The sequence below is a fragment of the Hibiscus syriacus genome, unplaced genomic scaffold (genome assembly GCF_006381635.1).
Source record: "Hibiscus syriacus cultivar Baekdansim isolate YM2019G1 unplaced genomic scaffold, ASM638163v2 tig00112400_pilon, whole genome shotgun sequence".
Lineage (NCBI taxonomy): Eukaryota > Viridiplantae > Streptophyta > Magnoliopsida > Malvales > Malvaceae > Hibiscus > Hibiscus syriacus.
Window position 1 is genome coordinate 236,259 of NW_024063322.1, and position 123,375 is coordinate 359,633.

Below are 123,375 nucleotides of genomic sequence, written 5' to 3' on the forward strand. Positions count from 1 at the left end.
ACATTGTTAATGTAATCGATACAAGAGTTAAAGAAATGAAGCTTGAAGATATTTCGACAGTTAGAGAGTTTCCAAAAGTATTCTCGGATTATTTTTCGGGGTTATCTCCAGATAGAGAGGTTGAGTTCCAGATTGAAGTAATGACTGGATTAGCACCAATTTTGATGGCTCCTTACAGAATGGCCCCGAAGGAATTGAAAGAGTTAAAAGCTCAGTTGCAATAACTTTTAGATAAAGGATTCATTAGACCTAGTGTGTCTCCTTAGGGTTCTCTAGTGTTATTCGTAAAGAAGAAAGATGGTTCGATGCGCCTCTGTATAGATTATCGCCAGTTTAACAAAGTGACCATAAAGAACAAGTATCCTCTTCTAAGGATAGACGATTTATTTGATCAACTCAAAGGAGCAACAGTGTTTTCAAAGATCGATTTATGTTTAGGGTATCATTAGCTAAAAATTCAAGAAAAAGATATTCAAAAAACAATGTTTAGGATTCGGTATGGTCATTACGAATTTGTAGTAATGGCATTCGGGTTAACTAACATACCTGTAGTGTTTATGGACCTGATGAATAGAGTTCTCCAATCGTATCTTGATCAATTTGTGGTTGTCTTTATTGATGGCATCCTGGAGTATTCTAAGTTAAAAGAGGAACAAGATGTCCATCTTCGTGTGGCTCTTCAAACATTACGAGATAAGAAGCTTTATGTAAAGTTCTAAAAGTGTGAGTTTTAGTTATCTGAAGTAGCATTCCTTGGACACGTGGTATTTGCATAGGGCATTCAGGTAGACCCACAAAAAGTTAAAGCAATGCTTGAATGAGAAATCCCAAAGAGTGTATCGGAAGTTCGAAGTTTCTTAGGTCTTGCAGGATATTATCGAAGGTTTGTCAAAAACTTTTTGATGATATCTCTACCCTTAACCAAATTATTAAGAAAGGATGTACTTTTTGAATAGACTCATAATTGCCAGAAGAGCTTTGAAGCATTAAAGAAAGTTTTAATAGAAGCTATGGTGTTAGTGCAACCAAAATCAAACAAGGATTTAACGATTTTTAGCGACGTTTCCCATAATGGTTTGGGATGTGTCTTAATGCAAGATGGAAAAGTAGTTGCTTATGCTTCAAGACAGCTTAAGCTTTATGAAAAAAATTATCCGACGCATGATCTGGAGTTAGCAGTTGTGGTTTTTGCATTTATAATTTGGAGGCACTATTTGTATGGTGAGTGTTGCTACATATTCACTGATCATAAGAGTTTGAAGTATTTGTTGATGCAAAAGGAGTTAAATTTGAGGCAAAGAAGGTGGATGGAGTTGTTGAAAGATTATGATACAATCATTGATTACTATCCCGAGTAAACCAACGTGGTAGCAGATGCTCTTAGTTGGAAGATTTTTGTTGCTTTGCGTAGTTTAGATGCTCGAGTTGTTCTAAAAGAAAATGGTGCATTAATGGCTGAGTTAAAGTTGAAACCATTATTTTTAGAGCGGATTAAAGAATTGCAAGGGAAAAACGATAATTGTTTAGCTTTGTTTAATCAAATATAGAAAGGTGGACTTAAAGACTTTGAGGTTAAGCTGAATGGATGCTTATATTTCAAAAATTGAGTTTGTGTTCCCAATAGTGTTGAATTAAAAAGGGATATATTGTATGAAGCTCATTATAGTCCTTTAACAATGTACCCAAGTGGAAATAAGATGTATAAAGATTTGAAAGAGCGTTTTTGGTGGCCAGTAATGAAAAGAGATATTACAGAAATTGTATCAAAGTGGAAATGGGAAAACATTATGATTGATTTTGTAATGGGCTTGCCTTTATCGTCGGGTAAAAAGGATTTTATTTGGGTTATTATGGATCGCCTTACAAAGACTCTGCATTTCATTCATGTGCGAACGGATTTCTCTATGGAGAAATATACAGAATTTTATAATAATGAAATAGTGCGACTGCATGGTGTTCTAATCTCGATAGTTTCTGATAGAGATCCCAGATTTACTTCAAGATTTTGGAAGTCTTTGCAAGGAACTTTGGGTACCCGATTGAATTTTAGCACTGCATTTCATCCTCAGACTGATGGTCAATCAGAGCGAACAATTCAGATTTTAGAAGATATGTTGAGAGCCTGTGTAATTGATTTTGCTGGATCGTGGGAAAATTATTTACCGCTTGTTGAATTTGCTTATAATAACAGTTACCAATCCAGCATCAAAATGGCACCTTATGAAGCATTATATTGGAGGAAGTGCAGAACACCACTCAATTGGTATGAGTTAAGAGATCGGGAAGTGCATAGTCCAGACTTGATTAAAGAAGTTGAAGAAAAGGTTCAAGTGGTGAATCACAATTTGAAAGTGGCCTCAGACAGACAAAAATCATACAACGATTTGAAAAGAAAAGAAATTGAATTCCAAGAATGTGGTAAATTATTCTTGAAAGTATCACATTGGAAAAAAGTGTTTCGCTTTGGACATAAAGGAAAGCTAAGTCCTAGGTTCATTGGACCTTATGAAGTTCTGAAAAGAATTGGACCAGTAGCCTATCAGTTAGCGTTGCTGCCAGAGATGGAAAAGATTCACAATGTCTTCCATGTGTCTATGCTTCAGCGGTATCGATATGATTCTGCACAAATTATAACTCCAGATGAAATCGAAGTTCAATCTGACTTGTCATATGAGGAAGAACCGGTTCAGATTCTAGCTTTTGAAAACAAGCAGTTGCGAAATAAGACTATTCCATTAGTTAAAGTCCTTTGGAGAAACCATAAAGTAGAAGAAGCTACATGGGAACGTGAAGAGGATATGAGGAAACAATATCTCCACCTTTTTGTGCAATGAAAATTCGAGGAATGATTTTTTAAGGGAGAGATTTGTAACATCCCAATCATCGGGTCAGTGACCAAAATGCAAGAACTTCTAAACTCAGTGGTTGAATTAGAATAATGTGATAATTCAATGATTTATGGAGGAATTTTGTGTTGGGTATTATAGCAAATATGGATGGTTAACAAAGGTAAAATAGTAAATTACAGGGAATGATATTTTAATTTCTTTTTCATTGGATAAGTTTGTTATAAAAGAGAGAAGTGTCTGGAAACACTTCCTTGCTTTCTTCTTCTACGTGAGCTCCCTTTTCAAAGTTAAGAATTTGTATTTGGTAGTTTTACTTTAATCTTTGGTTTGATAATGGAAGTTTGGGTATTATATAATCTTAAGAAAGCTTAAAGGATTAAATCCACAAGATAAGTAAAATTGAAAAGATTTTATAAATTGGGTTTTGAAATGAAATTTTGATATGGAGTAGTTTTTGAAGTTTTAATATGATATTTGACTTGTTAATAGGCTAATTAAAAGTTTATGAGTGTTAGAAATGCATAAGAGCTTGGTTGAAAACATGGTATGATTTTTAGAGAAAAGTGTTTTAATGAAATTTGGGATGTTTGGGAGTAGTAAATGGGTACAAGTTGGTTTGAAAGTGTAAAGATGAGTTCAAAGGATTAAGGTATGTGTATATGAAAGAGTTGGGAGGATTTTTGGGTGATTTTCGGGGTGAAAATGGCAATTATGGGCTTCGAGTATCGGTACCATGAAAACAGTACCGATACTTCAAGGGAAAAATCTGTGAAATTTTTAAAGGTAGTATCGATACCTGTTGAAGAGGTATCGATACTGTAAGGGGTAGTATCGATACATGAAGGATGGTCTCAATACCCTTGAACATCGAATGTTATTTTGGTATCGGTACCATGAGGAGGTATCGACACCCTTGAAGGGAAGTATCGGTATTGTTAGGGTAGTACCGATACTTCTAAACATGAAATGGAAATGTAGGGTTTCTTGTATTCTAAGTTATTATGATTTGATATAATCGATTTGAAGAACAATATTGATATTATATTATTTTGTATAGTGATTGATCGTATTCAATTTCTGACGACTTGACATATTCAGTAGCAAATCAAAAGGTGTTAAAGATTTGAATTAGAACTTCTGTGAGGCAAAGGTGAGTTTAATTTCTTGGTTTTGTAACATAATTGAGGAAGGCTTACGATAAGACACCCTTCGTGTTTTCGATCGAAAGCTTTATATTTATTTTCTATTATATTCAATGTTTTATTCCATTTACATTATACTAGCTATGTTTTATGATCATATGAATAGGGAAATGTGAACTTTGGATCAGTAAATGTCAACTTTGAATCAGTGAATGTGAATAGACTCTATGATAGAGAAACTAAGTGAATAAGAAACACATTAAACAAGGATTGATCAGAATTATGTGATTAATAGCCCAAAGTATATGTATGAGGATTAGAGGTATAGTTAGCATGCCAAGAGTCGAGGGTCTATGTGGTCCTTCGGGATAAATATGTGGTCATTCGAGATAAATATGTGGCACTTCGGTGAAAAACCTATGTGGCACTTCGGTGCAAACTAAGTGGTCCTTCGGGATAATTATGTGGCACTTCGATGCAAATTAGGAGCTGTGGTGACAACATTACTGCACAACCTCATAATACTCAAATACCTAGCGTTCTCAGTAGTATACTTGGGCATATAGAATAGAGATATACTAAGTGAAACTATTCATAAGTATACTTTGATACGAAAAATAAGATTTTGTTTACTAAGTTAGCACTGTTAGTTTTGCCTCACTAAGTTATCGACTTAGCGCATGATTTTCTCATGTGTAGGTTTGAAGAAAACAGACGACTGAGTTGTGGAGGATATCATATCACTAGAAGATCATATCAAGACAATTTAAATGTAGGTTTTTGTGTTAATGTTGTAAACTATTGGCATGTACTATACTTTTAATTTGAAATGCTCTGAACGATTTTGTAAACTCTTATATTTTGGTAATTATGTAAATTATTAACATTTTATATGAAATGATTATTTTATTAAAATGGTGTATATCTTGTTATTTCGATTAGAACAATAAATTTTAATTTGTTCTTATTTTGTAAACTTTGTATGTTTTGAAAAGTCAAATGTGACACCTCAGATTCGTATCCGGGTCAGGTACGGGTCAGGGGTGTTACATTTAATGGTATCAGAGCTATAGTTTAAGTGGTTTTAAGTTCGAATTAAAGTCGTTTTTTATTTTAAAAAGAGTAAATGCCAATTTTTAATAAAGTATTTCTTATCTAATAAGGGATCAATATATTATCATTCCTAATACCTTTAGTAATTTGATCTTAATAGATGCCAAACTTTGAAGACTCCCGAAGTGATGCGGGAGATAGGATGGAGGAAAATAATAACTCACCTGCCCCTAGCAGGTAGGGTGAGGAGTAGGCAGCCTGGAGTGCCTGTTCAAGATCAGGGGACTTTCTTTCTGACGTTGGATGCGATCCTGACGTATTTACAACCGTTTGTCTCCTCAGCCCCTAAGATGAATGTCCCTAAAGAGCTGAGAAGTTTAAGAGCACATGAATTTAGGGGAGAAGCTGAAAGAGGTCCGGTTGCTACCTATATGTGGCTTAATGACTTAAAGGTTATGCTTGAAAATCTTCATTATTCTGAAATGGAGAAATTGGATGGTGAAATTTTGTTATTAAGAGGTCAAAATTTGGTGGTCTAATGTTACGATGAGAGCTTTAAGAGATCAGGTGACTTGGTCATTTTTCCTGGAGGAGTTTAAGAACAAATATATAGTAGAACAGTTCATCTGGTAGATGAAGCAAGAATTTATGAATTTAAACCAAGGGAATCACACGGTGTATGAGTTTGAGTGCGAATTCAACAAGTTGAGTAGATTTGTTGTTGAGTTAGTTCTTACAGAGAATGACTCTTGTGATTGGTTTGTGGAGGGTTTACGACTCCGATTGAAATAGTTATTGTTGCCACTTAACCTCTCTTCCTTCCAAGAGGTAGTGATTCGAGCTAAACTTTTGGAGGGAGCTCAGAATGAAAGATTTACGGAGCAAATGATGTAATGGAATAAAAGATCTGGAGCGTTGTCCGGTTCTTCGCAATCAAAGAATAGTAGAGGTTCAAGTTTCTGACCTCAGACCAGAGCAGAATCTACAGTATCCTCTGGTAGGGGATCAAATCCGGGAGAGCAAGACAAAATTTTTCTGTAGAATCTGGAGTGGACAAGCAAAAACAGTGTCAACACTAAGGGAAGAACCATAGTGGAGTTTGCAGAAGAGTCTCTTGAGCGTGCTTTAAATGTGGAGAAGAATGACGTTTTATTCGAGACTGCCCAATGATGACTGAGAGCCTGCCAAAATAGAGAGATCCATGTCTGCACCGATGAGACATAGAGGTAGAGGTAGAGGAAGAAATCAATCTGAGTTGACTACTCAACATGAAGTACGCTCTACCACTCGAGTGTATAACCTAAAGACCTGTGAAGATTGTGACGATACGAAAATCATTGTAGGTACTTTTCAGATAGCTGGTAAATCTGTTTTAGTTTTGGTTGATTCAGGATCAAATTATTCCTATGTCAGTAGTAAACTGGTTAAGGATTTGAGCCTTCCGATAGAGCCTATTCGTAGTGAGATGATTGTGACGAATCCATTACGAAATAGTGCTCGAGTCAGACAAGTTTGTAAAGGGTGTCCCATAAGGATTCAGGGAATTGAATTCCCTGCTAATCTAATGAAATTACCCTTTGATGAATTTGAGGTTATTCTTGGGATAGATTGACTTTATCATTATTATGCCAACTTGGATTGCCGACTTAAGCAAGTTCAGTTAACAAGTCTTGAGGGATTGGAAGTTAGTGTGGTCATCGAAAGAATCCATCCTTTAGATAATGTGATATCGGTGATGTCGACTCGGAAGTTAATACTGCAAGGATGTCAAGCGTACATTGCTAATGTAATCGATACAGAGTTAAAGAAATGAAGCTTAAAGATATTTCGACAGTTAGAGAGTTTCTAGAAGTGTTCCCGGATGATTTACCGGGGTTACCTCCATATAGGGAGGTTGAGTTCCAGATTGAAGTAATGACTGGATCAGCACTAATTTCGATGGCTCCTTACAAGACGGCCCCGAAGAAATTGAAAGAGTTAAAAGCTCAGTTATAAGAACTTTTAGATAAAAGATTCATTAAACCTAGTGTGTCTCCATAGGGTTCTCCAGTGTTATTCGTAAAGAAGAAAGATGGTTCGATGCGCCTTTGTATAGATTATTGTCATCTTAACAAAGTGACCATAAAGAACAAGTATCATCTTCCAAGGATAGACGATTTATTTGATCAACTCAAAGGAGCGGCCGTGTTTTCAAAGATTGATTTACGTTCAAGGTATCATCATATGAAAATTCAAGAAAAAGATATTCCAAAAACAGCGTTTAGGATTCAGTATGGTCATTATGAATTTGTAGTAATGTTATTAGGGTTAACTAATGCACCTGCAACGTTTATGGACCTGATGAATAGAGTTTTCCAATTGTATCTTGATCAGTTCGTGGTTGTCTTTATTCATGACATCCTGGTGTATTCTAAGTCAAAAGAGGAGCATGATGTTCATCTTCGTGTGGTTATTCAAACATTGCGAGATAAAAAGCTTTATGCAAAGTTCTCAAAGTGGGAGTTTTGGTTATCTGAAGTGGCATTCCTTGGACACATGGTATTTGCAGAGGGCATTCGGGTAGACCCACAAAAAGTTAAAGCTGTGTTGGAATGGGAAATCCCAAAGAGTGTATTGGAAGTTCGAAGTTTATTGGGTCTTGCAGGATATTATTGAAGGTTTGTTAAAAACTTTTCAATGATATCTCTACCCTTAACCAAATTATTGTATCGGAAAGGTGTTAAAGACTTGGATTAGAACTTCTGTGAGGCAAAAGTGAGTGCAACTTCTAGGTTTTGTAACAGAATTGAGGAAGACTTGCGATAAGCCAACCTCCGTGTTTTCGATCAAAAATTTATATTTATTTTCTTTTATATTCAATGTTTTATTCCATTTACATTATACTAGCTATGTTTTATGATCATATGAATAGGGAAATGTGAACTTTGGATCAGTAAATGTGAACTTTGAATCAATGAATATGAACAGACTCTTAATAGAGAAACTGTGTGAATAAGAAACACTTTAAATAAGGATTGATCAAAATTATGTGATTAATAGCTCAAAGTATATGTATGAGGATTAGAGGTATAGTTGGCATGCCAAGAGTCGAGGGTCTATGTGGTCCTTCTGGATAAATATGTGGCACTTCGGTGCAAAACTTATGTGGCACTTCGGTGTAAACTATATGGTCCTTCGGGATAATTATGTGGCACTTTAGTGCAAATTACGAGCTGTGGTGACAACATTAATGCACAACCTCATAGTACTCAAATACCTAGCGTTCTCAGTAGTATACTTGGGCATATGGAACAAAGACATACTAAGTGAAACTATTCATAAGTATACTTTGATACGAAAAATAAGATTTTGTTTACTAAGTTAGCACTGTTAGTTTTGCCTCACTAAGTCATCAACTTAGCGTGTGATTTTCTCACGTGTAGGTTTGAAGAAAATAGACGACTAAGTTGTGGAGGATATCATATCACTAGAAGATCAGATCAAGACAAATTAAATGTAGGTTTTTGTGTTAATGTTGTAAACTATTGGCATGTGTTATACTTTTAATTTGAAATGCTCTGATCGATTTTGTAAACTCTTATATTTTGGTAATTATGTAAATTATTAACATTTTATTTGAAATGATTATTTTATTAAAATTGTGTATATCTTGTTATTTTGATTAGAACAATAAATTTTAATTTGTTCTTATTTTTTAAACTTCGTATGTTTTGAAAAGTCAAATGTGACACATCGGATTCGTATTCGGGTCGGGTATGGGTCAGTGGTGTTACATTTGCAATGGACCCTTTAGATGCATAGTGTTTGGACACGATGGGTCTTCTTACAGGTACTCTCATTGTGCCATATATACTTCCTCTCGACACTATTACTCCACGCAATGCACATGTATTCCTTTGGAGGACGACACCACATGCGGCACCGGCAGAGCATCCACAGTCGGATGTGCACGAAGAGATTCATCAAGTGCATGGCTTACTTTATTCCATCGAGACCAACTTAGCCGAGATCCTCTCTTACCTTCAACCAGGCACATCTCGACGCGATTGCATTCACGGTTGTCATTAAATCGGGTAGTATTTCCTTTCCCTCTCTTATGCTTTAATTTTTTTATTGGGATAATATGACTTATGTGAGGGGTATAATTTATAAGGAATTAATCCTTGCTTATTCTATTGTGATTGAAATTGAGCGCTTATTGATTTTATTTGTTGATATTTCTTGTTGCCTTTCTCTTGTTTCACTTTATTTCTTTGTTTTCCTTGTAAACTTTGATCTTGCTTTTGTTGGAATTTATGATGCATAATAGCATGGCATGACTACTTTTTTGTAATTTTTTATTGGCATCTCCATGCGTTTGTTAGCTGAATTGATTGCATGACTTAGTACATTTGAACCTTTCATGTGAGTTTTGAGCTTAATGAATATATATTTACATTTTTGCTCTTTGTTTAATTTGAGTGTGACGACTAATTCTCTACATTCTAGAACTTGTAATGTAATGATTGTCGAGACTACATACTTGAATATGATGCTTTAACGTGATAGAGGCATTAGGATTTAACACTTTTCTTTTCCCAAAACAAAATTGTATACCCTTTGTTTATTTTCCCCTAAATACCGAATTTTGAGTCATATCTCCTTTCTTTGTTTACCACATTATTAAACCAAGCCATTTGTTTTTATTTTTTTTAGTGTAGTTTGGTTCGAACAATACAGAAAAATAGTGCAATTTTGGTTCGAACGAGAAGGAAACACAATGCAATTTTGGATTCGAACAAAAAAAACAGATTCAGATAAGTTGTTCAAACAGTGAAAAAAAGAGAAAAAAATATTGTTCAAACCAAAAAGAGAGAGAAAATAGAAAAATTTCAAAAAAAAAATGATGGTAATTTCATTTTTGTTATCTTCATTTTTGCTTGCTTCCTTTAGATTAAATTCATGGAATGAGATTACTTTTGTTTTAAACTTTAACCCGGATTTTGGCTTTATCCTACCCAAACCTTACTCTCGTTTCAACCCTTTTAAAGACCCCTTGATTATTGCACTATGTTCATACTTAGTAGTGGAGATTAGATTTAGTTACAAGCTTATGGTAATGTGTTGATTAATATTGGCTTGAGTGATTTTTTCACCTGAAATACTTGAGCGAAATGAGTGTACCACTATGAGGTACTAAGTCTTGTTTCTTTAAGATTGATGAATAATTGAAATGTCATGCTTTGATTATACTTGCTTTTGGTTGTGTCTTTGCTTGATTGTTCTTGAATTTAGACATTTTCTTTGATTTTGATTTATTTGGAAGCCTTGGGAATATTGTGAAATAGAAGATGGCAACTTGAGATTTTTGACATGTTAATTGAGAAACGCTTGAGTAAAAGCATTAAATAATTGAGGGGATTTGATTAGTGCTTTAAATAGTCACCATTTTATTATTCATTACTCCTTGATTTGTCAGTTTTTGTTTTTGATTTGGGTGTTTTCACTTATTTTCTGTGCAGAACGTCGAATTCCAAAAATATCACTTAAATGGCTTGATTCTCTAATTATTTTTTTTATTTTCTTGAATCAAGGTCAACTTAGTGGGAATGACTACGTCTGACGTGGCATCCATTCAACAACTTCTAGAAGGTCCAGTCAGTAGTTTTGTGAGGACGGGAGACTCAACCGTAAATTCGAATTTCAATATTTTTTTAGGATTTAATTAAAAAAATCAATAATTATCTATTGTCATTTCTGCTATATTTTTAGGGTTTTAGAAGACTAAAAATACCCCATCGGGGTAAGCCTAAAAACATATCGAAGATTAATTTGTTCTTTCTTTCTTAGTTTTATAAAAGATTCTTTCTTTTCTTTTCTTTTCGCTTTCTTTAACTTTTTTCTTTAAAGCTTTCTTTATTTTTAAAATGCTAAGTATGGTTTCTATCATGCTTAGCTAAGTTTTTTATAGCCAAATGATGAAGTGATGACTCAATTCCGATTGTGAGAATTGAAAAATACCTCATACCCTTCGGTTCTCAGTTTTCTGTAATCAATGATCGTCATTCGGCAATCGGCCATCCTTTTATAATAAAAAAACATTTTTTTAAAAAGTGCATGTTGGATTGATTGTGGTTTTGATTAATAGTTGGGAGGAAGGATCGGCTTGTAGCACATTCGACTTCCTATGAACACAATTTGTGGCGGTCCACTTAAGGGAAATTGAGATCAGATTCGATTCTCATCGAGACTGTAACACCCGTAACTCGTATACAGTGATTTAAGTGATGTCAACCGTATTTTCTAAAACCAATATCCAATTTATACAGTGATTTAAATTTTTTTTGATTAAAATGATAATTGATATTATAAAAATATCATATCATATAAATTATGTTTCATTATAATAAATTTAAAACAAAAGATTTTTTAGAATAGTGATGAACAGTACCATGAACAGTGATTAACAGTACCCATGAACAGTGACTGTACCGATGCACTGCTACAGTAACATGAACAGTGCATCGATGCATCAAAACATCGAATTAATATTATGCATGGATACGCTACAGTACTGCTACAGTGCATACATCGATACACTACAGTAACTGCTATAGTAATTTCTGCATTATACAAAACTCATAAAATTACCATTTTATTTCCAAATTTGTTCAACAAGGCAAATAAAACATTAATAATTACATGCCACTAATTAAGTCTACATTACATATTAAGATGTCATACTGATATAGAAATATACTTCTTGATGCTTGACGTCTCTTTAAACTCCTTATTCAACTACTGGCTTTTTACCTACGCGTGAAAATCATCACACGCTAAGTATATACTTAGTGAGACAATTATAACAATAAATAGTTGAATATCATTCATGCATGAATTTCAATTTCAAATCAAATACCATAAAACCATGCTAATAGCATATTAAATATTTTACCATGATTAATATATCATAATTGAATATAAAAAATATTCTTTCCAATATACTTGCCATTCTTTCCATAAACTCGTAAGCTTATTTTCATAACTTACCATTTATTAACTAATAAACCATAAATCGTAGACAATAGCCTAGTATAAAACCCCGAGGACCCTGGGTACACGAGTCAACTATAAGCACCGTAGTGCTATCCCGTATGACACATAAGGTCGTGTCCACCATCTGTACTGCTATCCTTAAGTATAGTCCCGTATGGCACATAAGGTCGTACCCACCATATACACTAGGTATCCTTTAGTGTATCCCGTATGCAACCTGTTGCTGGACTCTATGGCATGCCAACTATACCCTGTCCCTCAATGACTTACTTGGGCATACAATCTATTTTATTTGATCTATTCATGGCACAATATATTATCAATATTTAACATTGGGCAGTTCATACCCGAATAACATTCATGGTAAAATATCACATTTTCCATAATCAATGCATTATAATTTCATACTCTGACATATCAATGTCATGTCAATTTATAAAAATATGATAAAATATCGTGCTGATAAAACAAGGTCGACTTATCGCAAGTCTTCCTGATGATGTATAAAACATCCATGTATAATTTCATGCATGTATTGCACTCACCTTGACACTTTATATAATCCACAATATGATCCTCACTAATTGTCCACAATAATCCCTTTTCTATTTGACTTGCTTTGATCACAAATCAATCACAATTTACATTAAATCACAAATTCATATCAATTCTTATGTTAGTATTGTACTAACATAAACACATCCCATAACAATTCCATAATATACTTGGAACTCATTTTCTACCAAGTATTTAAACACTTAATAATTTCTTTTAACATTTGCATCAACTTTTCCAATTTCATAAAATGGTCATTCACCATTTTATCACATACATTCATTTAAATTCCCAATCAACAATTTCCATCATAGTACATCAATTATACAACACTTATACAACAACCCCTCAATTTTCCAGAATTTACGAATTAATCTCCAACTCTTCAAAAATTACGAATTAGTCACCAATTTTTTGTAAAGCTTGTAGAATACTTGAATATGAATCTACAACATATAAATCATCCAGATTTATCATCAATTTCATGAATCTTATCATGAAAATAAACCCTTAAATTTGGGATCTTTGAAATTCAACAAGATTAGAAAGCAATATTGGTACCAAATGATAGCGTTTTTCGCTTAGATCACTTTCCTATCTCACGACATAACTCCAATTCCAAAGGAATTAGCTCAAAAATTGAAAATAAAATATTTTTCTTACCTTGAAAGCTTTCTCACATCCATGGAGAAGAGAAGAACACTTTGGCATGATATGTTTGATTGATATCATGCTTATCATCCTTTAAAATAATTATTTAAATCATTAACTTGGAAAATACCAAATTACCCTTAATAAAACTTTATAATCACCATTAAACCAATATACCCATCCTTATCATCTTCAAAATCAATTAAATATCAGCCTTGTCATCTTTTAATAGTCAAAGATGAACAAATTAGTTTTCCACTTTACCCTTTTGCCCTTGAAATTTCCAAAATTTACAATTTAGTCACTTTAATCAAACAATTCAACTTAAACATGTAATTAAACATAAAAAAATATTATTTTCCAACATTTTAAAAATGTGAAAATAATATTTTTATTTCTTATTTTCGTGACCCATTTGTGATTTTTCCAAAATTACATTTTGGTCCCTAAACTTTTCAAAGTTTATACTTTGGTCACTAAACTTTACCAAATGTATAATTTGATCACTAAATAGATCCATTTATGGAATAACATTCTTTTTGAGAAAATTACCACTTAATTCCTTAAATTTTTCTCAAATTTCTACTTTGACCATCAAACTTTCAAAATTTACATTTTGGTCATTATCTAAATTTTTGGGGTATTACAGAGACACTTTCCGATTCGGGTTTTCCAAATCTTTTAATTGAGTTGGCGCTAGTGACGATTGTCGCGGTTAGTCCACAAAAGGATTGGGATCCAAAGATTGATTTCAGATGATTGATTCACTTGAAAGAAAAACAAGTTATAGGGGTTGGGCCTATAGATTGTAACCGATATGAATCTGAATCTAAGATCCTATTCAATGATCAACAAAATTTGAGACAAAGCGAAAGCCTGAGGCTGAATTTACCACATATGTTTTATCTCAATTACTTTCTTTATTTTCTTTAGATTTAATTTGATTTTATTTACTTTATAATCTTTCAATCTTCCCCGTTTTTTATCTTTAAATTTCACCCAGATCAAGATCAAGAACAACTACAACAACAACTTTCATAGTCTATGTGGATTGACCCTTCTTCTCACTATACTATTCTATTTTATTTCTTTTGAGATTAAGGATATTTATTTAACATTGGAACGACGCGTGTCAACGAGGGATGTTTATTCATTGTTGGAGAGTCTTCTTAAACCGTCCACTTCTTATTCTTGTTAGGATTCTAACTCTTATCTACAACTCCCTTCAATGTTCAAAATTCAAATGGTCAACGAGAATTATTATTGACAAACAATGTAGTTAAAAGAATATAAATTGACAATAAAAGACTATATTAGGATAATGTGAATGAATCGACTTGAAGGATTAAAGAGTAGTTTTTTTTCGTATATATTGAAGGATATGGGGTTGAAGATCGAAATCAAACTGATTTTATATGTTTCGTGTTTACTTCTTGATTTTTTGCAAGTTTGATTTTTCCTTATTGATTTTCTATCATTTAACATTGCTTTTGAAAAGTGGTTCTAAAAAATGATGTCAACAATTGTTTCTAGACAGTAATTTTGTAAAGTTGAGTAGTTTAGTATTTGGTATTGTTGTTAAAAGATACTTTTGAAAAGATAATGCGTCTATTTTAGATATAATATTCCAGATTACAAATAAATTAATCTAAGTGATATCTAAATTTATTAATATTATGATATATAAAATAAAGCAACTTAAATTATGAAAAATATATAAAATATGGCATTTCATTAATAATTTTTTAATATATAAATATAAATTTTAAATTTTTAAGTATTTAATAGAAATTGTTGACTTCAAGTAAAAACTAGTATCCAAATTATATTTTTTTCATGAGTCTAATATGTTTAATTATTTTTTAAGTAATTAATATGTCATGGACTATAAATTATACTTGTATTTAGTTTCAAAAAATTAAATAATTAATAATAAATATAATTTCATTATAAAAGTGATTTTCAACAACAAAAATTAAAAGTTTTATCTTTTAAAATTAGATGGAAAATATTTTCCAACCATGACTCTAAAACTTAATTTAGGATATTTAGCATTGCTGGAAAACTCTATTTTTTATCTCCAAAAACATTCTAAAACGGGCCTCTAGAGATTATTTTGCTCAATTGTAACGTGGTGAGATGCACCTGAACCGGGATATCATTTTCTATCACCAGTGGAAACAGCAGTTGTGGTCATCAAATTAACTTGAGCTGGTCCAGAGACAACTTCATCGCCAGCACTATCAACACCTGCAGAGGGACTATGGATCATAAAGATGAGCAAAAGTGTCAGTTGTATCTTGGCACACATTTGAGTTGAGCATTTGTAATCGAGCGTGGTCACTTTTTTTGGGTAACAATTACATGAAGAGAGAAAAAACAACCAACGTAACTAGATTCTCATGTCTATGTCGATCGAGGAGCCTTTGGATCCCATCTGGTGGATGCTGCAGGATCGCGAGCCCCAGTCTATAGAGGCGTCCAAGGCCAGCTAAAGCATCAGCTACTGCCTTTGTATCACGGCTGCTATGTCTGATAGTAACCGTCCATTGACGTTGTAAAAGGTTACGGATTCGTCGAGTGATCGCCATCTCAAACTGTGCATTGGTGAAATTTAAGATTTTAACCACCTCACTATTGTCAACCTCTACCTCCACCTTCCGCATGCTTCTATCCCAAGCCATGTTAAACGGCCCATAGTTCTGCGAGGATTAGTGGGCACCAACCAATATTCCGTTAAAAGCTGTCAGGCACTGACCATTACTTTTTCGAAAGACTTCTCCGCCAGCCGCCTCCATTGTATTTTGATTAACAGCACCATCCGAGTTCAATTTAAAAACACCATTTAAAGGGGGATGCCATTGACGAACTGGGAAGTTGCTTCTACTTACCCGAACAAGATCACGCCTTTGGTCTCGGAGGGTATGTTCCCAGGATCGCGCCCAGAGAATAATCGTTGAGGAGGACCAAACTTCACCATTAAAAATAAAAGCGTTTCTCTGCTTCCATAGTCTCGAGATGATTATACCATACATGTGCCTCCACAGGCAGTCCATGAGATCGAGTGGAGAAATCTTGTTAAGGTTCTCTTTCAGCCAGTCTTCGAAAGATGTAGAGAAGAAGGAATGCGGAAGGAAGCACCTGATCCCAGATCACACGAGCAGCCGAGCAATCACATAAAACGCGTATGATGGTTTCACTCATGTAAGTATGTAACCACAGACTGGGCAACGCTCTGATTTGCTGGAGAATATAATTATCGAAAAATTGCTCCAGTTTTTCAAAGTTCCAATCCCCATTGTAATCGAGCGAGGTCTTTAAGAAGAAAAGTCCTTGTAGTTTTGGCCAAAACGGTGGCAACACTTTTTGACAAGAATACAAAATTTATCAGACAATTGGCATTGAGGACAATAATGGCTTCTACCCCTTCCTCGATTTGTCTCACCCGAAGGCTGCCATTTATTATTCGTATAACCATTATCAGTCCAAACTACATTTCCTGCAGGAGCTACATTTTCTTTATTTGTGGAGTAATAAGCGACATTAATCTTAACTAAAATTCTTGATTTAGCATCTAACAAAACCGAAACGACTGTTTCTGGAGTGTAGGGAACCTGACTTGCGGAAATGATGGCAATAAATGGTTCATATTCAGACGGAATTCCATATAACACAGTAGCGATGTGATCAATTTCAAAAATAACACTACCACATGTAGCTAACAGATCGCAAATCTCTTTGATTTGCATTGTATATTCATGCATTGAAACTTGAAAGGTATCCCTATGACAGTGGAGATGCATAATATTTGTAATCGACAACTTCAAATATAATCGTATTCTAGATGGAGGCTGTTATTTCTGCGCCTACTAGTTGAGGCAAAAGAACATGACTAACAGTAGACAATAACCGAGATACAAGTGAATTATCTCATTTTTTAAACCGACGATATATAGGATTAGTAAATTGTTCACCAGTATTAACAACAAACTTATCAGGAACATGAAATGATTCATTCAAGAACTACTCTAAATCATGATCGCGTATTATCAGCAACACTTGTTGCTTTTAAAGTAAAAAATTGTGACATGCCACTTTCTTCAGACTGAGCATCGGACACCAGGTTTGCAGTATCCACGCGAATGAAGGAGATCAACGACAAAGATGATGCGCACGAGGCAAAACGAGAGACAAACGAAAGCGACGGAACAACAAGAATGAAACTAGCGATGGAAAGAATCTAAGATGAATGATACCATATTGAATTGAGTCCGGTGACCAGCAATCGAACGATCAACTGAAGGAAATGACAAACATGCAAGCCATCCAAGTTTCTACAGAAGATCAAAACAAAGCAAATCTGTACATAGAGAAAAGAAGAAGGTTTTTACAAGTGTAGATCGAAAGATATTTGGATCATCCCATTCTGGGTTTTATATAGCCCACATTTGATTCACAAAACTAATAAAGATCTATCTTTTTTAAAACTAATTAGGCAGATAACAAACTAACCGTTAACAAATTAACTCCAACTACGGTAACCGCCATAGAACCACATAACATATTTTGTATTTTATAAATTTCATACATTTTTTCTCAATGATCGTAATATAAATAAAAGGTTCAAGTAACCAAAAAATCTTAGCTGCTTATATCTAAGAAAATTTAATTTTTTTATCATTGATTTACAGGCGGTGACACTAGTTTTTTTACTAGTTGTGGCTATGGTTTTTAATAGGTCGATTCGGTTAACCGATCGAACCGAACTTTTAAAATTTCATTAATAAAAAAAAATCGCTTTAATCGTTAACCAAATCAATTTTTAAAAAAAATAATTAACTGAATCGAACAAAGTTCAGTTAAATGGTCGGTTAATCGAAATTTTAAATAATATATAATATATATTTTAATATTTCGACTAATTCAATTCATTCGATCGGTTAATTCGGTCGATTAATTCGGTTAAAACTGAAATTTAAACACTTGTAAATCTATTAATATATAAAAATATAAAAAATTAGGATTATGAAACTTGAGTTTGTTGGCTATCCTACAGTTTTAGAAGGGTATTGTGACGCCAACTAGGTTTCTGATAATGATGAGGTAAGCTCTACGCGTGGGTATGTTTTCACTTTAGGTGGAGCAGCAATCTCGTGGAAGTCTGCGAAGCAAACCTGTATTGCTCGTTCCACTATAGGGTCAGAGTTTATAGCTCTTGACTTAGTTGGGCAAGAAGTCAAGTGGCTTAGAAATTTGTTAGTTGAAATTCCATTGTAGGGAAGACCGACTCCTCCAGTCTCCTTCTTGTGTGTTTCACAAGTTGCGATATGTGTGGCCAAGAACCAAGCTTACAATGGTAAAAAGAGACACATTCGCATGAGACATGAATATGTTAAACACTTAATAAGGAATGAAGTACTCTCTTTAGAGTATGTGAAGTCAGAAAAAAACCTAGTAGATCCACTTACCAAAGGGTTAAGTCAGAATCTGGTCTTAGATTCATCGAGGGGATGGGTTTAAAGCCCATTGGTTGAGGAATTCATGGTGGGTACCCAACTTAGTTATCTAAGTTCAATGAGGTCAAACAAACCATGGAAAGACTCATAGTGTACATTTAACAACCTATCTATATGATGTACAATGTACATGAATAGGATGAGCTTGATTGCTCTTAGTAAATTCATAGCCCAGGTTTTGGGTGGTCTTAATGAGAAAAGGCTTGATGAATTTATTGGCTTTGGTTGAATATTTATTCTTAATAAGTTCATAACCCAAAGTTAAGTGGATAGTCCTAATTGAGAAGGACGAGATGAACTTACCGCCAGAAAATGTTGAGTTTTAAGGAAAACTCTTAACGAATTCAAAACCAAAGTTTGGATGGTCCTAGTGAGAATGGCATATTGAATTCACCAACTAAAGAGGTTGAATATTTATTCTTAATGATTTCTTATCCCAGAGTATGGGTGGAAAATCACCATAACCTTTGAGAGGTCGAGTCATAGTAAAAGGCTCTTAATTATTTCATAGCTCATTTTAAGGGTGGTTTATGTTGAGATAAACCTGATGAAATAACTTATGTAAATGAGAAGGATTAGCCATATTCTATGAAAAATGATGGTATTTTTCTAGAGCACTTACTAGAATCTTGAGGTAAAATGGCCTAATATACACTCGTGTATATATATATATATATATATATATATATATATCTTACACATAGAGGACTTCGGTGGATGAAGGAGTTAGTAGTGTGGTATGAGTTTACCTTTATCTTAGAACATTCAAGAATAATTTCACTTATCTAAGAGAATGATTACTCATCATCATTATGTACTAGTTCAAGATAAGTTCATTAGTGCTTAAGCAATTAATTCCGCTATTGCTCTTCTCAGAAGGTTATATTTCGAGTTTTAGAAGAATTCTTTCGTATTAATGGGGTAATGTTGGTAATGCTAAAAACATTATCTCACATTGAGTGGGAAATACCACAATCTTGAGTATTTACAATGTTCGTTCTTCCTTCCTTTGTTGAGTGATAGAGAACTGATAACTCCGTAAAAAAGCTACTTTTAAGACTTTTTTTCACTTAAGTTATTGATTGTCTAAAGGCTCATATAGGTCATTTTAGGTGCATGTAGTTTCATATAGTTGCATTTTGGTGGTTGTGTTCTGTCATTGCATTTTACTTTATGAAGGTGATATATAATAGGAAAGGTGTGGCTATTTGGTGATGTGCAGGAAACAAGGAGCATAAGGTGAGCAAAGAAGAATGCCATGGGATCACAAGTTGCTGAAGCATACTGCAAGGACTTGGCATTTCTGGCACAGAAAAGGACAAAAAGATATTTTCACAAATGAATGTTGTTATTAGCACATGTTTCGTGCTGGTAACCACCTGAATGGGACCAAATGCCACATATGGAATCAATATTAACGCATTTAGAGTGTACTTGGGGGTATGATGGGAATTTTGGGAAAATTTCCGTAAAAATATGCCTTAGATTTATAAAGAAAAGGACATCATTTTGGATATATCTCATTCATCATCTTCTCCAACTCTCTCTTCCTCCATTGACGAGCTCAACTTCTTTCTTTTATTTTTTCCATTCATTTTTAATGATGTTCCTCCATTGGTGAAGCTCAAGGGAGTGGTGTTTGCATCTGAGAGGAGCTAGCCGCTATAGCCATTCAAAGTGGTTTGAAAGAAGTGCCATCCATGCACATCTAGTGCTTTCTTCTCCAACCATTGCTCCATTTTATGATTGATCTTCAATTGGGTTATAAGGAACGAATGAACAAATTGGGAATTTTCATGGTTTATTCAAACCCTACCATGAAGTATACTATATTTGGTGGAGTTCATTGATGGATGCTTTAAACTTTGTTTTGAATGGTTGATTAATATTTTCTTTTTCTTGTTACTTGTTTTGCTTATGATTGCTTAATCTCTTAAGATTTTAGGAGGCATAAAAGTGTTTATTTCTTAAGTAGAATACTAGGTATTCGAGAGAAACTTCTTTAGTATTCGAGAGAAACTAAAGTAAGATTAGCATAAGCAATATGTTGTAGTTAATTACTAGAACCTAATCCCTTAGTATTCGAGAGAAAGTAAGCTAGGATTTCAACGACTAAGAGGGGTAAAACGTAATCGATGGTTTAAAGTGTCATGCTCAGGCCGAGAGGAGATGTCGTGGCATCCTATTCTATTAGGTTCTTAGAATAGAGATATCATAGAACATCTTTAGTAAACTTCGTCGAACAAGTAAGGCACTAAAAGACTAGGTCAGCTTAAGAGATAAGTTTTAAGCTTCCTAAGCGATTCCCCACCATTCATTCCCGTAGAAGTTTCCCATGTAAGAATAATCAAGTTATTTCATTTATTCTGCATATTTATCATTGCGCATTGCCTTGAAATTTTTACCGACATTTTCATTTGCTACCCATCGTACCACCATTCTGATTCCACTCTTAAATATTTCATTTTCTAGGCATAATCATTTGTATATATCATCATCTTAACTATACATAGATAAAGTAGTTCTTTGCTTTGACTAAACTTATAAATTTCCACCAATCCCTGTGGATACAATATTCACTCATCACTGTATTACTTGTGCGATTGTGTATACTTGCTCATCATTTGCGTTCAATATTAAGCACACACAACACGCAACAATAAAGGGTAATCTCGCGCGCAACCTTTGTCGTTCGTCCGTCTCGTCTCGTCTCCTCTTGTGCTCGAGGTCGTGGTCATGGCTCGTGGCAATACGTGTCTTCAGCACATCCACACGAATATTGTCTTTTTGGAGAAAATTCGTAAGGATTTTTCATATTTAAAGAATTTTTCAAATATTTATTGTGTCAGTTACAGAGTAAATGCAAGAGTTACAAATTTAATTACATAAGTTACAACTGGACTTTAAACTACGAACCTGGACTGAGTGGAGGCTAGATTTAATTGTTTTTTATAACAGTTTCAAGCAGTGATTTAATACAGAAATTAATCAAATATAAATATGATTTCTATTGGACTATTTTACCCTTGACGTCCTGCCTATAAATAGAGAGGCTTTCTAAGCTTCTCAACTTATTCTCAACTCTCACATATTCTCTCAAACAAGAAGCATTTCGAGTTCTTCTCTCTGCTGCTATCAGAAAAGTAATATCATCAGCAGTCCACTCCGATTTCGGTGTACAAAATTTGGAGCGACCTTGTTAACTTCGGGGGACAATCCGCCTAAAGCAGTGATTGCACATATTGGGATGAATTTGTTTCTAAGGTAGTGGTTTTTACCATGACATAGTTTCGGTTGTTCATTTTTCAATATTTTTATATTGTCCTGTCAGTGCATGTCTCATTTTGTTGTCTATATTTCCAACAAAAATAATAAAAAATAGGCCTATATTACATATTTAAACCGAATAAAAAAGAAAATTTTACAAAGTCCTAACTTTTTATGGTAACTAAAATGTTATGTTTCAATTTATTTTTTGCGCGGACCCATTTATTAGGGGAGCACCTTGAGCGATTGCTCAGGGTCCCCATTTTTTATCTTTATAATTAGCTCCTTAATTTTTTTAAATCTTATTTTTTACATTTATAATTGATATCCTAATATTATTCAATTTTATTTTTTATCTTTATAATTGAAGTCTCTAATTTTTTCAATCTCTTTTTTACCTTTATAATTAAGGCCCCTGATTTTATAATCTCACTTTTTAACTCTATAATTAAGGATTTTAAGTTTTTTCAATCTCATTTTCTACTTTTTCAATTGAGGCCCCTAAGTTTTTCAATCTCAATTTCTACCTTTATAATTGAGGCCCTTATTTTTTTTAATCCCACTTTTTTAACTTTATAATTGAGGCCATTAAGTTTTTTTTATCTCACTTTTTAACTTTCGAATTGAGGCCCCTAATTTTTAATTCCCACTTTTTAAACTTTAAAATTGAGGCCCTTAAGTTTTTTTTAATCTCACTTTATAACTTTCTAATTGAGGCCCCTAAGTTTTTTCGATCTCAATTATACCTTTTACAATTGAGACCCCTATTTTTTTAATATCAATTTCTACCTCTATAATTAAGGCCTCTATTTTTTTTTCGATTTAATCAAATTCTCAATTTCCCATCCCCTTCTCCATCTCTCTCATTAATTAATTTAATTTTGAATTAAATCCAATCATATTTATTTTTTTTACAAATTTTATTTTTCAATTTACCAAATGTTCTTTAACTCTAAATCTTCTCCAATCTCAATCTAACAATAACATAATATGTTATTCTTTATTTTTTTTAATGTATCATTCAGAATCAAGTTTCATATCATAATTTATACCCACATTTGATTTTTTTTATTCTCTTAGTTGTATTTAAGGTGTTTTCCTAATAAAACAACAAAACTAATGTTCGAAAAAGTTTAATAGTTTTTCTACGATATTAAATATATTTTCCTTCAATCAAGGATTTAGGGTTTATTATTATTATTTTTGCTCAGGGCTCCGAAAATGTTCGAGACGGCTCTATCTTTGCATCCCATAATTTTAAGGTCGAAAATGTAAAAATTGAAAATAATTTAAAACAATGCTTAAAAAAGGAAAGAACAAAAAAAAAAAGGAGTCGACTGAAGCCCAAATGGAATGACAAGTTGTTTGTTATCAAATTTTATGTAACCGATATCGTAAGAATAGAATCTAAATCGATCAAATGGATTATTGGAAAAAATATTAGCTTGTACAAGGTGAGGGAGAATTATTTTTCGACATAGAATGATTGTTACGGTATTTTAAAAAGATGTACAATTCATTTGAAATTTTTAAGACGACCTCTAAAAAATGCATCTTTTATTTTATTATTTTGTAGATTTAACGTTCGAATCATATCTAATCTTGTGATCGTTATATCTTCTTAAAAATGTAATATGGTTCCAACGTTTTTCGTATGATATTATAACATCCGTCCTACTTCAATAAATAAATTTATGAGAGGAAAAAACATTTTTTCCGAATCATTACCTCAACATTTTTGCCCAAATTAATGAAACTGCCAATTTCTTATTTTACTAACAAACCCTTTAATTCAATAATTAATTAAAATAACATTAAGAGGTATAACTAGTTGAATCGGTTGAACCGTTGTTTCTTTGTCCCGGTTTTCAATTTTATTTTCATCAATTTACAACAATTTATTTTACTTTTAAAGTAATTAAATTATATTTTATCTTTAAATGAGAAAGAATAAACATTTAAATGTATTAAATATTGTTCTTTCCAAAAACAATTGAATTATTTCATATAACCCCTTCTTATTAGGATGACAAACGAGTGGGTCAGGTGTGGATACCCCCTCCTCTATCTCCATACCCACCTAATATTTTCAAATTCACTACTCATCCACCACCTCTGATGGGTAAATTTTTTCAAATTTACACCCGCCCACGCGGGTACATTCTCAAATCTATTCCCACACCTACTACCCAATTGGAGACGTACCCGGCTAAACCCGCCTGACAGCAACCTTAAGTTATACATAAGCAACAAACATAAAATAAACACATCCATTAAGAAACATAATAAAATAAACCAAAGAATATATGAGTTAAATGTTAACATAGATCTTAAAGTACATAAAATAAACCAACGATTATCTGAGTTAAGTGTAACTAGCAAGCAAAGCACGAGAGGTTTGAAAGAAAAAAATTGATTCATAAACTTATCCCTAATATTTGGTTAAATTATAAGTTATATCTTATATAATGTTAATATTTATAAATTATTCTCTAAAATTATATCTAAATTCACAATAGTCCAAAATTTAATGGGTATTTAGTAGGCGGACGGATGCGGGGCGGGGAATGTCTCAAACCCATCACCCACCCACTACATACGACGGATACCACTTTCTAAATCCACACCCGTCCACTACCCACTAAAATTATACACATCCCCGTCCTAATTAGAACGAATACGATACGAAATCCACGAAATTATACTCGTTTGTCATCCCTATTTTTTTTATATGTTGTACAGATAATAGTATCAATTGGACTGAATTTAATTCATTTAAAAAGTAAATTAAAAATTGAATAAAAGAAACAATAATTACATAAGTATTCTAATCAAAGAAAAAAAACAGAGAAGAGACATTAATTAGTGGGATTCTCATTCTCATTCGCATTCTCAACCCACCTTGGGATTTGAAATCTAATACCCAACCAAAACGTGAAATGAAATCAATGCTTATATGATGATAATATTCTATTCCGCGACTCTGTATTTCATTCAACAAATATATTCTATTCCACATTAATATCACCCCCTTGTCACTTGTCAGAATTTCTTTTGCTTTTGCTTTGTTTTTCTTAATCGTTTAATCAAATTAGTACTGTTTTTATGGGGACCGACCCCGCACTAAAACCATTACCCCCCATTTTCACATAATCTTCATTCATCATTGTTAGACCCATCATCATCATCGTCTCTTGAATTATCCGCTCGGCTTCTTCTTCCTGTCATCTTCCGCACTTTTGTTTTGTTCGTTTGTTTTATTTTCTCATGGTTTCCTGGTTTTGCTGCAACATCCATGGCTGCCAAATCAGGTATGTTCTTCCTTAAAGATGCTGGTTTACATAATCTCCGAAAACTGATTATCTGTGTCTATTTTGCTCGTACTGTTTTATTGGACGTACTTTGGCATTTAAACAAACAGTCGGTGTACTGTTTTTGCTCAAGTTCTTGGTTCTAATCTTAATTAGTAATTTACTCTGAATTCAAGAGTTCCACGGGAGGTCGATGTGATCTCGAGGTCACGGATTATTCGATTAAAATAAGATTAACAAATAAATTAAAACTTTGATATTAAATATCATAACACATAACCATTTTTACATTTTTTTTAATCTTACCTGTTAATCTTATAGACGATGTATTTATTTGGTTCGTACTTCAAAATAATTTTAAATGAGGAAAACTATTATAATAACTCAAATTCAATTTCTACAATTATACATCTTATATAAAATTCTACTACTAATATTTTTACCTCGTAAGTTTATAATACCAAAATTAAATATATATTTCAAAGTAAAACTATTTTCAATGAAATTTTGATTGTGTTAAATGGCTTGAGTAAATAAATAAATACTAAAAATTAAATTAAACCGTAGTATTTGAATGATTAACGATTTATAAATTTAAAATTTAAAATTATTTAATTAAATAAATTTTATTTTATTTTATTTGTAATATAAAACAAATATTTTAATATCAAGTGGGATTTTTTTAATAGAAAGAGGATCGCTAATTACATGATTACATTACGCTTGCAAGACTAAGAAGTGATCGATATCTCGGTGGCCTAATATTAAAATAAGTGTCTAACTATAACGCTTTGTCAGTTTTTACGATTGGTTAAATGGTAAATTATTAAGATCAATCAAATGAATTTAAGGGATTTGAGTATTTGGATTTTAGATATTAGGGAATGGAATTTAGGGATTTGGAAATTTTAGATTTTTGAGATGATATTAAGAGTTGTAACCGGTTAATGGGTGGTCAACAACATATAGGTGGTCCACCGCTAGTGAATGGATGGTCGGAAATGATCGACGGTTGGAGTAAATAGGACTAGAATAAGAGATTTTAAGAGTTTTTTTTTTTTTTGCATTTTAGAAAAAAAAATGAGACTTTTTCAAAAATAAAATATTTTTGAGTTTTTTTTAATAAATTTTTTATCATATTATGACACATGTCACTTAACTGACTTTTTTAACGGCCGTGAAAATCGAGGCACTTAAAGTGACAACATTTGTAACGTCAGACGCCTAAAGTGGCAACGTTTGTAGCGTTAGATACTTGGATGAATCAAAAAATAGTTTAGACACCTATTCAGGAAAATGGTATAATTTAGACACTTATTTTAGTATTAAGCCTATCTCTTATAATGAGATTAACGAGATTTCGAACAAGCAGAGATGGAGTGTCTAAAACACAAACAACACTATGGTGGGAGGGAGCAAGTTTGGCAGAGATGAATTGTTTTGATTTTTTAGACTCCAATCTGTTCCACTGGAAGAAACTTGAATAAATTTATGTTGCTCCTCGCCTTAAGAGGGTTCTTTTTATTGTTGAAATCTTTAAATGAAGATTCTGATCTTCAAAGGCACACTAAAATCTAAGGTGAAGGAAAAATCTGTGATAACTTTATAGCATCTGAGGCTGTGGGTGTAGTTTTTAGTGTTGGATTTCTAGGGTTTACCAGGGAATGGTAGAGGCGGGTTTTTTGTCAATCCAATCTGATTTGAAAATATGTATCTTTTATTCGAAATTGATATGATCCAAAAATTATACAGGTTTCATCCGACTAGATTCAACACAAAAAATATATGTTCTTCACCCGACTCTAATCCGACTTAAATTTTTAGAGTATAAATCTGACTCAACCGGTATAAAATAATAACTTAATTAAAAAAGTAATAGATATTTTTAAAGAAATAACATTATTGTTCCTAGTTCGGATTAAAGTTTTTTCACTCTCCACTCAAATTCAACCCGACGTCACCCTTTAAAAAACCGACTCGAACCCAAATTATTTTTAAAAAAATTCGATACTATTGGATCGGGTCAGATAAAACCCGTCTGTTTCGAGTTTAATTACCATCCCTAGGTTTACCCATTTGAAAACTAGACTGGTGCACTCTTTTTCTGGAAAACATGAAGCTTAATTTTTAAGCAGTGTAGGGTATTCTTAATTATTAAGGGGAAGTAAAGTAGCGAAAAGAAAGGATGTAGGCCATTGCCACCACATTGCTGAGTGCCTTGAATTCTTGTTTGTTGCTGCACTGTACCTACAGACCTACTCAACCATCTCAAACTCGTATATTTTCACCTAAAGACAACATTCTGCAAAATTGCGCATGCTTTGTCTTTCCTGCTTCATTATGACTCACTGTAGACCTTGAAAACTCAACACTGCAAACCGTTAGCCACTTAGCCATTGACGACCCAAAGTTGCAACCATGGCACCCTGCTTATTGCTCTTATTCTTTCTTTTCTTTTCTTCACATATTGCCTTTCATATGCTACGGGACAAACGTATAAATTTTAAGGGACGAAAATAGATTATCAATAAAAAATAGATAAAACAATATTTTAAATTTAGACAAATTTAAAAATTTCTGGGAAGGGGAGACTGCCCATCCGCCTCTTGGTTCATCCCTGCTTTCATGACACCCTTCAATGGTTGGTTTTGGATGATAGGCTACGAAATGAGGACGATAAGCTCTGGAATGGTAAGATGGAGTTCAATTCAATTAAAATCTATAAAATAATAATATTAATAAAATATTAATCTATGGTTAAACAACTTAAAATTAATAAAAAATATATCATATTATCACATAGTTAGAGAAATAATTGTGAAGCGACCAACATGAACAATTTAAAAGTTAAATGTAAAATTAATTTTTTTTAAATTTAATCATCAAAACAAGAACGTGATCAAATTTTAGTGATGAAGCTAAAAGTTTCATTTATTTCAATTTCGAGCAAATAATATCATACTACGAAATGTAATAAAAAGTGTTTGATTTTGTCACATTCATGTCATTAATAAAATAAAATATTTTATTTAGGTTTAATACCAAAATAAGTGCCTAAACTATATTGTTTTTCCCAAATAGGTACCTAAATTATTTTTCGACTCATCCTGGTGCCTAACATTATAAATGTTACCGCTTTAGGTGTTTAACGTTACAAACGTTACCACTTTAGGCATCTCGGTTCTAACGGCCATTAAAAAACCTCATTAAGTGACACATGTCACCATATGATAATTTTGAAATTTTATTTTTTTAAAACTTAAAAATATTTTATTTTTGAAAAAGTCATTTTTTTTTAAATATAAAAAAACCATAAACTCTTAAAATATCTTATTCTAGTCTCATTTACTCCAACCACCGATCATCTCTGGCCACCTATTCATTGACGGTTAAACGGCCGACCAAACGGGTGTGTGTTTTAAATTTTTTAATAATTTTTTTATTTTTTAAGAAATATTTTTTCAAAATTCTAAGATTGTGACACGTGTCATTTAATCGGTTTTTTTAACGACCATTAGAATCGAGACACTTAAAATGATAATGTTTGAAACATTAGGCACTTAAAGTGATAACGTTTGTAAAGTTACACACCTTGATGAGTCAAAAAAATAATTTAGGCACCTATCCGAGAAAAACGGTATAATTTGAGCATTTATGTTGATATCAAGTCTTTTATTTATGAAATTGATTTAATATGCATTATGAGTAATTTTTAATTATATAAAAATAAGAAAAGGAATAAAAAAACACATTTCTGACAATATTAATTATTATTTTTTAAAAACATATTTCCATAGCTTAGTTAAAACAAACATCGAGTTTCTTGATTTTGTTCTAATTTATACCGATAATAAAATATAAGAGCCAAGTGATATAAGTAATAAGAAAAAGAAATTACTCCGAATAAAGATATATGAATTATTTTTATTTTATAATTTTTTTATACAATGTCCAATGAACTCAATCCTGGAATTTGCTGTAAGTTCTCCATTCTAGAAGCAATCGCCAGGAACGAAGAGGTCTGAACTGCTCTTTTTGTTTTGTTTTGTAATCTTTATAATCATGGAAGTACATATGATTTTATATTAGAATAATGGAGATATAATATTTTAGAAGGGATGAATTTATAAAACTATAGAGAATAAAAATAAATTATTAATAAAAAATATATTTAAAATATTTAGTAATTTAAAATTTTCAGGATACTATTTTCCCGACCTCTCCCCTCGTCCATCACTGTGTATAATACAAGTTGATTATTAGACAAATGTCGCCAAAAAACTCCTTTCAAAAGGACCTGATGGCACCGAAAGAATGGGAGAGTTGAGCTGAGATGAATTACTAACTTGCAAAAGAGATGTTGGGCTCTACCCTTTTTTTGTTTTTAGTTTTTGACACTAGTTTGTGTGCCCTATTGTGTAACAAAAAGTAGCCTACTTTCTTGGTAACATGATGTAAAGTAAATAATTTTCCCTGTTTTCCTGCACTTTTCAAAGGTGTTGACAGGTTGTTGGGTCCATTTTCCTGGGAGAATACAGGAAAAAGTTGTAGTTTTGAAGCTTTTCCCAGATGCCACCCTTTAAAGCTTATTACGATTTGGCTCCTACTTCTTTTCATTGGAACGACTTATTCATCCAAACAACCTGATGTTGAGGGTATGGTAACCATAACTTAAAAGTCCTTTTTCTCTTGCTGGTTTCAATTTATTTTTCTGATCTTACTTATGAAGATTCATGGGGGGAAAAAAGAGAATATGTGAACAGGTTTCCCTTAATGAATTCTGTCAAAAGCAGCATTATATACCAAAATTTGTTTATCCAGTTGTCAGTATATGTAGGAAGAAGAAGACGATTGCACTTCAAGTTCTTCTTGAACACACATGAACCACAAAATAAAATAGAGTGAAACAAGAGAAAAATCCATGAAGAGATTTGCATTCAAAATTTCAGAGTTAATTGTGTGAAATGAGTGTTAAAGGAAGTATTTCTAGGCGCCAACAGGTGTTGGAAATACCATTTCATGAATAGGCTTGTTATTGGTGAAGAACCATAATTTTTATAACGAAAGAGCTTGTCTTAGTCGAATGTTTCTGAATTCTCTTATGATGGATTCGAATCGGATTCATGTTTAATGATTCTCCAAATGTTCAGGTAATGCCTTGCTTGAGCTTCTCAAGGCTCTCAATGATTCCAGTGATCGAATAACTGATTGGAACAATAATCTTGTCAGTCCCTGCTTTAGCTGGTCTCATGTCAACTGCAGGAATGGGAATGTCATATCCTTGTAAGTTCACCATTTTGAATGGAAATTGAATTGTGGTTGATTTGTAATGAAAGGCTTGCTTACTTGCCAATAATTTTATTACTCCACATCTTCTAAGCAAACTCCAAATCTTCTATTTCCTAATGATAATAACTAAAAATAACATGTGAATGTATTAATTGGCAGGAATCTTGCTTCAAATGGATTTTCAGGAACTCTTTCTCCTTCGATTAAGAAACTGAAGTTTCTGGTTAAGTTGTAAGTCATAATGATGCTGTATGATGGTGCTGAATTTCATCATCATTCATTGAATTGTCTTTATCTGTGATTTGGTATCCTGTAGAATAAAAGGAACACAAAAACTTTGATCGTATAAGCACTTCAATTTGCATATTAAAGATGCTTCTGTTGAGAAATGGGTTTCACTAGATGTGCCTTCAATTTGGAATGACTTGTGTTATGATATGCTCGTTTATCATGCCTTAGTAAAATGTTAAACACTTAATAGTTTAGTATCATTGTCTTTATCTTTCGATTGTGGTGTATTAGAGTCTTAATAGCTTTTGTCTACTTTTGCAGGGATTTACAAAACAATAATCTAAATGGTTTGTTGCCTGATTTCCTTGGTGATATGGTGCATCTAGAAGTTCTGAATCTTGCAAATAATAAATTCAGTGGTTCTATTCCAGAAAATTGGGGTCAATTATCCAATTTAAAGAATCTGTAAGACTGCTCTTTCCCTTTCTCATAAGCAAATGGAGTATTTTCCCACTATTACTAATGCTTTTTCCTCGAGCTCTTCATTTTCCTTGAAGTACTTGAACATGACTCTTGTGGCCTACACATATTCGAACATGAGTACAGGGTATAATCTTCCTCATATATGGAAAGAAAAACGAAAAAGAATCGAGCATACGTGTGTTGTATGCATCTCGATATTGGACAGTCACCCTTCCGATTAAGATATAAGTTTTGGTATTTAATGGGAACCATTCATATATGTGCTTCTATTCCATAATAAAATTCTTGTTTGATAAATAGTATCAAACTTGTATATAAGTCTTGTGATGTTTATTTCTCTACTTCACCCTCTTTCATATTCACAAATCTATTTACTTGGCAGGGATCTTTCATCCAACAATTTAACTGGAAGAATTCCAAGGAATTTATTCTTGGTTCCAAGAATCAAGTAAGCTTCATAGGAAATTCTATCTCCTATAACTCTTCTACTTTCTACGCCCTATTGACAATATTATTTTGTCAGCTTCAATGGAACACATCTTGCTTGTGGCTCTAGCTTGGAACAACCTTGTGTTTCGCCTACTACACTCCCTGGTTTGTCCTCTGTACCAGCCTTTTTACTGCATCCATTTCACATGTGGGATTAAATATGGTCTATTTTGGCAGTTTCAAGCAATAGGTCCAAAATTAGGATTGTTGTAACCTCTGCAAGTTGTGCTGCAATCATACTTCTATCACTTGGGGCTCTCTTCGTGTCCCGGTATTATCAACTACAGGAGCTTAAGCGTGACATTTTCGTCGATGTCACCGGTGATTTTCTATTCTTTATTTGTGTTTTTCACATATGTCGTTAGTTTGTAGAAGTTAACACTTGCAGTTTCTGAACTTTAGGTGAAAATGACCTCAAAATTCCCTTTGGCCAGCTACGGCGATTCTCGTGGCGTGAAATCCAACTTGCAACCGATGATTTCAACGAGGGAAACATCATTGGACAAGGAGGGTTCGGAAGAGTTTATAAAGGTGTCCTGTCCGACAACACCAAGGTTGCCGTGAAACGCCTCGCGGATTATTATAGTCCCGGCGGTGAAGCCGCATTCCAGAGGGAAGTCGAGCTCATAAGTGTTGCAGTTCACAAGAATCTTCTACGGTTGATCGGGTTCTGCACAACGTGGTCCGAAAGAATTCTTGTTTATCCTTTCATGCAAAATTTAAGTGTAGCATATCAACTCAGAGGTACTTGTCCATTATTTGCATCAACTATTGACTTAACTTGAAGCAGTCGTGCCATTTTTACCATAGTTTACACCTGAAATATTTCTATAGATCGAAAACCTGGAGACAAGGGCTTGGACTGGCCAATGAGGAAACGTATAGCTTTCGGAGCAGCACATGGATTGGAGTATCTACACGAGCATTGCAATCCGAAGATAATACACCGTGATTTAAAAGCTGCAAACATACTTTTAGACGACGATTTCGAAGCTGTTCTCGGAGATTTCGGGCTCGCAAAGCTCGTCGATACGAAGTTGACTCATGTCACCACTCAAGTGCGAGGCACCATGGGTCACATTGCCCCAGAATATTTGTCCACGGGAAAATCTTCTGAGAAAACCGACGTCTTCGGATATGGTATAATGCTTCTGGAACTTGTAACCGGTCAACGTGCAATAGATTTTGCTCGGTTAGAAGAGGAAGAGGATGTCCTTCTACTCGATCATGTAAGATCATAGACATAATTGAACTTGTAGCATTATAGATGATTTCTTAGGATAATGGAAATTTGATGTTATCAGATAAAAAAGCTGCTGAGAGAAAACAGGGTTGATGACATTGTTGATGGGAACTTGAAGATTTATGATCCAAAAGAAGTCGAGACAATTGTTCGAGTTGCATTGCTGTGCACTCAGAGCTCCCCCGAAGACCGGCCGACAATGGCGGAAGTGGTGAAAATGTTGGATGGAGAGGGGCTGGCAGTGAGATGGGCAGAATGGGAGGAGCTCGAAGAAGTAAGGAACCGAGAGTTCATGCTTTTCTCTCATCAGTTCACTTGGGGTGAAGATTCAACTGTAGACCAAGAGGCCATACAATTGTCCAGAGCCAGGTAAATCCCACACATATAATCGGATTCAGCTAAACTTTGGAGGGCCATCAGATTTTGTACATTTAATGTCAAAAACCTTAGAATTATTTCAACTTTATGATTGTTATCTAATTACAATGCTCTGCTTGTAATGTGGTATGTTATGGTATTGTATGGCATGTTAAGTCATATATTTAACTGTGAATTAGTAGAAAAATTAAAGTTTAAATATATATTTAGAACTCGGAAGAAGCATATTCTTAAATTATTAAGAATTTCTTTATTTCAAGTTGATACTTAAATTAGATGTATTTTTCAAGTCGACACTTGAACGTATTTATTTTTAATGACGTAATATTATAAGATAGTTTCAATGTTAACGACAATGTCAAGGGCAGTTCGGGTTTTGACCCGAACCACCGTAGTAAAAATAGTTTCCCCAGTTTGTACATCATAGCATTTGGATTGGTCGGTGAAAGTGGCAAGGCCTTTAGGCTCCCTGAGATTGTTGGATCCATCAACAATTTGAATGTTCTTGAAGTAACTAGCTTTGCCGAAACCTTCGTTCGAGAAATGGCACTCCCCATTTGTGTGGATATATGTTGTCCGTCTGATTCCGAGTTCACAATCTCTCCTCCCCAATCAATCATGGATGCACTGTCTGATAGGTAGGAAAATAGGAAGGCTGGCCAGTAACCTAGCACGTACTTCTTACCGAATTGCAGCCACCAGTTCCCCTCCGTCGGGTCCCGCCACATACCATTTGAACACTGGTTTAAAATCACTTGGAGGTAAAAAAAGCACATGCATTCAACATCATACACTCATGGATATATGGGTAGCTTCTTAATTCCTACCTTCCACACAAGTAAGCTTATAACATATTGGGGATTATGATAACCAGAAAGAGGGTAGATGCTTGCACCCATTGCGATTTCATTGTTGATCTGAATGAAGATTGAGCACAGCAGATTATAGCAACCTGTGGCTTGATATGCATCACTCTGTGTTAAATAGAAAGACAGGCCAATGAGTTGACACACTGAGTCGAAGGACTAGAGGATAGTAAGATGGAGTTTGGTCTTACAGTCCAGTAAGTGAAGAGTCTAGTGTGGCTATCTCCATACAAATGCGGGCAAACCTGTTGTTAAATCTGTTGCGGAAGACGACTATCGGATAGAGCAAAATCGCAACTGATAATTTGAGAAAATAAAAATGAAGATAAAAGAGACACAAAATTTACGTGGAAAACCCCTAAAATTATTAGGGTAAAAATCACGGGCAACGGTAGAAGAATTTTACTATGAGAAAATAAGAATTACAACCTCTCTCGATCTACCAATGAGAAAACAATGACAATTCTCTCTCAATAAAAAGGAGAAAACAACTCTCAAGAAACTCTCTAAATTCTCTCTAGTATTGGAAGAAAGCTAGAATGCTTTGGGATGATTTTGAAGCTAAATGAGCTAGGGTATTTATAGTTGAAACTTAAGGACTAATCTTATAAATACCCTAAAGTTTAGTGACTAAAGTTTATAATTTACCCATTTAATTTTCAAATATTATTGCACCTAATTTTGACATTGTTGCACCTAATTTTGACATTGCAATATTAGGTGCCTAACTTGAACCAATTTTCCAAGCTTTGACATTTCAACAATCTCCCACTTGAAGATTTGATTGGAACAATCATATCTTCACACCATTCTTTCTACCTTGTACCATCATGTTGCTTACGTCTCTGACAGGCCACAAGAGGATCGACACCAGGTAAATTTATCAGCATTGATTGCCTTCGTCATGAAATCTGTTATGTTGTCTTTGGTATGGATCTTTTGTATATCTACCGTTCCTTCTTCCACCTTTTCACGAATGAAATGGTACTGAACTCATATGTGCTTAGTCCTTGAATGAAATGCTGGATTCCTTGCTAGATGCAAGGCGCTTTGACTGTCACAAAACAGAGAGACATACTCTTGATTGTGCCCAAGCTCCTCCAATAGCATCTTCAACCAAATTGCTTCTTTACTGGCTTGTGTAGCTGCTACATATTCTGCCTCTGTTGTGGACGTAGCCACAACTGACTGCAATTTTAAAACCCAGCTTACTGCTCCACCAGTAACTTTGAACACATATCCTGTAGTAGATTTGCTTTTATCCAAATCCCCTGCATAGTCAGAATCTACATACCCATTGATTAGTAAGTTTGATCCTCCGTAACATAATGCAACATTTGAGGTCCCTTTGATGTATCTTAGGATCCTCTTTACAATATTCCAATGCTCTTTGCTTGGATTCACCATGTATCGACTAACCACTCCCACTGCTTGTGCAATGTCTGGTCTTGTGCATATCATAGCGAACATTAAACTTCCCACTGCTGATGCATACGGTACTCGAGACATCTCCATCCTCTCTTCTTCACTGCTAGGACTCATACTGGAGGATAATTTGAAGTTAATAGGAAGAGGGGTAGAAATTGGCTTACAATCTTGCATGCTAAATCGTGACAAGATTTTCTTCAAGTAATTCTTTTGTGAAAGCCAAATCTTCCTATTACTTCTGTCTCGGTGAATTTGCATCCATAGAATCTTGTTTGCTGATCCCAAGTCCTTCATTTCAAATTCCCTAGCCAGTTGTGCCTTCAATTCTTCAATATGATCTTTGTTGGGTCCTGCAACCAACATGTCATCCACATACAACAGCAATATAACAAAATCGTTATCACCAGACCTCTTGAAATAAGCACAAGGGTCTGCATTAAGTCTGTTGTATCCAAGGCACATAATGAAGGAATCAAATCTCTTATACCAACACCTCGGCTCCTGCTTTAGACCGTATAGAGATTTGTTCAACCTGCAAACCAAGTTCTTCTTTTCTTTTTCTTCAAAACCTTCAGGCTGGAGCATATAAATTTCTTCTTCAAGATTTCCATGAAGAAAAGCTATTTTAACATCTAGCTGCTCTAGATATAAGTTCAATGTAACACACATTGCCAAAACTACTCGAACTGTTGTTAGTCGAACCACAGGAGAAAATATTTCATTGAAATCAATACATTCCTTTTGAGCATATCCTTTGACCACCAGTCTTGCACGATACCTCTCAACTTGATCGTCACCATTTCGCTTGATTTTGAAGACCCATTTGTTACCAATTGGCTTCCTTCCTTGTGGTAGTGGCACAAGGTCCCATGTATTATTTTTATGAAGGGCTTCGATTTCTTCTTGCATCGCCATCATCCACAGTGAAGCATCTGAGCTATTTATTGCCTCCTTGTATGTTGATGGCTCACCGTCCTCTGTTAAAAGGCAATATGCAATATTACCTTCTATAACATAATCTGAGTGCCAATTGGGACGTCTTCTCACACTATCTGATTGACGAGTTGTTGGAGCTTCAGAACTCTCTGGTTCTTGTTCATCATGTTCTGGTTCTGCTTCAGAAGAATCTCCTTCTTCAAACTCTTTTTCCACATGTATCTGAGTAGTCTCTGACTTTTCAGCGCTATCATCGTCTTCTTTTCTTTGTAGTTTATCCTCTACAAAGATAACATCTCTGCTGATGATCACTTTGCGGGCAGTGGGATCCCACAAGCGATACCCCTTTACACCATCAGCATATCCCAAGAATTTGCATTTCCTGGATTTTGGATCTAGCTTTGAAATTTCTTGGGCGTTGTACATCACGTACACAATACTTCCAAATACATGGAGGTTTGAATAATCAGCTGGTTTACCAGTCCACATCTCCATTGGTGTCTTCAGCTCTATTGCAGTTGATGGAGCTCGATTCACCAAATAACAGGCGGTATTGACTGCTTCTGCCCAAAATGATTTTTCTAGGCCTGCGTCCCTCAACATTGCTCTTGTTCTTTCTAACAAGGTTCTGTTCATCCGCGCTCTGCCACTCCATTTTGTTGAGGAGTATTCGCCACTGTGAACTGTCTTTTGATGCCTTCTTTCTTGCAAAAGTCATCAAATTCTTCGCTTGTGTATTCTCCTCCATTATCTGTTCTGAAACACTTGATCTTATTTCCAGAATCAAGTTCCACCCGCGCTTTGAAGTTTTTGAAAGTTGAAAACACGTCTGACTTCTTCTTAATAGGGTGCACCCAACATCTCCTGGAGTAGTCATCAATAAATGAGACAAAGTATTTTGCTCCACCTAGGGATGTTACTGGTGCTTGCCATACGTCAGAGTGAACCAATTCTATAACACTTTTGCCTATAGAATTTGATGTGTTGAATTTCAACCGGTGTTGCTTACTTGTTATGTAATGCTCACACAAAGTAAGTGATACCTTTGTTAAGCCTGGAAGTAGCTTTTGCTCCACAAGGACTTTCATTCCTTGTTTTGACATGTGTCCAAGTTTCTGATGCCATAGCATTGCCGAATCTGAACTACATGAGGTAACAGAGGCTTCTGCTTCTACCAAAGTCTCTCCCTTCAGCATGTACAAGTTTGCGGCTATTTTTTCGCCTTTCAGTACCACAAGCGCTCCACAGAACACTTTCATGATTCCTTTCTGTGTTTCAATCTTGCTTGCATTTTTATCCAACAATCCGTAGGATAATAAATTTTTCTTCAGACCTTTCACGTGCCGCACATCTCGAACAACTTTAATTGTTCCATCATACATCTTCAATTTGATGGTTCCCACACCAACGATCTCTAAGGCATGATCATTGCAACTATACACAGATCCTCCTGAGACAGGTTCATAATGATGGAACCATTCTCTTCTTGAGGTCATGTGATATGTTGCTTCCGAATCAATGAGCCATATATCTGCATATCTTTGTCTACCTTCCACGGTGGTTGACGCTTCACAACATAGAGCATCTCCATCATCTGAAGTGTTTGCGGTATTGCCTTGTGGATTGGAGTTTTTATTTAGACTCCAACAATCCTTCTTCAAGTGACCCTTCTTTCCACAGTGGTAACAGTTTAAATTCTTCTTGCTCCTCGACTTCGATCTACCATGTTTATGACTGCTGCTTTGGCCACGTTCTGTTGATCTCCCTCTCATCGTTGTCAACGCTTCTGCTTGTTGCAGATTTACTTGTCTGTCTTCCTTGTTCTTGCGCCGATTTTCTTCTTGTAGAACAGCAGCTGCAACATCATCGAAGACTAGACTGGTGACATTACTGTTTGTCAAGTTGATGATAAGTTGATCATACGAATCAGGTAGACTTTGAAGTAGAAGTTCAGCACTTTCTTGTTCTCCTATTTTACAGCTTAAGGATGTAAGCTGAGAAAATAAGGTGTTCAGTGTATTTAAATGCTCTGTCACTGAAGTAGATTCTGGCATACGGAGAGTGTACAATTTCCTCTTAAGGAAAATTTTATTGTGCAACGATGTGGTCTCGTACAATTTGGTGAGATGATCTCATATCTCCTTAGCTGTCTTTTTCTCCTCGATGCATGACAATACTTCATCTGCTAATGCTAGATGAAAGTTTGCCATAGCATTCCCGTCCATCTCGTTCCATTTGATGTCATCTGCGAAATCCACCGGCCTTTCACTGATAGCTGCTAGACAACCGTCTTTCCTCAGGATGGCCTTCATCTTCAATTTCCACAATGAGAAATTTCTCCCATTGAATTTTTCAATATCAAATTTCGTTGCCATAGCTCTTTTACGGATAGCTCCCACTATTTCACTATCGTGAATAGTTCTCTAGAACCTTCAAAGAATGGGTAATAACTTCTTATTTTCTTATGTTGGAGGATCCACCTTTTGGTGGCAACCACAAAGACAATAAGCAGATATTACACACTCTAATCTAGCTCGGATACCAATTGTTGCGGATGACAGCTATCGGATAGAGCAAAATCGCAACTGATAATTTGAGAAAATAAAAATGAAGATAAAAGAGACACAAACTTTACGTGGAAAACCCCTAAAATTATTAGGGTAAAAACCACGGGCAACGGTAGAAGAATTTCACTATGAGAAAATAGGAATTACAACCTCTCTCGATCTACCAAGGAGAAAACAATGATAATTCTCTCTCAATAAAAAGGAGAAAACAACTCTCAAGAAACTCTCTAAATTCTCTCTAGTATTGGAAGAAAGCTATAATGCTTTGGGATGATTTTGAAGCTAAATGAGCTAGGGTATTTATAGTTGAAACTTAAGGACTAATCTTATAAATATGCTAAAGTTTAGTGACTAAAGTTTATAATTTACCCATTTAATTTTCAAACATTATTGCACCTAATTTTGACATTGTTGCACCTAATTTTGACATTGCAATATTATGTGCCTAACTTGAACCAATTTTTCAAGCTTTGACATTTCAACAAAATCATACAGAAAGAGGCCAATGAGTTGACACATTGAGTCAAAGAAAATAATGTGAAGTTGTTAGGCAAGAATGTAGATAGTACCTGCCAGCCTGCTTCAATGCTATTAAGATCTTCACCAAATGCACCTCCCAATATCCAGATTTGGGACAAGCTGAATTCATTAGGCTACTGAATTTTGGGCTCCCAAACGTTAATGGTTGCCTGAGCTCCATGGTACTTGTCTCCATCGACGTACGCTATTGCATGCTACATCAAGGCTCCAACCGCCCATGAAAAAGGAACAAGTGCACCAACATACATCAATTTCATGTTCATGAGGATTATAATCATATGCAATGATCAATTAGTGTAAGGTCTGTCCGGGGAACTAGATTGTTTTGTTAGACACTTATCACAATCGCAGGCAAATGTATATCGACGTAACATCATTTTACGACCGTTATTTAGATCCCGAATCTTTCAGGAGAAAGTATACTACCTGATGACCACTTTGACTGAGAAGGTCAGGATCTGCAGATCTTGGTTGAGGGACACTTTTGTTCCTCTTTTTACCAAAGGCTTTGATAGAGCTTGCTCTTAACAAGTCATCTTCTTTAGTCCTTCTCATGGGGATAGTCCCTTCTGGACATTTTTCATTCAAGTGTCACATCTGGGTAGTTTCCCTTGAAGATCCCGGTTGTCTTTGACGTGACCTTGCTATTGGAAAAAGAACGGTCTAGGTGAAAGTTCGGGGACATTTAGAGGTCAGAGTGTAACCCCCAGACCCGACCTAAACGTTATGATCAAATCTAGACGGTTACATATTGTATTCATAAATTCTTTTTATATTTAAAACAACGTTAAAATTCATATAACAATATAATATGAAATTAGTCCTAGAAAGTTTCATACGATAAACATATATATAAATCGAAAAACCGTGTAAAACATATACAAAACAAAATACCGGTAATACAAATATACCAAGACAGTAGCGAAAACACGTGTCACCAATGTATAACTAAAGATATATAGAGATATACAGTGGTACAAAAATATGAGTAGTCGGTCATCTTGATGCCAAGTTTGCTAGTCTACGGTTTGTTACTATTGAAAAAGGTTAAAATATATAGAATGAGCTAAATAGCCCAGTGTGCTCCTTATGGTGTATAAAAGCATACAGATAAAATACTTCAGTAAAAAAACAGTTCATCAAATATGTTTTAAAAATATGAACACTACCCTCATCCGATCACCAGAATGTGTAGGTTTCCCAGAACCATACACTCACTTTTACACCTAATAAAGACCTTATACATATAGCATAAGGACATGCGGTAAGGATTTACCTTGTGCACATAGCAGATGAGACTGTGGTAAGGTCTTACAAGTCATAGACTAGGTCTGATATATTTCTTTCAATAATACCCCTAATGACAGCAGTAATAAACATGTATGTATTCGAGTGAAAACGATAATTTAATCCATTAAAACATGAAAAAATTTCATACTCAGAAATCAGATACAAAAATAAGGTAACCAGAGATCATATCAGAAATATACAATAAATCAGATATCAGATAAACAATATTCAGAAAATCATGTATCTTGTCGTAAAAATATTCAGTATCATCAGAAATCTAAAACAGTTCAGATAAATAGTTTAAAATAATAATGTAACATCATCAGGAAACACACATATATCGGCCTAAATAGTCTGATAGGGAAGGCTACTACTGAGTCTGCCGATCACGATCAGCGGTAGCGCTAGATCCTACAAATCGAAAAATCTATATCAAAATCCTAATATAAATAATAATAACTTCTATTTCAACAATTTACAGAAACTTATGAGTAACTCTCGAAGAACGCAGATCAAGCGAATCTAATGGATGGGAAGCACCAGATCTTGCTCAGTCGGGGGAAACACGAGTACCAAACTCGGTTCACAGCGGTGAACGGCGGAGAGCTCGATTTCGTAACGTCGGAAACTTGATCTTCCTCACCACCTCACACGTCGGCCGCAATGGAGACAAGATGGACACCGGTGAAGTCGGGACGATGCAAGGAACACGATGATGCGAGAGGTGTCGAAAACAAAACAACGGTCGACGACTAAATGTCGATTAAAGATTTCCTACTCAAAGAAGAAAGGTTGGAGAGAGAGAGAGAGGATAAGGGTTTAAATTTTCTATAATTGGAAAGTTTTTTATTTTGGGCCTTTTAAACCAACATTTAGGAAAAATTGTATAATTACACTATAGATCCTCTAATTTTAGTTGCTTTATTAATTTGGATTCAAATTTAATCAAAATTTCACTATGATCCTCAAATTTAATTTAAATTTCAATTTAATCCTCACAATTTATTTTAAGAAAATTTTAGGTTCTAATTTGGAGTGTGGCATAGAGATAACCTTTAGAAGACTGACCATTGATGAAATTAAACTCGTCAAACAATGGAGGTTAGAGAAGAGCAATCAATCAACCTGGATTTTATGGTCTTTGAATAATGGATGATCAAAAGCCGGCTGGTGAGAAAGTTTGATGCAGTCAATTATATCCCCATCTGGACTCAGTTTTTTGAATAGATAAGCTGCTTCTGCTGGCAGTAGAGGTTGCTGCCATCTCTGTAAAGAAGAAAACCAACAATACGACCAAGAACCTCATCGACTTCCTTCTGCTATGCATCTCCATAGCCATAAACACCCAAAGATGAAAGAAAACAAAAAAGAGAAAATAGTTGCCCCAAAGGTTAGGGCAAGAAGAAGAAGACGAAATAGAGGAGTTGAGGAGAGATTGAAACTGATATCCTGCAAAACGCTCCACCAACCTTTCACTATTATTATAACGCAGAAGAATCTTGAAAAGACAAAAACAAAAAGGTCCCTTTGCTATTCTTCTCACGGAAGAAGAAGAAGCCAAGCCAACTGCTGCCTACTCTCTAACTTTTCCATCAAGCACTAGTCTTTTCTAAAACCAAGTGTGGTGAAATGGAAAAGAGGATGAAGATGAAGATGAAGATGAATAGGAAGATGCTATTATTATATAATTTAAAAAGATTTTGATTGTTAAAAAGGAAGGAGGAGATGCACAAGATCCATTTAAATTTTATCATTTTTGTCGGTCTCCACCACTACCACTACCACTACCACTAGTAATAGTTTAGAAGTGAAGTGAGGTTAGTTTGATTTGTACTGATTCGAAAAACCAGACAAACTTTTTGCAGCAAAGGGGACACCATTTTTTGTCCACTAATTCAAGTGAATTCTACATATTCCCCAGTGACCTAATTCCTCAAATAAACATGGTAATAATGTCAAAAGATATCAAACTTTCACACCCCTTTATGATTTTGATTATTATTATTATAAAAAAATACACTTTTATGGAGAATAACGATTGAAGCATGCTCACAGATCTCATCTTTGTAAGCTTTTATGGAGAATATGTTATGCAATCATGTGAGGATTCTAGTTGATGTTTTTAGGGGTGAGTACCCTTTTAGTCGACCTAATGGAGTTGAATGAAAACTATATGAGTTAATAGAGTTTTGATATTATTTTATTATTTAAATTTCATCTGAAATATTTAAATTCGCTTGAATCAAATATATTTGTTAGAGCTACTCAAATTTAAATACAAATACTTATAATATTATAATATTAATTAATCTCAATTTAAATAACTCTCTCTAACAATATAAGATATATATTCATATTTTTTTCACATGTGTACATGGTTTTCAGAACCGGACCGGTTAGCGAACCGGCCATGCTACCAGTTCATTGGTTCAACCGGTCGAACCGGTCCGACCGGTCGGATGAACCGGACGACGTCATAATTATTTAAAAATTTAAATAAAAATACCAAAAATATTTAATTAAAAATAATTTTTTATATCACAATTCATATTCAAAGCAAGTCATAACATATATAAGTTAAAAACCATAAAATCAAGTGAAACAAAATGATTCAAATTAACTTCAACATAATATTTAAGGTAAAACATATTAAATAATAAATATAATTATATAACTATAATTAAAAAATAAATTTTGGGCTAAAAAAATCATAACAAAATGATATTGTTTGGCTTAATTTTTTTTTAAACAATTCCACATGGCTAAGAAACATAGAAGATCATCTCAACTAACTTCTATAAATAATAGAGATAATTTGGCATTCAAAATCATGGAGCCTTTTGGTAAGCATTGAGTGAACTATTCTTTCACTTCAATCAAGCTCGAATTTTAGGCTTCAATTAAGCTTCTAAACTTTTTTTGAGTTCAAGCCTTTTCGAGTTCAAGTTTCAATATTATATTTCGAGTTCGAGTTAAACTTCATAATTTTTAGCTCGTGAGTTTGAATCGAGTTGAGCTTACTTTTAAATTTTTCAAGTTCGAGTCGAGCTCAGTAATACTTGAGTTCGACTTGGCTCGTTTAACAAACGACGTCGTTTGGTTTAATTTAAAAAAAAATTGGCGGTTTTTTCCAGTTTTCCCCGGTTTTTTCTGGTTTTTAGTCGGTCCGGTTTGAACGGTTCAGCGGTTCCGGCCAGTTCACTAGTAGCGGTTCAACCGGTCTAGATTGAACCGGACTAGGCAATGGTTCTCGGTTGAACCGGCCGGTCCGGTTTTCAAAACAATGCATGTGTACACATGAATTTTGTTGTTATTTATTAATTCAAATATTGCTTCTTTTATAAATTTTAAATCTAATCTTAATACTATCTATATGCGAGAGGAAGGGAGGATTTTACGAGAAAGAACGATAATGTTCCTATTGAGTCTAGAATCCATGGCCTAAGGAAATATAAGAGAACAAATGTGAGAATCTTAATCAACCGATCATATGCATTTGCTCATAATTCAAATATCTTCTAAAATTATGTAATATATTTTTAATATATTTTTAAAGAATGAATTTTGAGAATAAAATTTTAAGTGAGTATAAAAGAACCAAGCATTTGAATTGAAGAAAAAAGTCACAAAGAATTACACTAAGATGATAAATAGAATATTAAGTTAAAGGATTGAATTAAAAAAAATTATTGTCAAAATGAAAATTAAAGTTACACATATATTTTATAGTTATTAAAGAACACATGATTCACATTAGGGGGTAAGCGTTCTGTAACACCCCAAATTAGGGGTTAAATTATGAGTTTTTGAAACTTATGGACTGTTTTAGAAAGTGCAAAAAATTCAGAGACCTAGTTCTGAATTTGACCATTTTTTGTTAATGGTGAAAAATAAACCCAACTAAACATATTTCCCCTGATTGGTAAGAACCAAAATCCCCAAATCTCAAACAAAATCCCTAAAAACTTCCCCTCGATCGAAGCATCGATAGGCCACAAGCTCTCGCAGTCCGGCCACCGTTCGGCCTCTCCACTACCCTGTTCGAATCATCTTTGACCGACGACTAAGGCCCAAGTATCACCGAAGTGTGATTCGGCGTCGATCGGTGTGAATCAATGCTTGAATCACCACCGTGAACCCCATCCCATCGTTCAGTTTTATGCGAATTGCGGCCACCTCGATTGTTTGTTCGCCTCACCGCCCCTAACATCGAGTTCCCCAACCTTTTCTGACCAAAACCCGATCGGGGTTGCCGTTCACCGTTGTTGTTTTTGTTGACCGTCGACGTGGGTAAGGGATTCAAGTTTTTCTTTTATTTCAAAAGGTTTATGGTTGACGTTTGAGTTGATTTTAGCTTGTTATGATGTGTTGATGCTTTAGGAAGAATCGGTCGATCACCCCGAGGCTGTCGCCGCCGCCACTAGCCTCTACGTGCACGATTACTCCCCTGCCCTGGAAATATTCTAGAATCAGTCCAGCCGGTTTGGACCAGCCTGAACCGGTCAATACAATCGAACAGGGTCTGTTTAACCCGATCGATTCAACTCTGTCCGAGCCAATCTGTCTGAGTTAACTCATCTGAGTCAACACGTTGACTTTTACCCATTGACCGTTGATTTTGACTGAAAAAGTTAAATTTTTCAAAAAGCCTTATTTTATGTTTTTTGATGTCCTGAGTCCGAATCTGAAGTCCGTTTTTTCCAAATTCACACTCGATAAACTATTTTTCAATGTTTTATCTTCGAATTCAAGTTGGTTTCTCAATTAAGTTCAGTTTCTAACGTAAATTCTATTGCTATGTATTGGATGAATTATTGGACGTTGAATTCAAGTTCAAGGGCGATCGAATAGAGTTTAATTGGTCAATCGATATGACACATAAATCGAGATAATACATTACTACATGTTTCACGCTTTATGGAACATATTGGTATTGATTTCTACATTGATGAGTATAATTGGTCACATGTATGTAGTGATCACTCCCTAAACTCAATCCGAATATTATAAAAAGTCGGTAACCAGATATTGGCTCGCTTAAGAAAGTGAAAGATCAATCGGAAATAATAATAATAAGTTCGGTGATTCAATAATAAATGATTTGATTTTAAGATCCGTGAATTTTGATAAATTTTCTTAAAGGTTAAATATTGGGATTATTTGGATTTGAAATTACCGAAAAGAGCACCATGGGATAAAATTACAAAATTACCCTTGTAATGGAAAAGGACCAGGACTTCCCCGGACAGTGAAAAACAACTCTGAAAGGACATACTTGACTAATTATCAGAGAAACTGCATATGATTGAATTTAAAGGAATTACTGAATATCATCGAGCTTCATAATAACTATAATAACTTCTAGTGATCAAATGAACAAAATACCATGAACGCTAAAGGAACTAGAATTCATTCAAGCCTAATTTATCGAAAGTATGACATTGACAGAATTGAGTGGAATGATGATGATACTTTTAAAGTGTAAAAAGCACAATGGATGACTATGATAAGGGAGACGAACCTAAGAACTTATTTTTTGATCCACTTGAACTTTGGAATCATTAAATTAAATTACGGATATATATTGGAATTATAGAATTACCTTTGAAGTGTAAAATGACCAAAATGCCCCTAAAGTGTAGCTCATAAAGTGTAAAATGACCTAAAGTATCTCCAAGCCATGGAATAACTAAATACCCTCAAGCTCTGAAATAATTAAATCAACCTAGAATACCAAAATAACTTTATTATATGACCAAATTGAACTGAACGGAAGTATCATATGTATCCGAATTTCAGAAACGTTCTAATTACTCTAGAAAACTCCGAAGTGACCGGGATAGACTTTACTACTAAATGAACTAAGTAACATCAATGACTGAAGATTAAGTAAGTGATTTGGATAAGGCTGGAAACGCTGATGAACTTACATTATGTATTGTCCCTATGGGTTATGAACCACAAATCAAGTACATCGATATTTCTTGATAGTGTTGCAACGTGGAAAAGAAATAAAGACCATTGGAATATTTGTTCGTCTTCTTAAGATCTATTCAGCGATGATTCTGAAGATGATCTATGGATAAGAATTGTTGGTATTAAAGAGTGAATATTCTGGAAAGGCAATGAATTGACCGGTTGACATGCATTAGTTCTGGAGTTGTTTAGCTCGAGTTAACTCAATATTCTGATAGATTGACACAAATCGTAAATGCAATGAATCTTCGTTTCTCCCTTATCAGCTCAAATTACTATGAATTCTCCAAGAACCTAATGCCCAAAATGCCTCTAATTTGTCTATATAATGGAATCACTCCGGTTATATATGAAAACACAAGTAACTCATATGCAAAGGTGTAACACCCTCAACCCGTATCCGACCCGGATACAAGTCTGAGGTGTCACATTGACTTTTCAAACTTTAACTTTTGACGAAAACCAAGGAAATTTAAAACTTTTATTAAAATGACATTTTTACTGTACACGAGTTAACCAAAACAAGACAAAACTGATCAGAGCATTTGTAACTAACACTTTTCTTACATGCCAACACTATACACGACAAAAGACATACTTTATCCGTTACTTCTGATTTGATCTTCTAGCAGTGCTGTTGTTCTTGCCGCTCCTATTTCGGTTCTTCTCGATTCTTGGTACCTACGTGTAAATCACTTACACGCTAAGTCACAGACTTAGTGAGGCAATAAACATATAATGTAACTTTAACTAGCAATCATACATAAACAATTATTACCATCATTTCACACAACTCATATACTTTTACATGTAACAATTTACATACATATATATCATCATATCTCTTACCTCCTATTCCTATGATCTTTTATATACCTATCATATATCATACATAACATTTCACAAGGAAACAAACATATCATCATATTCAGTTTATTAATATTATCTCTTTATTAGCCCATGATACACATGTGAGAACTGTAGATACGTGAGTCTATTGAGGTTGTGCACCACTATGCTGTCACCACAGCTCGTATAAATGTCACGAATGACCTATCCAGAGGTCATAAAGATCCTCGGTAACTATCCAGAGGTCATAAAGATCCTCGGTAACTATCCAGAGGTCATAAAGATCCTCGGTAAACTGTCCATATGTTCCTTAGAACATAGGTAAACCCTCGACTCTTGGCATGCCAACTATACCTCTAGCTCTCAATACACATAACATGGGCATTTTTCATTTATACACTTTCATTGCTCTTAAGATCACATATTACTTTTCTTCTGTCACATATCACATGTGCATATAGTCACATGGTTTACTTTCATGTTACTTTTCATGTAAACATATGATTCACTTTCACGTATCACATATGCTTTCTCTTTCATATAACTCATGTCTTGTGATCATTTAAACACGTATCACATAAAATAACATGTCAAACCTATCATTCCACTGATACAATATTCTCATATATTCCTGTAGTTCAGTATCATATATCATATGAATCATATAAATCATGTCACATATACTCATGCATACATAGAATTCACAAATCAAATAACATTTGACGAGTTACTTATTACCATAGTAACTCCGTCACTGGCTCATCGCAAGCCAATGCTTATTCGATAACATAAGTACAATAAAATTGCACTCACCTTAGCCTTACTTGCTTTGGTTTGATTCTAATTCTTCAATTGTTCCGGAACAAGCTTTCATTCTATATCTACATAATAATAACACATTGATAAATATCAATATACTAATTGATATATTCTAAGCTATCACTTCAGAGGCTAGAAGAAAGCCATTTTTAACTTTTAATGAAGGCATGCATCGATGCACTACACCATGTATCGATGCATCCCTGGACAGGTGCATCGATGCACTATCCATGCCTCGGTGCATAAATCCTATTCAATGTTTGCATTTCAAGCAAGTGCATCGATGCACTCCTTATGCATCGATGCACTAATTGCATTCGATGTTCATTTATTTGAGAGTGCATCGATGCACATTGAAAATGCATCGATGCACACAACCCATAAATAATACTTTGAGCACAAAAATCCCTTCTTTATTCTCTCAACTCTTCATATTTCATCCCTTTTTCTATTTTTAACTCTTATACACCTATTTAAACTAATCTATACTCATTTATCTCATCTTAAACCCCAAAATCCTATCATCCTTATGAGATTCAAAAATTATACCAACTTTGCAACATGATTTAATTCCACTTCTAACACTTCATATGTCTTAACTAGATTGATGACAAGTCAAATCCAACTTCCAATTCTAATTATAAACTCTATATCAAAATTTCATTCAAGAACTCCAAATCTTTAATCTTCCCCAACTCTTTTATCTTTTAATTTTAAGATAACTTAAGCTTTCCTTAAGCTTAGTTATCATCTAACGATCAAAACCCAAACCTTAAATTAACAAATAATTAACAGATCAGAAAGCTTACCTTTGCTCGGCTCTCTTTCACGTATGAAGAAGAAGAAGAAAGAAGAAAGCTCTGGAGAAATATCTCCTTCCCACGTGTATATATCTTTACCATATCCTATTTTTAATTCATTTCTTAGTCAAATGACCCTTTTGCCCTTCAATGCCTTTTATAATTACTAGCATATTTAAGGTAATATTTTCAAATAAATCATTAAACTTTTTAACTATTCCATTTTAATCACCAAATCCTGAAATATTACAATTTGGTCACTAACTCGGTATTGAGGATGTTACAAAATGATTCTGAATGCCTTTCTGACTACATGGTGCCTCTGAAAAATGTCTGAATACTATATGATCCGGATAAATCACATTTTGAATAATTAATGAACATGTCATTTAATGAACTCTTCCAATAGTGATTCAAACTTCAGGCATTATATCGATATATTGAAGATTCGTGTTTCCCCTGCACGATAAGATTATCATGTACCTTCGAATAATATCTGGAACCTCTAATGTGTTCCTTGATCACATGGTTGTTTTCTCTGATCTCTGTTCTGATCTCTGCTCTGATTTCTAATATCTCTGTTTACTGACTGAAAATGTTTTTATTTGGGATACTTTGGGATCTGGTATGAACACTCTGGCAGGTTCAGTCGCTGTTGGTAATTCCTTGTATAGGTTTAGCACTGACTGGTAATTCCTATCTCTGGCAGGTTCAGTCGCTGCTGGTAATTCCTTATATAGGTTCAGCACCGACTGGTAATTACTTATGGACTTAAGGCGACTCTTGGGTAGACTCTCAGGCCCCAATGTGCTCCCTTAGGTTATGTAGTTCTGGGGAACTGTTTTAAAAATGATCTGTACATTTTCACTGGTTTTGTGGGAACATACTAGATACCCTATTCTGATCTCCTGAACCCAATTATCCGAAAAATTTCCTCTGAACTGAAAGCATATTGTCTTTCACTATCTGGGATATCAGTGGGACCTCAACTCAGCATAAAAGTCTTTAATACTTGTTCGACTGAAGATACTATGACGTATTACACTTAGTATGGTTATATCAATTGTAACCTACTCCTACGAGTGTTTTTAGGTATCTTTGGTCAGTTATGTCCCCCACATACTAAGTTCCACCACTACGGATCATCCTTAGCTCTTACGGGACTTAAAGAAGTCAAAACTAACCATCCAAAGTGGGTAGTATCGATACTCTACTTGCACTGTTGATACCCTATAGTCAAGTATCGATACCCCTACGAGTATCAATACAAAAAGAATGGTTTATGTTGCTGAAACTTTGGCCCAGTATCGATACTAGGTACCCTGAGTATCGATCCTAGGTACCCTGAGTATCGATACTCTCCATATCTGTAACACCCTTAACTCGTATTCATTTTCAAATACAAGTTAAGGATGTCACATGTTTATGTTTAACAGTTACTATTTGAATGAGGGAAAGTTTTTTTTTCGTGTTTCTTTTAAAATCTCATAATTTAACATTTATTAACAGACTATTTAATTGCACAAAATCATGATATAATATTTTAATTCTTAATTTACACCCTATCTCACTCAATATCTAGGCAGTTTAATATTATTTCATATTATAATTTAAATCGAACTAATTTAAAATTTAATCGATTTATCTTTATAATATAAAATTTTACTACACTCATACATAACCACTTAGAATCTTATCATAATTTCACCTTTCCTTATTACGTTTATTATATTGTATTATTTTTCATTAGAGCACGGTTTATGTACTTTTCTCTTTATAACACTATATATAAAATATCTATAGCATCTATAATCACACTTATTTTAAAATAGATTTCCTTTAGTTGTTGTCTACCACCACACTACCACCCGCTGACAACAACTTTTACTATATTATCATCATTACATAGATATGCATATCATTCATATGTCGATTCAAACCAATATAACTGCTTGTCTATAAACCATTCAATGTAATTTACACTATGTTTATAAAATTTTACTGTAAAATATAATAACTAAACTTGTATCGTTTCTTTTCCTATACTTACTTTTTATCATGTACTAATCCTTTCACTGTACTATTTTTTTCCTATATCGTTCCTTTCACCCTGCTATTCCTTTTTATGTGATGATTCATTTATTTTATAATTTCTTTTATTATACTATTTCTCTTAATGTAATGTAACTTTTACTGTTCTATACCTTTTACTTTTGTATTATGGCCCAATGTATAATCATGAGAATACAAAGCATGTGAATCTATGCTTGAGTGTTCTATGCTATGTGCAGTATAAACTGCCTGTAACTGTGTGGCATATATGTGCCCTGTATGTAGCAAAGCTGCACGTAATCTGTGACTATATGGCACATTTAGTGCCTTGTGATAGCACCGTAGGTGCACTGTACTGTATTATATGCAGCATTGCTACTTGTGGTCTGTAGTTGTATGGTACATTTGGTACCCTATGATTGCACCGTAGGTGCATTGTAAATGTACATGTACTGTTGAACACAACAACATTGTACCTATGATCCGGAATACATAAATATATCTGATAACTATGTTGTACACAAATGTACCTCGGAATGTTCGATGAACAACACTCAACCTCGCATACCACTGTCTCTCAAGTCTTTACACTAGGCTTTTATTTAGAATCTTATATCCTTCTTCGTATAAAAAATTATTTATAGAAAGATTATCAAATTTGTTTACTATTTTAATCATGTATTCATACTTTAATTAAAATAATAAATTCATAATTGTATAAATATTCTGAAAATAACATTAATGTATATTTAATACTAATTTCTTTTACCCAATCGAAAACTAACTGTAACTCTATCAAATTACCCTTCTTACTCCCTTAAATAATTTATTTCTCACAACAATTTATCAAACCTTCCAACATTTCACATTTAGCCACCAATAAAATTTTATTTCAATTATAATTTCAGTATTTCAAAAATAACCAAATAAGTTCCTCAATATTTAGTTTGTATCCATATAAATTATTTTCTCATTATTTTCAATCTAATGCATTAATTTTTATATAATTATCCTTTTACACCAACTTTTCTAAAACATACGAACTGTATCTCTATCTTATACAACTTTCCATATTGATCTAAATTCAATCTTTCATCTCTTAATTATAATTTTCAACATACAAATTTTCCTATCTTTACATATTAATTCTTCAATTTCTCAAGTAATGTAAAAAGCTCATTTACAACTTAACCATAATTAGAAATTTTACTGCATTCTTTAAAAGTATTTTTTAAAATAATTTTTTACAATACTATTTAAATCACTTTTCAAAATAAAACCAAACTGACCTAAATTGAAAATAGATAATATAACCGTTTCGACGATCGGTCAACCTTTTACCAAAAGAAGGTTTGCATCACAAGCCGTGACGTTACAGTTTAGCTTGTACACCACATCCACATACCTCAGGCATCTGTAAATTTGTAGTGATCATCACTGGTCCTGTAAACGAGTCCCTCTAATAAAAGTAAGTCCAAGCTTTTCCTGTCGAACCCAAAAACAGACCATGCATACAGTATACGGTTAAAGTCAAAGTAGCGCTTGCATTAGGAAAGAGACAGACCTGATTTTATCGTATGACACATTTAGCTCTCGAGCCATGTCTTCGGAGCTTATCCCGGTCTCGGATCCACTGAAAACATGACTGCAACTTAACAATGCTTGTCCAACACACAAACCATAAGTTCACCAAGTATCACCATGATTGGTAAGAATGCTTGCACTTTCATCTTTGGCACATTTTCTTAACATCCATCATCCAACTTGTCGGAAACAATTCTAGAAGATCACTTATTGTTCAAAACTTGATTTTATGGACCAAAATTAACTAACTATTTCTTAATCAATTTGCTCATTTTGTTCTAAAGACAGCTTTCCATTTTTAATGAACATACATGTTATAGGAGCCTTTTCAAATCTGCATACTCGTTAGAAGTTCAGTTTTTTTAATGCAATTCATAATTCAGGGACAGCTAGAAAAGGGGGGAAATTCAACCAAATCAATCAGGCTCACATAACACACTTGATTTTACAGGATATCATAGGAAACTCACAGGCATGCTGGCCGGCGCAAGAGTTGTAAGACCCTTGAACTCACAACACTGATTTGTTCATTGTTATGATACTGGCCAGAATACCACAAAAATAAAAACGAAAAAGGTTAAGATCATGATCAAGTAAACCAAAGAAGTTAGCAAGGTATTCTACTATTCAGTTCCTTCACCTGGCTTGTGAGGTTAGTTTGGTAGCCATAGCCCTTTATCGGGTTGCCAAGAATTGAATTTGCCACTTGAGGCTGAGCGGTAGTACTAGTACTTCCAATAGAATTTGTTATCCCAGCCAGAGTGGTCATGCCACCCTGCATACGAAGTTGAGATAAAACAAATAGTTCCTAACAATAAAAACATAAAATTTACACTCAAATAAGCTGGAATGTCATTTTGTAAACTAAAGCGTCAATTCTTACCCTCAATTTGGTGTTGAACAAATGAACATATATACACTCAATGAAGTGGTTTGTAATCTCATTAAAATCAGTAACTGGCCTGAAAGCAACAGAAAAATTTGACATGAACATAACAATGGCAAAAACAGAATAAAATAACAACTTAGATCGGAAACTCCATTCCTATGAAATATGGGACTATAAACTAAATTCCAATATTCCTTTAAAAAAAAAAGAATATCTGTTGTTCCATGGTTACCGTGATCTATTTGGTTTAACTAGAACTAGAGAAAACCACTGGAAGCATTGCCCTATCTTATCCATGGGTTTAATACCAAAATAAATCTAGCACATAATGATTTTTCCAAAAGTTGCCCTAACATGATTCTGAAAAACCACGTACTATCATGAAACCCATTAATGAAGTCCACCCTAAACAGAAAAGTTCAAACCTTGGCATAGTAACTTTTTGAACTTCAAAATGTCTTAACTATTTTTAAACCACACCCAATTGTGAGAAATAGAAGTCACAAAAGCATAGTCAGGGAATACCAGACTTAGAACAAGAACTGCATTTAGACCATGACATTATGTGGTTTGATCAACTGTTAATGCTACTTAATTTTATTTTGTTCAAATTGAAACAATGTCAAAGTGCTTCATAGAATCCCCAAAACATCTTGGCATAATTGACTCTCAAGTTAAGACCACCTTATTTGTGGAACAATGTGAGATTGTCCAAAAGAGGCTGAGAATTTTGCAGTTGTGATTGTCTACAAGACTGGATTTGAGATCTTGAGTAAAATCGAATACCTCCCTTGTCGACAAAAAATCTCCATTACCTCAGTACTCTACCCATCCAACCCACTTATCCCTTCCCTTAAAAGTTAGTTGATCAACTTTGAAACCAAGGTGCATATCTTCATTCATCAAATTACCATCCTAAGGGAAATTATAGTTCTAATGTTATGTCTTAGTTGTCAAAGTCCCACATTGGTTGTGTATAAGGAGGAGGGGAAATTCTTTTGTTATAAATAGAGCCATCCTCCTCCTTAGTTAAGCATCCCACAAATATAAGCCTTCTTCTATATTAAAGGTTGTTTGTATTCTTTCTTTCTCTTTGTAATATTTACTCTATTAGTGAAATATTATTTTAGTAGTGTTCGAGGGGTAGACATAATTTTGGCCTAACCTCGTTAAATTTTGGTGTTCTCTTTATGTCTATTTAATAGCTATTGTCGGGTATAGTTGTTGTTAATTATTGTCCTGTTAAAATTATTTGTCTTGGTAGTTCTGTCTAAGGAAAGTGGGTTTTAAGAGGGACCATTGTGACCCCTCCTCTTTCTTGGGAATCTACCTTGGTGTGATTTTTAGTACAATCGTTTTCACACTAGTCACCTAGATAATAATTTCCAAGGTGAATTTTAGTATGCTTTGTGGTTGCGGCTTAGGCTGATCTTCCACATCAAAAAAAATTTCTTTGAGATAATTGACATTCCGCATTGACAGCTATCAAATAGAATTTGTAGCAGAAATGACAGACGCAACAAAAACATCCACATCGTCATCAACAACTGTAACAAATGTTAGATTTGCAGTGGAGAATTTTGATGGCACCGATCATTTCGGCATGTGGCAAAGTGAGGTTCTAGATGCCCTATTTCAACAGGGTCTAGACATTGCTATTGAAGGAGAGAAATCAGATGATGTTGAGGAGAAAAAATGGAAGATGATCAATAGATTGGCATGTGGTACTATTCGATCGTGTCTTTCTAGAGAGCAAAAGTATGCATTTTCTAAGGAAACTTCTGCAAGTAAATTGTGAAAGGCACTGGAGGAATTTTTTTTGAAGAAAAACGGTCAGAACAAGCTCTACATGAAAAAGATATTGTTCCGCTTCAACTATGTACCAGGTACCACTATGAATGATCACATTACTAGCTTTAATCAGCTGGTGACTGATCTGATGAATATGGACATGACTTTTGAAGACGAAGATCTGGCTCTGATGTTAATGGGATCACTTCCTGATGAGTTTGGGTATCTTTAAACTACTCTACTACATGGGAAAGTTGATGTGTCTCTCAGTTAAGTAACTGCTGCCTTGTATAGTTATGAATTAAGAAAGAAAGACAAACAAGAAAACACAAGTGTCAAAGAAGAAGCTATTGTTGTTAGAGGCTGTTCGAAGAGTCAGAATAAAGGAAGGAGAGGGGAGATCAAAGTCAAAGCCCAAATTGAGCAAAGATGAATGTGCCTTTTGTCGAGAAAAAGGGCACTGGAAGAAAGAATGTCTCAGGCTAAAGAACAAAGACAAACCTGAAAGGAGAAAGGCTGTCTCAGAATTAAATGTGGTCGGGTATGATGATGCAGATTCAGATTTTGCATTCGTTGCTACGCCATCAACCAGCTGTTCCAGTTCATGACTGTTAGATTCAGCTTGTAGCCACCATATGACCCCCAATAGAGAATGGTTCTTTGATTTTAAAGAACTAAAAGGTGGAATTGTCTACACACCAAATAATTCCCCTCTTGACACACTTGGGATTGGTTCAATTCGCTAGAGGAATCAGGATGGATCAATCAGAACCTTAACAAGTGTCCATTATGTACCAGATTTAATGAGAAATCTCATCTCTATATGAACCTTAGGTGGCGTTTGGTTGGATGGAATCCCTTGGAATTGGTGGGAATTGGAATCCAATTCCACCACTTTCCTATGTTTGGTTCAAGTTTTTTAAGGGAATTGAAATCCCTGATGGAATTTAATTCCATCAAATGAGGGAAAGTGAATTCCATCCAAAAATGGATGGAATTCAATTCCCTTGTTGGAGGGAATTGAAATTTAACCATACTACCCTCATCAATCTTTTGGTAACTTATTCATATATTGAATAAAAATATTTTATTATTATTTCGGGTCGGGTCGGGTTTCTAATTCATTTATTCGGGTCGGGTGAAACTTTATTTTGGTCGGGTAGGATCGGGTTTTTTTAATTGTGATATTCGAGTCGGGTCAGGTTCGGGTTTAGGGTGAAAAAAACCGGACGAACCCGAAAATATATATAATTCAGGTCGGGTCGAATTAAGTCACTGTTTTTATTAAATAAAAATACTTTTTTATAATTTCGGGTTGGGTTGAATTTCTAATTCATATATTCGGTTCGGTCGGGTCGGATGAAACTTTATTTTGTTCGGGTTGGGTCGGGTTTTTTAAGTGATATTCGGGTCGAGTCGGGTCAGGTTTTTTTAAGTGTGATATTCGGGTCGGATCGGGTTCAGGGTGAAAAAAACCAGACCGACCCGAAAATATATATAATTCGGGTCGAGTCGGATTAAGTCACTGTTTTTATTAAATAAAAATAATTTTTTAAGTGTGATATTCGGGTCGGGTCGGTTCGGATGAAACTTTATTTTGTTCGGGTATGGTCGGGTTTTTTAAGTGTGATATTCGGGTCGAGTCGGGTCGGGTTTTTTTAAGTGTGATATTCGGGTCAGGTCGGGTCGGGTTCAAGTTTAGGGTGAAAAAAACCGTACCGACCCGAAAAAAAATATAATTTTACCTTATATATTTATGAATAATTACAATAATACCCCTCTATATATAATTTTTTTCAATTAAGTCAATGTTTTTATTGAATAAAAATAATTTTTTTATTATTTTGAGTCGTGTCGAGTCGAATTTCTAATTCATATATTGAATAAAAATAGTTTTTGGTATTTGTTTTGTAACTAATTAACATACTCCGATTGGAATGTATCGAAATATTGCTCTATCTTTTGGTAATTTATTAACATATTTTGATTGCGATGATTTTAACTTATAATGTTTATTAGCATGATTTTTATAATTTATTGAAATAAATAATCAATCAATAAAATGAAAATTTAATATTTTTTAATTTTTTATAATATATTACTACATGTAAGTTGTAAAATAAACTAAAATAAAGCAAAAAAACAAGAAGGTCAATTCTGTCATTTTACATTACTGAAATCAAATTCATCTGACATGTCTGCGAACCAAACAGAATATGGAATTAGATTCCAATTCCATTTCCTGCCAACCAAACAGAATATGGAATTGGATTCCAATTCCTACAGATTCTAATTCCTTCACAGATTCCAATTCCCTCATAAACATTCCAACGAACGAAACGCCACCTTAGAGTCAAAAGGTTTAGAAGTGAGGGCAAAAGATTGGATTATGAGGATTATTTCTGGTGCACTGGTGATAATGAAGGGAATCCGGAAAAGAAACAATGTGTATTACTTTCTGGGTAGTACAATTGTTGGGACAGCAGCAATGGCAGCTTCTACTGATGAACAGGAGTCAGAAGCAACCAGGTTATAGCATATGCGTTTGGGGCACGTTGGTGAAAAATCATTGAAATTGCTAATAGATCAAGGATTATTCAAGGGTGCTCAGGCTTGCAAATTAGCTTTTTGTGAGCATTGCATCAAAGGGAAGAAGACGAGGGTGAAAATTGGAACATCAATCCATGATACTAAAGGTATTTTGGATTATGTTTATTCAGATGTATGGGGCTTTCCAAGACAACTTCATTGGGAAGAACACACTATTATGTCACATTTGTTGATGATTTTTCCCGGAGAGTTTGGGTGTATACAATGAAGACAAAGGATGAGGTGCTAGGATTTTTCCTTAAATGGAAAAAGATGGTGGAGACTCAAACAGGCAGAAAAATCAAACGTCTCCGTACAAACAATGGTGGAGAGTATAAAAATTATCCATTTCTAAAAGTCTGTGAAGAAGAAGGTATTGTCAGACACTTCACTGTCAGATCTACACCATAACAAAATGGGGTGGCAGAGCAAACGAACCGGACATTAGTGGAGAAGGTTCAGTGTATGTTGTCTAATGCTGAGTTAGGCAAAGAATTTTGGGCTGAGGCTTTGGTCTACACTTGTCACCTTGTCAACCGCTTACTATCGACTGCTATTGGTGGTAAAACACCATTAGAGAAATGGTTTGGAGTACCTGCTATAGATTATGATTCTTTATATGTGTTTGGTTCCACTGCATACTACCATGTTAAGGAGTCAAAGCTGGATCCAAGAGCAAAGAATGCGATCTTTATGAGGATTACCTATTGTGTGAAAGGCTATCGTCTTTGGTGTTCAAAAATAAAGAAAATAATCTTCAACAGGGATGTTACCTTTGATTAATCTACCATGTTGAGAAAGGTTACTTCAGAAAAATTGGAGCAGACAGATGGAACTCCCAAATAGGTGGAGTTTGAAGGAAGCAAAATTGACCCAGTCAGTAAAGAAACTGATGATGACTCTCCTATGGTAGAAGAAGAGTCAGATGAAGAAGAGGTTCAGACCCAAGAACCTCCACATCAACATGAATCAATTGCACTTAAAAAGGGAAAGAGGACTATTAGACAACCTGCTCGTTATGCTAATATGGTCTCTTTTGCATCACCAATTGCAATTGATGACGTTCCTGCCACTTTTAATGAAGCAGTCCAAAGTTCAGAACATAAAAAGTGGAGGATCGCTATGAATGAAGAAATGCAATCCCTTCAAAAGAATCAAACGTGGAAACTAACTAGTCTTCCGAAGGGAAAGAAGGCAATTGGGTGCAAGTGGGTACATGCAAAGAAAGATGAATTTCCTGACAAGAATAACATCCGCTACAAAGCAAGATTGGTGGCTAAAGGCTACGCTCAAACGGAGGGAGTTGATTATAATGAAATATTTTTTCCAGTTGTAAAACATTCCTCCATCAGAATTTTGTTGGCTTTGGTAGAACAGTTGGATTTGGAACTAGTTCAGATGGATGTAAAAACTGCATTTTTACATGGAGACTTAGATGAGGAAATCTACATGACTCAGCCAGATTGATTCAAAATTGCTGAAAAAGAAGAGATGGTGCGCAAATTAGAAAAATCGCTATACGGATTGAAACAATCTCCAAGGCAGTGGTACAAGCGATTGGACAAGTTTATGATAGGGCAGAAGTACACAAGAAGCAAATATGATCATTGTGTGTATTTACGCAAGCTACAAGACGGATCCTATATATGTCTTCTTCTTTATGTTGATGATATGCTGAAAGCTTCCAGGAGTCAGACAGAAATTGCAAAACTAAAGACTCAATTGAACAGGGAGTTTGAGATGAAGGATCTTGGTGAAGCAAAGAAGATTCTAGGCATGGAGATATCAAGGGATAAAAAATTGGGGAGGCTTTGTTTGTCTCAGAAAGAATATCTGAGGAAGGTACTAAAACATATTGACATGAATGAGAAGTCAAAACCAGTTAGTACAGCTCTTGCTCCTCATTTCAAGCTCAGTGCATCCATGTCACCTAAGGATGATGCAAAACGGGAATACATGTCAAAGGTTCCGTATGTAAGTGTTGTTGGTAGCTTGATGTATGCAATGGTGTGTACGAGACCTGATATTTCACAGGCAGTTAGGGTTGTGAGCATGTATATGCATGATCCTGGAAAGGAGCATTGGCAAGCTGTGAAATGGATTATGCGGTATATTCTGAATACCGTAGAAGTTGGTTTGGTCTTTCAGTAGGACAAACAAGATGGTCAGTGTGTAGTTGGGTATTTTGATTCAGACTATGCAGGTGATTTGGACAAGCGTCGATCAACTACTGGTTATGTGTTTATATTTGCAAAGGCACCAGTCAGTTAAAAGTCCACCTTACAGTCAACAGTGGCTTTGTCTACTACAGAGACAGAGTATATGGCAGTTACAGAGGCTGTGAATGAGGCAATTTAGCTTCAAGGGTTGCTTGGTGAATTAGGAATGGAACAGAAGCACATCAAAGTGCATTGTTACAGTCAGGGTGTTATTCATTTAGCAAAGAACTGGGTTTACCATGCAAGGACGAAGCACATCAATGTTTGATATCACTTTGTACGAGAGATTCTAGAAGAAGGTGGAGTCATAATCCAGAAGATTCGGACCACTGAGAATCCTGCTGATATGTTGACAAAAGTGATAATTGCGGTCAAGTTTAAACATTGTTTAGACTTGGTCAATATTGTTACAAATTAAAAGATGAATTTGCAGACACTACTGAAGATTGGATTTTTGAGAGATGTGTGTGGAATTTGCCAAGGTGAAGATTTGTTGGTTTTTTGGCAAAGTCTCACATTGGTTGTGTATAAGGAGGAGGGGAAATTCTTTTGTTATAAATAGAGTCATCCTCCTCCTTAGTTAAGCATCCCACAAATATAAGTCGTCTTCTATATTAAAGACTATTTGTATTCTTTCTTTCTCTTTGTAATATTTCCTCTATTAGTAAAATATTATTTTAGTAGTGTTCGAGGAGGTAGGCATAATTTTGGCCTAACCTCGTTAAATTTGGTGTTATCTTTATGTCTATTTAATAGCTATTGTCGGGTATAGTTGTTGTTAATTATTGTCCTATTAAAATTACTTGTCTTGGTAGTTCTGTCTAAGGAAAGTGAGTTTTAAGATGGACCATTGTGACCCCTCCTCTTTCTTGGGAATCTACCTTTGTGTGATTTTTAGTACAATCGTTTTCACACTAGTCACCTAGATAATAGTTTTCAAGATGAATTTGTTATTATTGGTGGAAATTAACCCGAATTCCACAACAGATCAAGAAACCAAGGTGCATATCTTCATTCATCAAATTACCATCCTAAGGGAAATTATAGTTCTAATGTTATGTCTTAGTCCAAATCACTAACTCGGTTAAATAATTATGTCATTTAAAATGTGAAATTATGGTTATCAAAATAGTTAATTGGTATTAATTTGTCATTTAAAAACCCAGCTCAATGTCAGGATTTGGATTTTTTTAATTCCATTAGGAAAATAAAAGTAAAATATATAAATTTCCAAGTTGAGTATAATACTACATGGATGAAAACAAAAACTTGACCTAGTTCTAGCACAAACGTCCAAGTAAGGAATGCAACGCTCTTTCCTGTTGAACAAATATACCAAAATGATATTAATTCTATTTATCTGAAAAAATGGTGATGTAATTGCTGCAAGAAAAGAATTAAGCAAGGCTGCCAAAGATGTTTTCTCTCCGACATTAAAAGAAAAAAGAAAAGGTGAAAAGAAGAAATATAATATAAGAATCCATGTGTGTGTAAAATTTTGATTCATACCGAATTGAAAAGATGTGTAAAGTCCTACTTTGAATGCATTTTAACTGGCCACAGACACGAACGTACATTCCAACCCTGGAATGGAATAAACCACTTGATTGCAATTTGCACATATTGATTTCATTAGTTTGCCCAAAAATCAACAACAAAAAATGCCAATGGTTCACGCATTGGCATTACGACAATCAACTTTGTTGCATTTGCTGGTGTTATTGAACAACGAGAGTAATTAGACCTATATCTCAAATTAGACTACATAAACTTAGAAGTAAAATGATAAATAACTTACGAGATCACATCTACTTCAGCTGAGTCTACACGTTCATGAATCCTACACAACATTAATAAGCATATCGTAGCATAGAATCAAGTAATTCAAAGAAAATATATCTCAAAACTAAAATTTAAACATAAGAACTGAAAGAAAGAGAGAAAAGATGAACCATTTGGTGCATTCAACCCATCCCGTGCCATCATCAATCCTAAAAGTACAATCTGAGACAGCATTGTCTATCTTCGATACCATCCCCACGAGCAAAATCTAAGAACAATAAACCAAATTTCAAAACCCATTTAGATAATTATTGACTATTTATGCAAAAGAAGTAAAGAATGAGATCAAAGCCTACATTGTTGACATCAACGCCATCAATGGAAATATCAGATTCTCCACCTCTTGAGAGGTCATTCAACTGCTTCACTGTGAGTGGAATCAAGCACCTTGTATCACTGTTCTGAGAATTTCAAAATAATACTAGTAAAACCTTTTTAGCTCAAGAAAACAGTGAAGCAAAGAACCAAATTTCACGTCAATGCTTCAAGCAAAAGAGGGGGGGGAATCTTACAATTAGTTTGATCACTAATTAACTACTAACTTTTTAATATTTTTTAAAAAAAAAACATTTTAACCCAAACTTAATCATCTATATTTTAACCATAATTCGAGTTGCATTATAATCATTTTCTATATATTAAAATTACTATGATCTCACTTTTCTATTATTTATCTTCTGCAACAAGTAAGCAATTGAAAGAACTATCAACATCAAACCAGAAATACTTGGCCTTTACGCAATAAATAACCAGCAGAAAGCTGAATAAACAGCACGCAAAACCAAAATTGCTTGAACACAGACAAGAACAATTATAAGAACAACTAGTAATTAAAAAAATAAAAGAAAAACAACAATAGCTGGAAAAAGAGAGAGAAAGACAAAAAATGCCAAAAGTATATGCTAAAAATAGGTTATACTTTGGAGGAGGAGGAGGTGGAGGGACGAGCGGGAACGGACTGAGTTGCTTGAGAAGGCATGAATCCGCCGCCAGAAAAGGCCGCATTTCCATCAAATCCGTTCGCCTGCATTGTGGCTTCTTCAGCACGCTTTGGAGTTCCGGGGTCTATTAATTTCCCTTTTTCACTTATATATTTGAAATTCTTTAATTTCCGTTTTATATTTGAAAGTTTAATTTATGAGTTTAGTCCTTATACTGTCATTAAATTAGGAATTTAAGCCATATCCTTTAATTTGAATTCTGTGCCCCTCCCTTCGCTATTAGTGTGGAGTTAATCCAAACTTTAAATCATCTAACAATGTTAAGCTGACATTTATTCAAATTACCTATTCATAAAGATTATTCAATTTCTTCGATACAAGGTTAGATCATTAAAAAAATGTTAATATTTTTAGAGAGATAATCGTAACCAAAACACCTTTAGAATAGCAGAAAGTCTCGAACAAGATTAGAACAAAAAATAAGATTTGGTAATCTCTAATGTTTCTAAGTACTTTCTTTTAGTTTTGTTATGCAAACTCACATGAATTAAGAAATCATCTATCTATCTTTTTTTTTTTTTTTGATAATGTAATTTTCACACGTGTAGACTTGAAAGAGGTGTACATCACAGCCCTCGGAGTACGATAGTCTGGATGCCACTGTGACTGATCCACGCGCCCAACCACAAAATCCTTCACTGCAGCTTCTAAAAATCATTCAAGCACAGCATCGGCAGTTTATGTATCATAAGTAACATATCAGTAAGGCTTTTCTTAGTAAAGTAAAAAGAAAATTTTAAGGATGAAAAGTCGAAAGGGGTGGAACACATGAAAAATTATTATTTTTCTTCACATGGTGTGCTTGGTAAACAAAATTAAGCTTTGAAAAGTGCATATTTTGAACTAAACCACATCTGTCTCGCATTCCATATTGGAATGATTTGTTTTTACACACGAGGATGAAAAATTATCATCCCTCTCATTTTCTTTATCCTTGCTTTTCTTTCCTACCGAGCACACTCAATTTATTCTCTCTATTTTTCCACTCCATCCTTGCATACTTCTATTTTTCCACCCAACCAAGCAAAATCTAAGAGAAGTGCATGTGTATGCATGTATGAAAGTATGTTTGTGTGAGGGAGAAATTCTAACCATTTCGAAGTTCTCCGGACAAAAACACTGTCGTTCGTTGTCCACATAGTAGTATAAGGGTATCCAGTAAATCCACAACTGCTCCTTCACTGTAGATCACATCTGACCCTGGTACTAGAAAAGTGGTACGTACACGTAACTTATGAATGAATACAAGATTAAATTTGATTGAATATTTTATGTTCTCATGAAAAAATTCCAAATTTTGATCAAAGGAGTTCAGCACTGTGACTACAAACATTCAAATTTCAACACATTAGCTCTTGCCAGGTGGCAATGTCATTATCTACTAATCCGTTATGGTCCAAAGTTATGGATATCCTTGGTCTTTAACTATAGGCAATATCAATTGTCAGTAGAGTCATTATACTAATAGAGCAAAAGTTCCAACCCCTCAAACGTTTAGCCTATGGATCTTGGAGGAAATAGCAGCACATCTTTATAACTAAACCACTCTCTTCTATGATTTCAATTCCTTTCGTTATTAGAACAAACATTCAGCATTAACTTCATCAGATAGTTAATTGAGACTATGGAATTCTGAGAAGAAAAATCCTACTTAGATTTCCCAAGAAGGCTACAAAAGTTATGATGCTCCTCAAAAACACATATTAATCATGTGTGCATTCGCACGTAAAACCTTTGAAATATAATTGAAATATTCATCCATACTAAATAACTATCAAATCGTGATTCACACCAATATTGTCAAAAAAAGCTCTGGCCAAAGTGAAGTTAGGAACAATATGTATATATGTATATTTTTGCGTGTGTGTATATATGAAAGAAGCTTAAAATATATAGTTATGATAATAAACTCTAAAGTGTGGTATGGTTTATCTACAAAACAATAGTACATTTTTTTTGTTGGACAATATGATTTCCTTATGGTCCCATTTTTGTTGTTGAAAACTCAAATATTGAGAAGTGAAAGTTTGATACTATCCCTTTTCACTAGTAAAGGTACATTTAATTAAGAAAATTAAAAGTGATAGAATTAAAAGAAACTCAATCAAACAGGCTTTTCTTATGTCTATCACCATACAAGGAAAAAAAAAAAACTAGAAGCAACGGACTAGGTGTTCGCCAAATCAAATGTGCCTCACCTGAAATCTAAAGTGTTTTTGTTGTTCAACACTAAGACGCAACGTGTAGGCATGCCTAAGCACAGACCTTGACATCACTGATTCAGGTAAATGCCTAGTCAATTGAAAACAAAATAATAACTATTTAAAGTGGAAGTTAAACTAAGCTGATTGATAAAAACGAGGCACAAACCTAGGTGCACAGATGCAGCTCATATCAAACAAAGCACCTTTCACCCCTTCAGGCAAGGTGATTTTAATAAGACACGTGCCTTTTGTGCCTAACAAAGCACGTTTGTAACATTCCACTGCCACCAGAAAATCCAACCTTTATTATATAATCATGGAAAATCAGCATCTTTTTTTTAGCAAACTGAGCACTTGCAACTTAACAGTATCAAAGCTTGTAACCAGGAAAGAATAAGCGAATCTTAGTACCATAATCAGGTGGAGTTTCAATCAAATCATTGTCAGGATCATCTCCCCAGGTGAGTTCCTTCACAGCAGCAGAACCCCAAACTCCATGTCGCAGGTTGGTCTCAGCATTCTTTTTAAGTAACCTCAGTCTATCAGCCAGATCAGTGAGGATAACTTGAGCACCTAAAAGAGCTCCTATACAACTGAAAATGCAAATAACATACTCCCAAGTGAGAAAAGAAAATGTCTTCATTAAAATCTTTATAAAAATAGAAACCAAAATCACGAATCCTATGTGTATGATATGCTAATTCAAGAAGACTAAAATCCTGCTGCTAAACAGCATGACAGCTACATAAGTCAGTTTTGAATCTATCCTTTTTGAAGAGCCATGGCGTTTTCAGAAGACATCACTAACAGACTAAAATATACGAAATAAAAAGAATTCAAGTGAATAAAAGTACCCTACTCATCCACAGCCAGAACCCAATTCAACGACCTTCTTGCTTTGAAGAACAAGCATCCCCAAGTCCACAGCATGCTCGATAAACTTCCCTAACACAACTCCACTGTCCCACATGACTGCCCCAGTTACTCCAGGTTTTCCCTGCAGAATTTGTAAACTTTTAAACCATATTTGCTCGTAATTATTCTTATAATTATGTATGAACTTGGTTTATAGAGTGTAATTGTTATAATTTTTTAAGTCGTATTTGGTAATGTATATTATAATTATAAATTTATATAAGTTTAAATTTAAAATAATATTAATTATAAAATTAAATAATGTATAAGGAATAGTACTTATCTTTTTATGAATTGAAAAGTATAATTGACTATTTTGATTACACCTTATTCAGGAACAAGAGTAGATTATGATGATTATCCAAACACGTCGCAAAATCTAGTTATAAAATAACTTTTTAAATGTGTATTTACTCAATATTATTATTAAATTTCTATCGTGGATTCAATTAGAAAATTGTTAAAAAAAAGCCTTTCTTTTAAGTAATATTTAATATTATTATAATGAAAAAATCATATCCATGTTGTAATCACATGAGTGTAAAAAAAATCTAATAATATTTTAATATTTCTTATTGCATTACTTCATTGAACGATATCCTCTTTTTTGAAAATCGGATCAGCCGGTTCAACAGATTCAATCGGGAACCGTTGCTTAGTCCGATTCAATTTAAACCGGTTGAACCGTTATTAGTGAACCGGCCAGAACCGCTGAACCGTTATTAGTGAACCGGCCAGAACCGCTGAACCGTTCAAACCGGACCGGCTGAAAACCGGAAAAACCGGGATTTTTGTTTTTTTAAAAAAAAAATTAAATCAAACAACATCGTTTGTTAAACGAGCCAAGTTGAACTCGAGTATTGCTGAGCTCGACTCGAACTTGAAAACTTTAAAAGTAAGCTCAACTCAACTCAAACTCACAAACTAAAAATTATCAAGTTCAACTCAAACTCGAAATATAATATTGAAACTTGAACTTAAAAATGCTTAAACTCAAAAAAAATTAAAAGCTAGATTGAAGCCTAAAATTCGAGCTTGATTGAAGTGAAATAATAATTCACTCAATGCTCACCAAAAGGCTCCATGATTTTGAATGTCAAATTACATCTATTATTTATAGAAGTTAGTTGTGATGCGCTTTTATGTTTCTTAGCAATGTGAGATTGTTTTGTTCTCATATTTTCTCTTTAGACTTTTGGGATGCTTTTCTATGTTTCTTAGCCATGTGAGATTGTTTTTTAAAAAAAATTAAACCAAACAATATCATTTTGTTATGATTTTTTTTACCCCAATTTTTTTTAATTATAGTTATATAATTATATTTATTATTTAATATGTTTTACCTTAATTATTATGTTGTAGTTAATTTGAATCATTTTGTTTCACTTGATTTTATGGTTTTTAACTTATATATGTTATGGCTTGCTTTGAATATGACTTGTGATATAAAAAATTATTTTTTATTAAATATTTTTGGTATTTTTATTTAATTTTTTAAATAATTATGACGTCGTCCGGTTCTTCCGACCGGTCGAACCGGTTCGACCGGTTGAATCAGTGAACTGGTAGCATGACCGGTTCGCTAACCGGTCCGGTTCTAAAAACCATGACGATATCTATGAGATATTATCCCTAATCTTTTAATTGTTAAAGAACAACATAGTACGTTACAATTGTTAGAGTGCTCTGCACCAATTTAACTATCAAAACCATTATAAATCTAATTAGTGTAGCTTTCTTACAGAGTAACAGTTATCTATGAGCCTGAAAGAACCTTTGTTAGAGTGCTCTGCACCGATGCAACCGAATCTATGGCCGACTAGGCGAACCAACTAAGACCCACCTTAACCCGGTTCTCGTCTGTCGGTAATCTGATCATGTATGCTAATTTCCTTGCTGAGATGATGGAAATTTGGTTAAACACTTGAAATAGGGGCAAATGTAGAGAACTCGATGCACAAAACAACTTACCACAATGTACCATATCATCGACGAAACTTGGTGAAATGGCTGCATCATTTCTACCTAGGGTCATCATCTCCCCAAGATTCTGGAATCTGCTCATCAAATATGATGGGTTATGACAACTTGTTCCACTTCAATACAACTTAACACAATGTACCATACCAAACACAACAGCAAAATCTTAATGAGGGACTGATCGTATGGATGCTTTATTGAAAAAACACAATTAGCAAACAGGATGAACAGAGGGAAAGAAGAAGAATATCAAGATACATGGCTTGGAGAAAAATTAAGGCTCCACTGGTACCATACCAAGCCATGCAATTTACTTTCATATTAATGATGCGGGAGCATAATTTTATAATATCTTTAGGGTTTAGATCTAGGGTTATGATTAAACATTGCTTGCAAGAAAACTAGCCTATACAAATAAGTTGTAGGCTTTACGGCCAAAACAATTATTCCTATTATTTTCTTTGAATTAAATGTGAAACTAGATGTTTTTTATAACCCTAAGTTTTATTGAGTTCCATCTTACTTCCCATTTGTATTTCAGTCATAATTTTATTGTTTTATTGCTGATTTCCTTCTTAGCCACATCATAAGTGTTAATATTCTAACCTAAATGGCAACAATGGACTATTATTAATGGAAGCCCATGGATTCCAACCAGCAAAGTCCGCTTGCTGAAAAGCAACGTGGGAAAGACAAGCAAGCAAGTCAATCAAACAAAATAAGCAAAGTAGAAAACATTACAGGTTTGGAAAGTTTCAGTTCCGGATCTGTAGAAAACCTTCGGTTCCACTCAGGAAAAAAAAAGACCAAAAAAGTCAACTTTGGCAGTGCTTCATCAAGCAGTGAAACGGAAAAATATAACCAAATCTTACAAAACAATAAATCATGCAGGTTATACCTGAGCTGTGGCAGGCAGAAGGCTTCCAGCTGAGTCCCTTAAAGAAGACGAGTCACCAAGTGCAAATATACGCGGATGGCCCTTAACACGGAGCGTTTCATCAGTTTCTGCTTGTCCTCTGGCATTCAGTGGAAGTTAGTGGGGTTTGTCACAGGGTTCAAGTTCAGGAAGAAGAGCTTTGGACCCAACTGTCCATAAGACCAAAGTCTGCTTCCAGAATTTCACTTTCTAATCCCTTTTCAGCAGGTTGCAGATCCAAAACATATTTCTGTGAGTTGGAATCTGCAATGTCCTTGCCTTCTCTTTTCACAGTTGCATCTTCTGAAGCTTCCATGTCATTGACTCTCTGTATGCAACGAACGAAATAACCCAGGAGAAGTTGCACTTTCCTAGATGAAAGAACCTAGTTCAATAGCAGAAACAAAAGTACAGCCAAACTTAAGGCTGCTACAGCTGCTAAAATTTACATACTACAAGCATGCGAATTAAAAGCATAAGACACAACACAATCATAAGAAGCTTAGATTCTTATGGACATATCTAATCGCATTAGGCCCTGATTCTTTGAAATAATATTTATTAATGAGAGCATTCGCAACGTGAGGAAATTCACGCTTCAACTTCTGCCTAAAACTGAAATAACAATGCAATATATGCTGTTCAGTAAAAAACTAGCATGCTTTTGCAGAATTTCAGCACCTTATCTACAAATAAAAGGAAAAGTGAATCAAGTAGTGCTTCAAATTAAATTATCCTAATGGTACAAAAACTGGACTTTCCAGCAAGAAAATTAATAGGTCACCAGGAAAAAGGCATGCGTTGATTAATAGGTTCCCCAATATGACCTGAAAATCCATGCATTACCAGGATCAACATTGATGCCAAATTTAAGCTCATTACCAATTCGGAAAACTGATCATGCCTTCTTGGTCATGCAACCATCATACGTGAATTCTATAAATCAAATGTAAAACAAGACAAACTCCTTTTCTTCTTTAAAACCAAATAAACCTCTCTACAGATTTTATTGTTTAATATTGAAAAATCATGGGAACATAAGAAGAAAAAAGGGCCAGATTTCTCATGTTTTCAAGAAGTTAGTGTCGACACCGTTTTCCGCCCGGGCGGGGGAAAACTTAGTACGACTTGGGGTTTTCTTTGAAAAGGTTTTGAAATGTTTTAGAGTCGCCATCGACCTTTTGGGTTAGGTAGGTCGAATATCTAAAAAATTTCTTTTAAAAGAATTTTTAAGAAAAATGTCATTTTAAAAGATACACTGATCCACGTGTAACCAGAAATTCATTTTTAAGCAATAATAAGGGTTCGGGGGTCAATTACGTGTGGGGAAGGATAAGCACCCCCACAACGCCCATAATTGGTACCCCATCGATTATAAATTGTCTCTAATAGTGAAAATCTAAGAATTTTAATATAAATTTAAGTTATGATCCTATTATTCCAGATTCAACCATACAATTTTTATTTACTGAAAAATTCTAAGGAGAAATAGAAAATATTCTAATATTTCCAATTGAAGAGAAAATAATCCCTAAAATACTGTAGGACGAATATTTCTCTTTCTAACTGAAATAAAAAGAATATAATAATTTCTCCCAAGAACTCAATATTAAAATAATGTGATTCAACCAAATTGAATAAAACTAAAATAAGCATATTCAAAAGTTTTATGTTTTTCTAAATAGAGATTTTATTTATTTTAAAATATCAGAATAGGACATCTAGTTACTTTAAGACCGTCTCTTCTTAATATTTTAAAATAAATAAATACTACCCTTAATCCAATTATGAAATCGATTAAGTTATGCTTATGAAGCTTTCATACATATTCCAAATATCTAGATCTATATACACAAACAAATTTTCATGGCAAAAGTTATAAATTAAAAATACTAATTAGGAACAAATAAATGAAAATTAAAGTAAAGATAAAAATTAAATGCTATTCAATGATGGAAATAAAATTGAACTAAATTAACAAGTGCATACTTTAAAGCATAAATATTACGTTAAATAAGCAAACAAAATATAATTACTAAAATGAACATTACAAAAATTAAAGTTCTAAATAATAAAGGTTAAATAATAAATACTAAAATGAACAATACAAATGTAAATAAAGAGAATAAAGTACTTAAGTTTAAAAAATAAAATTGTACATTCACCTAAATTATAAATAATAAAATATAAAACATATGCATCACTTAAAATACATACTACAAATTTTACATGCCAAATATAATGTATAATACATTACACCACAACTCGGGACTAAATTAGAATATTACAAATTATATGCCAAATGAGAAATAAAAAAAATGACTAAAATAAATAAATTACAAATATCACATCCAAATCATAATATAATAAAACAAAATCCAAACAGTGACTAAAATGAATAAACATAAAAAACAGTGACTAAATTCGAAAGTTAATAAAATCAATATGCATATTCAAAATAAATAACAAAATAAATTACCAGAGTGCAATAGAAGCTAAAATATGAGGGCTTAAGGATGCTTTTACCCTGATAGTGACCAAAATGCAAGATACGCTGAAATAGGGAGGACCTGGAATGCGATTTGACCCTGAAATAAATGAACAAAACAGAAAACCCCTAGAAATAGGGGACCTGATACGTGATTTAACCATTTTCCATACAAACATAATATTTTCCTCCTCCATTTACGTGAACCAGGCAGAAGCTTTCCAAAGCTTCAACGCTTCCCTTCGGCCGCCGCACGCCGGCCCCCACTCGCCGGCCACCAGGACGATGACCGACCTACAACCACGGCGACCTTTACCACGACCAATGGAAGCCCGAAAGACGGCTTAAACGGCCAAGAACCTCTCCCGTTATCCTCCTCTCCCATTCTTTCTCTACAACGCCGAGGGACGTAAAACCGACCCCCAACGCCGGCCACCAACAACCGAAGTTTCCTAGCCGTGAGAGGATCTCTCTCTCACGCCGGCCACCGCTCAACGGTGGCCACTCCCTCTGCCTGTGAACCCCTGAAACCGAAGCAAAAACCAAGTGAGAAAGCCAAAAAAGAAAGGAAAAGGAAAAGCAATATTGGAGAGAAAAAAGAGTCAAAGCAAACTGTCTTTCATTCCATATTTTCGGGGAAATGCTCCCTGATTTTACAAGGGTGGTTGGGGGTATTAATAACCCCATTTGAAACATTATAATATTAATTTTTTTACAAATAAAATAATATTGAAAAAAATGGTGTTTACAGCTGCCCCTCTTTGCTCATTACTGTGGAACATGAATAGAGCAAAGATAGTAAGCACCATTTTTTATCTAGACTAAATTGCTAAAATCTTGAACTTCAATTTCTTCTGATCGGACGAATTCTTCTCATTATGAACTCTTCGTTGATGATGTCAGTTCACTTTCTTCTGTGATGGAATCGCCAAGGTTGAACAAGTTCTTCTCATTATGAACTTCTTCTCCCTCGTCGGATGAGTTCTTCTCATTATGAACTCTCAACTGGAAATGTTGATCCACCTCCTTCTGTGATGATTGAGCCAAGGTGATGCTGATACAACTCCTTATGTGAGGGACTGGCGAAATGATTATGTTGATCCAACTCCTTATGTGATGGACGAGCAAAAGTCGGTGATGTTCCAATTCCTTATGCGATGGAAACAAGCTAAAGTTGAAAAAATTCTTCTCATTATGAACTTCTTCTCCTTCCTCGGATGAGTTCTTCTCATTATGAACTCTCCACTGGAAAGGTTGATCCCTCGAGTGAGGTGTTGCTGATTCAACTCCATATGTGATGAATCGAGCTAAGGTTGAACAAGTTCTTCTCATTATGAACTTCTTCTTCTTTTGTCGGATGAGTTCTTCTCATTATGAACTCTTCTGGAAATGTCGATTCACCTCCTTCTGGGGTGAATTTGAAAGGAACAGGCTCTTCTCATTACGAACCTTCTCCTTTAGGACGAGTTCTTCTCATTATGAACTCTTCTGGAAATGTTGGTTCACCTCCTTCTGCGGTGGATTTGAAAGGAACATGCTCTTCTCATTACGAACCCTCTCCTTTAGGACGAGTTCTTCTCATTATGAACTCTTCTGGAAATGTTGGGTCACCTCCTTCTGTGGTGGATTTGAAAGGAACATGCTCTTCTCATTACGAACCTTCTCCTTTAGGACGAGTTCTTCTCATTATGAACTCTTCTGGAAAAGTTGGGTCACCTCCTTCTGTGGTGGATTTGAAAGGAACAAGCTCTTCTCATTACGAACCTTCTCCTTTAGGACGAGTTCTTCTCATTATGAACTCTTCTGGAAATGTTGGGTCACCTCCTTCTGTGGTGGATTTGAAAGGAACAGGCTCTTCTCATTACGAACCTTCTCCTTTAGGACGAGTTCTTCTCATTATGAACTCTTCTGGAAATATTGGGTCACCTCCTTCTGTGGTGGATTTGAAAGGAACAAGCTCTTCTCATTACGAACCTTCTCATTTAGGACGAGTTCTTCTCATTATGAACTCTTCTGGAAATGTTGGGTCACCTCCTTCTGTGGTGGATTTGAAAGGAACAAGTTTTTCTCATTACGAACCTTCTCCTTTAGGACGAGTTCTTCTCATTATGAACTCTTCTGGAAATGTTGGGTCACCTCCTTCTGTGGTGAATTTGAAAGGAACAAGTTTTTCTCATTACGAACCTTCTCCTTTAGGACGAGTTCTTCTCATTATGAACTCTTCTGGAAATGTTGGGTCACCTCCTTCTGTGGTGAATTTGAAAGGAACAAGCTCTTCTCATTACGAACCTTCTCCTTTAGGACGAGTTCTTCTCATTATGAACTCTTCTGGAAATGTTGGGTCACCTCCTTCTGTGGTGAATTTGAAAGGAACAAGTTCTTCTCATTACGAACCTTCTCCTTTAGGACGAGTTCTTCTCATTATGAACTCTTCATTTGAAATATTGATTGGTTCATCTTCTCTTTGAAAAGTTTTAAACCTGCAAAAGATTATCATATGTCAGTAATAATGGCGTTTGAAGTACCCGAATGTATTGATCCAAAGGTCCTAGGATTTTGCTGAGATCCATTTCTTTTAATGGTGAAAACTATGGATTGATTCTTTGCGGAAGTCGTGAAATGAAATCTTTGTTGGCTCTTTGAAATCCTTAATGTTGCAAATTGCTGTGTTTTTGTCTTTGTTGGGTCCATCCTGGAAACGAAACTGCTCATTCTCATTGAAGTGTCCTAGAAAAGTCAAGTTGGAAAAAACATAATTGAAAATGCTTCTAGGGAAAAATCTTAAGAAATACTCATGTGATATCCCAGAAAAACGGTCCTAAGAAGGACTCAAACAATTCTCTAAAAAATGATCCTAAGAAGGACAAAATAGTTTTTCAAAATAAACTTTACAGGAATCCTCATGAGAGGGAAATCAAAATTTATCATGTGTATGAAATGATGAAATGTATAATGCAAAGATGCTAGTCATGTATGAATGATGGTTTTCTTGATCTGTTGGAAATGGTTGCGAGAGCAGTCTTCATTGCTAGATCAATCTTCATTCTTTCCTGGTTTGACTGTCTTCTTTATCTGCCGCACCTAAGTGTATTTTTTCGAATCTTGACTTGTGAATGGGCACATCTTTCTCCAGTAAAATTTTTTCTTTTGATAAATTTAACTTCTTCAAAAATATTCATTTACAGTTATCAAGAAACCCCTAAAATTAGGCTTAGCTTCTTTCAAAAGTTTTAAAAAAAATCAAGAAACCCCTGAAAACCAGGCTTAATTTCTTTGACAATTCATTTGAAAACATCAAGAAACCCCTAAAAATTAGGCTTAATTTCTTTGAACGTTCATTTGAGAAAAATCAAGAAACTTTCGAAAATCAGACTTAGTTTCTTTAAAACACATTTGAAAAGCGTCAAGAAACTTCTAAAAACCAGACTTAGTTTCTTTAAAAACTCATTTGAAATCATCATGAAACTTCTGAAAATCAGACTTAGTTTCGTTGAAAACTTATTTGAAATCATCAAGAAACTTCTGAAAATCAGACTTAGTTTCTTTAAAAACTCACTTGAAAATCATCATGAAACTTCTGAAAATCAGACTTAGTTTCTTTAAAAACTCATTTGAAATCATCATGAAACTTCTGAAAATCAGACTTAGTTTCGTTGAAAACTTATTTGAAATCATCAAGAAACTTCTGAAAATCAGACTTAGTTTCTTTAAAAACTCACTTGAAAATCATCATGAAACTTCTGAAAATCAGACTTAGTTTCATTGAAAACTTATTTGAAATCATCAAGAAACTTCTGAAAATAAGACTTAGTTTCTTTAAAACCTCACTTGAAAATCGTCAAGAAACTTCTGAAAATAAGACTTAGTTTCTTTAAAAGCTCATTTGAAATTGTCAAGAAACTTCTGAAAATCAGACTTAATTTCTTTGAAAGCTCATTTGAAATTGTCAAGAAACTTCTGAAAATCAGACTTAATTTCTTTGAAAGCTCATTTAAAAATCATCAAGAAACTTCTGAAAATCAGACTTAGTTTCTTTAAAAGCTCATTTAAAAATCATCAAGAAACTTCTGAAGATCAGACTTAGTTTCTAAAAAAATACATTAGCTGGGTAACATTTCCCACTTCAAAAATGATTATTGTTTTGTGTATTGAGCTCCTCAATTCTTGAGTTTCTGCCACTATTAATGTAATTCCCTCCATTTGAGGTTTGAATTCTAATTTTTTCTTCTCTTTCTCTTATTTTGAAAAATCTGTAAAAATATGCTTTGATGCATGAAATGTGAATGCAATATGTATCTAAATGTAATGCATGACTTTCTTATGTGTGGAAATGTTTATCAGTAATCCTCTTTTGATTTCAAAATGGAGATCTCGGTCCTCCTTCACTTGATCACTCTTGTATGGATTCTGCCCCAACATTAGCATGGTCAAACTAATCATCTGGAGCAATCATGTCTCTCCCATGTTCTATCTTTTGTCTTGTTTCTTCAACATGATTGTAGAAGAAGTGTTTCCTCCCTTGAATCCTTGTTGTGATCAGGTAGATGACTGGGCCCCTTACATGTCTTTGACTTGATTTTCAATCAAAATTGTTTCTCAAGAGTCTTTGGTTAACTGCAGCGTGAATGGTTCAACTCAATGTGAGCTCTTTTTGTGTTCATCTTTCGACCTTGGCACTCTAAGCGACGGGTGTCATTCATCATGTTTGTTTGGTTTGAATCTTGTGATCTTAATGACATCTGGTTTAGGTAATGCCCCAATATGGGTACTTGTGGCTCTCTTCGTGCCAAAATCTTAATCTCGAATTATCTTGCACTTGTATCACCAAACAATAATGTTATCTAATAACTTGAGGGATGATGCCAGAATTATATGGACATTTAAGAAGTGGTCAATTCTTCTAATAGAAATGTCTTGAATCTTTGCCATTAGTTGAGATAGGTGTCCCTTTCGATTAAGGCGATCATCTTCTTCTTGATGGATTATCGACAACGTCACGAAGAAGTGTTGGAAGTTCTATCCTTCAATCTTTCCGATCTCTCGGACTATGTGAAATGTCTTCATTACTCTGACATCGTTTGTTCTTTCTCTGATTGAGGCAGAATGAACCTCACCAGCTTCAATGACCTTTTTCACTTGAGATTGTCATGATTGAAAATGTTTTTCTCCTTTCTTTTATTTTAGAAATACGAAAAATGTTTAATAAAATTCAAAAGTGTTGTCATTTTCTTTCGGCTCACAATCAAAACAAATTGTAAGACAAGAGTTCACTGAATATCAAATAAGTCAAATTTTCTTTTAATCCTTAAAAAATTATATACATTTGCAAAGTGTAAGGATTAATGATGATATAAGGCTTAGGCTGACTTGGGAAGGTAATGTGTTTCAGGTTAATCTGAGGAGGTAATGTGTTTCAGGTTGGCTTCTTGCGTTCTTGATTATGGTATGTTTATTGATCTGATGAAGCAACCGTCATGCTTCTCTTCTGGAAATGTTTACTGGTTCTCAGCCCTCGTGAGCGCCTTTGGAATGTGCAGAGCTTCATCAAGATATGTATAAGATCGTCTTATGTGCAGTAGTTGACAATCTTCATATTCGAGCAGCCTTTTTAGGTTTTCAACTCGAATTCTCCTTTGGTTTCAAGACGTAATCTAAAATTTTAAGTCTTGAACCCTCCTTTTATTTTTCCCTATCATGCATTAAAGATTTTAGAAAACTATTTTTTACAAATAAAATTAACCCTAAGGGGCGGAATGAAATCTGAAGATAGTCTCTCCACTTAAAAATCCATGTATGATTAGAAGGGACTTTTCAGGCACGTAACGTAGGCTAAGGCTCACGGTTATGAAAGAAAAGGATAAATAGGCCCAAACAAGTGTTTAAGGGTTATCGAACCAAGGATCAATTCGTTCGGCCATCTTCAATATTGCTCGGCCTGATTTGAATCTGCTCATCCGTCTTTTATTCTATTTTCTTTTGGTGTTCTCTAATCTTCTGGCGAATTGATTCTAAATCTTTGAACCACCCATCTTGAAGTGTTGGATCTGTCCATTTCTTTCTTTTTTTTCTTTTTTTTTTTTTCTCTTTCTTTTCTTTTTTTTTTTCTGTTTTTTTTTTTTTTTTTTTTTTTTTTTTGTGTTTTTATATATCTTTTCTTTTTCTCTCTATGTTGTCAATTCGATTTGATCTTCGAGCGCTTCGTATTTGGTCCACCTTGTAATATCTTGTTATTTCTTCCTATGACTCGCCTCTGTAGCGAAATCTAGATTGATGATCTTCACACATGCGAGCAGATGTCCTTCATCTTTACCCCCCAGTGTGGAGGGTGATCCTTGGTTAGGGTTGGATCAGAAGAAACAATATTATAGGCTCAAAAGGGGACAACAAGGGGTATATATATACATATAAAAGGATAAATGAAACAAAGCCATTTATCATCTCATACATGGAAGTCTTTGTAAACGAGGTATCCCCAAGGGGACGAGTATTCAAGATTAATTTTATTTACATGAAAAATGTAATTAATGCATGATAGAATTATTTCAATGATACCCTTTATTTTTTTTTCTTCCATTTGCCCCTGGTATGCCCCAATTATTCTAATCCTCTTTCAAAAAACTTGATCTGCAACACTCCATCTTGTCTTTCTTCTTGCAGAAATGGTTCTCGTATATGCAGACATCTTGTACTTTATACCTCCCGATTTTATTGAAATTGGGAAATGAATGGTGGTTCTGTGTATAGGAAGGGAAATGTGTGACTTTAAAGTCGTAATTCTGAAAAATGTAAAGTCATGAAAAGATTATTTATGTCTGGGAAGGTAAAAGTACAGGTTTCAGTGCCTCGGGGAGGATAAAGGCATGGCTTTATTGTTTCAGAGGGAAGTGATGTCAAATTTCGGTCTTTTGGGAGTAAATGTGTTTTATTTCGGGTACGGAACCCAACAATGGTTCTTTAGGCTTTGGATGGGGTATGGAAAGTCTAATCTTGCCACTTGTCAAAAGCATATAATTAGTGAAGTAGTAAAAGAACCTTTAATCCATTCGATATTCAAATAATTACAAGATTAAAACTTGATTTATTACTCATAACCTTAGAAAACGACGTAAGTTCAATTATCAAAAATATATATTAAGGAAAGAACAAAAACACGGTCAAACAGGACAAGGCCAGGGCAACAAGGTTTCATGATGGGTGGAAGAATTTCTTGGTAACTGGCCCCAGAATGTCTCATTACGAGTTAAAGGTTAATACCCTTGGGTCAAACAAAATCTGGGCCTTGCTTCTCCATGCCCCACGGATCTCAATGATGTGCCTCAAACTTCAGACAGCTCTAACATCAAGTCTTTAGCTCTCAATTATTTTCTAAATGCGAAGGGGTGACTTCAATTTGCCTCAAAAGATACAACGAGTTACTCCCAGGATCCGTGATAATGCACGTTGATATGCAATATATATCATGCAATGTACGATGTATGGATGCTAATGTAAATATGTGAAGATGCACATGCAAATGAAAAGATACAAAAATGGGAATGCAAAAATACAAAATGTAAATGCAACAAAGGAATTGATCCCAAAGTAATTGTCATAAAACAACTTCCAAAGAACACACAATGTCTTAATACAATGAGGCAGATGGAAACTACAAATCACGTCATATTGCTCGACTTCTTCAATTTTGATCGAGAATGCAAGGAAACAATCTTCTTTTATCCTTGGCTTGATGGAAAATTCCAACGCTTCGACTTTTTTTCCAGAAATGCATTTGTTGAGCGACCATATGCGACTGACATCATCCACTGTCTCGTGTTGGCTGTCGTTGTTGCCTGATGACTTCAATCATATTTTTTACTTGTATCAATATCATCGTAGCACCCTTGAAAAGCTTATTTTACTGCATCATTTGAGCTTCATGTATTCCAGCTTGACGTACCTCTTCAGTTGTTTCCTGGAACACCCTTCTGGACCATTGATGCATTTTTGCATTTCTATTATACCTCTTCGAGTGACATTGTCGTATTGAAAACCTTCTAATGTGACTATTAACTCGGGAATCAATACCTTCTATGTCATGATATATATGAAACATGTGTTAATTCCAAGGTAATTATCCTAGAACAACTTTCAAAGAACACACAATGTCTCAATATGTCAAAGTAGATAAAAATATTTACCCCTTCGTGTGACGTTGTTGTTTTAAAAGCCTTCTAACTTTGATAAATAGCTCGGGTATTAACAACATGTTTATGCACAAATAAAGAAACAATACAAGGAAAAGATGTTAGTAAAAATAATAATCAAAGAGAGAAAATGTATGTTAGTGAAATATGAAAAGATTAAATTCCACTAGTAAATAAACCATAAAATACAATGAATAAAACACAGAAGGGGAAATAAAACCCTAACCACATAATTTCTAGTTCACATACAATTATAAAAATAAATAAATAAAAATAAAAAACAAAGGTTAGAGTTCATTTCTCCTTTGTGTATACTTATTTGGGTATCTATGGACGAGTTTCGGCATTGTCTTAAATCGGGTGGGTTTCTACGGTTTATTATATGCAGGGTTTCAGTTCTAAGAGTAAAGGTACTCGAATTGTCCTTGTCGGTGCCCCCTTGGGCAAGCCAGACCCTCAATCCTCACCCATTATAGGCTTAAGCGGATCGAGTTCAATTCGAGGGGGCACATTTTCCTATGCCTGACACGGAGAATAAATTCTCACGAAGACATAGGACATATGAACCCCGGAAGCTAATTGCTAGGTCTGACACGGAGAATAAATTCTCACGAAGACGTCGCTTTCACTCCCACTTAAAAGGAAGAGCTCGGGTATAGAGCTTATGTTATGCAATGCAAGTGTCGTGTGTGAGGAGAAATTATCAAACCTTTGACAAACAACCACACAAAAATGAACTAAAGCGAATCTGAGACTTTAACATCTGAAAATCAATCAAATACAAATATTAATATACAATGATAAAAAAATAATAAAAGAATTGAAAGAAATCAAAATAATCGTAAATTAAATAAAATCGAATTCTCAATTTACAACTATAAAGATAATATATAATCGATTTAGGGCTTGATCCACAAAGTCCCCAGCGGAGTCGCCAAGCTGTCGACACCGTTTTCCGCCCGGGCGGGGGAAAACTTAGTACGACTTGGGGTTTTCTTTGAAAAGGTTTTGAAATGTTTTAGAGTCGCCATCGACCTTTTGGGTTAGGTAGGTCGAATACCTAAAAAATTTCTTTTAAAAGAATTTTTAAGAAAAATGTCATTTTAAAAGATACACTGATCCACGTGTAACCAGAAATTCATTTTTAAGCAATAATAAGGGTTCGGGGGTCAATTACGTGTGGGGAAGGATAAGCACCCCCACAACGCCCATAATTGGTACCCCATCGATTATAAATTGTCTCTAATAGTGAAAATCTAAGAATTTTAATATAAATTTAAGTTATGATCCTATTATTCCAGATTCAACCATACAATTTTTATTTACTGAAAAATTCTAAGGAGAAATAGAAAATATTCTAATATTTCCAATTGAAGAGAAAATAATCCCTAAAATACTGTAGGACGAATATTTCTCTTTCTAACTGAAATAAAAAGAATATAATAATTTCTCCCAAGAACTCAATATTAAAATAATGTGATTCAACCAAATTGAATAAAACTAAAATAAGCATATTCAAAAGTTTTATGTTTTTCTAAATAGAGATTTTATTTATTTTAAAATATCAGAATAGGACATCTAGTTACTTTAAGACCGTCTCTTCTTAATATTTTAAAATAAATAAATACTACCCTTAATCCAATTATGAAATCGATTAAGTTATGCTTATGAAGCTTTCATACATATTCCAAATATCTAGATCTATATACACAAACAAATTTTCATGGCAAAAGTTATAAATTAAAAATACTAATTAGGAACAAATAAATGAAAATTAAAGTAAAGATAAAAATTAAATGCTATTCAATGATGGAAATAAAATTGAACTAAATTAACAAGTGCATACTTTAAAGCATAAATATTACGTTAAATAAGCAAACAAAATATAATTACTAAAATGAACATTACAAAAATTAAAGTTCTAAATAATAAAGGTTAAATAATAAATACTAAAATGAACAATACAAATGTAAATAAAGAGAATAAAGTACTTAAGTTTAAAAAATAAAATTGTACATTCACCTAAATTATAAATAATAAAATATAAAACATATGCATCACTTAAAATACATACTACAAATTTTACATGCCAAATATAATGTATAATACATTACACCACAACTCGGGACTAAATTAGAATATTACAAATTATATGCCAAATGAGAAATAAAAAAAATGACTAAAATAAATAAATTACAAATATCACATCCAAATCATAATATAATAAAACAAAATCCAAACAGTGACTAAAATGAATAAACATAAAAAACAGTGACTAAATTCGAAAGTTAATAAAATCAATATGCATATTCAAAATAAATAACAAAATAAATTACCAGAGTGCAATAGAAGCTAAAATATGAGGGCTTAAGGATGCTTTTACCCTGATAGTGACCAAAATGCAAGATACGCTGAAATAGGGAGGACCTGGAATGCGATTTGACCCTGAAATAAATGAACAAAACAGAAAACCCCTAGAAATAGGGGACCTGATACGTGATTTAACCATTTTCCATACAAACATAATATTTTCCTCCTCCATTTACGTGAACCAGGCAGAAGCTTTCCAAAGCTTCAACGCTTCCCTTCGGCCGCCGCACGCCGGCCCCCACTCGCCGGCCACCAGGACGATGACCGACCTACAACCACGGCGACCTTTACCACGACCAATGGAAGCCCGAAAGACGGCTTAAACGGCCAAGAACCTCTCCCGTTATCCTCCTCTCCCATTCTTTCTCTACAACGCCGAGGGACGTAAAACCGACCCCCAACGCCGGCCACCAACAACCGAAGTTTCCTAGCCGTGAGAGGATCTCTCTCTCACGCCGGCCACCGCTCAACGGTGGCCACTCCCTCTGCCTGTGAACCCCTGAAACCGAAGCAAAAACCAAGTGAGAAAGCCAAAAAAGAAAGGAAAAGGAAAAGCAATATTGGAGAGAAAAAAGAGTCAAAGCAAACTGTCTTTCATTCCATATTTTCGGGGAAATGCTCCCTGATTTTACAAGGGTGGTTGGGGGTATTAATAACCCCATTTGAAACATTATAATATTAATTTTTTTACAAATAAAATAATATTGAAAAAAATGGTGTTTACAGTTAGTATCTTACTTTTAAGGCTGCTTCCCTATTTCCAGCTGGGGCAGTTGGACAGATAGTGGTTTCAACGTTAATAGCTTGTACTATCCCTCTATCTTGTAGTCTCTCTGAGATAGTAGCAGCTAATTACACTCCAGAGTAACCACAACCAACTACAGCCACATGGCTAAGAGAATCTTCAATGTTCTTAACTTCTTGTCAACCTTCTGCAGAACAAAGATAAAAATGTAAGGATTTAAAAGATATAATCCAGCAACAAACTAGAAGCTACTCCATCGAGATATTAATGGGGGTTAGCTGGAGGACTCTTACACATGCATCCTCTAGGGTGGAAAATGGTAATGCAAACTCCAAAGCACCTGGTACAACATCAACTTTGTTGTGGATAAATAATTAAAGACGAATAATATAAAATCTATAAGTTGTAAAGATTTATTTATAAACTTAAAATCATCCTTAAATTACAACTCATCTCTAAACCTTTTATTGTTATTATTTTATTCATTGATTTTTGCGGTGTTATTAGAATATTTAAAATTTTGAGATCAATTTAAAATAAAAGTAATAATTTGAAGATAATTTTGAAATGTTTAAGCATTTATAAATAAAAGTTCTAGTCTAAAATTAAAATTAAAATTAAAAAAAATTATAAATTAAAGATCAATTTTAAAATAAAAGTAATAAATTGAAGGGTTAACTACATGAAAAATTACTTACGTTTATGTTTTGTTCACTTTTGGTCACTAATTTCAAAAAAATATAAGATATGGTCAATTTTGTTTTTATTTAATTAAGATGTGGTCACCTCGAGTTAACTGTCGTTAACAACAGTTAAATATTTTGATATAATCACACACTTGATCCTGTTATTTACATATTCTCTCAATCTAGTTCTACTTTTAATAAATTAAAATAAATGTAATCCTATTTTACAACTCGAAGTTGACTTAGAATTTTTTGAGTCCAGTCGAGTCACATTTTCGAGTTTCTGTTTAAATTTAATTATAAATATTTATAATATTATGATATTATTTGATTCCAATTTAAATTATCATTTATAACCATATACAATATGTGTGTATTTCTTCATATTTTTTTCATATGTAATATACATTTATGATACAAATCAAGAGATTCAATTCAAACTTGAAAATCAATCCACTAATTACTAAACTTTTCGAGTTATTCGAGTTGTATTTTACAACTCGGTTTGAACTTCAAATATAACATCCTCAATACCGGGTTAGTGACTAAATTATAAAATTTCAAAATTTGGTGATTTGAAGTGGAAAAGTTGAATAGTTCAATGACTTATTTAAAAAAATATATGAAGGGTTATTGATAATTATTAAAAGAATAAAATGGTAAAATGGTCATTTAACAAGGAAATAATTAAATAATGGTTAGTGGATATTATAATACCCATGTGAATCATAATTGAGAAGATAAGTTTCCGGGTTATCTTCTTCAATTTCTTCTCTTCTTCCAACCGTGGAGCCTCATAGCCAAGGTGAGTTGATTTTCTTATGGTTAATTTCTGGAAATTTCAAGAGGGTTTTGATTCTTTAGGTGTTAATTAAGCTTAAGGAAAGCTTAATTTGTTTTAAAACAACAAGATGAAAGGTTTATGAGAGATTAAATATTTGGGTATTTTCTTGAATTTTTTACTGTTCATAAATACATTTTTTTACTTGAATTTTTATACTGAAACATAATTTAATAGAATATTGTGGTATTTTCTTAAAAAGAGTTCAAATGTTTTGATAATTTGCAAGAATATCGTTTTTAAAAGTGAATGTGACATCTCAGACTCGTATTCGGGTCGGGTACGGGTTGGGGTGTTACATCAAATTTTTCGAGTCGAATCGGGTTTATGAAATTACAACTCGAAGTTAATTAGAGTCAAGTTTTCAAGAGTCGAGTCGAAAAAATCGGTTCTTCAAGTCAAGTCCAATTTCGCTCACCATAATACCACGTGTCACCGTTCGGTTGGAGGATTAACTTTTATAAACTTGGCTTGACTAAAAAAAATTCAAGTACAACTGAGTTGTAAAATACAACTCGAAATTTTTAATAATTAGTAGATTGATTTTCAAGTTTGATTTGAGACTCTCGACTTTATATCATAAATGTATATCACATATGAACAAAATATGAATAAATACACATGTATTGTATATGGTTATGAAAGATCATTTAAATTAGAATCAAATAATATCATAATATTATAAATATTTATAATTAAATTTAAAATGAAACTCAAAAATTTGACTCGACTCGAAAAAAATTCAAAGTCAACTTCGAGTTGAAAAATAGGACTCGTCAACTCGAATAACTCAAATTTTTTTTTACTCGACTCAATTCGGTTCAATCGAACGCTCACCCTTACGTGGCATGACAAGTGACATCATTCGATTGAATGATTAAATTTATTTTTGATTTATTAAAAGTATAACTAAATTACGAAAATATATAAATAAAAATGATCAAACGTGTGATTATATTAAAATATTTAATTATTGTTAACGTCAATTAACTCGAGGTGATCACATCTTAATTAAATAAAAACGAAAGTGATCATATCTTAATTAAATAAAAATAAAAATAATCGTATTTAAAAAAACAAAATATAAATGTAATTGATTTTTCATGTAATTAACCCCAAATTAAAATATACAGTACAATTAACTCTACTTTTTCATAAATAAAAACTTTGAATAAAGAGAGATGAAAGACTGTCACGATCATAAGCGGTGAACCACCGCAAGAAAAGAAATTGTCTTGAAAGCAAAGCGAACTCCTTTCTCTCTCATCTCATTTCCATCCAACCCCAATTATGAACTTATCAAAAATGCCATCTCCTACATCCCCTCCCCACAGCCACCACGCTAGAGATGGAACGTGCAGCCAACGCGCGTATCCCCTTCTTCCTTTTTTACTCTCAATGAGCCTGAGCAATTGCAGCTAAAAACCAAGAATGGGGTCCTGTTGTTGGGCATTTATCGTCCTTGTTTTCCAACCATTCTTTGGTTCGAATTCCTTCGCTTTGTTAGTTCTGGGCGAGCCTACCGACTACGTTTCGGCCGTTGGGGACCCTGGAATGAAAAACCCAAATGTCAGAGTTGGTCTGGAAGCTTGGAATTTCTGCAACGAAGTTGGATTTGAAGCTCCTAACATGGGCAGCCCCCGCCATGCCGATTGTGCTGATATTTACTGTTCTTCAACCGCTGGTACTTCCTCTTCCTCTTTACGTTGTTTGTTCATAATGATCAGCTTTTAAATGGTCTGTGAATCTTTGCCTTGCTTGCTTCCTTTAGCAATTAAGGTGGCTTCATTGCACACTAATACTGAAATCTGAAAACAATGGTTAAAATTAATTTTAAATTATTTCTGGAATGTCTTATATAGTTAATAAGCAAGCAGCAATGGGTAAACGAATATGCGTTGTAATGAGGAATGTATTATTGGGTTAACATTTTATTCCTGCTGTTTCTGTTAAGACTTGATAGGATACTTATCCACTAAGTGTTTGATTCCAGTGGCTAATCAACTTTACCAGTATAATATTGCTGAAGAAATCAAAGCCAATTTGACCATCGACTTGAATTATGTAATTGGTGCATACATGAATTTCTAATAATGGATATTGTTTCATCTCTAAGATCTAACATGTCGAACAACTTTCTTATAAACTATTTTCAAATGGGGATTTCACGGTTAAAATGCAACAGATCATTGACCTTAGTTATCATTTCCCCCGGCCCCTTACTTCAACATTCTTGTTGACTTGCTAAGTTTTGAAAATACATATCCTTTTCGAATATGAACATCTTACTGCCCTATTCTGATCATCAGCTCATCTGGGTGGTGGCCTTGTTAATAATGGCAGTCAATGCGGAGTTCTACACAAAGTGAATGGCACTGACAACAGCTTAGGAGCTGGTGATAAATTTCCTACAGCAGGCTTTGAGTCTTCTGCTGACCCTGACCTGTTTGCAAAGGAGAAAGAACTATATCTTGGCTCTTTATGTGAGGTACAGGAATCCCCAAATCCATGGCAATTTTGGATGATCATGGTTAAAAATGGAAACTTTGACAAAAATACTACTCCCTGTCCAGAGAATGGACAAAAAGTAAGTAAAATTGTGACGGACAGAAAATTTCCATGTTTTGGCGAGGGATGTATGAATCAACCAGTTGTTTACCATAACTACTCAATATTGGAATCCTTTGGAAGCCAGAAGGTTTATTTGACTGGAGAATTTAGTGGAACATATGACCTTGATGCCAACTTGGTTGAAGATGTGGGCAACAACTCCTTCTTTTCAGTCTCATGGAAGAAGAATATTAGCACAGGGAGTTGGATTTTTTCTCACAGGTTGTCAACATCAACTAAATATCCCTGGCTCATGTTATATCTACGTGCGGATGCAACCAAAGGATTTAATGGCGGCTACCACTATAATGGGTGTGGCATGTTGAAAAAGGTTTGTTGTCTGCATTTACTTGGAAAAATTGACACTTGTATACGAGTATTTTTTTAACCATGTTTGCTACTTATGTTATAATGTTCAGTCTTGGAAATGAAATATAGAAAATCGAATGCCTCTCATATTTTACCTTCCAAGAGATAGAAAAGCTTGTCATTTTCATTTATCCAAATTGCATCACTTTCTACCCATGGGGCTGTCTCTTCATTTTACTGCCAAAACTATCTGTTGATATGGCTTTATGTTTCAGAAACATGATTTGCTTGTCTTGCTTTTGCTCTTTCAGTTGCCTGAATCTCCAAATTTTGTGGTAAGGCTGACGCTTGACGTGAAACATGGAGGAGGACCCAACAGTCAATTTTATCTACTAGACATCGGAAGCTGTTGGAAAAACAATGGAGAGCCATGTGATGGTGATGTTCTGACAGATGTCACTAGATACAGTGAGATGATAATTAATCCAGCAACTACAAGCTGGTGCCGTCCTGATAACTTGGTTTCCTGCCCACCTTATCATATTAGTCCCACTGGTGAGATAATACACAGAAATGAGACAACTCGGTTTCCATATTCTGCATATCACCTATATTGCAGCCCTGGAAATGCCAAATATCTGGAGAAACCATATGATATTTGTGATCCGTACAGCAACCCACAATCACAGGAGTTGGTACAAATTATTCCACATTCTGAATGGGCTGTGCATGGCTATCCTAAAAAGCAAGGAGATGGATGGATTGGGGATGCAAGAACTTGGGAGCTTGATGTAGGTGCTCTCTCGAGCCGATTATACTTCTACCAGGTATTGTGTTATTTTTGTAGTGCATTATATGAAATCAGTTAAAAGAATTGCTTGTATGTCTCATTTCTGTCTAGTTCTCTCTTTAGTTGTGGGCTCCCATCATTGTGGATGGGATTTCTGCCTTGGTCGTTTTTCAATCTTGTAAGTTTTACAGAATAATAGTTTTAATTTGTTTTATGATACATTGTTATATAAATTGTCACCATGACGAGGATTTTAGTAAGGACTAGTGTTCTGAAAAGAGCTTTCGAAGTATGCCTGAAGGGAATCATCACATGATTGCACCAGGGTTTAGATAAAAGCGGTTACGACATTAATGCCGGTAGAATGTAGCTTGCATATTTCACTAAGTGCCAACATTTACTTTTAAAGTATCATTTTCAAGCATAAAACTTCTTATCCCACACGCTGCATCTTACCACTTCCTTTTTAAAATAAAATTACTTAAAGAGTAGAAGAATCAAACGGATATGAGTTTTGGTTGATAACATGCTTCTGGCTTGATGCTCTTCAATATCATTACTGTTCTTTGGTGTTTAGTTTGGATGGATGAAGAAAAAACTATGTTGCTGCTACGTTTTGCAGGATCCAGAAACAAAACCCGCGAGGCGTGTCTGGTCTTCGATCAATGTTGGCACGGAAATATATGTTAGCCGCGCAAGAGAGACTGCAGAATGGACTGTAAGTGATTTTGATGTGCTTGTTCCAGAATTTATGCTCAAAGCTGACAGCTCGAGCTCGAACTAACTTATGTACATGTTTGTAAGCGGAGATGGATCAAGGGTCCTCTAAAAATCAAATTCTTATAAAATTTAAATATTTTCTTTGTAGTTTCTATTAATAATATGCTTTCACTTCCTAGAATTTATATTTATAAATTCGTTTTTAACATAAAATCTTGCATCCATTAACTTATTAAGTGATTAATGTTTGATGTACAAAGTAGTGGGGGCTCGAAGAACTCCGTGGACAATAATATTTACTTGCATTTGAAAATATAGCGTCTTTTAGTTCCTTTCTCATTTTCAGAATATAATAAGAAAATTTATATAATTAATTAGTTAAAATGTAATGTGTTTAATTATTTATTGCCAGACATGGGTAGTCAAGATTAAGGCTGCTCCAACAGAAAAACCATCATAGTCAAATTTCAACGGCCATCATAGATTTAGACTAAAATTTATAAAAATTATTATCCAGCTTGAATTGCAATATGGTATTTCATTTACATATTCATATTTCTCTGGGGAAAACAAATAAGAACTGCTTGTACAAATCTTACAGATAGAAGAATTTGCTTCAATCTTAGTAACTATTCACATGAAGGGACCTTGTCCCTCAAGGTTTCACTGCTACCCAAATCTCCCTTTTGAATGAATTTGACAAATAACTTTGATTGTCCGAATCCTATGATTTAATGTCACATGCAACTGTGCATGAAACACGACACTATAAAAATCTAATAAAATTGATTTGGATTGATCTGTGTTCAAAATGGCTGCTGTAGATACATGAACATGTCCTGCAAAGGTGACAACTGCTCCACCTGGTACTGAACTTGACTTGCAAACGGATCATCTTGGAACCCGAAATCGACGCCATTGGGTTGACTCTGGACTTCTTTCTCCCACGTGACTTCAGGGGACAGCACCTGCCCCGACGAACTTGAATCCGTTTGCAATCTCGGGACGGAAACCGAAGCATCCGTTTGTAAGAGTTCATCATTCACCATCGACGACAAAGGTTGTTGTTGTTGTTGGGAAATTGATGTTATATTTTGACCGTGCATTAAGATGTTGGGTTTCTGGTCTTCCATTTCAGGGTAACTCGACAGTTTTTGTTCACTTGGGAAATGCTTCTCAATGCTTCCTTTATTGTTGTATATCCGACATAGTACCCAATCATCAAGCTGCAATAAGAAACAAGCAAACCAATGAGCTAAGAATTCAAATGAAGATATTCGAAGTTGTGGGCTGGTCAAGTTGGCAACTTTCATGTGAAAAAGGGTTGATTTAACCCATGAAACAAAAGTACGGTAAAAAGTGGGAATGATGAAAGAATTTTACCCTCATGTTGTTGTTCTTTTTGCCGGCGGCGGCGGACCTGTCAACATTCGGGAGGCGGTATTCGTGCATGATCCAATTGGTTTTGACACCGCGTGGGGCTTTGCCGGCGTAGAAAACGAGCGACTTTTTTATGCCCAATGTTTTGGGCTTCCAATATCCCGTTCCGGCCGACATCCGTTTGGGTATTTTATGTCTCTCGGTGAGAACAAATACCACTCCTTTTCACCGTACAACGCCATATCTACACCAAAATATAAATCAAAATTATTTAACCAGTTACTCAAATTAACCCAAACAAAAAGAAGCCAAATTCAATTTGGAAAAAGCATTGTTCTTAATACTTGGAACTCAAATGATGAATCCACCAAAGAGTTGATGCATTTTCCCCAAATAACCAAAAACGAAATATAAATAAACTGAAATATAAATAAACTGATTTTTTAACGTCTGCAGACTGCTAAAATAAACTGAAATATAAATAAACTGATTTTTTAAACTTAAAAGAGTTTTGCAATACTGAAATTTAAATAATTTTAGTTTTACAAAACTGAAATTTAAATAATCCATACAACTACAATAATAATTTTTTTAAAAATAAATCAATCCATATTTTGCATTAATTGCTCAACAATTTCATCTCGTAGTTGAGTCATATATTTTCGATCTGCTATAGAACCATGTTTTTAGGCGAGGGTTTTTGTTTTTAATGTTCTTTGAAGTGGTTGGAAGAGTTTTGAAGACACAATGCCATGTCTGTGCCAAGAAGAGGACGCGTAGACGTTTTCAGAGCTACTGTCTTCTAAAAAACAAACGGTCTGCGATGCCCAATGTCTGCGCGGAGTAGACATAAGAGCTTTGAAGACATTTTTTTAGAAAAACAAACACCACCTAAGTGTTTAGAAGCGATTTCAGTTAATGGATAGAAAAAATGAGTGACTTTCATTCTTAGAGGAAGTGTTTAGAAGGATTTTGGTTAGTAGATAGCAAATGTGAGTGACTTTCATTCTTAAAGGATGAACATGTTCAAGGGTAAATGAAGGTGTAGCTTAGAGTAATTTTTTTAGCTTGAACTCTAAGATAAGTGAACTTAAATTTATGCCTATGATTGATATAGAATGTGATATGAAATGTGAATATTGACTTGTGTATTGAATATGTGTTGCAAGTGATGCATAATGGTTTTTAAAGTGTATCTTGTAAAATGTATATATATATATATGAATGTGTTGAGGATGAGTGGAACAACTTCACTCTCCATGGATGAGTGAGGAACTTGTTGCCCATAAGAGATTGATCATGAAAACCATTTTCGATAAGTGGTTTAAAGTGTATTTTGAAAGTGTATATGTGTATGATCTATGCATCATTTGATAAATGCTCTTGTGAACTTGGATTAAATTGTTATTTATTCTTAATGGGACCTTTGGTTATGAAAGACATGCCTAGGAAATAATACTCTATGGTTTCTATATATGTGTGAACAAAGGGTTATACAGGGTAATGTTGGTGAGTTGAGTAATGCCCTATAAAGATTACGGGGTAAGGTTCGTTCATTGAGTTTACACTGAAAGTCATGTTTTTGGACCTAGGTGAGTCCATAAATAAAGGAGATTTATATGAAGTCTATTTATCTAATGAGTGAATTGTGTTTTAAACAAAAGGTGTTAGGTATGGCTCATAAATATACCAGTAAAGAGGACAGGAGATGTGGGTTGGGGGTGCGGGGGCGCAGGCCCCGCGGTACGGTACAAGGTTGATTTTGTAATTATGTACCAGGGTTTTCTATTATAAATAGAGATGTAACCTAGACCTAAAATATCATTGAATAAAACTTCTAGCGCCGCCTAGGCACCGAGGACGTAAGCACATTGCCGAACCTCGTAAAATTCTCGTGTTCTTTCGTTTTCTTTACCCGTTTTCGTCAACAATTGGTATCAGAGGTCAGGAGCAAAATTCGAAGTCGCGAAATTTGATGGTCAGGGTAACTTCGGATTATGGCAAACGAGAGTGAAGGATCTATTGGCGCAGCAAGGGATCTTGAAGGCTTTGCGACCTACAAAGCCGGCGTCGATGGATGAGGAAGATTGGGAAGAATTGCAGCAGCGAGCGGCAGGAACCATACGATTATGCTTGGCGGACGAGGTCATGTATCACGTCATGCATCTATCGTCTCCAGACGAAATTTGGAGGAAGTTGGAAAGTCAGTTTATGTCCAAATCCTTAACGACAAAACTGTATCTGAAGCAGCGGCTGTATGGGCTGAAGATGCAGGACGATCACGATTTGGCGCAACACGTGAATGTCTTCAATCAAATCGTTTCTGATCTGGCTCGGCTTGATGTGAAAATTGAGGATGAAGACAGAGCGATGATTCTGTTGTGTTCGTTGCCTTCCTCTTACGAACACATGGTGACTACTCTTACATATGGGAAAGAGACTATCAACGTTGAGGAGATTACTGCAGCCTTGTTGGCTCACAACCAGCGGAAGCAGAATGCAGGGGAAAGCTCTCAAGCCGATAGCTTATATGTCAAGGGTAATCGAGATCGTGGACGGAAGCCAGAGAAGGCAGGGTTCGGGAAGCGGAATTCCAGATCCAAATCCAGGGATAAGAAGACGATTCACTGTTACAAGTGCAAGGAGGCGGGACATATGAAGCGAGACTGTCCGAAGTTGAAAAAGCAGACCGATGAGAAGCATGATGGCTCATCCAAGTCTGTGAACGTGGTCGAGGATGATACTTCTGATTGCAGTGAGGGTGATATGCTTTCTATTTCAACGACACAATTGACGGATGCTTGGATTCTTGATTCTGGATGTTCTTATCACATCACGCCAAATAGGGAATGGTTTTCAACATACAGGCCGGTTAATTCTGGTTCGGTTTATTTGGGTGATGATCGATGTTGCAATATTGTTGGTATTGGTGATGTCAGAATTAAGATGCACGATGGCTCCGTTCGGACGTTGAGTGGTGTTCGACATATCCCAGACTTGAAGAAGAATTTGATTTCCTTGGGCACTTTGCACAAGAATGGTTTTATCCCTAAGGCTGACGAGGATAGGGAAACCATTCGGATTGTTAAAGGAGCATTGACTGTGATGAAAGGCAAGATGACTGCAGGGAATATCTACAGATTGTTAGGGAGTACCGTTGCAGGTGGAGTTCACTCTGTTGAGTCCTGTGATGATACGACAAAATTGTGGCATATGCGCCTTGCTCATCTTAGTGAACGTGGTATGGCAGAATTACACAAGAGAAACTTGTTGCATGGTGTCAAAAGCTGTAAGCTCGATTTTTGCAAGTATTGTGTTCTTGGTAAACAGACTAAAGTCCGTTTCAAGACTGCGAAGCACACAACTCAAGGGATTCTTGATTATGTGCATTTTGATGTATGGGGGCCTTCCACGACATCGTCTTTGGGTGGATCTAGGTACTATGTTACTTTTATTGATGATTTTTCACGGAAAGTTTGGGTGTATTTTTTGAAACAGAAATCTGAAGTTTTTGAGAAGTTCAAGCTGTGGAAAGCTGAGGTAGAAAACCAAACAGGACGAAAAATCAAGTGTTTGCGGTCTGATAATGGTACGGAGTACACAGATTCACAGTTCCTACAATTCTGTAAGGAGCATGGGATTCAGAGGCATTTTACAGTGCGCAAGACACCACAACAGAATGGTGTTGCGGAACGAATGAACAGGTCGTTGAATGAAAGAGCCAGATGTTTGCGGTTGAATGCGGGGCTTCCCAAACACTTCTGGGCTGAGGCTGTTAACATGGCGTTTTACCTTATCAACAGATCGCCAAGGGCATCGCTGGCTGGGAAAGTTGCAGAAGAGGTATGGACTGGTCATGATGTTAGTTTTGATAACTTACGGATTTTTGGTTGTCCTGCTTATGTGCATGTACCTGCTGATGAGAGATCCAAACTTGATGCAAAATCGAAGGAGTGCATTTTTCTGGGTTACAAGAAAGGTGTCAAAGGATTCAAGTTCTGGGATCCAGTTGCGAAGAAAGTTGTGATTAGTAGAGATGTCGTTTTTGATGAACAGTCTATGTTGCAGCAGAAGCAAGACACGACAGTGGTAGATTTCGAGCAGTTTCCAGTTGAGAAACCAGAAACTTCTCAACCGACTTCTGGTGGTTCCACTACGGATGATTTGCAGGATTATAGTCTCGCTAGAGACAGGGTGAGACGGACGAATATAAAGCCTCCGAACAGATTGGGTTTTGAAGACTTGGTATCTTTTGCACTTATTGTTAGCAGTGATGATCCGGTTACTTTTCATGATGTCGTTACTAGTCAGGAAAACGACAAGTGGATGGCAGCCATGGTTGAGGAGATGGAGTCTTTGAATCACAATCGCACATGGGAGTTAGTTCCCCTTCCTGAGGGTAAGAAGCCGATTGGTTGCAAATGGGTGTATAAGAAGAAACCAGCAGTAACAGAAAAAGAGGGGGAGAAGTTCAAGGCTCGTTTGGTAGCGAAGGGTTTTTCACAGCAGAAAGGAGTTGATTATGATGAAATCTTTTCTCCTGTGGTCAGGCACACTTCAATCCGAGCAGTACTTGCATTGGTGGCTAGTTGGGATTTGCATTTAGAGCAGATGGATGTTAAAACTGCTTTTTTGCATGGTGATTTAGAGGAGCAGATCTACATGCGGCAACCTGAAGGTTTCACTCAACCTGGAAACGAGCATTTAGTTTGCAGATTGAAGAAATCTTTGTACGGGTTGAAACAGTCTCCGAGACAGTGGTATAAACGGTTTGACTCCTATATGATCAAGATTGGCTACAACCGATGTGAGTATGATTGTTGTGTCTATGTTAAGAGCCTTGATGATGGTTCTTTTATTTTTCTATTACTGTATGTTGATGATATGTTGATTGCTGCGAAGAACATGGATGATGTTATCGGCTTGAAAACTTTATTGAGTCAGGAATTTGATATGAAAGATTTAGGTGCTGCAAAGAAAATTCTTGGAATGGAAATTTGCAGGGACAGAGAGTCAAGGAAACTGCGGCTATCTCAACGGGGTTATGTTGAGAAAATGCTAGAAAGGTTTGCGATGAGCAGCGCAAAACTAGTTAGGACTCCATTGGCGAATCACTTTAAGCTCTCATCAGAACAGTGCCCTAAGACAGATAAGGAAGCTGAAAATATGGCAAAGGTTCCGTATTCTAATGCTGTTGGCTGCTTGATGTATGCGATGGTATGTACTCGTCCTGATTTAGCTCATGCTGTTAGTCAAGTTTGTAAGTACATGTCTAAACCTGGTAAGCAACATTGGGAAGCAGTCAAGTGGATCTTTCGGTACTTAAAGGGTACTGTGGGACATGGAATTGTTTTTGGGAGTCAGCGGGATAATCCTTTGGTTGTAGGATATGTGGATTCAGATTATGCAGGTGACTTGGATAATAGAAGATCTACGACAGGGTATGTGTTTACTCTTGGTGGAGGGCCTATTTGTTGGAAGTCTACTGTTCAATCTGTCGTGGCACTATCTACAACTGAAGCTGAATACATGGCAGCGACTGAAGCTGCAAAAGAAGCTTTATGGCTTACTGGTTTAGTGAAGGAGTTGGGTGTTCAACAAGGTGGAGTTCAGTTGCTTTGTGATAATCAAAGTGCTATTCACTTGGCTAAGAATCAGGTGTATTGTGCTAGAACTAAACATATTGATGTAAGGTTCCACAAGATCAGAGAGTTGGTTGCATCTGGATAGGTTTTGTTTCAGAAGGTACATACTGATGAGAATGCCGCTGATATGTTCACCAAGCCAGTTACGACATACAAGTTCAAGCATTGCTTGGACTTGTTGAATGTTTCGAGTTGTTAAAGAAGCAAGGTAACCCAACCCATATTGAAGTTTCCAAGGGGCAGGATATTCGCCAAGGTGGAGATTTGTTAGGTATGGCTCATAAATATACCAGTAAAGAGGACAGGAGATGTGGGTTGGGGGTGCGGGGGCGCAGCCCCCGCGGTACGGTACAGGGTTGATTTTGTAATTATGTACCAGGGTTTTCTATTATAAATAGAGATGTAACCTAGACCTAAAATATCATTGAATAAAACTTCTAGCGCCGCCTAGGCACCGAGGACGTAAGCACATTGCCGAACCTCGTAAAATTCTCGTGTTCTTTCGTTTTCTTTACCCGTTTTCGTCAACAAAAGGTCATTGATCTTGAATGGAACCAATTGTGTAATATATGTGACTTTGCCAAAAAGGTAATTGTGCATATGTGCATGTGATTTGTTATAGGATATACGACGATGAAAAACATGTATATAATTTGAATCTTGTAATATCCCAATCTATGGGTTAGTGACTAAATTATAAAATTTTAGAACTTGGTGACTAAAGTAGAAGAATTGAATAGTTCAATGATTCATTTGAAAATATTACCTGAAAAAGGTAAGTAATTATTAAATAAAGTGAAGGGCAAAAGGGTCTTTTGTAAGGGAAATAATTAATTAAAGAAAGGTTATATATTAACCACATGGAAGGGAAGAGAAATCTATAAGCTTCCAGAGTTCTCTTTCTCTTCTTCTTCCTTTATGCGTGGGAACCCAAAACAAATGTGAGTTTCTGGTTAGTTAGTTTCTTGTTAAATTTAAGATTGGTTTATGATAATTAGATGATAACTAAGCTTAAGGAAAGCTTAGATTATCTTAAAACCATAAGATGAGGAGTACTTTAAGAATTAAAGAAAGGAAGTAGAAAAGTGAAATCTTGGATTAGAGTTCATAATAAGAATTGAAGTGGGATTTGACTTGTCATCAAGCTAATTAAGGAATAGGAAGTGTTAGAATTAGATTAAGAACATGTTGGAAGTTGAGTGAGATTCTTAAATTCTATATGGAGAATTGGATTTCTAAGTTTTAGAGGTATGAAATGGATAATAATTAGTTTAAGTAAGAGTATGCAAGTTAGGGATATAAAAAGAGGGGAAATATAAAGTGTTGAGAAGATTATGAAGAGATTTTCGTGCTAAAATAACATTTCTGGGCTATGTGCATCGATGCACATTCAATGTGTACCGATGCATCAATGATAAATCCTAGAAATTGTTCAAGGTGTATCGATGCATATGAAGTGCATCGATACACTCCTTTAAAATAAAAACATCGAATATCATCAGTGTATCGATGCACAAGTAGTGCATCTTGTGCATCGATGCACCCCCTTAGATACAAACATTGAATGAAATTTATACACAGATGCATAGATAGTGCATCGATGCACCCGTCAAGGGATCCATAGATAGTGCATCGATGCACCCATCAAGGGATGCATCGATACATGGTGTAGTGCATCGATACATACCTTCATTAAGAGATGAAATTAGCCTTTATTTTAGCCTAAGAAGTGATAGTTAATTAGTATACTGATAAGTATTAATGTATTACTATATAGATTAGAACGAAAACTTGTTCCGAAACAATTGAAGGATTAGGATTAATTCAAAGTAAACAAGGCTAAGGTGAGTGCATTTTAGTGAAGTATGATGAATGGAAACAAGACTCGCGATGAGTCTATTTTCTATGGTAGTATGCATGAAATCATGAGCATGATCATGAATGTAAGATGAGTATATGTGTTATTTGTAATTATATGTATTACATGATTTGTATGTGTGAATGACTATATAATGATGGAACGAACCTATAGGATAAACACTATAGAAACTATGATATATGAATTATAAAATGAAGAACTATAGAATCCCTATGAGAAGGATTATATATGGTATATGGAATTGAATCAAATAAATAGAATAATCTAGTATGTAAATATTATGAGATAAGTGACATAAGTCATATGTTATTGTAAAGGTTAGTGTTATAAATCATGTAAATTGGTAAAAGGGAAATGAGATAAAATAAGTAGCAATTACCTATAAGATTCAAATAAGATTATTTGAATATGTAGCATAAACTATATATATATATATGGGTAAATTAGATATTATATGATTTAAGTATAAAATGAACATAAGATATAGTCAGATAAAATTATTATGTAATATGAGTATATGAATATGTCAGATAAGTAATATAGGAAGATCGATATGTTAAATAAAACTATGATCTAAAACTGTTAGTTTTTTATTTGATATGAAGTATAGTATCAAAGTACTTAAAATCATGTGAGGATGTTATAGAAATCAGAAATAAAAATTATATGACATTAATGTGTCAATTATAGGAAAAAAGAGTACATGAGGTTGTAATAAATTTTAGAAATTGGGGTAATGAAATTATATGAATAAGTGAAAGAGCAAAATAAGTTAAGCGACATTGACCTAAACTATAATATGAATTAGTGGTATAAGAATATGATATAAAATATGCAATAAGAATCGATGTGTTAAATGATAAATATGAACTTATTAGAACAAAAGATAAGATATGCGATTATGAGTATTGAATACGTATTTATGTGATATGACTATGTGATTATATGAAAAAGAATACAATTATATGTGATAAGCTCTGTGATATGTGAATCATATGAATATGTTCTACGCGTAAGTGAACCATGTGTCTATATTTATATGTGATATGTGATTTATATAACAATGAGCTATGTGAAAGAACTATGAAAATATATGTATATGTGAATGTATGATAACATAAATATTAATGCCCATGTTGTGTGACATGAGAGCTAGAGGTATAGTTGGCATGCCAAGAGTCGAGGGTCTACGCTGTCCTTCGGGACATATATGTATTCTTTGGAACATGTGTGAGGTTTTTTGAGACACATACTTGATCCTTGGTATATGTATATGGTTCTTAAGGAATTTTCTACGTGGTCCTTAGGGACAATCTTGTATGGCACTTCGGTGCATTTCTACGCGGCACTACGGTGCAATTCTACGTGGCACTTCGGTGCATTTATACGAGCTATGGTGACAACATTAGTGCACAACCTCAATAGACTCACATATCTATAGTTCTCACAGTGTACATGGGCTAATCAAGAGATAATAACAAATACACTATATGTGATATATATGTTTGGTAATGTTAAGTGTGTTACAACAATCTCATGATGATACGATTGTTAATTGGTATAGTTATATATGATGTGTATGCATGGTGAGTAAAAGGTAATATGATTAAGAAATCAATGATAATGATAAGAATTATAATAAAAATAAAGAATTGATATGCATAGGTTTGTAGTTATATTTGATACATAATGTATTCCATAGTTTATGAAGTCTACATGAAGTATGCATAATATCAATTAGATATGGTATGTTTTAGTAAATTTAATTATGCCTCACTAAGTCATAGACTTAGCGTGTGATTGTTTGACACGTAGGTTAAAGAAGCGAGAAGATAAGCGAAAAAGAGCAAGACAGGTCAGCATCTCCCTTACAAAATTTCATATCAGAAAATAGATGATTTAAATGTGTTTGGTTAATGTGAATATAGTTGGCATGTACTAATTGATTGAGTTGAATATGCTCTGATCGATTTTGATTATTTTGGGTCAATTTATGTAAATAAACCGCTTTTATTTTAATGAAAGTTTTAAATTTTCTTTGAATATTGTCAAGAGTCAAAGTTTGAAAAGTCAATGTGATACCTCAGACTCGTATTCGGGTACGAGTTAGGGGTGTTACAGATCTTGTGTACATTTATGATGCATTATATGAACATAGAATCATGACATGATGGCATGATTATTGAGGTAACAACAAGTGAGAAGTGAATGCATATATGAGCTTTCTTTTAGCTTCGAGGTGAGCATAACTTAGAATGCTAGTTATTCACTGGGCTTTCAGACCACACTCGTTGTTTAATATTTTTTTTCTTCAGAAGATCAATAACTGAGTCAGAGACAAGGGGCAAACATCTAGTGTGATCGAGCAAGGCAATATTAAATAAAGTGTATGTGGTTTGTTTTCATAAAACGACAACGTGGGAACCATCAGGACTTTAGATGATCTTTGAGATTTTGAACTTGTAATATTTTGGCATGTTAGTTGGATTCTTAGATTTAGAATGAAGCATGATGTTGATTTGATGTTGTTGTTTGAGGATATATAATTCATATGAATGTATAGTTCGAATACCTAATTGTTTGGTGTGCTTAGACAAGTGACACTAAATGTACTAAATATGTTAGACTCGTAGAATGCATGAAATGACCCAAAATGCATAATTAGACTAGGTGACTTGTGCCAAAAGTGAACTTTTATGCAACGTTTGACTTTTGATGATAGATCCTTGTATGATGAATTAACTTGTGTTATAAAGGATGCTACAAGTGTATTTTGACATGTATGTTGTGGTATGAAAGTGTCCAAGCATGTATCTAGTGCCTAGGATTGATTACGTGAAAGTTTGGTTGCTTATTTAAGCATGTTCTTGAGAAAAGAATCGATCCCTTAGGGGAATGGATTAATCCTTTCCCAAAAAGGATCGATCTTTTACTTCAAAGGATCGATCCCAAACTTTTTTTTTGCAAATGATTGATCGCAATGAAAAAGGATCGATCCTTGTATTCGATGAAAAATAGTAAAATTGCATTCATTAAAGGTCTTAAGTATCCCTAAGTCTTAGTTTGATACTAAGAAGTTTATATAAGTTTAAAATGGTCCAGAAATTGAATTGCTAATTAATTAGGTCTTAACTTGGAATTTGATTAGACTTGTTCTGTCACACTTTAAATATTGAATTTCATAATAAAGGAGTCAATTGCATGATTGTTGTTTTTATGTGACTTTTGAATTGTTTACGTTTTAGTCTTTAGAAAAACATGTTTAATTAGGTCTCTGTTTGGTGTCCGATTAATCTGAAAATTCACATGTCACTAATAAATGGTTAATAATGAATATTGGTAAACATAAATTAGTATTTCCAGTTTGAATTGATTGGTGGTGTGAAAGACCGTTTTACCCCTTTATTATTTATTATGTATATCTTGCAATGCATTAAATTTGAATAAAGCTTAAATTGTCATTTGTTATCCGATGCTCTGTATTGCATGATGTATGATTTATATTTAAATGCTTCCGTATGGTACACATGTTTAGGGTTTTTGTTTTGTCCGACAAGTTCAGAATCTAATTTACGTTCGGGTATTCGGGTTATTCTTCGTGACCGGGTATGGGGTGTTATAGTGTTTTTTTTTTGAAAAAATTGAAAGTTAAGGTACTAAAATGAACCAAAATTGATAGTTAAGGTATTAAATGCGTTAAGTTTTTAACGGCGAGTACTAAAATGAAATGAAAACTAAACGTTAGGTATGATTTTGAAAAATTGAAAGGTTAGGTACTAAAACAAATCAAAATTAATAGTTTAGGTACTAAATGAGTATTTTACCCTATATAATATGTATATATAATATGCATGAATGATGTATGTATATGACAAATAAAAATTCTAGCAAGGAAAAGCAAGACCTTCAGCTTCGAATGGAAACCGGGACTTCATGGTAAGTAAATCGTGGCTGAAGCCACTCTCTTTGCTTCAATTTTCAATTTCCAAGTTTAAAAAATTCTTCTTCTTTCTAACGTCCTGGTTTGAAATTAATCGAAGCCACACTAATTTCGAATCGGGCGAAATGCTAGCAACATTTCTGGCATCCACGCTGTCGACACCGTTTTCCGCCCGGGCGGGGGGAAAACTTAGTACGACTTGGGGTTTTCTTTGAAAAGGTTTTGAAATGTTTTAGAGTCGCCATCGACCTTTTGGGTTAGGTAGGTCGAATACCTAGAAATTTTCTTTTAAAAGTATTTTTTAAGAAAAACATCATTTTAAAAGATTCACCAATCTACGTGTAACCAGAGATTCATTATTTTTTGAAATAAAAAAAAATTCGGGGATCGATTACGTGTGGGGAAGGATAAGCACCCCCACAACGCCCAAAATTGGTACCCTATCAATTATAAATTATCTCTACTAGTGGAAATCTAAGTATTCGAATACAAATTTAAGTTACGATCCTATTATTCCAGATTCAACCATATAATTTTTATTTAATGAAAAATTCTAAGGAGAAATATAAAATATTCTAATATTTCCAATTGAAGAGAAAATAATCCCTAAAATACTTTAAGACGAATATTTCTCTTTCCAACTGAAATAAAAAGTATATAATAATTTCTCCCCAGAATTCAAGATTAAAATAATTTTTATTCTATCAAAGAAAGAAAATAAGCCAATTTATCCTAATTATATCATTATAAAAGATAAGAGATGTTCAATTATTTAAAATATCGAAACTTAATCTCTAATAAAATTAGACGAATTGTTTCGAGAAGTTTAAATAAGTGAATATTTCCTTTTCCCTTCAAACTTAATTAATTTTTACGCAATCAATTTTTTAGGTCTTTCTAGTGGGATATTTATTTATTTTACAATATCGGAAAAGGACATCTAGTTATTTTAAGACTGTCCCTCCTTAATATTTTAAAATAAATAAATATTACCCTTAAACCAATTATGAAATCGATTAAGTTATGCTTATGAAGCTTTCATACATATTCCAAATATCTAGATCTATATGCACAAACAAATTTTCATGGCAAAAGTTATAAATTAAAAATACTAATTAGGAACAAATAAATGAAAATTAAAGTAAAGATAAAAATTAAATGCTATTCAATGATGGAAATAAAATTGAACTAAATTAACAAGTGCATACTTTAAAGCATAAATATTACGTTAAATAAGCAAACAAAATATAATTACTAAAATGAACATTACAAAAATTAAAGTTCTAAATAATAAAGGTTAAATAATAAATACTAAAATGAACAATACAAATGTAAATAAAGAGAATAAAGTACTTAAGTTTAAAAATAAAATTGTACATTCACCTAAATTATAAATAATAAATATACAACATATGCATCACTTAAAATACATACTACAAATTTTACATGCCAAATATAATGTATAATACATTACACCACCACTCGGGACTAAATTAGAATATTACAAATTATATGCCAAATGAGAAATAAAAAAAGTGACTAAAATAAATAAATTACAAATATCACATCCAAATCATAATATAATAAAAACAAAATCCAAACAGTAACTAAAATGAATAAACATAAAAAACAGTGACTAAATTCGAAAGTTAATAAAATCAATATGCATATTCAAATAAATAACAAAATAAATTACCAGAGTGCAATAGAAGCTAAAATATGAGGGCTTAAGGATGCTTTTACCCTGATAGTGACCAAAATGCAAGATACGCTGAAATAGGGAGGACCTGGAATGCGATTTGACCCTGAAATAAATGAACAAAACAGAAAACCCCTAGAAATAGGGGACCTGATACGTGATTTAACCATTTTCCATACAAACATAATATTTTCCTCCTCCATTTACGTGAACCAGGCAGAAGCTTTCCAAAGCTTCAACGCTTCCCTTCGGCCGCCGCACGCCGGCCCCCACTCGCCGGCCACCAGGACGATGACCGACCTACAACCACGGCGACCTTTACCACGACCAATGGAAGCCCGAAAGACGGCTTAAACGGCCAAGAACCTCTCCCGTTATCCTCCTCTCCCATTCTTTCTCTACAACGCCGAGGGACGTAAAACCGACCCCCAACGCCGGCCACCAACAACCGAAGTTTCCTAGCCGTGAGAGGATCTCTATCGCATGCCGGCCACCGCTCAACGGTGGCCACTCCCTCTGCCTGTGAACCCCTGAAACCGAAGCAAAAACCAAGTGAGAAAGCCAAAAAAGAAAGGAAAAGGAAAAGCAATATTGGAGAGAAAAAAGAGTCAAAGCAAACTGTCTTTCATTCCATATTTTCGGTGAAATGTTCCCTGATTCTACAAGGGTGGTTGGGGGTATTAATAACCCCATTTGAAACATTATAATATTAATTTTTTTACAAATAAAATAATATTGAAAAAAATGGTGTTTACAGCTGCCCCTCTTTGCTCATTACTGTGGAACATGAATAGAGCAAAGATAGTAAGCACCATTTTTTATCTAGACTAAATTGCTAAAATCTTGAACTTCAATTTCTTCTGATCGGACGAATTCTTCTCATTATGAACTCTTCGTTGATGATGTCAGTTCACTTTCTTCTGTGATGGAATCGCCAAGGTTGAACAAGTTCTTCTCATTATGAACTTCTTCTCCCTCGTCGGATGAGTTCTTCTCATTATGAACTCTCAACTGGAAATGTTGATCCACCTCCTTCTGTGATGATTGAGCCAAGGTGATGCTGATACAACTCCTTATGTGAGGGACTGGCGAAATGATTATGTTGATCCAACTCCTTATGTGATGGACGAGCAAAAGTCGGTGATGTTCCAATTCCTTATGCGATGGAAACAAGCTAAAGTTGAACAAATTCTTCTCATTATGAACTTCTTCTCCTTCCTCGGATGAGTTCTTCTCATTATGAACTCTCCACTGGAAAGGTTGATCCCTCGAGTGAGGTGTTGCTGATTCAACTCCATATGTGATGAATCGAGCTAAGGTTGAACAAGTTCTTCTCATTATGAACTTCTTCTTCTTTTGTCGGATGAGTTCTTCTCATTATGAACTCTTCTGGAAATGTCGATTCACCTCCTTCTGGGGTGAATTTGAAAGGAACAGGCTCTTCTCATTACGAACCTTCTCCTTTAGGACGAGTTCTTCTCATTATGAACTCTTCTGGAAATGTTGGTTCACCTCCTTCTGCGGTGGATTTGAAAGGAACATGCTCTTCTCATTACGAACCCTCTCCTTTAGGACGAGTTCTTCTCATTATGAACTCTTCTGGAAATGTTGGGTCACCTCCTTCTGTGGTGGATTTGAAAGGAACATGCTCTTCTCATTACGAACCTTCTCCTTTAGGACGAGTTCTTCTCATTATGAACTCTTCTGGAAATGTTGGGTCACCTCCTTCTGTGGTGGATTTGAAAGGAACAAGCTCTTCTCATTACGAACCTTCTCCTTTAGGACGAGTTCTTCTCATTATGAACTCTTCTGGAAATGTTGGGTCACCTCCTTCTGTGGTGGATTTGAAAGGAACAGGCTCTTCTCATTACGAACCTTCTCCTTTAGGACGAGTTCTTCTCATTATGAACTCTTCTGGAAATGTTGGGTCACCTCCTTCTGTGGTGGATTTGAAAGGAACAAGCTCTTCTCATTACGAACCTTCTCATTTAGGACGAGTTCTTCTCATTATGAACTCTTCTGGAAATGTTGGGTCACCTCCTTCTGTGGTGGATTTGAAAGGAACAAGTTTTTCTCATTACAAACCTTCTCCTTTAGGACGAGTTCTTCTCATTATGAACTCTTCTGGAAATGTTGGGTCACCTCCTTCTGTGGTGAATTTGAAAGGAACAAGCTCTTCTCATTACGAACCTTCTCCTTTAGGACGAGTTCTTCTCATTATGAACTCTTCTGGAAATGTTGGGTCACCTCCTTCTGTGGTGAATTTGAAAGGAACAAGTTCTTCTCATTACGAACCTTCTCCTTTAGGACGAGTTCTTCTCATTATGAACTCTTCATTTGAAATATTGATTGGTTCATCTTCTCTTTGAAAAGTTTTAAACCTGCAAAAGATTATCATATGTCAGTAATAATGGCGTTTGAAGTACCCGAATGTATTGATCCAAAGGTCCTAGGATTTTGCTGAGATCAATTTCTTTTAATGGTGAAAACTATGGATTGATTCTTTGCGGAAGTCGTGAAATGAAATCTTTGTTGGCTCTTTGAAATCCTTAATGTTGCAAATTGCTGTGTTTTTGTCTTTGTTGGGTCCATCCTGGAAACGAAACTGCTCATTCTCATTGAAGTGTCCTAGAAAAGTCAAGTTGGAAAAAACATAATTGAAAATGCTTCTAGGGAAAAATCTTAAGAAATACTCATGTGATATCCCAGAAAAACGGTCCTAAGAAGGACTCAAACAATTCTCTAAAAAATGATCCTAAGAAGGACAAAATAGTTTTTCAAAATAAACTTTACAGGAATCCTCATGAGAGGGAAATCAAAATTTATCATGTGTATGAAATGATGAAATGTATAATGCAAAGATGCTAGTCATGTATGAATGATGGTTTTCTTGATCTGTTGGAAATGGTTGCGAGAGCAGTCTTCATTGCTAGATCAATCTTCATTCTTTCCTGGTTTGACTGTCTTCTTTATCTGCCGCACCTAAGTGTATTTTTTCGAATCTTGACTTGTGAATGGGCACATCTTTCTCCAGTAAAATTTTTTCTTTTGATAAATTTAACTTCTTCAAAAATATTCATTTACAGTTATCAAGAAACCCCTAAAATTAGGCTTAGCTTCTTTCAAAAGTTTTTAAAAAAAATCAAGAAACCCCTGAAAACCAGGCTTAATTTCTTTGACAATTCATTTGAAAACATCAAGAAACCCCTAAAAATTAGGCTTAATTTCTTTGAACGTTCATTTGAGAAAAATCAAGAAACTTTCGAAAATCAGACTTAGTTTCTTTAAAACACATTTGAAAAGCGTCAAGAAACTTCTAAAAACCAGACTTAGTTTCTTTAAAAACTCATTTGAAATCATCATGAAACTTCTGAAAATCAGACTTAGTTTCGTTGAAAACTTATTTGAAATCATCAAGAAACTTCTGAAAATCAGACTTAGTTTCTTTAAAAACTCACTTGAAAATCATCATGAAACTTCTGAAAATCAGACTTAGTTTCATTGAAAACTTATTTGAAATCATCAAGAAACTTCTGAAAATAAGACTTAGTTTCTTTAAAACCTCACTTGAAAATCGTCAAGAAACTTCTGAAAATAAGACTTAGTTTCTTTAAAAGCTCATTTGAAATTGTCAAGAAACTTCTGAAAATCAGACTTAATTTCTTTGAAAGCTCATTTGAAATTGTCAAGAAACTTCTGAAAATCAGACTTAATTTCTTTGAAAGCTCATTTAAAAATCATCAAGAAACTTCTGAAAATCAGACTTAGTTTCTTTAAAAGCTCATTTAAAAATCATCAAGAAACTTCTGAAGATCAGACTTAGTTTCTAAAAAAATACATTAGCTGGGTAACATTTCCCACTTCAAAAATGATTATTGTTTTGTGTATTGAGCTCCTCAATTCTTGAGTTTCTGCCACTATTAATGTAATTCCCTCCATTTGAGGTTTGAATTCTAATTTTTTCTTCTCTTTCTCTTATTTTGAAAAATCTGTAAAAATATGCTTTGATGCATGAAATGTGAATGCAATATGTATCTAAATGTAATGCATGACTTTCTTATGTGTGGAAATGTTTATCAGTAATCCTCTTTTGATTTCAAAATGGAGATCTCGGTCCTCCTTCACTTGATCACTCTTGTATGGATTCTGCCCCCAACATTAGCATGGTCAAACTAATCATCTGGAGCAATCATGTCTCTCCCATGTTCTATCTTTTGTCTTGTTTCTTCAACATGATTGTAGAAGAAGTGTTTCCTCCCTTGAATCCTTGTTGTGATCAGGTAGATGACTGGGCCCCTTACATGTCTTTGACTTGATTTTCAATCAAAATTGTTTCTCAAGAGTCTTTGGTTAACTGCAGCGTGAATGGTTCAACTCAATGTGAGCTCTTTTTGTGTTCATCTTTCGATCTTGGCACTCTAAGCGACGGGTGTCATTCATCATGTTTGTTTGGTTTGAATCTTGTGATCTTAATGACATCTGGTTTAGGTAATGCCCCAATATGGGTACTTGTGGCTCTCTTCGTGCCAAAATCTTAATCTCGAATTATTTTGCACTTGTATCACCAAACAATAATGTTATCTAATAACTTGAGGGATGATGCCAGAATTATATGGACATTTAAGAAGTGGTCAATTCTTCTAATAGAAATGTCTTGAATCTTTGCCATTAGTTGAGATAGGTGTCCCTTTCGATTAAGGCGATCATCTTCTTCTTGATGGATTATCGACAACGTCACGAAGAAGTGTTGGAAGTTCTATCCTTCAATCTTTCCGATCTCTCGGACTATGTGAAATGTCTTCATTACTCTGACATCGTTTGTTCTTTTCTCTGATTGAGGCAGAATGAACCTCACCAGCTTCAATGACCTTTTTCACTTGAGATTGTCATGATTGAAAATGTTTTTCTCCTTTCTTTTATTTTAGAAATACGAAAAATGTTTAATAAAATTCAAAAGTGTTGTCATTTTCTTTCGGCTCACAATCAAAACAAATTGTAAGACAAGAGTTCACTGAATATCAAATAAGTCAAATTTTCTTTTAATCCTTAAAAAATTATATACATTTGCAAAGTGTAAGGATTAATGATGATATAAGGCTTAGGCTGACTTGGGAAGGTAATGTGTTTCAGGTTAATCTGAGGAGGTAATGTGTTTCAGGTTGGCTTCTTGCGTTCTTGATTATGGTATGTTCATTGATCTGATGAAGCAACCGTCATGCTTCTCTTCTGGAAATGTTTACTGGTTCTCAGCCCTCGTGAGCGCCTTTGGAATGTGCAGAGCTTCATCAAGATATGTATAAGATCGTCTTATGTGCAGTAGTTGACAATCTTCATATTCGAGCAGCCTTTTTAGGTTTTCAACTCGAATTCTCCTTTGGTTTCAAGACGTAATCTAAAATTTTAAGTCTTGAACCCTCCTTTTATTTTTTCCCTATCATGCATTAAAGATTTTAGAAAACTATTTTTTACAAATAAAATTAACCCTAAGGGGCGGAATGAAATCTGAAGATAGTCTCTCCACTTAAAAATCCATGTATGATTAGAAGGGACTTTTCAGGCACGTAACGTAGGCTAAGGCTCACGGTTATGAAAGAAAAGGATAAATAGGCCCAAACAAATGTTTAAGGGTTATCGAACCAAGGATCAATTCGTTCGGCCATCTTCAATATTGCTCGGCCTGATTTGAATCTGCTCATCCGTCTTTTATTCTATTTTCTTTTGGTGTTCTCTAATCTTCTGGCGAATTGATTCTAAATCTTTGAACCACCCATCTTGAAGTGTTGGATCTGTCCATTTCTTTTTTTTTAATCTTTTTTTTCTTTTTCCTCTATTTTTTCTCTTTCTTTTTTCTCTTTCTTTTTTCTGTTTTTTTTCTGTGTTTCTCTTTTTTTTTCTTTTTTTCTTTCTTTTTTTGTGTTTTTTATATATCTTTTCTTTTTCTCTCTATGTTGTCAATTCGATTTGATCTTCGAGCGCTTCGTATTTGGTCCTCCTTGTAATATCTTGTTATTTCTTCCTATGACTCGCCTCTGTAGCGAAATCTAGATTGATGATCTTCACACATGCGAGCAGATGTCCTTCATCTTTACCCCCCAGTGTGGAGGGTGATCCTTGGTTAGGGTTGAATCAGAAGAAACAATATTATAGGCTCAAAAGGGGACAACAAGGGGTATATATATACATATAAAAGGATAAATGAAACAAAGCCATTCATCATCTCATACATGGAAGTCTTTGTAAACGAGGTATCCCCAGGGGGGACGAGTATTCAAGATTAATTTTATTTACATGAAAAATGTAATTAATGCATGATAGAATTATTTCAATGATACCCTTTATTTTTTCTTCTTCCATTTGCCCCTGGTATGCCCCAATTATTCTAATCCTCTTTCAAAAAACTTGATCTGCAACACTCCATCTTGTCTTTCTTCTTGCAGAAATGGTTCTCGTATATGCAGACATCTTGTACTTTATACCTCCCGATTTTATTGAAATTGGGAAATGAATGGTGGTTCTGTGTATAGGAAGGGAAATGTGTGACTTTAAAGTCGTAATTCTGAAAAATGTAATGTCATGAAAAGATTATTTATGTCTGGGAAGGTAAAAGTACAGGTTTCAGTGCCTCGGGGAGGATAAAGGCATGGCTTTATTGTTTCAGAGGGAAGTGATGTCAAATTTCGGTCTTTTGGGAGTAAATGTGTTTTATTTCGGGTACGGAACCCAACAATGGTTCTTTAGGCTTTGGATGGGGTATGGAAAGTCTAATCTTGCCACTTGTCAAAAGCATATAATTAGTGAAGTAGTAAAAGAACCTTTAATCCATTCGATATTCAAATAATTACAAGATTAAAACTTGATTTATTACTCATAACCTTAGAAAACGACGTAAGTTCAATTATCAAAAATATATATTAAGGAAAGAACAAAAACACGGTCAAACAGGACAAGGCCAGGGCAACAAGGTTTCATGATGGGTGGAAGAATTTCTTGGTAACTGGCCCCAGAATGTCTCATTACGAGTTAAAGGTTAATACCCTTGGGTCAAACAAAATCTGGGCCTTGCTTCTCCATGCCCCACGGATCTCAATGATGTGCCTCAAACTTCAGACAGCTCTAACATCAAGTCTTTAGCTCTCAATTATTTTCTAAATGCGAAGGGGTGACTTCAATTTGCCTCAAAAGATACAACGAGTTACTCCCAGGATCCGTGATAATGCACGTTGATATGCAATATATCATGCAATGTACGATGTATGGATGCTAATGTAAATATGTGAAGATGCACATGCAAATGAAAAGATACAAAAATGGGAATGCAAAAATACAAAATGTAAATGCAACAAAGGAATTGATCCCAAAGTAATTGTCATAAAACAACTTCCAAAGAACACACAATGTCTTAATACAATGAGGCAGATGGAAACTACAAATCACGTCATATTGCTCGACTTCTTCAATTTTGATCGAGAATGCAAGGAAACAATCTTCTTTTATCCTTGGCTTGATGGAAAATTCCAACGCTTCGACTTCTTTTCCAGAAATGCATTTGTTGAGCGACCATATGCGACTGACATCATCCACTGTCTCGTGTTGGCTGTCGTTGTTGCCTGATGACTTCAATCATATTTTTTTACTTGTATCAATATCATCGTAGCACCCTTGAAAAGCTTATTTTACTGCATCATTTGAGCTTCATGTATTCCAGCTTGACGTACCTCTTCAGTTGTTTCCTGGAACACCCTTCTGGACCATTGATGCATTTTTTCATTTCTATTATACCTCTTCGAGTGACATTGTCGTATTGAAAACCTTCTAATGTGACTATTAACTCGGGAATCAATACCTTCTATGTCATGATATATATGAAACATGTGTTAATTCCAAGGTAATTATCCTAGAACAACTTTCAAAGAACACACAATGTCTCAATATGTCAAAGTAGATAAAAATATTTACCCCTTCGTGTGACGTTGTTGTTTTAAAAGCCTTCTAACTTTGATAAATAGCTCGGGTATTAACATGTTTATGCACAAATAAAGAAACAATACAAGGAAAAGATGTTAGTAAAAATAATAATCAAAGAGAGAAAATGTATGTTAGTGAAATATGAAAAGATTAAATTCAACTAGTAAATAAACCATAAAATACAATGAATAAAACACAGAAGGGGAAATAAAACCCTACCCGCATAATTTCTAGTTCACATGCAATTATAAAAATAAATAAATAAAAATAAAAAACAAAGGTTAGAGTTCATTTCTCCTTTGTGTACACTTATTTGGGTATCTATGGACGAGTTTCGGCATTGTCTTAAATCGGGTGGGTTTCTACGGTTTATTATATGCAGGGTTTCAGTTCTAAGAGTAAAGGTACTCGAATTGTCCTTGTCGGTGCCCCCTTGGGCGAGCCAGACCCTCAATCCTCACCCATTATAGGCTTAAGCGGATCGAGTTCAATTCGAGGGGGCACATTTTCCTATGCCTGACACGGAGAATAAATTCTCACGAAGACATAGGACATATGAACCCCGGAAGCTAATTGCTAGGTCTGACACGGAGAATAAATTCTCACGAAGACGTCGCTTTCACTCCCACTTAAAAGGAAGAGCTCGGGTATAGAGCTTATGTTATGCAATGCAAGTGTCGTATGTGAGGAGAAATTATCAAACCTTTGACAAACAACCACACAAAAATGAACTAAAGCGAATCTGAAAATCAATCAAATACAAATATTAATATACAATGATAAAAAAATAATAAAAGAATTGAAAGAAATCAAAATAATCGTAAATTAAATAAAATCGAATTCTCAATTTACAACTATAGAGACAATATATAATCGATTTAGGGCTTGATCCACAAAGTCCCCAGCAGAGTCGCCAAGCTGTCGACACCGTTTTCCGCCCGGGCGGGGGGAAAACTTAGTACGACTTGGGGTTTTCTTTGAAAAGGTTTTGAAATGTTTTAGAGTCGCCGTCGACCTTTTGGGTTAGGTAGGTCGAATACCTAGAAATTTTCTTTTAAAAGTATTTTTTAAGAAAAACATCATTTTAAAAGATTCACCAATCTACGTGTAACCAGAGATTCATTATTTTTTGAAATAAAAAAAAATTCGGGGATCGATTACGTGTGGGGAAGGATAAGCACCCCCACAACGCCCAAAATTGGTACCCTATCAATTATAAATTATCTCTACTAGTGGAAATCTAAGTATTCGAATACAAATTTAAGTTACGATCCTATTATTCCAGATTCAACCATATAATTTTTATTTAATGAAAAATTCTAAGGAGAAATATAAAATATTCTAATATTTCCAATTGAAGAGAAAATAATCCCTAAAATACTTTAAGACGAATATTTCTCTTTCCAACTGAAATAAAAAGTATATAATAATTTCTCCCCAGAATTCAAGATTAAAATAATTTTTATTCTATCAAAGAAAGAAAATAAGCCAATTTATCCTAATTATATCATTATAAAAGATAAGAGATGTTCAATTATTTAAAATATCGAAACTTAATCTCTAATAAAATTAGACGAATTGTTTCGAGAAGTTTAAATAAGTGAATATTTCCTTTTCCCTTCAAACTTAATTAATTTTTACGCAATCAATTTTTTAGGTCTTTCTAGTGGGATATTTATTTATTTTACAATATCGGAAAAGGACATCTAGTTATTTTAAGACTGTCCCTCCTTAATATTTTAAAATAAATAAATATTACCCTTAAACCAATTATGAAATCGATTAAGTTATGCTTATGAAGCTTTCATACATATTCCAAATATCTAGATCTATATGCACAAACAAATTTTCATGGCAAAAGTTATAAATTAAAAATACTAATTAGGAACAAATAAATGAAAATTAAAGTAAAGATAAAAATTAAATGCTATTCAATGATGGAAATAAAATTGAACTAAATTAACAAGTGCATACTTTAAAGCATAAATATTACGTTAAATAAGCAAACAAAATATAATTACTAAAATGAATATTACAAAAATTAAAGTTCTAAATAATAAAGGTTAAATAATAAATACTAAAATGAACAATACAAATGTAAATAAAGAGAATAAAGTACTTAAGTTTAAAAAATAAAATTGTACATTCACCTAAATTATAAATAATAAAATATACAACATATGCATCACTTAAAATACATACTACAAATTTTACATGCCAAATATAATGTATAATACATTACACCACCACTCGGGACTAAATTAGAATATTACAAATTATATGCCAAATGAGAAATAAAAAAAGTGACTAAAATAAATAAATTACAAATATCACATCCAAATCATAATATAATAAAAACAAAATCCAAACAGTGACTAAAATGAATAAACATAAAAAACAGTGACTAAATTCGAAAGTTAATAAAATCAATATGCATATTCAAAATAAATAACAAAATAAATTACCAGAGTGCAATAGAAGCTAAAATATGAGGGCTTAAGGATGCTTTTACCCTGATAGTGACCAAATGCAAGATACGCTGAAATAGGGAGGACCTGGAATGCGATTTGACCCTGAAATAAATGAACAAAACAGAAAACCCCTAGAAATAGGGGACCTGATACGTGATTTAACCATTTTCCATACAAACATAATATTTTCCTCCTCCATTTACGTGAACCAGGCAGAAGCTTTCCAAAGCTTCAACGCTTCCCTTCGGCCGCCGCACGCCGGCCCCCACTCGCCGGCCACCAGGACGATGACCGACCTACAACCACGGCGACCTTTACCACGACCAATGGAAGCCCGAAAGACGGCTTAAACGGCCAAGAACCTCTCCCGTTATCCTCCTCTCCCATTCTTTCTCTACAACGCCGAGGGACGTAAAACCGACCCCCAACGCCGGCCACCAACAACCGAAGTTTCCTAGCCGTGAGAGGATCTCTATCGCATGCCGGCCACCGCTCAACGGTGGCCACTCCCTCTGCCTGTGAACCCCTGAAACCGAAGCAAAAACCAAGTGAGAAAGCCAAAAAAGAAAGGAAAAGGAAAAGCAATATTGGAGAGAAAAAAGAGTCAAAGCAAACTGTCTTTCATTCCATATTTTCGGTGAAATGTTCCCTGATTCTACAAGGGTGGTTGGGGGTATTAATAACCCCATTTGAAACATTATAATATTAATTTTTTTACAAATAAAATAATATTGAAAAAAATGGTGTTTACACACGCCATTGTTGGAAGAGGCATGGAAGGTTTGCAGTATCGCCAACACCAGGTTCCCCAACTCTTACCTCGTCCAACAGATCGGAACCGTCGCCTACGTTGCGTTCTCCGGCAGGCAGATAGATTCCGGTTTAGAACCGAGCTGTAGAAATCTGCTGCCGTTGGACGCCGCCGACGGTGGCCTTTTCGCTCCCCTCTATCGGCATAATCAAGCGAAGGAGCCCATCAAGGTGTATCACGGGATGTTAAAGCTTTTCCTCTCGTTCTACTCAGGATTGCGAATCCAGGTTAGCTTTTTATCTTTTACTTTGCTCTTGCAGCTTTCTTAATTTATGGTTGAAGTTGAAGATTTAGTTCATTTTGATCATAATTTCCAAATTTGAAAAGAAAAAAGTGTTTGGCTAAGCTGCTACATTTAATAATTAATAATGCTGGATTCTATGGAAATCGCAGAGCTTGTTCACTAAAATCTGGATAAGCTTGAACTTCCCAAAGTAGACTCCGGATGATCATAGCAATGAACCCTCAATCAACTCTTGCATGATTGATTGAATGAATGAATAATTGTCATCCATCTCTTCGATTAAATGTTGGATCCTTCTGGAAAATAACAACTTAATTTAAATTCTCTTAAATAGTCTTTTGATTAAATAGAAAATTTATAATTTTTAACTCCTTTTCTTTAAATTTTATAATTTGATCTCCATAGCATCCTAACAAACCATTATAATTTGAATAATTCTAGATGTAATTTTAACTTATTATAATTGAAAAGTTATTATTGATAAAAATATTTTTTTTAAATATTTTTTTTAAATAATCGTAATTAAAATTTAAAATTTAGACTTTTAAAAGTTTAATAAGAGACGGATTGAATAGTAGGGATACAACATTATTGTCAACAAAAGATAAATAAAACCACTAATCAAAGCTTTTTCTTTATTATAATTAATTATGTGAAAAGTAAAAGAGCAAGGATTGATTCATTTGTGCAAAGACAAGAAGTGACATCAACTTGATAAACTGCACATAAGCAAACAAATGAAGTTGGATTGTAGTGGCATTAGTCACCAAATTTAGGCAAATGTTTTGGAGAATCTTCCACATGCAAACTACTTTGCGCATTTAATTGAAGTAATGGTAGTTTTGAAAACAAATTAAATATTAAATATTGCAAAAAATAAATTTTATAATTTTATCAAAATTTAAATATCTGAATCGATAATTCTTTTAATAAAAATTTGGAGAATAAGTTTAAAACTAATTATTTCTCATTTTATAGCCGTTCAACGGATTTTTAGTCGGCTTAAAGCTAAAGGTAATTATTTTGTTCAAAAAAATAATTATATAAATACCTATTAACTTTTGGGAAAAATATCTATATAATTTGTTTTATGTTATTTTCTAAACACAATTTGTAGACATGCTTTTTCAACCACTCAGTATGTATTAATCTAGTTATTATTGTCTAATTCTTTATTTATTCACCTTTGTATATTATGAGACTTAAATATAAAAATTATTTAATAATTGACGATAATTTTTTTTACAAAAGGGATTCTAACGTTGTAAAAATTAAATTTAATTATGAAAACAAAATGACATTGTGGTCTTACCATTTACTTGTTTTCTTAAAACTTATTGGATTTAAGTTGCATTGAATCAACCAAATTAAATTGATATGGTGATGCAGATTTCGGTGTTAGTAGGGAAAGTGAAGTCAATAGTGATGACAGGCCACTCCATAGGCGGGACAGCAGCCTCTCTGTCTGCACTGTGGCTGCTCTGCCATCTCCACTCCACCATGTCATCTCCAATGCCGGTGCTATGCATCACATTCGGCTCTCCGATGCTCGGCAATGAAGCCCTCCATCGATCAATACTCCGCCAAAGATGGAGCGGAAACTTCTGCCATGTCGTCTCCAAGCACGACATCGTGCCGAGGGTCCTCTTCGCCGTAATCACGAGCCACGTACCCGTACTACAAGCCCTGCTGCCCCAGGATCCAAACAGCAATATTTTTCAATGTGTTTTGAAGGACATGGAAATGTTGGTGCATACAAAAGATGTGTCAACTGAGACCCTGTTTTGGCCTTTCGGGAGCTATGTGTTTTGCAGCCAAGAGGGTGCCGTTTGTGTTGAAAATGCAGCATCTGTTATTCAAATGATGTATCTGATGATGGCAATGGGTTCACCAAGTTGTTGCATTGAGGATCATCTCAAGTATGGAGATTATGTAGGGAAAATTTCTAAGCAGTTCTTGAATGCCAAAAGCTTTCATGAAAATGGTGATGGCCTACCTGATTCTAGCTTTGAAGCTGGTGTGGCATTGGCATTGCAATCTTCAGATTTAACTGACAAGGTAATGTAAATTGCAAACCTTTAACACATTATAATTTAATTCCTAATCATTTTTACTATGAACGTACAGGGACCACTTCAAGTTCAAGACTGGAACCTAAGGGAAAATGTTGAGATTATGGCCAAGGAGTGCCTACAAATATGTAAAAACGATCACAACCCAAATCTTACTGCCGCCAACCTAGCAATAAGATTGTCCAAGATAGCGCCTTTCAGAGCTGAAATCGAGTGGTACAAAGCCTTCTGCGACGGAGCCGGTGATCAAATGGGTTACTACGATTCCTTCAAGCGCAAGGCAGGCTCAAGAAGAGAAGCCAGGGTCAACATGAACCGCCACAAGCTTGCTTTGTTCTGGAACAGCGTAATCCACATGCTGGAAAACAACGAGCTGCCACACAATTTCGACAGAAGGGATAAATGGGTATTCGCTTCGCTGTCCTACAAGCTCCTCGTGGAACCGCTCGACATCGCTGACTATTACCGGACCGGGATGCACCGCCAACTCGGGCATTACATCGAGAATGGAAGGGAGAGGAGGTACGAAATATTCGAGAAATGGTGGAGCGACAGAAGCGTTAAAAATGAAGAACACAAGAGGAGTAAACTTGCCAGCTTGACACAAGATTCGTGCTTTTGGGCAAGGGTGGAAGAGGCATGGGAATGGCTGGATAATGTGACTAGTGAGAGAGATGTGACCAAGATAAACCTGTTATGGAACAAGATCGATATGTTCGAGAAATATGCGAGGCAGTTAATTGATAACAAAGAGGTGTCTGAAGATGTGATGCTCAGGAATTCAAGCTTTAGTCGATGGATGGAAGAATGGAGAGAATTTAAGGCACAGGTTCTGGAATTCCCTCCACTTTATTCATGATCGTGGCTACTGTAAAATATGTAGACAACATTAAGTCACGAAAAGAGAGAGACAGCAGCAACTTTAATTCCAAATTGAAACAGAAATGGTTATACCCTCTGCAATTACCTTAAAATCATATGTGAAACTTCATAACGAATAATTCATATGGTCTATAATAGATCATTTATCTAGTATTAATTCAGACTTAAATTTATAATTTTTTTATTCAATCTAATCACTAAACAATAAAAAATGTTTTCGATCTCTATCTTTATCTCTCTCACTTCTTAATAAGTAATTTTCAGTCCAAATCAAAAGGATTGAACTACAAATCATTTGTCTAACCACATTCTTTCTCAACTTATAAACCATCATCTCACTCACAAATCATTTGTTTAACCACATTTTCCCCATTTTATAAACTACCAATCAAGCTTCAACTTACTCGTAAATCAGCATTGATGCGATGACTATGGATTATTCTCTCGTCGGAAAGAATCAATTAAATAACAAAAAACTCAAACATAACTATTCATAAACCCTAACCCAAGAAAAAAAACAATGTCCCAGCATTTTTTTTAATTTTTCATCTTTTTTCGATGTGTCATCGTCTCATTAGATGAATATAACTTAACAAAAATAAAATAATATTAACTTAACAACTAAAAAATAAAATATTTTATTAGTATTCTTGGTTTTTGAGAAAGCAAAGTGCACCAAGATGCAAAAAAACCCTTGAGCCTTGGCGTAGGGGCACGCCTTTCGTATGCGAGGCGCACCGTTTGTTCTATATGATAAAATCAAAAATCAATACTTTGACAACACACCAATACTTTGTACGGCAAACATAACTACACAAACTTGAATTCTTAGAGAGAATAACAATTATTTTAATATTTAAAACTATTATTTTATTTATTTATAAATGATATAAATTAATTTTATTATCAACTTAAAATCTTCTATCTAATCTGATTTTCTCTTATTTTCTTAAAAGAAATCTGAAAAGCGCAAAGCTTCTATGCCCGGCACCTAAAACTCGTAGGCGTGTGCCTCCGACCGCCTCCCATAAACCGCTTCGCCCAACCCAGGCTGGAGCTACCTTCATTGCCCGGCTATGCCTCGCACCTATTAAAACCCATTTGGTATTGTGTGTCATATCATTGTTTCAAACACATGGTATGTATCACATTATCACTTATATACATGATAATATCATGTCAATTTTGTATACATATAACGTGCCATGTTAGCAATAACCTCTGATTTTTAGTCAATTAATAACTTTTATTTAATCAAAATTATTTTAAAATATTAAAAGGCTAAATTTATGTAAAGATAAAAACTCAAATGGTTGTTTAGTTAAATATTAAAATAAAATTTGAAATTATGTCTATATTTAATACAGTCAACAGAGGAAATGGAAATGGTGATATAATTGCTACTTTTAATTCACAGTTCCACATTTCCTTTTGAAGACTAAACAAAAATAAACAAGGAACAAAGTGAAGGTTAACAGCAAACACTACAATCTTGAAGGATGATTTATTTACAATCAATCATGTGTATGTTTTGAGTATACATTGTTCCTCTCTAGGAATTTCCCAGAAAACTAACCCATACATAAAATTGGGAATCTTATGGGCTACAATGCAACCTATGTCAAGGTGGGGAAGCTAAATTAAACAACCTCTCTTCCAAGACCTGATCTAATCACTAGCAGAAAAGAAAAAAATATCACATAAACGATAAACACACACCTCCATCGAGATGGCTAGGCGAAGCTCAATGAGTAGCTCCATCTTTTTTGCAAGTAAACCTCTATTTGGAAACTTCGTTCGTTGCTGCTTGCAGAAAGCGAATCGTCTTCCAAGTCTAGTAATGCAAGGTTGATATGGGATTCCATGTTACTAGGATAAAAATCGTCGTCAACAATATCAACTTCTTCTGATTCCCTAGCTTGTTTCTGAGCCCAATTTGTTACTTCCTGGTCACCTTGTACGAGCTTCAGGATCTGTGGTCGAAAAAAGATGCTGAGATCAGTATAAACATAACCAAAGTGAGCGAAAGGGGAAAAAAGGTCAATTGAGAGTGAGCTTACAAGGCTAATTTGAGGCAGCGTTAGTGGTGCACATCGAATGCACAGGGTAGCAGCTAAACCATTCCTTCTATCTGATGAAATTCGTGGCTACCACCGAGCTGTGGATCTAGCAACTAAGAGAAATTGTGTCCTTTAAAATTGGCTTTGCCTGGATGTTAACAACAGAGCATTACCAAATGTTAATAACTCAGAAAATAACTGGATTGAAGCAGTGCATTGCAACTTTTGACACTATGAATAAGGGATAAACAAAATGAATTTCACGCACGATCTACTTAGATGAACTTGTTTTTCTGAACTATAAAACATTGTTTATCGGCTCTAAATTTTGTTACAATTATCTCGTTTCATGAAGATGTGCAGAGCCATTCTCCTGATACCATGTTCAAATAAATAAGGCAGATAAACAAAGGCTTTTAGGTATGATGAAGTCACCCACATAACAAGGCTCTCCTGACCTTTTGGACGGTTATCGTCGATGGGGTTTTTACCAGAGAGGAGCTCTAGGAGGACGATGCCAAATGCGTAGACATCAATTTTATCACTAATTTTCCGCGCATGAGGTATTCAGGAGCCAAGTAACTGTCACAGACAAGTATTCCGACCATATCTAAAGTGACTAATATACAGGAAAAACTCAGAGTAGATTACATACCCAAAGGTTCCTGCAACATCCATGCTAGTCGTTTGAGATGCAGAACTTGAGACCCGACTAGCAAGTCCAAAATCTGACAGCTGAAGAAGTAGAACAGATAGTAATAAGCCCGGAAATGTTAAAACATTTTAGGTAGCATCAAATGTTAATATTTTCGGTAGAAAAAATAATGGTTTAGGTAACGTTTTACTAGAAATGTTAAAAAAATATATATTTTCGGTATGACATTTTTTTAACCGTATATTAAGACTACTGTAAAGCATAACTACCCTTTTGTTAACGGTATAGGATTAGCTTTTGATTGCTTATCCCCCTATCTAGTGTGCTTTTATATTTCTTTTCGCTTAATTTAGTTATTTCTTTCATAATCGAATATTAAAATTAATAATTCATGATATGATGCCTTTACACTCAAACACAGTGCACAAAGCGTGGCTTTCGTTTATTCATTGCCCACTACGTACACAAATAACTGTTTGTGGGGAAAAGAAAATATATTCTTGTGCCTCTTTTGAACTATCAAATATACTCACCGGATCATTTAATTACATGTTTCTTTTAAAATCATATTTATTTCTTTTTATAAATTTTAAAGAGAAACAAGATACTTTCAGTAAACTTAAAATTCATGAATTAAAAATAATATCCGAAAACAAAGATGTATAATTTGGTCAGTCGTAGACATTTTAAAAGTATAAATATCAAGGGTTTGCTCCAGGTTTTTTGGTTTTCCTCACGTGCATGTTAGGATTTGCTAGTGTTGCATGACATCTCCTATACAGCCGGCGGTCCCAACCGACGACTCGGTTGTCCCTCCTCCTTTTGAGGGATCACCTCCACCGCCCGTCATGGACGGCCATCCAGGTTTCACATCGAAAAAAGAAGTCGGTATCAGTTTGGAGAAGGTGCATGTTATGGATGAAGATAGAACTCCACCTTTGACGGAGGTTCCTCTTGCGGAGCCACCAATGTACCAACCAGGTCTTACGCGGCTACAGTTATAGGACACGGAGGTGAGGCCGAGGTAGCGTATTCATTCTTTATGGAAGCCTTAAACGTAGCTTGAATTGGCGGATATGGATAATGGTTAGTTGGTTACAACTTGGTTTGATTGCGAGGGGAGATGATTACATGAAAATTCTAACGGAGGGTCCTTGGATGGTGTTTGATAGTTATCTTACTATCCAACCCTGGAGTCGTTCCTTCTCTACGACGGATTATCATCCATCCACGTCATAGTTTTGGTTCGTCTTCTTGGTTTACCGTAGGTACTATTCTAAGTCCTTATTTCGTCTCCTTATGGCTGAACTTGGTACTGTTATTAAGATAGACTATAATACAACGATGGGTGAGCGGTGTAGGTTTACGCGTTTAGCGATACTGGTTGACTTGAAGAAGTCGCTACTTCCACGTATTGGCATTGATGGCTTTGTCCAAAAGTTGGACTACGAAGGGCTCCGAAATATTTGTTTCAATTGCAGAGCTTTCGGACATGTGCAGGGTTCATAATCAGGAGCAAGACGAAGTGCCTATGAAGGAATCGACTATTTCCGTTATTGATACCCTAAACCTAAGGAAATAATAACGGTTCGACGGAGCAGAAAGGTTTATATGGACCATGGATGATGGCAGCTAACCGAAAACGTAGACCAAAAGGCAAGACGCTGCAATATCAACCAGACACGTCAGGTGGTGGTAGGGGTAACCAATTATCGGTTTAATTTCTAGAGATCAGGTACTGACTTAGAGGCTAAGGTTACTCGGAAGAAGTACTATGGAGAATCCGAGAGCTAGTTCAAGAAAGGTGACAACACAAGACCATTCTCCCCATTTCCAAAATTACAAAGCAAATGGGAAACAATATCTGACGACAGCGGAACAGAGGGGAGAATGGAAACAACACAAGACCAGATTTGTCAAGTCAAAGACATCGTTGTTATCTTCTTCTTCAGCTAAAACTATGCATCTGAAGATTACTATTATGCATCTATACTAGTTTTAATTTTATACTGCATATTACACTTCAACCGAGACTTAGCCGACTTGGGTTGAACCTTTATGGGATGGCAATGCAACACACTCAAACATCTTCTACAGAACATGCGGGGAAGGTTAATGGGATCATATCATATATAATCAGGAGCAAGACGAAGTGCCTATGAAGGAATCGACTATTTCGTTATTGATACCTAAACCTAAGGAAATAATAACGGTTCGACGGAGCATAGAAAGGTTTTATATGGACCATGGATGATGGCAGCTAACCGAAAACGTAGACCAAAGGCAAGACGCTGCACTATCACCAGACAGTCGGGTGGTGGTACGGGTAACATTATCGGTTTAATCTAGAGATCAGGTACTGACTTGGAGGCTAAGATACTCGGG

At 34.6% G+C, this 123,375-nt stretch overlaps 4 protein-coding genes, 1 long non-coding RNA gene and 4 pseudogenes across 7 annotated transcripts; 3 read left to right on the forward strand and 6 right to left on the reverse strand.

The window, feature by feature from the left end:
• Positions 1 to 25,175: 25,175 nt before the first annotated feature.
• On the forward strand, positions 25,176 to 33,607 carry LOC120179076 (probable LRR receptor-like serine/threonine-protein kinase At5g63710). Of its 3 annotated transcripts, XM_039184785.1 has the most exons (12): positions 25,228 to 25,289; positions 25,321 to 25,379; positions 29,876 to 30,034; positions 30,530 to 30,662; positions 30,828 to 30,899; positions 31,221 to 31,364; positions 31,765 to 31,830; positions 31,906 to 31,976; positions 32,049 to 32,192; positions 32,274 to 32,615; positions 32,706 to 33,100; positions 33,176 to 33,605. In XM_039184785.1, the coding sequence occupies exons 2-12, from the start codon at positions 25,364 to 25,366 to the stop codon at positions 33,485 to 33,487; spliced, it is 1,854 nt and encodes a 617-aa protein (XP_039040716.1). In that variant the 5' UTR covers positions 25,228 to 25,289; positions 25,321 to 25,363; the 3' UTR covers positions 33,488 to 33,605. The 3 variants fall into 3 exon arrangements, with proteins under 3 accessions (XP_039040715.1, XP_039040717.1, XP_039040716.1); XM_039184784.1 differs by having other exon boundaries at positions 25,176 to 25,379; positions 29,886 to 30,034; positions 33,176 to 33,607; XM_039184786.1 differs by having other exon boundaries at positions 25,200 to 25,379; positions 33,176 to 33,607.
• Positions 33,608 to 33,819: 212 nt separating this feature from the next.
• On the reverse strand, positions 33,820 to 45,329 carry LOC120179090 (annotated as a pseudogene).
• Positions 45,330 to 53,021: 7,692 nt separating this feature from the next.
• LOC120179086 (replication protein A 32 kDa subunit B-like) lies at positions 53,022 to 63,565 on the reverse strand. The gene is made up of 10 exons (XM_039184796.1): positions 63,449 to 63,565; positions 62,826 to 62,930; positions 62,640 to 62,737; positions 62,486 to 62,527; positions 62,197 to 62,271; positions 54,083 to 54,161; positions 53,838 to 53,974; positions 53,670 to 53,750; positions 53,180 to 53,248; positions 53,022 to 53,100 (listed from the first exon to the last, which is right to left on the reverse strand). Exons 1-10 carry the CDS (start codon positions 63,557 to 63,559, stop codon positions 53,022 to 53,024), a joined length of 876 nt encoding a protein of 291 aa, XP_039040727.1. The 5' UTR covers positions 63,560 to 63,565.
• Positions 63,566 to 64,025: 460 nt separating this feature from the next.
• LOC120179091 lies at positions 64,026 to 67,238 on the reverse strand (annotated as a pseudogene).
• A 2,193-nt stretch (positions 67,239 to 69,431) lies between these two features.
• LOC120179092 lies at positions 69,432 to 83,588 on the reverse strand (annotated as a pseudogene).
• Positions 83,589 to 86,085: 2,497 nt separating this feature from the next.
• Positions 86,086 to 89,540, forward strand: LOC120179082. The gene is made up of 5 exons (XM_039184790.1): positions 86,086 to 86,542; positions 87,168 to 87,799; positions 88,089 to 88,604; positions 89,190 to 89,367; positions 89,521 to 89,540. Exons 1-4 carry the CDS (start codon positions 86,290 to 86,292, stop codon positions 89,349 to 89,351), a joined length of 1,563 nt encoding a protein of 520 aa, XP_039040721.1. The 5' UTR covers positions 86,086 to 86,289; the 3' UTR covers positions 89,352 to 89,367; positions 89,521 to 89,540.
• A 541-nt stretch (positions 89,541 to 90,081) lies between these two features.
• Positions 90,082 to 90,924, reverse strand: LOC120179094 (annotated as a pseudogene).
• A 24,098-nt stretch (positions 90,925 to 115,022) lies between these two features.
• LOC120179093 (lipase-like PAD4) lies at positions 115,023 to 118,267 on the forward strand (the record flags this gene model as incomplete). Its single annotated transcript, XM_039184800.1, has 3 exons — positions 115,023 to 115,304; positions 116,711 to 117,380; positions 117,447 to 118,267. Coding segments are annotated over 3 exons (1,758 nt in total), but the record flags the coding sequence as incomplete, so codon positions are not given.
• Positions 118,268 to 120,461: 2,194 nt separating this feature from the next.
• On the reverse strand, positions 120,462 to 121,082 carry LOC120179095. The gene is made up of 3 exons (XR_005521577.1): positions 120,991 to 121,082; positions 120,771 to 120,917; positions 120,462 to 120,483 (listed from the first exon to the last, which is right to left on the reverse strand). It is a non-coding gene; the product is annotated as an uncharacterized LOC120179095 (long non-coding RNA).
• Positions 121,083 to 123,375: the final 2,293 nt, after the last annotated feature.

What these genes read in the sequence shown, in the direction of transcription:
- LOC120179076 (XM_039184784.1), top strand. Translation starts at nt 25,336, where the DNA reads ATGGTTTCCTGGTTTTGCTGCAACATCCATGGCTGCCAAATCAG. An exon ending in TTCGCCTACTACACTCCCTG is followed by an intron (nt 31,977 to 32,048) that starts GTTTGTCCTCTG and finishes CTATTTTGGCAG; the next exon opens with TTTCAAGCAATAGGTCCAAA. An exon ending in CATTTTCGTCGATGTCACCG is followed by an intron (nt 32,193 to 32,273) that starts GTGATTTTCTAT and finishes TCTGAACTTTAG; the next exon opens with GTGAAAATGACCTCAAAATT.
- LOC120179086 (XM_039184796.1), bottom strand. Translation starts at nt 63,559, where the DNA reads ATGCAGGCGAACGGATTTGATGGAAATGCGGCCTTTTCTGGCGGCGGA. An exon ending in CCACCTCCTCCTCCTCCAAA is followed by an intron (nt 62,931 to 63,448) that starts GTATAACCTATT and finishes TGAAATTCTCAG; the next exon opens with AACAGTGATACAAGGTGCTT. An exon ending in GCTGAAGTAGATGTGATCTC is followed by an intron (nt 62,272 to 62,485) that starts GTAAGTTATTTA and finishes ATTCCATTCCAG; the next exon opens with GGTTGGAATGTACGTTCGTG.
- LOC120179082 (XM_039184790.1), top strand. Translation starts at nt 86,290, where the DNA reads ATGGGGTCCTGTTGTTGGGCATTTATCGTCCTTGTTTTCCAACCATTC. An exon ending in TTACTGTTCTTCAACCGCTG is followed by an intron (nt 86,543 to 87,167) that starts GTACTTCCTCTT and finishes TCTGATCATCAG; the next exon opens with CTCATCTGGGTGGTGGCCTT. An exon ending in GCCGATTATACTTCTACCAG is followed by an intron (nt 88,605 to 89,189) that starts GTATTGTGTTAT and finishes TACGTTTTGCAG; the next exon opens with GATCCAGAAACAAAACCCGC.